Source organism: Mastigoproctus giganteus, chromosome 3, assembly GCF_048544385.1.
Source record: "Mastigoproctus giganteus isolate SK-2022 chromosome 3, ASM4854438v1, whole genome shotgun sequence".
In the NCBI taxonomy this organism is placed as follows: Eukaryota; Metazoa; Arthropoda; class Arachnida; order Uropygi; family Thelyphonidae; genus Mastigoproctus; species Mastigoproctus giganteus.
The window spans coordinates 212,592,721-212,736,899 of record NC_143577.1 but is presented as its reverse complement, the minus strand read 5'-3'; the positions used below and the strand labels follow the sequence as shown (position 1 = coordinate 212,736,899).

At 37.2% G+C, this 144,179-nt stretch overlaps 2 protein-coding genes across 3 annotated transcripts in view; both read right to left on the bottom strand.

Annotated features, from left to right (window-relative positions):
- Positions 1-1,418, bottom strand: part of LOC150088665 (ectonucleoside triphosphate diphosphohydrolase 5-like) — a 188,671-nt gene extending 187,253 nt beyond the window's left edge. The window contains exon 1 of the mRNA XM_090369615.1: positions 1,402-1,418. The gene's annotated coding sequence lies outside the window, so the exon portion shown is untranslated. The remainder of the gene's footprint in view (positions 1-1,401) is intronic.
- A 61,980-nt stretch (positions 1,419-63,398) lies between these two features.
- LOC150088664 (cofilin/actin-depolymerizing factor homolog) lies at positions 63,399-128,951 on the bottom strand. 2 transcript variants are annotated; one of them, XM_090369613.1, is made up of 3 exons: positions 128,547-128,951; positions 72,080-72,360; positions 63,399-63,891 (listed from the first exon to the last, which is right to left on the bottom strand). In XM_090369613.1, the coding sequence occupies exons 1-3, from the start codon at positions 128,547-128,549 to the stop codon at positions 63,729-63,731; spliced, it is 447 nt and encodes a 148-aa protein (XP_090225739.1). In that variant the 5' UTR covers positions 128,550-128,951; the 3' UTR covers positions 63,399-63,728. The 2 variants fall into 2 exon arrangements, with proteins under 2 accessions (XP_090225739.1, XP_090225738.1); XM_090369612.1 differs by lacking the exon at positions 128,547-128,951 and adding an exon at positions 127,562-128,029.
- Positions 128,952-144,179: the final 15,228 nt, after the last annotated feature.

Below are 144,179 nucleotides of genomic sequence, written 5' to 3'. Positions count from 1 at the left end.
CTTTAGCTACTGTACCACCCATTAATATGATGCTATTGGTTCTCAATTGCCTCTACTTTTCGTTGTGTTTTAGCTATCGGTCGGGCTAAAGTCATCTAGCCTGTTAACTACCACAAATTTACACCTATTGTTAACTACCACAAAATTCTATTTGTTTAACTTTAACTTAAACCTTCCACCCCAATGATATCTTTTATCACCATTCGGCAACGTTTAACAGGCAGATGATATCAGACACTGATAGCTCAGTTAATTATAGGAGGACACATTGAAAGGGTTAGCCCTTGAAAAAGTCCCTTTCATTGTGTTACTATCTCCTATAATTAACATACCATACTTATTTATGTTATCTTCTACCTTTATGATTTATCTATTATATTATATTATTTTCTCTACTCTATTCTATTTATATGTATCCTTTCCAGGTTTGAACTAAGGACCAGTAATGGCTAGTATAGCGTTCTGTTGCCACTAACTTATCTATTACTTGCTTTTAACATATTAAGACTGATGTAATGTTTTATCATGTTATTCTTGATGGCATTAATCAGCTCTTCTCCTTTTAGTATTTTTAGTATTTCTCTCGCTCCTAGATTCTATGGTTTAGTTATTTATAAATTCTGTTCACGTATTCTATTTGCTCGCTATATATATATATATATATATATATATATATATATATATTCTGTGTGATGTGTCTGAGTAATTTAAGTTGTATAAGCCCATTGGTCGTTTTAACAATCGTTGAATATCATTTTTCAGTACCCCCGTTTGTATCATAGAACAACTATGATACGAACTATGACACAACCTCGTTTTCATTCTAACGGTTTCAGTAAAAAAACTCAGAATTGTGCAACTTTTCGGACCTTGTCTAGCAATATCTGTGTGATAAACACTTCACTGAGATAAAGGCCAAGTGTGTACACCTGGTACTTTCATGAAAATGTCGCGGCTGACTGGCAGCACGATACTTGAAAAAACTCTTTTTTCTGGTCCTGCCTCTGTTCTCCATCCCCACGCACCGCTCTCAGTTTGGTCTACATATCTCTTCTCTGCATACCCATACGTCACTGCGTACTGACCAATGACTTGTTAAGAACACACCAAAATAACAATGAATAAAATAATAATTTTTACCTAGAACAAAAAAAAAAATTATAGGCAGAAAATCATCATAACTCATTCTAGTAATAAATGCGCGTTTATAGATAATAGAACCAACTGGTTTCATTCATTTTTAAAAGTAGCCACGAGAAAAATGTTAACAATGAAAAAAAAATAATATAAAGCAAATCGTTACTAGATGGCGCAGCAGAACTATTTGTCTTCTCGCTGTTGTTACTCTATATCTATATGGAGAAAGTGCATGCACTTTAACGCATGGAAAGTGTACGTCACCTGTTATCGCACTCCGCCTGTGATACTGAATGAGCTCTTTCGTTACACTGAGTCACCGTATCGCTGTCTGTGAGCTCTCTCTCGGCCTCCCAGATATCAGGCATTGAGCAAGAGCAGTCAGTGCGCCCTATCCCAACGGATTTTTGCGTCACCCTTTACTCAGATGTGCTTCATTGGTGCGTGAGGTCTTACCGTTCGCTTCACTTGTTTCACAATATGACTAAGCTTGAAAACGCATAGATTAACCATGTGTCATACAAGTACAGAGAGTAATAGTAATAGTATTCGCCATGTAGTGCAAGGAAGCTACAGGCTTTTGCTGCACTGGCAAAAAAAAAAAAAAAAAAACCAACCATGCATGATAGACATGCTTCTAAAGCTTTCTGTCTACCTGAAGAAAGCGTCTGATTTGTCATTCTGTTGCCACGATATCTGTTGCATTGTCTAGGGATATTTCATTTTTGATTTATTTTTCGATTTATGCTATAATTCCATGTAAATCTGAACCATGGTTGCATCCAAACCGTCTCTCGTGGGCGGGGTTGGGGGAAGATTTATGAACCAGTAGAGCGGAATCAAGCAGTATTTGATATGAGCAGGAAAAGTGTTGGAATAGCCCCTTCAGGTTTCTCCAGTTTGACGTTAATGTAAACCCTCTAAAGGGAGAGAAGAAGTTATTCGTCGCCCAGTCCATATATATTCCCGAATTTTTTCAAATCTCACCACCTCATGCAGTTAACATGCATTTTTTATTATTATTGATGTGGCTTGAAGTTTTTAAAATTTCAACCTTTTTTCGGATATATTTTATCAATTTTTGATTTTTTTTTTTTTTTTTTTTTTGTTTTAGCGTTTTTATACTTTTCTTTATTCTTTCTTAAAGAACTACACTTTTTCAGTTTTTATATTCTTTCCCTTCTAAAAGGTCTGCATACTACTGATCGGCAACCATGCTTCATAAAGGATGGTTCAGAAATCCACCAAACTTCGGGAACGTATTGAAAAATGCCTTCTTGGTGAGTTAAAGCTCTTACTAACTTCTGCTAGTCAAATAAGAGCAGAAAAACAATCTTTGAAGTAATCTATATTTTTTAATAATATTTTATATATATCTTTTATTTATTTATTATAATATTATTATTTATTATTATATATATTTTTTTTTTTCGTTTTACACAAAACATTCACAACAATTGTTCAAACTGTCCATCTTTAACCAGTATGAATACCTCGGGGCACCAGAGTTCCGACAGAAGGTGCAACTGCAGTAGAATGTGGCATACCTCTTCAGCAACGTACTGATTAAACTTAAAGAAGTCGTCCTTTTACTCCTGTATACTATACTAATTTTAGGTGCCTCAATATTGAAAAGTCTCGAAAATTTAGGTCAGGCACGAGGTGTCTGTAGAAATCACTTTTCTTGATACGATTCATGCATCTGAACTGAAGGGGAATTTGATTTTGTCTGTCCCTGGTCATTCATTTAACTCCCAAATTACGGTCCTAGGCACATGCCTTGTTTGCCTAAGCATAATATTGATCTACTGTATAATGGTTTCTTTTTCCCATAATGCGTACAAGGTTTTAGTAAAAATAAATAATATGAATAAGGTTATCTGTAAGGAAGCTGAAGGAATACAACCCAGGGTCCTGAGCTGGATATCAACATTCTTCTCTTTCTTGGTGATAACCTTCTACTTTTGACTCTTGTTTTCTCTCTCTCTCTCTCTCTCTCTCTCTCTCTCTCTCTCTCTCTCTGGGTAATTCAGAATTTTTTTTTTTTTTTTTTTTTTGGCTGGTGCAGCATAAGCCTCAGGGTTCCTTGCACTATGTGGCTAATAATAATAATAATAATAATAATTACTACAAGTACGAACCCCAGGCAGTACTAGAGATCCCAATCCACAAGCTGTACTGGGACCGCGCCATAATAACGGATAGGACAATCCCGCACAACAGACCGGACATAACCCTTGTGGACAAGAAGGAAACGGCTACCTATCTCATTGACACAGCGGTACTGGCAACCTGCAGAAAACCCATGGAGAAAAAATCAGGAAGTACACGAACCTAAGACAGGAGATCAAAGAGATGTGGCATATGCAACAAGTAACGACCATCCTGATCATCGTGTGTCTGATCCTTGAGGTTGTCACAGACATTCACTCAGATATGCCAGACAAGCTGTACTTGCTACCCTGGAGTCTAAAACGCTGATGGAACTGATATTCAGGTGATACTCAAGTCAAGTGGACCCAATTTCTGAGAAGTCCGAACGGTCTGTGACAGCCAGATCCTCTGCTTGCACCTTCACGATGGTGAGACTGTTAGTAATCCTGGGTATAACCCCCCTATGCACAAGCACACTGTGGGTGACCATCCAGGCAATACTAGGTGGTAGAGACTCTCATCAACCGGTGCAATACCACCACTTTGCTTATTGGCGGCTTGAAGTGGTGGAATCCATGTTTAATCTCCAGAGTTAAGTTTCGGTCAACCCTTCCCCATCTCTTCCATCATACAGTATGATTGATGACTTATGAGGTCATAATGGACATCATGGGGAGATCCAATCTTCCTTACATTTCGAGGGTACAGCTCTAAAACGGTGTTCGTAGGCCGGCTGTTAGTTAGTACACCGGACCGAACCTATTGGTAACTCTTTAGGAGGCTTCCGGATGAGCTAGTGTATAATCTTGCTACCTATACTCTGCCAGATAGTGACTGGAGGGAGACCGAGTAGTGTGTATGCGGGGGGCATAGTCGTGGCCACGTTATGTCAAGGATCTGGGTATATTCTTACCATGTGTTCGCCATATCCAAAAATTTCATTACTTCATACAGTATGTCCCTCCCACTTTTTCTTACTATTGAACATACCATGAATCGTCAAACTAATAGAGTAAGCTTATCTGCGAAAAGATCTAAACCTCCCAAGCACTTCCTAGTTCATTTCAAAAATATACGTGGTCTTAATTCTAATCTCAACGATGTCCATTTCCACTTGCAGTCTGCCAAACCCCATGTACTTTTTCTGACAGAATCTCAGTTATTGGTTGATTCAACTACTGCTCATCTCAGTTGAAAAATTATTCGCTGTATGATTCCTTTCGCCTCAAAGGTGGTACTTGTGCATATGTCCGTTCCGATATTCCCTGTCAGAGACTTGGCAATTTGGAATCTCCTCTTTTCGATCTTCTCTATCTTAAAATCTCTCTACCTCATTGTGTCAATTTCATCTGTTGATGAATTTGACACAATGAGGTGGAGAGATTTTAAGCCAGTGAAGATTGTTCTCCCAACTACCGTTCTCCCAACTCAACCAATCACTTGGAGCTCTTCGACTTCTTCTCTTTGCAACTTGACTTTCTCCAGTCTAACTTACCTAACAGTGAGGTAATTTTCCTTTGTGATTTTAATATTCCCAACTCCAACTGGCTTCCGTTTTCTAGTCACACCGACCCAGCTGGTCGAGATGCCGAGGCTTTTGCAATTACTAATGACCTTGCACAGATTGTTCATTTACCTACAAGAATACCAGACAATCCTAATCATACAGCCAACACTCTTGATCTTTTTCTCACAAACAACCCTTCTAAGTACGCGGTCGAAGTGAGTGGTTCTTTAGGCACCTCAGATCACAACTTGGTGATTGTCTCTTCTCCAATGGAGCCTTTATCTCATGGCTATTTCCAACCTCGTGTTGTTTGGCATTACACGAATGCAAAATTGGATGACCTGCAAGATTTATTTTCTTCTTTTCTTTGGTCAGATTACTTTTTCAAAACTTCTGATGTCAACGTTTGCTCAGATCGTGTCAGCGAAATTATTCTTGTAGGAATGGAATCCTTTATCCTACATGCCACTTTAAAATCTTGTCCTTCATTTAAACCTTGGTTTTCCAATAAATGTGCTAAGGCTGTTCAACAGAAGAATGTTGCATATCGTAATTGGCTTGTTTCTAATTCTTCATTTTCATTTTCTGCCTACACCAAAGCTCGCAACAATTGTAAGGCATTTATTAATCAGTCCAAACTAGATTTCGAACATGCTAAGAATAGAAAACTTGCTTCTTGCCTAATGGTAGCCGAGCATTCTGGTCTCTTGCCAAAGCTATTGGCCGCAAGTTTTGCCCATCTCTGCTCCCACCTCTGTCAAAACTAGATGGTTATGTTGTCACTTCAGCCAAGGACAATAAAGCTGACCTGCTAGTATCCCATTTTCCTTCTAACTCATGTATTAATGATCTTGGTAAAACACCTCCCATCATTCCCATCACGCTCATTCAATGCCTCCTGTGGTCTTCCGTTAAAAGGATGTCAGAAGGACTTTGACGAATCTTGATGCTAAGAAAGCTCCAGGTCCTGATGGTATTTCTCCACTTGTTCTCAAAACCTGTGCTCCTTATATCTTGCGAAAAGGATTCTTCTGCTGCTATGCTTATCTCTGGTGACACTCCGATTTCTAGGCAAGTTGATATATCTCTTTTGGCGATTACCCTGACTTCTAATCTCTCTTGGCACATTACAAATATTGCTTCCTCTGCATCTAAAAAACTTGGTTTTCTCTTTCGCTTTCGGCGTTACTTTTCTTCCAAACAGCTGCTCACTCTGTACAAAACGCAAATCCGCTCTACCATGGAATATTGTTCCCACATCTGGGGGCGGTGCCCCCAAAACCTCTCTCATGGTTCTAGATTCCATTCAGAAGAGGGCAGTTAGGTTAATTAATGATTCATCTCTAACAGAGTCTCTCCACTCGCAGTTTCATAGACGTACTCTTTCTGCTGCATGCCTTTTTTATAGATACTGTAATTCCATGGGCACTGTTCTTCTGAATTGGCTTCTATAATTCCCGCTCTCTCTTTCAAAACAGTCCGAACACGTGCCGCCACTACCCAACATCCATTTACTGTCCAACTTCAAACTCACAGAACCAACTTTTCATCTTTCTCGTTTATCCATTCAACTGCCGTTTCCTGAAAATTACAGTACAGAAGTTCAAGTCTAATGTCTTCAAATATTTTCTGTCGTCTTCTCAACCTCCAACCGAAGTACGGTACTAAGTACTATAGGTTCTATTACCTCTCTTGTTTGGGAGTTTTCATAAAAAAAAAAAAAAAACCAGGGATGGTCCCAAAGACCCTACATAACAGCCTAACAGCAATAGGTCTCCCAGCGAACACCAACAAGGAACTCCAGAAAGTTGCAGTCTTGAATACCTGTAGGATAGTCAGAGAATTCCTTGACGAACAGTAATACTAGACATAACACCAGACATAACAACAACCACTCTGTGTACTTGGTAGCAATACCCGTCACGAGGTGAAACCCCAATCAGGGAGAAATAATATGAGAGCTATATGTTAGATAGTATGAATTAGAGCTGTAATGCTCAATACGTTCTACGTTGATATTAATATTTGTAAAATAATAAGAGGAGTTTACCTCAATATAGTACGTAGAACAGTTCCGTATGATACTCTCCATAAATTAAATCAAAAAACTTACATTAGAGTAAAAAATAATTAAAAACCAATTTAACACAATTAAAAATATTAAAAAGAATCTAACGATAAATATTCAAAACGATTTTTTTGCATGACTTACTGTCCTCAGTAATTAACTGAAAAAATAAAATTAAATTAAATTAATAAATAAAAATAAACCCACGGTGCTATATGTCACACTATCTATATTAAATGTAGTAATTTTCGATATAGAAATTTTATAGCAAAATATATCAATTTTCGATGTAGCTGTTAGCCATATACAGATGTAGCAGCCGATATACTAGTACATATAACATATAAATACTCAAAAATAGTACAGGTACATATAAATATTCAAAAATTGTTTTGAATATTTTCGTTAGATTCTTTTTAATATTTTTAATTGTGTTAAATTGATTTTAATAGTGTTAATTTGGATTTTAATTATTTTTTACTCCAATGTAAGTTTTTTGGTTTTTTCGTTTTAATTTCTGGAGAGCATCATACGGAAGTGTTCTACGTACTATATTGAGGTAAACTCCTCTTATTATTTTACAAAGAGCAAATGTACAAGTTAGTGCAAATGCATCATATTAGTGCACAGCCAATTCTAAATTAGCAAATTATTTGCAAAAGGGGCATCGTTTAAGGCATATCTCATATTGTGAATACCTTCACGAGTTGCCATGACATTGCACTACTTCAAATAAGTAACGCTTCACCTAAAGGAGAAGACTATTGTTACTTATTCTCAGTGGATACCACCAAATAGCTATGAAACGGTGCCGTCTGGGTAGTGGTATCCACTGAGAATAAGTAGCAATAGTATTTAACTCCAGGGGCTCACATCTGGTGAGTATTGGCTTGGCACACACCCAGGGTCCTGAGCTGGACATCATCATTCTTCTCTTTCATGGTGATTTCCTTCTACTTCTCTCTCTCTCTCTCTCTCTCTCTCTCTCAGGGTAACTCAGAATTTTTTTTTTTTTTTTTTTTTGGCTGGTGCAGCATAAGCCTCAGGCTTCCTTGCACCATATGGCTAATACAGCAATAATAATAATAATAGTCTTCTCCTTTAGGTGAAGCGTTGTTTATTTGAAGTAGTGCAATGTCGTGGCAACTCGTCGTGAAGGTATTCACAATATGAGATATAACTTAAACGATGCCGCCTTTACTAAAGGCGCCTCCGTAGCCAGGTGGGAAGGAGCACCAGTGTGTAGCACACGCTTCTTGATTAGACCGGGGTTCGAGCCCGTCACCACCAAATATGGAGTATGCGGAAAGGTCAGGGAATGACCACCACACATCCCCGGAGCAATGTGGCCTTAGTTGCTAATGCTCCTAAAAACCAAATAACAACAAATAACAACAGTCTTTACTAATTCAGAGTTGGCTGTGTACTAATATGATGCATTTGCACTAACTTGTACGTAATCTATGTGCATTGTATGCATTTAGTTGCAATAAAGATTTTTTCTCTCTCTCTAATTAAAAAAAAAAGTAAGAGTAAGCAGACTCGTATGTAATAAAATGTTTATTTATGCTAGGTATGTCTCTGCTTATTCTTATTTATTATTTTATTGTTTACTACCATTCAAATAACGGTATTTGAATATAATAAATAGCTCCATCCGTTCGGAAGTGGACACATGTTTATATGACTTCGTTTTTTCTTATTTTGAACTCTAGAATACGTCCAACAATTTTATACTTTTGAATCATTCTATATATTTGTTTAACTAGGGAAGCATTGCAAACCTGTAAATATAACCTTATTTATTGTATATTTTTAAATTTATTATTATCATTTTCTATTATTTTTATTTATTTATTTTATTTTGTTTTATTGTTATTATTTTTTTTTCTTCATGGTTTCAAAAATATGTGGAAATAACGAGACATTCGCAGTAAATAGAACATCTTGTTCTGTAAATTAATGCTCCGTTTATATTCCGGCACGACTACATAGGTGGAGTTTTCAACTTATCATTGTGACAAAAATATCGTGATAAACCCTTTTTTTAGCGGTCACGTGAGCTCGAACTATGGTCAACGCAGACGCTTCACTACTGCGTTGATTACTCGACAATTATACGACAGGCCTTATGAAAGCGGTATCGAATATCACCTAACGATACTAAATAAATATATGATGGTTAAATGATACAGTTATCTAGAAAACAGCTGCGCAGAAACTATTACACATGACCTACTGTCCTCAGTAATTAACTGAAAAAATAAAATTAAATTAAATTAATAAATAAAAATAAACCCACGGTGCTATATGTCACATTATCTATATTAAATGTAGTCATTTTCGATATAGAAATTTTATAGCAAAATATATCAATTTTCGATGTAGCTGTTAGCCATATACAGATGTAGCAGCCGATGTACTAGTACATATAACAGATGTAGCAGTCGATATACTGTATTACTTGCCGATATACAGGGCTGGAGTTTGGTGTTCGCAAGCCCTACGCACTTTTATTTTGAAATGTGCTAAAAGGGAGTGGGGGGGGGGGGTAAAATGTTTCTTCTAATTTTAACACTGACTGCGAATCATGTCAATTAACGCGACTCAAGTTTCAACTATAATAAATGATAAACCACCTCAATTGACGGAGCGACCACCACTTCGATTCTTCTAGTTTCGAGAACAATCGCTAGACAGCGTATGCGTATTGAAGCTCCCAGAGCTGATTGCACATGTTTTCTGAGCTCGTTTTTCATTAGTCACAGTGAAAAGAGTGAACTGGTTTTTTTTTTTTTTTTTTTTGCCCCTTCCTTCGTAGGCCCTAGGCACTGTGCCCAATGGGAAATCGGGCCCTGAGTACATAGAACAGAATAAGCAGCCGATATACTAGTACATATAACAGATGTAGCAACCGATATACTGTACTAGTATATAGTAAAATAAATAAAATCTTCTGGGGACGACCAAACGGTCAGAGGAGTTCACAAGATAGACAGAATACAGTACAAGAAACAGCACCGTATTTATCAGTCACGTGCTTGAACCCCGGTCACTCAGAGCACGTATACTTATGCACACGCGCGCATGACCACTCGGCTACGGCGGCCTCTGCTAGTACAACCGATATACAAGTACATATAACAGATGTAGCAGCCGATATACTGTACTAGTATATACTAGTTATTGTTATTATTTGGTTTTTAGGAGCATTAGCAACTAAGGCCATATTGCTCCGGGGATATGCGGTGGTCATTCCTTGACCTTTCCGCATTCTCCATATTTGGTAGTCATGGGCTCGAACCCTGGTAAAATCCAGAAGCGTATGCTACGCACTGCTGCTCCTGCCCACCCGGCTACGGAGGCGCCTGTATATACTAGTGCAGCTGATGTACTAGTAAATATAACAGATGTAGCAGCCGATGCACAAGTATAATTGTTGTTCTTGTATATCGGCTGCCATAACAGTTATTGTGAAAATATAAACTCCGTGAAACCGGGGGGGGGGAGGAATGTACCGGATACAAAAAGAAACTTGTATAATTGTCATTTTTACACAAGTTGCGGCTCAAAACTGGAACATGCCTTTTTTTTTCTTTTTTTTTTTTCTTTTTTGTACTAAAGCCACTGCTGTTTGATACACGTTAAGGTTGTACTTATACCCACTAAAACTAACACGACAGCACAAAAATGAACCTTTCATAGTATTTCTTGGCTTAGTTCTGCAATTCGGCATAACTCACTCTGCGCACTGGCAGTACGTTGTCTCGTGACATGTGGCTTGCCGTTTTCTAAACGTAGTTTTGTAACTAAAACTTGTGTTCATGAAGCGAGGAAAACATTCTTACATAAGCAAGTGCTTCGTTTCACGTTTTTGACTAGCTTTGGCAGTTAGAACTAGAAACAAAAAATAATCGTAAACACTCCCACACCGAACTGAGCTCGCCAACTATTTGTTGTTGTTTGGTTTTTAGGAGCATTAGCAACTAAGGCCATATTGCTCCGGGAATATGCGGTGGTCATTCCTTGACCTTTCCGCATCCTCCGTATTTGGTGGTGACGGGCTCGAACCCCGGTCTAATCAAGAAGCGTGTGCTACGCACTGCTGCTCCTTCCCACCTGGCTACGGAGGCGCCGCCTGCCAACTATTTCTTTGTGGTCCTATCTCACGAGTGCACCATGCTCTCCGCTCAAGTTTAATTCACAACTTCATTGTTTTATGGTAGCCGATATAGTAGCGCTTAATTAACAATGGCTATGCATATTCATGACAGTTTGCGGATCAAAACGAGCAAAATTCATACTATACTTGTTAGTACGTACACTACTTCAGGATCGTAGTCAAAATTATTTATTTTAATTTTAATTTTTTTTAAATTTAGATCAATTCGAAGTCTACGACTTCTTCCTGTAACGGCAGATGCTAGGGAGTTAGATGGAGTAATTCGCGTAATTTTGTAGTCAGAATTCAAACAAAAACATAGCAGTTATAGTTATTGTTGTGTTTGGAGTTTTGTGGTATAAAAGCACTTTAGGTATATAGCACCTGGAAGCACGGTTTTCTCGACAACAGCCAGGTCCTAGAGATTTCTAGCGTGAGCTGATCTGTAATAGGCTCCTAGAGAAGCCAGCTCTTACTGCCGGGGTAGACCGATGGGACTTATAAACACACAGTAGAGCTGGTAAGTGTCAGGCATGCCAGTTAAATTCCGTAAACAGCTTAATCGGTATGGTACCTTGTCTACGATTCGCTTGGAGAAATTTGGGTACGATATTTCTGTCGACGATCGAAGGAATTTTTAAAGTCCTTTCTATGCAAAGCTGTAATTACCCCATCTCAGGAGGAGGAAGGGTTCTTCCCAATTCCGGATTTCCCATTAGGCACCGTAGGCACTGTGCCTAGGGCCTATGAAGGAAGAAAAAAAAAGTATAAAAAAAAAATAGAGAGGAAAAGGTTTTCAGATTTAAAAATAATGCAACTATAAAACTTCAACATTATACTTGAAATTAAAAGTAAACAAAATCTACAATATCGTCAATATCTAGATTACTTGTAACATTTCTTAAGATTATAAAAGTTTCTTGCTTCGGCTTCTCGTTGTAACAAAATCTTTAAAAACCTCCTCAAAGTCCATATGACAAGTAATACGTTCTCGATACATAGAAATGCCGGTAAGCGATCTTGGCTCAGTTGAGCGTTACACAGTTCTTGATCTGCTTAAGTTTCGAAAATAAGCACTCTCCTTCAGCATTCGATCCAATTATGGATAGATAAATTCTTAAAGATATGTGTACATTTGGAAAACTAGTAATCAGTTTATCTTTTATTTGTGACTTTATTAATTCTGCCACAGACGTTTTGTTCTTGTATAGTGCCGAAAACAATAGGAATTCATTAACGAAGTCTACTTCTAAGTCGGACGATAGGTGTTGACTAATGCTGTGGCTTTGGATCGAATTTCTTCTATAAGAAATTTATAAAAAAACTGAAGGTATCATGCAATGTACTGTATGCAGCACGTCGTTTTGTCATTTCTGTGACTAGTACGTCTACAATTGATCCCAGGGGTTCAATTGTAGACGTACAGGCTTGTGTATGGGCTTGGCACACCCAGGGTCCTGAGCTGGATATCATCATTCTTCTCTTTCTTGGTGATTTCCTTCTACTTCTGACACACTCTCTCTCTCTCTCTCTCTCTCTCTCTCTCTCTCTCTCTCTCTCTCTCTCTCTCTCTCTCTCTCTCTCTCTCAGGATAATTTTAATTTTTTTCTTTTGGCCCGTGCAGCATAAGCCTCAGGCTTCCTTGCACCATATGGCTAATAATAATAATAATACGATAAAAAACTTGAATTCGAAATGTATCTTCGAATAATAGTAATAGTAATAGAGGCATGTGATGCAAGAAAGCGAGCATATGAGCTTATTTAGCATCAGCCAAAAAAAAAAAAAAAAAAAAAAAAATGTATGCATGTATCTTCGAAGGAAATGTACCAATTTCTCTGGTGTTTCATCAAACGGTTTCTTGCCTTTCCGCTTTCGGTCTTCATATTGTCTGTAATCAGAATTTGGAACGAATTCTTTTGCCATTTTTTCAAAATCATCAAATTTGTCTTCGTCTCGAACATCAATCAAATAATCTAGAGGAGTATCATATAATTTCACAATTACGCATAACTCAATTCCAGGTTCTTGTTTTTTCGCTCTGTCTATTGCTTTATTCGCTATATCTATGTTTTTTAGAAGATCTTCCCAAATGCTATTTGGGAAGATCTTCTATTAATGCTATTTCTAACATGTTCAGTTTATTTATCAAAGCTTTTGCTTCATGAACCACTGTCGGTTTTCGTTCTTTGCATTCTGAGATATCAAAGAGTGTTGCACGAATTTTACTGTAATTTTTTTCGATGATCTCGCAGCATCGTAACGTGATGACCATCTTGTGTCTGATAGATTTTTGATCGAGATTGTATTCTCCAGCATACTCAATTTAGACCATCTTTGTGGTGAGGCCGCAAAGAATGTGTAAAGTGACTGTAAAATGCCGAAAAAATTAACGGCAACCGAACAGCATTCTGCGGATGTGGTCCCAACTAAATTAAGACTGTGTGAAGCACATGGAACCCATACTGCTAGTTTATTGACTTCCTTGAAGTGCGCCTCCGTAGCCAGGTGGGAAGGAGCAGCAGTGCGTAGTACATGCTTCTTGATTAGACCGGGGTTCGAGCCCGTCACCACCAAATACGAAGCATGCGGAAAGGTCAGGGAATGACCACCGCACCGGAGCAATATGGCCTTAGTTGCTAATGCTCCTAAAAACCCAACAACAACAACAACAACAACATCCTTGAAGTCAACAAACTTCAAGGAAGTCAACAAACCTGGCTTGGACTCCAGAATACATCCCACTCATATTAGCAGCGTTGCCATATGACTGAGATCTGCAATTTGCTGCATCTATTCCATGTTCATCAAGAACAGATGCTACTGTGTCAAAAAGATATTTTGCATCATGCTTTTCAATGGGAACAAACATCAAGAAACGCTCATGTACTTCGCCATCTTTTGATACGTAATGAATAATGACTGACAACTGTCTGTGTGACTTATATCAGGAGTTGAATCTTCATTTTACCCAAAGCTTTTTTCTTTTTTCATAACCAGATTTGTGTTTTCGTATATATCTGTCAGACATTTTAAATCACATCAAACATAGTTAACACAATAAATTATTCTAGGATCAGAATACGAAAAATTTAACATTCGTGTAAACGTCTATGACAACAGTCATAGGCATTTACACGAATACACGTTCATACACGTTATAGCGCATACATGTTCATATGTTCATGCGCTGATCAGCTGCTCATACATTACATTAAAAGATGTAATTCGCAGTCAGTGTGTTAATACAGTATAATTTATTATAAGAAATATTTTACACCTCTTTTCCCACTTTTCAGAATAAAAGTGCCTAGGGCCTGAAAACATTAAAATCCGGCCCTGGTTCCCCCATAAGTTATTTCAAGTATTTCAGCCCGCGCAACATGCAGATTAGCTAGTGAAGGCATACTTCTATAAATAAAACACACAATATGGAATGAGTGACAAGCTCTGATGCCGTTAAAATAATTTAAATTTTTTGAATATTTTTGTCAGGCTGATGCTTGTCCAACATCTGCCAGGTTTTCTGGTGACCTTTAATCAGGAATAACTGAGGATTTTGATTGTAGTTGCGTACTTGAGTCTCCTGTAATACTGTGGTTCTGTATGCATTATGGCTAGGATGACCAGCCTTCCCAATTTTGTGAGTAATGTCCTAGTGTTCCCCAAAAACGTGTTTTGGAGGCACTATTTTGTCCCAATTTTCATGTAGAGCTATTTTTCTGAGTTAAATATATAATGTTAAAATTAATAATACTTAATTTGTTAATTTAGCTTAGCTATTAACATTACCGTAATAGACAGCAACACAATCGAACTCACGTTGTATTGTTTTCTTACATTAAACAATCAAGCAAATAGAAGAAGTCTTCTGTTTGCATGAATTTATCAATCTCAACTCCACGTCCGTGGGCCTGTGCTAGCTCGCAAATACATAACCACTTCCTCTATGATGGAATCCTGCACAGGGCCCACACTGACGCAAAGGGCATTTATGCCGGGGAACACTAGTTGGTAAAATGGGCCACCTTACAAATTAACTTTATTATTATTATTAATATCAATTTATTTCCTTGTTTATACTGCGGCACGACCACTAGGTCAGTGGAATTTACAATAAATCATCAATACAAACGTTAATCATATTTAGCAGTCACGGACTTGAACCCCGGTCCACTCAAAGAGCGTGTGCTATCGTACTCATGCTACTCACCACTCGGCTACGTCAGGCTCCCCTGCGCAACGGACAACAGAAATGGCACAAAAACTGGGGCTAAGGAGGCTACCAAACCTGATGGAAGACAAGACTTGTGTTTGCTACTGTCACCGGCATTATATCGGAGTCCAATTTTAGGGACATATTTTGATGGCGCATCTCTTCCCTCCCCCCGAATTTCTAAGGTCAACGCCAACGGTAACCATGCATTCCAACAGGCTTATCTTATCGGACCGCTTCCTACCAAACCAGATGATCAAAGAACTCGATGCTGACCTCCATCTCTTTGTCACGAACGTAACTTATAGGCGCCATGTGCTTCTCACAGCATGCTCCCCAGCTGACTCGTCATCATCAACAACTGTGTGAACTGAGCCATTCAACATATGCCGCGTTGCATCTGACTTCAGAAATGAAGAAATGGCACAAAAACTGGGGCTAAGGAGGCTACCAAACCTGATGGAAGACACGACTTGTGTTTGCTACTGTCACCGGCATTATATCGGAGTCCAATTTTACGGACATATTTTGATGGCGCATCTCTTCCCTACCCCCGAATTTCTAAAGTCAATTATCATTGAAACGGATACTAGGGAGGAGGCACTCACTATACTAAAGAGTTCAGAAATCTCCAACATAGGACTGAAGGCGGAAACGCCAAAACGAAAAAGACCTTCCATTATCCTCTTCGGTCTGGACAAGAGTATTACTTCTCAAGAGCTAAAGGAGGAGATATACTACAAAAACCTTAGAGCGCATATAGCAGAGGACGACGTTGATGCTGACATTATACCGAAACATATCACGAAGTCTGAGTCAGCTGCTACAGTTAACTGGGTAGTCGAACTTTCCCCCAGAGCGTGGAAGGTCATTAGCCAACATGAGAGAATCTACATCGGATGGGGAAGCCACTGATTCAAGGAGTACGTTCTAGTTCCCAAATGTTTCAAGTGTCTGCAATTTGGGCACACATCGCACAACTGCAACCAACGGGTCCCAACGTGTGGTCACTGTGCCCAACAGGGACATGAGTTTAAAGACTGTCCTAAAAGGGAGGAACCAGCAGCTTGCGCAAGCTGCAAACGGGCTAAAATACCCCACCTGCACTCCGTCAGGGATCCATTCTGCCCTGTATATCTAAAATTTAAGAAAAATTTAACAAGATAGAACCAATTATGAATAGACGATCCACCCAACCACCAACACAAAAGAAGCTGAATTTCTTGCAGATTAATGCACAGCATGACAGAGCGGTGGTTGAACAAATTAAATTAAAAACAGAGGAAGGAAATATTGACATAATTATGCTCCAGGAGCCTTATGCCTACAAGGATAAGGTCACAGGTTATCCAGCTTCATATAAAATCATTCAAGGTACTACAGATGCACCACGGGCCGCAATCCTAGTCAGTAACACTGAAATCTCTGTAACTAAAGTAGCTCCACTTTGTACATCCCTTAGTGCCTGTGCTCAAGTTCTTACTGCCATGGGATCCTTACATCTGCTCTCACTCTATAGCAGACCTGGTGAAGACATCTCACTTGCGATCGCCATAATACAAACAGCACTTGACCTTCTCCCAAGGGGTAAGCTACTCATAGCCATGGACGCGAATTGTCGCTCCCCCCCCCCCTTATGGCATAGTCAAACACCCGATCATACGGTCACTCGAAATGGGGAGGAACTTGAAAACTTCATCCTTGCCTCCAGACTACAAGTACTCAACCAGCCTGGATATCTCCCCACATACAGGAAAAGTACCATCGACATAACCCTGCCCACGCCGACTATTTCTGGAAAGTTCAGCAAGTGGAAGGTTAATGAAGCATGGACCACTTCTGACCACAGAGCGATCACCTATTCTCTTGGCCGCTCTGTGGATCGCGTTCCGCCAATACCAAGGGATGTAGTACGATTCTGCACAAAGAAAGCTGACTGGCCACGTTTTCAAGCCGAACTTGTAAGAAGACTTCATGAAGATTCTTCACAACTGAATCACATCACCTCTGAAGACTGTGCAGTTTCCCTCTCCAAGACCATCAAAGAGGCCTGTGCTATGGCAATCCCCAAGAGAAGGCCCTTCAAAAACGCAGTCCCTTGATGGAATGCTGAACTACAAAACATGAGGAAGAGAGTCCACCAAGCTCGTAAAACTTTTCAGAGAGCCCGTGCTCGCCTCCCACCCTTGGAGGTCGAAGCCGCAAAAGACAGTTACCGATTATTAAGGAACAGTTACACTACGCGATTAGACGCTGCAAAAAACCTCGTGGCAGAATTTGGTCTCGATGACAGGAAATGATAACCCCTGGAGAGTTGTCTATCGTATCGTTGTGAACAAACTCCATAAAGGTGAAGTCCTCAGTACAACTGTAAAGCCTGATGGTTCTTCCACCTTCACGTGGGAGGACTCTGTCCACAACATGCTAAATGCACTCTTTCCAACAGATGATGCACAGCTAACTGAAGAGCAACTACAGATTGTTACCGCTAACGATTCTTACACAACAGAAAATACAGAAGAACCTTTTACAAATGACGATCTAAAAGCTGCACTGGACAAAACTAAAGAAAATAAAACTCCTGGTTTGCAACCTACTTCCCTAACACCATGCTCGCCACTTTCAACAGATGCCTAATGGAAGGCCACTTTCCTGCTATCTGGAAGGAGGCATGCCTTAAACTCATCTTGAAGAACCCAGACAAACCACCTGAAGAGCCAAAATCTTACAGGCCAAATGCTCTCTTGCCAGTCCTCGGAAAACTTCTGGAAAGGCTTCTACCCAGCAGGTTGTCAAAATGCTACTCTAAAGAAAACCTCATTTCTCCACTTCAGTACGGTTTCAAAGCTGGTTGCAGCACTGAAGATGCTCTTCTTAAATTAATATCTACTGCTTCAAGCACTGAAGCCAAGTATGCGTTAGCCATCACAGTTGACTTTTCTGGAGCATTTGATCGGCTGTGGTGGCCAAGTATTCTCAGAAGACTCCGACAAGCCAAAGCACTACTCAACCTTTATAGCTGTGTCAAGGAGTACCTGAGACACCGCACTGTCTATGTTAGTACCAGGTACAAATCTGTCACTAGCTTAGTACCAGGTACAAATCTGTCACTAGCCTGGTCTCCCGAGGCTATCCCTAGGGCTCGGTCCTGGGGCCTTTCTTTTGGTCCATCGTCCTGGACGAGTTCCTTGGGATGGACTTGGGGATGACTGACACAATAGCTGATCTAGAGTGAGCAAATTGCGCACTAACTAAGCTCCAGGATTGGGCAGCCATTCACCGACTAGAGATCTCGGGAGAGAAAACAAAATCTATATTGCTCAAGGGAACGCTCCAACTACGAAGACCACCGGTTATCAAAACTGACAACACCTCCATAAGATTATACCCAAAAATCAAGTATTTAGGAATCGTCTTAGATATGAAGCTAAATTTCCATCCTCACTTGAAATATATGTAACAGAAAATAAAAATATACTCTGCCATGATCATCCGTATAAGCCGTGCAGGCTGGGGCCTTAAGCGCCAGGCCCTGGCCCTCATCTGTAATGCCATATTTGTCCCAATAGCTTGCTATGGAGCCTCAGTATGATGTACTAGGGCCGCCCTCGACCGAAATCGCCGTAAACTAGACTCCATACAGCGTTCTATGCTTCTTACCATAACAAGGGCGTGCCGTACAGTAAGCACCCCAGCTCTACAGGTGCTAGCTGGATGTATATCCCTACAACTAGAGGTAATAAGAAGAGGATTGTATCAACGGTTGAAGAAGAGTATTCCCACCGAAACAGCAGGCATCACTCTTAACCTTGATAACAACCCCAAACAGGAAAAGAAGAGAATCTCTGAAATTATGTACAGGACTTACAAGAGACATGGGACATCACCAACAAAGGATAAATAACCAAAAAGTTCATTCCCTCTGTGAACCTCATAAGTCCAAAGCCTCCTCCCTGGTACTCACCAGGCCTCCATACTACATTTCTGTTGACAGGCTACGGACCCTTTAAAGCGAAGCTAACATCCCTAGGCATTGAAGATGACCCACTGTGTCACTGCGGGGCTGAAGAAACGTGGGCTCACGTAATGTATGATTGCCATGAATATGATGAGTTCCGGCTTAGGTTTGCTACTAAAATCCAAGAAAATCCCCGGCATTGTGAGCACCTTATTATAATGGACGAACAGCGCTACGCCGCCTTTACCGAGTTTGCGCAGTCTGTCTTCACTGCTAGGCGGGTTAGGCACCCAAACATCACCCATTGAAGATCAAAGTAAGAAACTTCCTGGATATGACAGTCCTCTCAGGAGAAAAAAAAAAAAAAACTCTCCTTCGTCCCAGGAGTGACAGAACCCACCAGCACAGCTCAGCTGCTGCCATTAGGCCTCCCTAGCCACGCTCCCTTGCGTGGTCCTTTGCCTCCACTCCCCGGCGGGAGGGGGAGTTTATCCCTGGTGTCCCCCCTCACTATCCCTCTTTTTCACTCTGGTGTGGCATGGGCCTGCTCCACTAACTTGGGGTCATCTTCTCTATGGACCCCCGTATCTCTATCTTTTCCCCCCAGTCTTCAGTCTCCCTCCCCTTCTCTAACTTACAACTAGCGTCCGAATCAACTCCAAATTGCTTGAGCCTTACACCCAAAAACCTAATAACATCAAATCGCCCAACTAGTACTCCTTTTGTTTTGGCTGACCCCTATCTATAGCTTTTTTTTTTTTTTTTTTTTTTTTTTTTTAGGTCCTTCCCACTGAAATCTCAGGAAATTAGGTGGCAGGACCTGCCAGAGGAAATAACTATAATAGTGGTGTACCTGGTCTGCCTCCACGGGGCGGAGTGGGGCAACGTTGGGTCCCATCAGGCGCCCAGCGGCTAAATGACCAAATGAACAACGGTACACGACACTACACAAATACAAAATCCATATACTGTACTTTTAAATCTCTGGCATTGACAGTGTTCTGTTTCACACCTACAATGTATAGCACGCAGAGATGGGGGGAACCCCTGGTGCCGTTTGACACTAAACACACTCTACACTCTGCATCTGACTTCAGTATCTCCAGCTATTGACGGACAACCCGCCGTAATCTCGAGCTGCACTACGTGCATCTGCCACAGTGTTCCATATGACTATTAAGTCCTCCCCTTATACGAATTCATTATGTTGTACCTTCTTACAGGATATGTTATTTTGGTTTTATTTTCTCCCCACGCAGTAAAATGGCTATGCGTTTATAAGGAAAAATAATCGCAGGAATCGAAAAAAAAAATTGCTTTAATAACGAAGTTAAATACACAATATGCAGGATATTTTTTAGTAGTGGACATGGTGGTCGTACTGCAATTTTCAGAGGCGAAACTGAAAATTTTGCTCCTCTGCAATTTCACTCGTTTTCTTTATTTTAAGTAAGCCTTTATACAATACGACTACCATGTCCATTTCTTAGCGAAGAAACCGTAGGGTCCTCTGAAGTTCAGGGCATTTTAGTTTAGGGCGCGACTAATAGTTAAGAAGAAAAATGGGTGCCATTCTTTAAAAAAAAACTGGGATCAAATAATGCAATATTCACAAAATTCGAACCGAGGCCGTTTCCACACTTAGAAGACTTGAAACTATGCCAATATATGTGTGTTTTTTTTTTTGTTTTTCTTCGGTTGCTTAACATCATACCAATGTAAAAATGATATTTTCTTTACATACACGAAGTTTCTACACTGGAGGCGATGCTCTCTACTATTAGTCGGGCCTTACGTCTCCAACTGATTACAAATTGATTTGTTTGGAATTTTTAACTTTGTTATAAAATAGAAAATCTTTCAAACAAAATAGGATGTAGTGAAGTATGCGACTAATAGTTATGAACATAGCAGTATCCGATTTTTTAATGTAAAATATATTTTGATTTTGTTTTTCTATAGTTGATGTTTTCTTTTGTAAAACATGATAATCGTACCTGAATTATGATTTTCGTGTTTCTACAGTTAACCGATTGATAATTTTACTTAAACCAAAAATAAAATTACAGATCTTTTTGTGCGCTGTTTTATGAAATAATTTTAGCGTTGCTAATATTAGAATGTCCTAGCAGAACCAGGTGATACAATATAGTAGATGTATATATAAATATATAGAATCCTTACACTGTTATTTTTCTTCATCTTCTTCAGTTTTCTTGTTGTCGATTTGCCCCGATTTTTTCGTCTCTTTAATTCATTTGGTCTCGATTTTCATCCCTGAAAATTTGGTCACCAATTTTATGCTGAACTAGCTTGATTGCAGATAAACTTTGTGTGTTATGGCATTTATTTCTGCTCTTATGTTATTTTAAAATAAAAATAAATTTTACGTTTATACTTCGGGCCACCACCACATAAAGTCAATAGGGGGTTCACAAGATAGAATACAAGGACTGCCGTGTTTAGTAGTCATGCGGCTCGAACCACGGTCATACAAAGCGCGTGTACTTCTTGGAAATGTTCAGGTTATCTATAAAATGTTCACCTGATTATGAAGCTCGATTACAATTTTATTGTAATATGTATCATAAACTGGTTTGCTGCTGTTATCAAACGAACTCAATGAGTTTTTTCTCATGCGGTTGGTAGCTTCGATCCCAGCAAGCATTGCGAAGTACGGCATTAAAATGGCGACAGTACAGGAGAAAGCAATGTGCGTGTTGTAGCTATGGGATTTCAAATCTTCAGTGATTGTAAAGACGTTTTCAAGGGAAATTCCAAAAAGATCCACAATCAAAGACGTGATGGATGAAACAGTTTCAAGAAATCGGCAGTATGCTGTACAAGAAGGAGCAAGTAGGCTTAGTGTATATGCAGGGGATATTCATGTGTTGTTGAGGCGGATCCCAGGGTTTCCCCCATCAGCCACCGTTGTACATCTTGTGTAGAAGCTTACACCCAAACCGGCCATTTTTATGGCCGGTTTGGGCATAAAGTTTGGATGTGTAAGTGTAGTGATATGGTGTGTTGTTGTTTTCGGCCAGTACCTGGCTCTTAGCAGATGGGAAGTAGCAACACCTGGTCACGACGTCCCACCCCCCATCCCCGCCACGTGGAGGCGGCCAGGATCTACTATCACCTGCTGGACTAACCCAGGGCAAAAGACCCGAGAGAGCCCAAATTAGGATGAAATGAAAAGGCTATAGAAGGAGAAGTTTGGGAGATGGAGATGTAGGAAAGAATAGAAGAGAGGAGGATGAAACAAAGGAACCCTCCAATAGTTAGAAGGTAGAAGAAATAAAGCAAGACTAAAGGAAAGAGAGGTGCAGAAGTGGACTGACTTCTCATACTATGGGAAATAATCCCATGGAGGATCCCATCCTAGAAGCTAGGATCAGCAAGATTTCTTGAAATATAATTATGTCTAATCTCTTGTAGACATTGCTCCAAGCACTTATAATTTTTTTTAACCCTAATCACGCTATAAACAGGTTTATAGCGTTTTTATGCTCCAGCCGCATAAGCAATGATAGGTGAAAAAACACAATTATAGTATAACCTGAGTGAATGACCTCTCAGGCCCCATTCCTGCCTGGTTACCTGTCTCAATCGGGATAAGAAAGACTTGCACTTCTCTTTCACATATCTTGCATGGGGTAGAAAACTTAAGGCATCATCAAGTTGAATACCTAAATATTTTGTTTTAGCGGTATATTTAATTGTCTGTCCTCTATACTTTACAAGTAGTGGTCGTTCTCTATCTAATTTTCCTTTTAAATGCATCTGCGATGTTTTAGTTGTTGAAACTTGCAGTTTGTGAATTGCAGACCAAGTTGAAAGTTCTTGTAAGACGGAGTTAGCTATGTCTTCCTGGTTCTTCCTTGAATTTCCGCGGATAAGAATGGCAAGGTCGTCTGCATAGGCAATCATCTTTGTTCCTTCAAATTTCTTGGTGAGCTATGAATCAAACATAACATTCCAACACAAGGGGCCAAGAATTTATTCCTGTGGGCAACCTCTTGTAACATGTCTAGAGACCTGTTTAGTACCACTCTTAACTATGATAGAGCGCTGGTAAAAATAGCTAGTAAGTAATTTGAAGATTGGTCTAGAGACCCCAGCCTCCCGGAACCTCTCCGGAGCACTCTGCCACCAAAGGGTGTCAAAGGCCCCTTTGAAGTCCACAAAGAGGCCAAGAACATTTTGTATCAGTTTCCTTTTGCAAAGTAAAGAGTCTGGCAATTGCATCCTCAGTCCCCTTGCCACGAGTAAAACCAAATTGATTTCAAATGTGAAAGGAGGCTCTTCAGAGTGTCCAATATAAGTCGAATTTTTAGATTTAATTTCCACCTGCTCCTGGAGCTCACACATTCCATCGTCCTGGTGTATGATTACATCAAGAATTCTATTAATAGTAGACGTCCATGAAAGGGTGTCCTGATTCTCTGTAGTTTTAACTGAAGCAAACACCTCTCCAGATGGGTGGGATCTTGTTACTCAGTAACTTGTACACCAGTCCCTAGGGATCAGCATTTCCCTGGGAACTCACCATACTTTCCCATGAAGCCCTTTTCTGTCTATATATCTCTTGGTGATATTGCCGTCGAGCTTGCTTATATCTATTTTGTAACACCAGTATTTCCAGGTATGAACGGGTTCTATCCCTTTTTTGCTCTCTGAAATTCACGTCGTGTTCGCCTAGTGAGCGATTTTAGGTTCGATAAAACTGGTGACCACCAGGGCACATGATAAGATTTCCTCTTGCTAAAACTCATCGATTTGTCACACGCCTGTAGTATATTGTCCTGAATGAAATTTACCTGGTTGTCAACAGAAAGAGTTTCCATAACGTTCAGCTGGTCGGATGAAAGAGACTCCGTGAGGGAACTATCAAAAATTTGCCATTTGGCCGATTGTGTATAAAAAACTAGGGTTATCAGTTGTATCCGATCTGGTTCTACAGATATCAGCACCCAAACAGAAGGTGATTACACTATGGTCACTAGCGGACCAGCTTGTGTGTGATTTCCAATCACTAATCTGCAGATAAAGTTTTGAAACCAAAGGGAGGTATTTACCCGACATCCTACAAAATCTATCCGCCGGACAAGCCTGCTGGCGGTATTTGTAGCTGCAAATACCGCGAGCAACATTGCACAGAGTGGTTCGCAAGAGATTGAAACTTTACTTGCAAAGTGCAAATCGTCCAGGAAATTAAGCCTCGCGACAAACCACAACAAGAAGAATTCGCTGTTCACATTCTTAACCGTATAGACGAAGATGTGCACTCTCTGGAAAATGTCGTTTTTAGTGATGAAGCGACATTCCACCTCTCTGGTAGAGTTACCCGACGCAGTTATCGCACGTGAGGTTCTAATAATCCCCACTCAGTTCGTGAACACGAGCGTGATAGTCCCAAGGTAAACGTGTGGTGTGGTGTGCACTTCCTTCAGCCAGGTGATTAGGCTATATTTCTTCCACGAAAACACTGAACTCCGCAAATTACCTAGATATACTCGAATTATATCTTTCAGCATATCTTCCAGCCGCAAGATATGCAGCCACACGTGTTCTATGAGCAAGATGGGACACCATCACACCAGAACTTGCATGCGCGCGATTTTCTTAATAAAAAATTTCCTAACCGATGAATCGGCCAGGATGGTCCCATTCTGTGGTCTCCTCGTTTTTCGTATATCACTCCTATAGATTTATTTGTATTGGGCCACGTAAAGAACAAGGTGTATGCAAAAAAAAAAGTTAACACCACAGTGTTAAAAGATCGAATTGAACAGGCAGTGGCTTCCGTTTCTCAAGAGATAGTTCAAAACACTTGGAATGGAATCGGCTACCGTCTTGACATTCTGCGTGCCACCAAAGGTGCCTATGTGAAGATTTGCTGAAGTGCGGTTGTGTGAGAAGCAATTGTGATGATAAATTCTTTGAGTTGCTTTAAGTGCAGCAAACCGTTTTATAATACCTATTACAATAAAATTTTAATCGAGCTTCATAATCAGGTGAATAATTTATAGACACACTGTATTCTTTCAAGCAACCCCACAGACAAATGTGGTGCTATTAAATATGAATATCGTGTCGGCTAGTTTGCCTCCATGAAACAGTACTAATCTATTTGGGAACATCATGTCCGTTGTGCCTTTTGCTGTATGACATGTGGCTCCATCCACAGAAATTTTTGGTTATGGACCTGTATCATTCAGTCACTGTTGCTGTTTCGCCTTGATCATTTCCGAAAACGTACGGACCAGTAGTGTCTTCTTGCATGCCGCACAATTCCTGTGGCCCCAAACTAATTTTAAATAGGGTTTTGTTTGTTGTTATTAATAAGCTTCTTCGCTACCTCTCCATTATGAAATGTTGTTACACATTTGCTGTTAATCTGAAAGAAAAATACATTATTCATACTTAATGTTGCCATAAAGTTAAGATTTAAATATAATTTTATAGCAAAACAAAGTTTGTTTTTTTTTTTTATATTAGAAAATATAGAAAAATAAACTCTGTGCACTTCTTTTTTCCAGAAGCTGTACTAGACATCTCTAATATTTTAATGCCTGGCAAAATAATCTTTAGTGAATTAATCAAAAATATTACGATTTATTACGAATACTTTCAAAGGTTTCATAACACTAGATAATTAGAGTTTCGTGACCTTATATTAAACAGTTAATGCCACAAAGATCAAGGACAAGAACAAGTTACGGTCTCAAGCATACGTATGACACATCTTCATCAGGAAAAGTGCTACTAAGAAAGCTATTGTGTAACTCTTCAATATTTGCATTCCTCAGTTTCAATATCTTGTACCAGTGTGTGTTCACAGGTTTGCATGTTGTTCAGGATGAAAAACTCAAAATAACTACCGGGGTATAATCGCAATTGAGGAGGCATTTAAGATTTCTTCCAGTCTCTGAAGGGATTCGAACTTACACCTCTTCGAACGAATGACAAAGCCGAAACTACTGTATTTTCAAGGAGAACCCAGTTTCATCACTCTTATGATTTTCAGAATTTGTATTGGATGGATGCCTGTGATATTTCGTATTATTGCCTCTCTCTCTCTCACACACACCCACTATCTTGCTTCACTGATTTCAGGTTAATCACATAACAAACGGAACCGCTGCTTAAAACTTTTTTTGAATGATTAAGGTAAATTTGCCATTATTATCTGTTTATTTAAACATACGGTTTAGCCTCGCTAGTGTTGTAGAATGAACCTAGTGTATTGTAGAAGTTGCCAACTTCTACAACACTAGGTTTATTCGAACAATCAATTACTGTTTGGCTGAATTAAAATTTCCACACGTCTGTTCTGCGACCAAACCTTTCCAATTTAAATTTGTCCCCGTGTGTGTATTATCCGAGAAATAGTAAAGTTTCTATCAGCATTTAGTTCACTTAATCCTTTTAAAGCCTTATACACTTCAATTTAGGTCGCTATGCAGATGCCTAGTTTCCAGAGACTGCAATTTGCAGAACCCCAGTCTTTCTTGTTAAGAATATCTTTTTGTGCTCCTAACTGATTTTGTTGCCCTTCTTCTGCAATCTTTCCAACAGATCTATGTTCCTGTACAATATTCCAGATGTGACGTAACCATTGCCTTATAGAATGGAATAATCATCTTTGTTCCTGCTGCAAAAGTTCCTGTACAATGATGTACAGGAACTGCTACCTGTCCCTAGGTCTTTTTCCTTATCAACTACTTTGAGTTTAGTGCTGTCCAAATGGTACGTTATACTAAAAATAATGCTGTCCAAACGCAGTACCTTGCATTTATTAAGGTTAAACCTCAGTTGTCTCTTTTCAGCCCACCCGCTTAGTTTTGGATCTTTTTTGAAGTAGCATACTTTGAAGTAGCAACTGTGCACACTGCTGTACGATCAGCGAACTCAGACATCAAACTTGAAATACCTATCTCAATATACGTCATTAATAAATATTAAAAACAGTAAGGACCCAGCACAGACCACATTAGCTCATGTAGAGCAGTAACCATAAGCACTCTTTGTATCCAGCCTTCTAAATAAATAGAAGATCCGAAATATAGGAAACAAACCGCAGTGTGGCTCGCTGAGGCTACTCTTGCCTAGTAGTTGTGTGAATTTCTGTCAAGAACTGTGTGTACGGAATTGAATAATGTATATCTCGCACAAGTTGATCAGTGGATGTGATGTTAAGATTCACCTTTGTATTACAATTGCCAGGACTCTAGACAGAAATGTAGTGAAGAGTAATGTAGTTTAAATGTCACCTTTTCGTGTATATTTAACCTTTCTTGTATATTTTAGACATTCTTTTATTCACATTTTATGGTAATCCCCTGGCATTTTCTGCCGTGAAGGGAATTTGTCACTTACCAATGTACACCTATATTTTAAATTTGGTAGGACAAATAAAGATTTATCTAATCAGAATGGTCAGACATGATCTACCTATAACAAATCCATGCATGTCTCCATTCCTGCTTTTGCATTACTTATTTAACTATCGACTCCATTATTTTCTCTGGCATAGATGACTATCCACTTCGCCCTTTGAACCACCCTTGTTAATAGGAGACACATTTGCACATCAATCTTTAGGGCCTTTCCTGAATACAAGGATGCTCTTTATTATGGCCAAAGGTTATTTAACTACTTCTTTTGTAGCTTCTTCTAATGTAATTGGATAGACTCCATCAGCCCCAAATACTTTGTTCACTTTTAGCTGTAGCAATTTCTCTTCTATCTGCCTTTCCTTTATTATAAAATCATTCATTTCCCAATCTATATTAGACAGACTTCTGCTAGCTGTGTCTCTAATAACTTCTTCATGTGTGAATGTGGATGAAAAATATTTATTCTAAATATTAAAATAATTCTTTGCAAATGTCAACGGCGCAACTGGTAATACATCGCAGAGACGCAGACTCCTCCGAATGTTACTCAACTGTCAATTATATGCATTTGAATATTTATTGACAGCAAGCATGCTGCGATTTCAGTTGAATAATTAAATGTAATAGTTCACATACATTGCCCAATCGACAGTGATTCTGAAAGAGGTCAAGTTGATACAAACACTTTTCTTTATCTTTCAAAACAAACGAACATTTGCCAAGTTTCGCGTAATACGTTGCCTGTTCAGTGGAAACATCGACCGAAATAACTCATGAAAGACAAAAGAAGACATCTTTCCATCATCAGTTTGAAAATTTTTTGTGAACTGCAACAAAAATAAGACAATAAATATATCTTATTTCTTAATCCTCGATTTCAATGTGTCTGTAACAACTTAAGTTCAAGGAAGTGTAATGCAATTATTATTTTACAGAATAAAGCATGAAACTAGAGAAGGCACACTTTATCAAGAACAATTTTCAATCTTCCAAATATTATTTTAAGTAGGCCGTTATCATATTAGCCTTAAGTAGTAATAAATATATGAATTGGGTTGGGTGATATTTTCTGAAACAGGATACCAAACTGTGTTGGAACGGCTTCAGCGATGTTGAACGGAATCAATGAAATATTGGTATACCACAAGATCTTGAATCCCATTACTGATTAAATTAAATATTGCGTTTCCATACCCATGCATTTCTGTATTTTGTGCGCATCCATCTTTTTTATCAATATCTTTTAAACTCAATTATTTTTTGTAGTTATAATGATTCTAGACTCTGTTGATGTAAACTGTTCATAAATATTTATGATAGTTACATTCTGCTTTCTAATACTTGGGTTGGGCTACTTACCTCTTCATTATAACCAGTATTGGCGATGCAATTTTTTTTTTTTTTTTTTTCAAATTTAAATCTAGACAAAATTACCATTAGCTACATCTGCAGTAATCATTTCATGCTTGGTGCCCCTCGAGTCTGCCCTTCAGGCGACTGCCTATCGATTTCTTTTCAGTCCACTGGACTTGTCCGTACTTATCTTGTTCATCTATTTCAAGGATGGGGTAGAGTTTCAGAATTACCGCTCTAGGTGGTGTTATTATTTAAATTATTTTAATACATGTACTTTCCTGTTATGGGCGGCTCCACCCGATTAATGCCACATCATAAAAACGTAAAGAACCTCTATCCTACTCTCTACTGAGACAAGTTCAACAAGTCTAAAGTTATTAGAGTTTTTATAGTGTGTGTGTGTGTGTGTGTGTGTGTGTGTGTGTGTGTGTGTGTGTTGTGAAATCATCTTAATTACAAGAGAAGGAAATCGGAAAGTGATTTGTTATGCTAATTTCAAATTTAACTGACTGATGTGCCGACTAGTACATTCAGTGGCTGCAATAGTCTTTCTGTAAAATTGTATGCAATCCTAACCTGAATTTGTAAATATATAAGCGGTAAATTAGTATAGATGTTATTCTGGTGACAGTCATAAGTACTCATCAATCTGTAAATAATTATACATATTTTCATGTCATCTGTAACCATTTTCCTTAAACTCTCCTGTGAAACTTCTGGACTTAAAGCCGTGAGTCCTCGCGGTAGCACAGTTCCACCTCCTGGAAACTCGGGTTTTTCGTCCAGCAAACAGGAAAACAGACAAAGCATATGCAATTTACTGACATAATATATACGGCGCAATATGGTCCAAGTCGCTAATACGTCTAAAACCCTACGACAGAGGTCGGCAACCTACGGCTCTTCGAGCATGTAACGGGTCTTTAACTTTTAGCCCACATGAAGCACAATTTGAAATGGAGTTAGAGGACTTAAAAATCAAGGGCATGTGGAGTGCGAGACTAAAATGCCTTAAAACTGAAATTGAGGATTTGGAGAAGCAAAAGGCTGCCCTTGCAATTCTACACAAATGGACGGCGATAGATGAGTTGAAAAAGAAAGACGAAATTGTGTTCGATGCGTGGAGTAGTTTACCGGACACGTTTACAAATTTGAGAATATTTGAGTTTGGACTTCTCTCAGTTTTTGGTTCCACGAATTTCTGCGGGCAAATATTTTCGAACATGAACTATATTAAAAATAAATCAAGAAACCGTCTGAACAATGCGAATCTCTCAGCATGTTTAAAAGTGAAAATTACGGCATACTCGCCTGATGTTGAGAGACTCGCTCAAGACAAAAGTCACATTAATTCGTACCTAATTGGATGTTTGTTACGTTTTTTTCAGTATTAATAAATAATATTTCAATATATATATATATTTTTAATAAAACACCTTCCCACTCTATTCCATTTCTTAAAAAACTCCACCACCCCTCCTCCTAGCTGGAGCCGAGGTGCAGCTCTTCGGATTCTCTCTTTTTGTTAATTACATCAAGAATGGCTGTTTACTCAAAAAAAAGTTGCCGACCCCTGCCCTACGACAACAACAAAAAATTAAAGCCATGAAAGGTTCATTTGCTATATACTATATGTATGTGAGAGAAGGTGGTTTGGATCTGTTCTGTTGTTATGAGTGTATACGTGTATATGTATGTAAGCATGAGAATAAATGTATGGTGGTACCACGTGAGTGAACGTGTACGCAGATTGAATAAGTATGTATGTGTGGTGTTCATATACACATGTGGGCATGTGTATATGTATAGGGCGGCACCTAGAACGTCTGTTCAACTCCGCTTCGTGTCTCTGTGAAGAGCAGAATCAATTGTAAATGGGCCAGAAATGTGTTGGTGTAGGTTTGTGTGCATTCTGTGTGTGTTCAGTTATTATGTTCTGGTAGCTTGGCTACCCAGCAGCATCAGTCACTTGGACAGATGATTCTGGGTACTCGTCCACGTCACGGGAAGGTGGGCCAGTTCCAGTAGAGCACGTAATGTCTCAAAAAAGACTCTGACCCACCAAGTGATGCCAAAAGGTGGACTAGGATCCACTGGGATCCATTTCAGAGTAAAAGAAAGGAGAGAGAAAGGGAAAAAAAAAAAAAAAAAAAAAACAACAACCCATGGTGCTGGTTGAAAGAAAATAAAATAAAATATAATAAAAAAAAGACACATTGGTGATAGTTGGAATAGTTGGAATAAAAAAAACATAATAGATAAATCTTAAAAATATTAATAATAAAATAATAAATAAACATTAATAAAATAATAAATAAATATTAATAAAATAATAAATAAATATTAATAAAATAATAAATAATTATTATTAATAATAATAATAAACAATGATAAAATAATAAATAAATATTACTAAAATAATAAATAAATATTAATAATAAATAATAATAATAATAATAATAATAATAAAAGAAAGAGAAAAGAGACTGATGCTGGTAAAAAAAAGAATAAAGAAAAAAAAAGAGAGAGACTAGTGCTGGTAAAAAAAAAAACGGGCTGGTTGACAAAAATAAAAAAAAGAAGAGAAAAGTAGTCTTCAGTAAGTACTCTTGTATCCAGAATAATTCAGATGTGGAACTGGTGACCTTTAGGATCAGTGCAATGGCAATTCTTGTGTACATAAACCATAGAAGAAAATATATCGAATTTTGATGCAATTATGATTAATTCATGAGCAGCCCAGCACAGCACAGAAATTTCTGAGTGCTCCCTGAAAGTACATGTTTTGTCATCCAGGATATCAGAGAAGCAAACTATTGTCCCGCTTACACAGGTGTATTTGGTGGATTGTTTTGGTTCGCTACTCCGGCGTTGATTCTCTCTCTCTGCGAGCAAACACCTCGGAGGCAAAGTTCTGAAGAGCTGAGAGATGGTTCTTATTCTGCAGAAGCAATTCCTCCCGCCGTGGAGAGAGATCTGGAACGTCAGATCGCAGCTTCACCCTGAGATCGTCGTAGATTGTACAGTTAAAGAGCAGGTAACTCCAATCTTCTGTATTCCCGCAGCTGTAGAGATCGGTGTGATGTAAGCGAAACTGATAGAGTTTTTGATTGAGAGAGCCATGTCCAGTTACCAGAAAGGAAGTTTCCATAGTTAAGGAGCACCAGGTTTTAACTGATTTTGAGAGTAAGGTCACATCAGGCAAGAATTTTCTTGTGGCCGCTCCAAGTGAGGTGGTGTCCCATCTGGTCTGCCAGATGCTAATTAGCTCGTTAAGGCATCTGTATTTCTCTTTTTTGGGATCTTCATTTAAATTTAGCTGGATACCAAGTAATTCTGAAGGTACTTTTTTGTGTAGAAAGCAGAGGCCACGATAGATGACAAATAGATCCAACGGAAGGGACCCCGCAATAACTTGCACTGCAGCGGTGGAAACTGTTCTACAGGCTCTGAAAATAGCAGCATGCTCCGCTGGATGGAATTCAGTTTTAACCTCATTTTGGAATTGGTGGCCCGGTGAAACCAAGTTCCTGCCCCATAGGTGACTATGGGTAGGAAAACAGCATTATAGTAGAGAAAGAGTGACTTCCTAGAGAGACTCCACTCCCCTCTGGAAATTCTAATAATTTATCCTGTGAATTTTTTGATTTTAGTACTTATGTGAATCAGATGAGGATAGAAGGAAAGCTTATGGTCAATAATGACCCCAAGGAGTTTTGCCTCAGTGACTATAGAGAGCCGCTTGCCAAAAATTTTGATTGTGGAGGCCGCCTGAGATCCAACATAGATTTAAAAAGCACCGTCATGGTCTCCGTTATTTTAAAACCAATTTTAATCAAACTCAGATTTTTTTTAAATTGATTTTGAGACTGCAGTTATACACTCTCTCCGTTAAGTTTTTCAAGAAGCACAAATTATTTTTGAGCGCAGCTTCCATTTCGGTCGATTTACAAGTCTTGAACTGTCTTAAGAGGAATATTGGACTGTTCTTCATGGGGGAACGTTTCACGTTCCTGGAGGCTTGAGTCTGCTATATCCACTGCAACTCCAGCTCCTTGTGCTGGCATTTCTGTTCTCGGCAGCTCCTTGTGCTGGAATTTCTGCTTTCGGCAGCTCCTGGCGCTGGTATTTCTTTTCTCGGCAGCTCCTAGCGCTACTAGCTTTCCAACAGACTGTAAACAGATGCAGATCTTTCCAATGAAGTTTGGACTTTGTCTGAAATTTAATTATATGTATATTTTATTTTTTATGTAATTTGATTATTTTTCAATTTGTTCATATCAATCTTTTTTGGTCATGGCAGGTGTTTTCCCTCTCTGTACTTGGCAAACAGGAGAGGGAGTATATAAGAGTACTGCTAAATTATGTGTAACTGACAGCGGGGTTGCCATTGGTTGGCTGGGACCGCTTTAAGTAATAAATATCAATATCAATCCTTGAGTGATGAAGATGGAAGAAATCCACTTCTCACTCTCCTCACCAAATACTGTATGCCCACAATGGCTGAATAATGTTTAAGTCTGGTGATTGTACAGGCCATAGATGCTTAGCCTCAATTTCATTTTCCTCAAACCAAGATTAGACATACATCTGACTGTGTGTACGCGAACATTATCATCTTGAAACATTGCATTCTTTGTGGGAACAATGTTTGCGCCATGGGATGAACCTGGTCACTCAGAATATCAAGGTAATCAATGGCAGTAATTCTCCCGTTCAGAGTGATGATAGGACCCAAAGAATACTGAGATACTGCTGCCCACATCATCGTTAATCCTCCTCTATGTTTGACTGTTGGCACAAGACAGTCAGGATGATACGCTTCCTTTGGCATTTGCCAAATATAAACTCTCCCTGATGTTGGAAAAAGGGTGAATGATGATTCGTCCGAAAATATGACATGCTTTCAATCGTCAAGTGTCGAGTTTTATGCTCTTTACTCCACTGCATCCTCTTTCTAGCATTACCACCAGAAACCAATGGCTTGGCATTAGCAGCTCCCCCATAAATATCAACTTTATAAAGTTCTTGCCGAACTGCCTTGCTAGAAACTGGATGCTGAGACTCATTGAGTTCTGCAGTTATTTTTGAGGCAGTAATTGTTATGTTGTTGGGCTACAATTGTTTTCAGTGTCGGGTGGTCTCTTTCAGTCAGCTTCGATTTTCTGCCACAATTCATCCTATCAGATTTAGATTTTTGATACTTCGTGAACGAAGCCATCACTTTCGATACAGTTGCTCTGAATACATTAAAAAATCAATAGTTTTAGTCTTTTAGTCGCCGATATTCCTGCTAAACGTGCACCCACAATTTGATCTTTTTGGAATTCAGATAGTCGTTTTTTCTTCATGTAACTTCGTATATCATCTCTAAAACATAAGCTTTTTATCGTTTTTCCTTTAAAGCATACCTACAAGAAAAAAAATCCTCACTGCATGTTCATAAATACGTCATACAACCATTACAAAACTACTACTTTCATATTAGGTGTTTCCATTATTTTGTTCACCCACTGTAATTCACAGTGCCAAAAGTGCTATTTATTGTAGTGCACTACGGATTGAACTCATTGTGATATTCGCATTATTGTTGGGAAAAGACCAAGTATTTTTAAATTAAATTAAATATGTTTAAACATTTTTTATAGATATTCAAGAGTTCATAACTCCTTGCTCTCGTTAAAATTTAATGTAACTGTACCGTGCCAGTCCTGGAATAATTATTCCTTCTGGGCAAAATATACTCGAAGAATTTTTTTTATCGCTTTTGGGCAGTGCTAATTTTAATAGTTCTAATTAGGTAAATATCTTCAATGAAAAAAAGAATCTGTTTGTACTGTTTTCCTAATAAAATCCATTTTTCAACATTACACTTTTTTTCACTAAAATCGATTATTGAAAACATGTATTGGAAAACCCACTGAGGTTTTTTTTTTTTATGTGAACCCCAAACACGAGAGGTATTAGAACCTATAGTACTTAGTACCGTGCTTGGGTTGGAGGTTGAGAAGACGACAGAAGATATTTATTGACATTGGACTTGAACTTCTGTAGATTGTAATTTTCCGGAAATACGTATGAAGGAAGGTTGTTCTAGAAAACGGCAGTTGAATGGATAAATGAGGAAGATGAAAAGTTGGTTCTGTGAGTTTGAAGTTGGACAGTAAATGGATGTGGATGTTGGCTGGTGGCGGCACGTGTTCGGACTGTTTTGAAAGAGAGAGAGAGCGGGAATTATAGAAGCCAATTCAGAAGAACAGTGCCCATGGAAGTATCTGTAGAAGAGGCATGCAGCAGAAACAGTGCGTCTATGAGAAAGCGAGTGGAGAGACTCTGTTAGTGATGAATCATTAATTAACCTAACTGCCCTCTTCTGAATGGAATCAAGAAGCCTGAGAAAGGTTTTGGGGGCACCACCCCAGATGTGGGAACAATATTCCATGGCAGGGCGGATTTGCGATTTATACAGAGTGAGCAGCTGTTTGGAAGAAAAGTAACGCCGAGAGCGAAAGAGAAAACCAAGTTTTTTATATGCAGAGGAAGCAATATTTGTAATGTGCTTGTGCCAAGAGAGATTAGAAGTCAGGGTAATCCCCAAGAGAGAGATATCATTTTGCCTAGAAATCGGAGTGTCATGAAAGATAAGCATAGGAGCAGAAGAATCCTTTTTGCGAGATATAAGACAAGACTGAGTTTTAGAAGGGTTGAAATCAATTAAGTTGTCTTTGCCCCACTGGAGAATTACCTGAAGATCGGCATTTAAGGAATTGGCAGCAGATTTTCGAGAAGTTGAAGCTGATTGAGCAGGACAAGGTTTCTCAAAATGGAAAGTTGAATGCAATGTGCTATCATCGGCAAAACTATGGATAGGATTTCCAGTCAATGGAAGAAGGTCATTGATATAGAAGAGGAAAAGGGTGGGGGAAAGAACTGAACCTTGGGGGACACTGGCATTAGTGGAGAAGTTAGAAGACAGAGAGCCATCTACCATCACCCTCAGTGAGCGATCAGAGAGAAAACTGGATAACCAATTACTAAAAACAGTTGACAAACCATAAGATGGAAGCTTGTTTAGAAGACCTTTATGCCAAACACGATCAAAAGCCTTTGAGATGTCAAGAGCAACTACTTGTGTTTCACCGAAACTTTCCATTGAATTAGTCCATAAATGGGTAACATAAGCCAGAATATCACCAGTGGATCGACACTGACGGAATCCATACTGGCGATCGTTAATCAGACGGAAGGTTTCTAGGTAGCTTAAGAGTTGGCGGTTAATTGATTTCTCCATTACTTTAGAAAGAGTAGAAGTAATTGCAATGGGACGATAATTGGATGGGAGGGATTTGTCACCCTTTTTAGGAACTGGCTGGATATGAGCAAATTTCCAAGCAGAGGAAAAACACCTTTGGAATAAGAAAGTGAAAAAAGGCGGCAAAGAATAGGAGTACGTTCAGGAGCACAGGTTTTGAGAGCTAGTGGAGAAATACCATCAGGACCTGATGGTATTTCTCCACTTAGATGCAGAGGAAGCAATATTTGTAATGTGCTTGTGCCAAGAGAGATTAGAAGTCAGGGTAATCCCCAAAAGAGATATATCATTTTGCCTAGAAATCGGAGTGTCACTAAAGATAAGCATAGGAGCAGAAGAATTCATCAAAATGCTTCTGATATCCTTTTGACGGAAGACCACAGGAGGCATTTAATGGAGCGTGTTAGGAATGGTGGGAGGTGTTTTACCAAGATCATTAATACATGAGCTGGAAGAAAAATGGGATGCTAGCAGGTCAGCTTTATCCTTGGCTGAAGTGACAACAGAACCATCCGGTTTGGACAGAAGTGGGAGCAGAGATGGGCAAAACTTGCGGCCAATAGCTTTGGCAAGAGACCAGAATGCTCGGCTACCATTAGGGCAAGAAGCAAGTTTTCTACTCTTAGCCTGTTCAAACTTTAGTTTGGACTGATTAATAACTGCTTTACAATTGTTGCGAGCTTTGGTGTAGGCAGAAAATGAAACTGAAGAATTAGAAACAAGCCAATTACGATATGCAACATTCTTCTCTTGGACAGCCTTAGCACATTTATTGGAAAACCAAGGTTTAGATAAAGGACGAGATTTTAAAGTGGAGTGTGGGATAAAGGATTCCATTCCTGCAAGAATAATTTCACTGACACGGTCTGAGCAAACGTTGACATCAGAAGTTTTGAAACAGTAATCCGACCAAGGAAAAGAAGAAAAGAAATCTCGCAGGTCATCCCATTTTGCATTCTTGTAATGCCAAACAACACGAGGTTGGGAATAGCCATGAGATAAAGGTTCCATTAGGTTAGAAATAAGATATAAATTTTAACTTACACCGAACGGTGTGAAGAAAACGAAGATAAAATTAAGTTCTTTCGCAATAATCAGCATTTACACACTCAGAAATTCCATAAATGACACGCACAGAACTGTCGAATATGAAGATCAAAATTTTTTTCTGGTCTCCATGTCTAATTTATTTATTTTCTGTCAGTTGTATTGATTGAGTCAACAAAGCCTGTCTAATATTCCGGCTTCTTCGAGCACTTAGATGTGACCCGGGTCTTTCTTGATTGATCCCGGATTCCGTTAAAATGTCATGAATTACAATTACTGTACTTCCCTTTCTTGATAAACTGATGGATAGTTTGCAGGTCTCATGCAGAGGTGTAGGGCTTTCTCTTTCTTTGCTTGTTTCATAGAGGGAACTGCAATATTCGGTTGCTCTAGTGTGCATCTCTACTTCCCCTTACTTTCATTCTTTCTTCAGCCTTCTTATTTATTTCTAAAAATTTCAGCCTGTAGCTAAACCAGTCCAACGCCGACAAGTACCCTCTTCCTTCCCAGTCCCCTCTATCCGCTTTACTAAGGGTACTATCGGTTCGTTAACCTCTTGCGTTTGAGAAAAAAATAAGTAAGTTGCGAAAACTTAATTCATCAGAATGTTTCTCTGAACTAGTTTTACTCAACCACGTTTGTTTTCCCAGCAGTATTCGTACCCAAAGTGTGTAAATTGGGATTCGCGTTGTTGGTTGCGATAAAAACCAAATAGCGAAGCAAACTATCTGTCTAATTGACCTACTACTGAGAACCTCTTCAATTTAACCCAACTTGAACTGATGATGTCTTATAAACACAGGTGTCTCATTATAAGCATACAGACTCTTACATAGAAAATGAATAATTTGACTGTTAAATTATAGTTTATTTTTGAGTGAAAAAAATATGGTATTTTGTTTTGACACTTTTTTTTTTTTTATGTTATCTCTGAACCAATAAGGTGGCCGGTGAAAGCTGATACGGTTACTACTGCTCCAGATCAGCAAAGATTTGTTTGTGTGTATTAAGCACCATAGCAACTAAGGCTATGTGGTAAATCTGTCTGTTTTCTAGGTGAAAAACCAATTTTCCGAGAAAAAAAAATCATATAACCCCCGCTTGAGACCAACTAACTCAGCCACGTTTTGAAAACTCCCATAAAATTGCTCGCCTCATTGACGGAATTCGAACTCTGGCATTTTCCACTCGGTGTGCGGAGGACGGTGATTATATCCACTGTGCTCTCCGCGATGACTTGAATTGCGACCCCTTTTTAGGTGGCAAAATTTGCATGATAGTACTCTTGTAAATAAAATGTGAAACGGTGCGCCAAAAATTGTAAAAATTTACTTTCAGAACAAAAAGAACAAAGAATTAAAAAAAAAATTTTTAAACTTTTATATTAAATACATAGTATTTATATTAGAGAGAAATTCACAAGTTACGTAATGCAAGAAGAGTCGTATAAAATGTTATGACCCGTTACGGATGGGAGGAGGGACACAAATACTGTATTACTTAATCAGACCTTTGACCCTCTCTGACACCTCTTTCTCACGTATCCGAGTGGTCAGGAGCGAAGTGCATTAGCACAGGTGACTACTAAATACGATTAACAATTATATATTCATGATTTATTGCAAATTCCTTTGACCTTATTGTCTTGTCGGAGTATAAACAAAAACATTTTTTAAAATAGATTTTTCATAAAAGTAATTTAACTTGAATTGGAGTTTCTCGTTACGTAATAATGGAGAGGTGTCAAAGGTTAGATGTTCAAAAAAATTAAAAAATTGTGTTACGTAATTTTTGAATGGTTCCTTACCTATATATCAATGATAATATTTAAATTTTTATAACTTTTATGTTTAACTTGCATATTTTAAGGAAAATACCTTGTGTTTAAACACATACACGCATGCACACAAATATAATAAATATTCCTGTTAATTTTGGGATTGCAGCAAAATGTTTTCCCATCACTACTCCACTTGGAGCAGTGATTCTACCTTTCCGACGCTACGGAATACCTTTCAATTGAAGAAATTTTACGAGGGCCAATGTCTTTCACGCCTTTGTTTTTATTGGAATTATAGACATAATCTCAATGTATTGTTATAGAAATATTAGTTGTATTCATTCGGACAGATATTGACCATGGAAACATGTTTATTTCACTTTTTTATTTAAAAACTAGACTCAGTTTACTGATCTTTGACGAGTACACCGATCAACTTCTAGGTATATCAGGCTTAGTGTCGAAGTTTGCAGATGATACAAAGGTTGACAGGGTTGTTAATGACAGTAATGGCAGTGTGCTCCTGCAACAGGATCTAGAAAATTGGGCAGATGGGCTGAGAAGTAGCAACTGAAGTTTAACATTGACAAATACAAAGTACTGCGTATGGGTAGAAGTAACCGCAGAGAAACGTACCAACTATGTGGTACTACACTTAAGGTGGTAGAAAATGAAAAAGACCTGGGAGTAATTGTGCCGTCAGATATGAATTTTTCTGAGAAATGCAGACAGGCTGCAAGAGCAGGTCATGGGGTTTTGTCAATGATATACAGGAATTTTGCTAGCAGAGAAAAGGAGGTGATTCCCTTCGTATAAGGCAATGGTGAGGCACGCCTTGAGTACGGGTCTGGAGGCCTCATTTTAGGAAGGATGTAGTTTTGCTTGAGCGTGTACAGAGAAGGGCAACAAGATTGGTGAGGGAAATGAAGGGATCCTCTTACCAAGAGAGGCTTAAGTTCTGCAAATTGCAGCGGCTGCAGACTAGGCACCTGCGAGGTGATCTGATTGAGGTGTATAAGGCTTTGAATGGGTTGATCACGCTGAATTCTGATGGGATTCTTCCACTTGCTCAGATTACGAACCTAAGGGGGCATAAATTCAAATTGAAGAAAGACAGTTGTATAATAGATGTGCAGAAATGTGCCTTTAGCCAGCGGGTGGTTAATTGCTGGAACAAACTTCCATCTATCGTTGTGGAAGTTGATAGCTTAATTAAATTCAAGGAGGAACTGTACAAGCTTCTAAAGGGAATGGTTGTGTGAATTTTTTTTTTTTTTTGGCTGATGCTACATAAGCTCATATGCTTGCTTTCTTGCATCACATGCCTCTATTATTATTACTAGGTGTTCACGGACCACACGTTAAGAAACTGTTCTGAAGCGTAACAACTGCATTTATACGAGGGTTGTTCAAGAATGATCATAATTTTTCATGAACAAACTGCTGCTTGCTATTTCTAGCTGAGCTGCAGAATTGAAGACCAAACGAAACTGCATCACATAGCAACTGCGCAATTAACTCGTGCGCTCGGTCAAGTTTATGCCTGTTCAGTTTCGTCTACGTAACATGGACGCGATAAGCGAGGAACAGTATGCTGCTCTCAAATTTTGTTTCCGTCTCAAGAAAGCATCAGCTGAAACATATGAAATGTTAAAAGAGGTTTATGTTGAATTTACGCTTCCATATGGCACTGTTCACAGGTGGTTTAGAATGTTTAAAAATGAACTTGATTTAATCACAAACATCGGCAGTCCTGGAGCTCCAACCACTGCAGTCACCACAGAAACCATAAACACAGCTTCTGTAATCAATAAATTTTCTGTTTATACTCCGGGACGACCAAACGGTCAGAGGAGTTTACAAGATACACAGAATACAAGAAACAGCACCGTATTCAGCAGTCACGGGCTTGAACCCCGGTCACTGAAGGCATGTGTACTTATGCACCCGCGCGCCTGACCACTAAGCTACGGCGGCCTTCGTGAGAGAGAAGTCGTCGTATAGGCAGAAATGTTGAGAATATCAGTAGGAAGCATGCACGGTATTCTCCATGACCATTTGCATATAACATGTGTTTGTGCATGCTCGGTTCGAAGACTACTCACACCTGAGTAACAGCAAGTTCGCATAGAGGTTTGTCAGAAGCTGCAACGGTTGGTTACTGAAGATAGTGAGGTTCTGCACAAGGTGATAACGATGGATGAGACATGGCTTCACCATTTCGACCCGAGGAAAGGTCGTGGTCATCTCTTTGACGTTCAAGGAATGGTTTACCAGCATGTTGTGCCAAGTCATACAACTGTTATGGGACCTTATTACATAACTGTACTGCACTTTGCGGGATCACATTCGTCGCAAACGACCACAGCTGCATGCAGGTTGGTGGAGCTGTATCACGACAATGTGATACTTCACATTGCTGATACGTGTACTTAACCAGCATTAATATGAAATGTGTTCCTCCTTTGCCCTACAGATGAGGAACAGCCCCGACCTTGCACCCTGCGATTTTTTTTTTATTTCCAAAGTTAAAGGTGAAAACGTTTCCAGTTTTCAGAAGTTAGAGAAAGAGAGAGAGAGAGAGATAATCTTTAATGCCCTTCACGGCCAAAAAGCCAGGGGTTTTAAGGTGTCGGAGGCGATTCTCAAACACTTTTTAAAAAAATGGCTTCTACCATTTTTTGAAGAATGGCAGAAACGTTGTAGTAAGTGCATTTCATCAAATGGGGACGGATTCGAAAAGAACCATCAAAATATGGATGATTAATAAAGGTATGTTCTGAAAAAAAAAATAATAAATAATGATCATTCTTTATTGAACAGCCCTCGCTAAAAAAAAAAAGGATGTACAGCACTGAACTTAGCACAGTGTGTAGCTTTCATATTTCGAAACTTGCAATTCACTGGAAGCCACAACCTAAAGTAGGTCACTCTACTATTCAAATAGCCCCAAAAATATACAATGTAAAATTCTATGAAGTTCTGTTAGGTTTTTGTTTGACAGAGGTTGCAAGGGGGTTAAATTAGATTTTACACCTCTGAATCAGTACCTAGTATACTGGTATCTCAGCAAATCGGCGGTAATGTACTACTCCGTGGTACGCCCTCCGTGGCTAAAGCTGACACGATACATCCCCGCGTTCCACTTGTTTGGAAAGGTCTTGGTTCGATTCATCAAGACCTTTCCAAAATCGAGCCAAGACCTTTCCAAAATCGAACCAAGACCTTTCCAAATCGAATTGAACCAATAGAATTCCTAAAGTCCTCTTCATTTGATTCTGTAGTTAGCGAATCTCAGGTGGAGGGGATAGCGTTTTCCTCCGTAAGTTATTCCAGTTTTTTCAGGCCGCACCACATGCAAATGCCGGTGAATAGACACTTTTATAGACAATACATTTACAGTTATGCGCGCATGCTTGGGAGCCATTAATAGCAATATTATATACTAGTATATATATCTATACTAAAAGACTATTTAGTAGTCTATATATGCAGACTGCTAAATACGATCCATCTACCAACCCGCACTGGACAAGCGTGGCAGATTATGGTCTTGCCTGAACATGACCTGTTGAGGAGGCTTGCATCCTGCAGTGGATTGACAATGGCTGCCGATTTATTTTTTATTTTATTATATATAAACATTGAGGATGCGACCGTCAAACGTCACGTCTGTTATATTCTAAGATTGTTTTAATGACAGTACAAATCCTTCTTACCGAAAAAAAACGGTGTTTTTTATGATATAGTTATTAGTTTCGACCAATTTAAACCACTGTTATCAAAGTTCTAACACTTGTAATCTGTCATCGCTTTGGCTTGGACGAACGTTAAACTCCAAATTAAGCTGTGACGGTTGTCCATGGTAGTTCCGCTTCAGTTCTGTGGCGCCTCTAAGGCGTCCATCTGTGTGATAAAATGCGATGTGATTTGGCTTTAAGTAGCACCGGTAGTTATTTCACAGCTAGGAAGCATTGCATCTGTCAGAGGGAACTTGTTAGCTTTTCTGAAGTTAAAAATAAAGTGTACGATTTTGTTGAGATCATTGCGCCCCACTGCAGTTATCAAACTAGACTAGGTAAGACAAAAAAAAAAAAAAAAAAAAACTTCCAGGTAGTTGTGCATGTACATTTCTGAAAATTCACTTAAGCATAACTCACATCCCCAGTTCTGACTTCGCTGCGTATCAGTAAACAGCATTTTTCTTCTCCCCCCCCCCATTATCGCTTCACTGCCATTACACGCATGCCTAATTCTGTGTGAAGAGTAATGAAATATTATTTGCGTCGTGTTGGTTGTTTAGAATATTACTTATCCCTTTTGAAAACTGATATTACCATGAACTATGGCTAATTATAAGTGTCAGTGGTCTTCTTGAGTCTTGAATAATAATAATAATGAATATTATTGTATTGCTTTGGGAGTAGCAGCTACAGTTTCCATTGCTTTCTTGTCTCATGCCATAATGGATGATGAAAAATCGGTGATTTCGTGTTTAAAACTCGGTCTGGAAAGACCGAGTTTTAAACACGAAAATTGAAAAAGAAACTTAGAAAAGAACGTTAAACTGTAAATTGTAGCAAAACGAACAAACAGAAATAAATTAAAAAATTAATTAAATTTAAAAAAAGTAAATCTATATAAAAAAATAGGAATAATGGAATATCGTTCCCTTTAAGATTCATGCAAGAAGAGAGAAAATGTGTAAAGAGCGCTCGTAATTAAAGGGTAGAATCTAAGTTTTTAGGTTTGAACATGAAACGTATCAGAGAATCCTGCCCATTACAGATTTTCGCGTTGGCTGTAAGTGGACTTATTTCTACACTTTCGACAAGATTAGCAGAACAGGTAGAAAATGTGGTGTAACTCGTGCAGCTTGCGATGAAGCCGGATAAAATTTGGCATGGTGGTGTACCATAGAATAACAATGAAATGAGAAGACGAGCGAGAAACTTCGGACAGATATATGGAACATTTATAGGGATTGTATAAGAATTACAAAAAAAAGCTCACATTCATTTGAAGTGTATAAGGCCTTGAATGGGTTGATCACGCTGAATTCTAATGGGATCCTTGCACTTGTTCAGATTACGAACCTAAGGGTGCATAGAAAAGACAGATGTAGAATAGATGTACGGAAATTTACCTTTAGCCAGCGGGACATTGCTGGAAAAAATTTCCATCTGTCATTGTGGAAGTTGATAGGTTGAATAAATTTAAGGAGGAACTGGACAGGCATTTGAAGGGAATGGTGTGATTTTTTTTTTTTTTTTTTTTTTTGGCTGATGCTGCATAAGCTCATACACTTGCTTTCTTGCATCACATGCCACTACTACTACTACTACTACTACAGAAGTCGAAACAGGATGTTCGTAAATATGGTCACATGGCATCAATACGGCGTGTGATCCCCTCCAACGGCTAAACAGGCCTGATAGCAGTGAAGTATGCTTGAGATAAGGGTATCTTTAATATTCTGTGGCAACAAATCCCATTCTTTCATCAGCGCAGATTAGCTCACCAAGTGACCGAGGAGTTGGCTGTCAGCGTGCAATGCGACGCCCAAGGGCGTCCCACACATGTTCGATTAGATTTCAGTCTGTTGATCATGCTGGTCACGGCAGTCGTTGGATATATTCAGTTTGAAGATATCCTTCCACCACTTGAGCTCTATATGCAGTGGTGTTGTCGTGCATTAAAAAAGAAAATCTGGGCCAACTGCACCTCTAAAGAGCCGCGCATAGGGTTCGAGGACCTGTTTTCGGTACCTCTGCGCAGTTACGGTATCCCTATCAAAAACGCGAAGAAAGGTGCGGCCGTTGATCATTATTCCACCCTACACGAGAACACCGCCTCCACCGTAAGTGTCCCTTTCTCTAATGTTGGAGGGATGGTACCACATTCCCTGTTGTCTCCATATGAAATAACTTATATAATCTGTTTGTAGGCTAAAACGGGACTCATCAGAGAACAGAACTGTGCTCCATTTGTCAGGGCTCCAAGTCACATGTTAATGGCACCAGTTTCGACGAACTCTATGGTTGTTTGGAGATAATGGGATACAAACCACTGGCTTCCTTGCATAGAGTTCACTTGAACTGAGCTTTATTAACACAGTCCGGTTGGAAATGTTTTCATTCATTGAAGAGGCCTCTGGAAATGTTTTATGGAAATGTTTTCATGTGTGGCCACTGCAACCTTAAGAGACAGTTGATGACAGGACATCATAGGGTTCCGTCTTGCTGTAGAGCGGTCTGTTCTGGTTGACGTAGCCCTTCGGCGACCATGGCCAACTCTTCTTGTAATGGTTCCTGTCTCCAGGAACTGCTTCCATAGTGCCGAGACGATATTGCGCCAATGTCTGGGTGACACATTAAGCCAACGTGCTACCTTCGCCTGCGAAGCTTCCAGCCGTCTAACGGCCCGCCATCTCAAAGAATCATCTAAACGACGATGACTTGCCACCCTGAGTACTATAGATGTGGCTATCCCACTGAGCAAGCAAAAAAAAAAAAAAAAAGGGAATGAAGTGATGTGATTGCAACCCGTCTTTTTACAGGCATGAATAATTTGCACAATGTGCGGCTCTGTAAGGTAGTAGATCGATTTCTATTGGATACTCAAAATTTACATGCTAGGATTCCTAATATATTCAAATATTTGCCATTGGCGACACTGTTCACAATAAAATATTAATACAAAACATTTTGTTCTTTTAATTTTGTCGAGTATTGTATATGAAAACGTGTTCCTATATATACACTATAGAATTGTATTTTATTTTGTTTCGAAAATCTAATGTTTAAGTTTATTCTTGTTCCGATTGCAGTACCAGATATTCTGTTATTTTTATTTATTATTTTAGTGTTTTATAAAACACGTGTTTTGTGTGCTAATTTCGAAGTTATTTTGCCATCATTCTCGAAAACTCTACAGCCGGCACTGTCTGAACTCATTATATGGTTAAACTTGGATATCATGTTTAAATGTATAATAATGTTGCATCTTAAAATTTAGAAGATTAAAAAAAATATGTTACCTATATATTAACATATATAGATAGTCCGCCCTCTCCCACCCACTTTCGAATTGAAAATTCAGCATACGCCCTCTGAGACTGTAAAAATCCTTTTTAAATGACATTTTTGATACTGATAAAATTGAAGTCACATTTGCAAAAATAAATTCTAGTATACATTGCATACTGCTGTAGTAAACATAGACATTTAAAAGAAAAGAATCAAAAAATTCTCTTTCATTGTAGATGGAAATAGCTTTTCAAACTATTCTTGCACTCTATTCTTAACATGTTCTTCCTTATTGTTTCTTGCAAAGCGAAAGTCTTGTACCAGATTGGACAACTTGTTAACATGCCCAACTTTAAAAGAGAGCAAATATTATTTTTGGGCTCACCTTAAATAGCAACCTGGCGTTGTGTCAATTTCTACAGGTTCCGGAAGTAAAGGGAAATACAGTTCGCTAGTAATTAGTAGCCCTGCTGCTGGCTGATTTCGTCCCAGAAAGTTGGCAAACGTTATTTTCAAATGGCAACCATTCCAGTTCTATGACTGGAAGATATTCATTTCTCAAAAGGAGTTCTGCGTTTGGATTTCAAGTGCAAATTTAGATTAATGGCCTTGTAATAATAAACCGTGTTGGGATGCTGTATTTGATTTATGAAGAATACTGGAAGACACACAATGGCAGATAACTTTTGTATCTTACATGCACTTCGCGTCACACGAAATCTCTATACGTGTTCCACATATGATAAGAATACAGAGTTATCATACTTCATGGTGGAGGCTGAACGAAAATAAGCTCAAGGTCATTCTCATAATATTTTGGAACACAAGTACTGGTAGTGGCCGACGAAACATTCCTGGCAGCTTTAGACTTCATGTCCGTGATGTCATTGAAAGAGTGCAGGTTGGTGAATCTGAGCAAACAAACGCGTCATGTAATTTGGAAGATCTCCAAAATGAATCATTTCGCTGTTTCCTGTTCATGAAAGCAACGAGCAGGTTACCAGTGTGGCTGATGCAGTGAAAGGTGGAATCAAGCAATACACAAAGAAAGGGCGTCAAGTAATAATGAAGAGGAATTTAACTGAACCTAATTAATGCAAACTGAAATTTTTGTGTAAACAGTAAATGGAACGGTAATTTATCCTTCACGCCTTCACGAAAACAGAATACCAAAAGTTGTGCATAGTTTTTTTAATGCTAGACGATGAAAATTTCAGCCGAGAAATCGTACGAGCTTAAAAAAAATTAAGCTTCTCATAACGGTTCGTTCCAATGGTTTTTATTTTTCCGAAGAGCGTACTTATGGAGGTATGAGGGTAAAGTTGCCCCATAAATCGGGATTTCGTGGTCTAATTATGTATTTTTTAACTTGATTCAGTTGTAAACGGGAATGGAGCTGAGTACGATTTGATTGTATTCATGATAGCGCCTGAAACATTCAGATATAATCAAAGCTTAAAAACAATGCTCTTTGAATTTCCTTTAATAACAAAATCATGTCTTCAACTAAATATTTATTAAAATGCATTGAGGGTGTTTTGTAATATTCGGTTTCTTTATTTCTCGAAAAACTTTTGGACACTAGTGTAACAGGGACGGCGACAGGGTTATAGTAGTGGTTGTGAATTGGACTAACTTTCAGGTAATAAAGACAGAAATAAGGGTACAAAGAAGATATGTGAGGTGTATGAATATATAGAAATAGAGTATATGAGGATACAAAAGAATACAAAGGAGTGTACTGTCAAGGTTTACGAGAGTTGATTGTTAGATTTTTGATGGTTGTTAATACCTTTAATTAAACAAGACAAAAATGTTGTCTTAATTAGTGAATTGGTCGTTATACAGAGAGTTTTGTAAACAGTCCTCAGTTAGACTGAAAGTCTGCATGAGAAGTAGGTGGAAGTAGGTGTAGGAGAAGAGTCGCTGGAGGACCATAATTCACACGTAGTTTTTGAAACAAATTTGATGCGACTCAAATTCGTATCCAAAGGCCGACTGGTGGACGAACTTTAACGCCGAGAGAATGGTAGTGCCTTTAATAAAATTCTACACTAAGAATGTTACAATGAATAGTGACGTTTAGAACAGGTCGATCTACTGTACTTATGGCAAATTGAAACATCGTTACAAAGAAATATTAAATTGAACTACAGTAAATTAAATTAAAATACGAACGTATCGCTCCTTCAGGAATACACAACCCTCTTTTACTATTTTATTTATTTATTTTTTTTTACAATATTTCGAATTTCCTTCAGCAGTAATATGTTTATATTTATGTATTGGTTTAGCATATTTTATTGTAGTTCAAGTGAACGTTTCTTTGTGGCAGTTTTCGATTTTACAGAAAAAGGACGTAGAACATCCTATCCAAAACGTCAGTATTCATTGAACGTGGGCTATTAAAAACGTTTTGCCCCAATTTTTTTTTTCCATCAAAAATTTAATTAAAAAGTTGAAAATTCGTATAAGTGTTTTTACATATAATATTTTACTTCGTACTTTCCGCATTTCAAAACTCTACTTTTTTTTTTTTTTTTTTTTTTGGCAGTCTTTGTGCGCCCTTTTAGGCTTCAACAGAAGCGTAGTTATCATCCCCAAACTTTTTACCCCGCAAACGGCATCCTTCAATGGATCAATAAAATGGAAGTTCGAAAGAGCGAGATCCGAACTGTATGATGGATGAGCAATACAATCCAGCGAAATTTTTCAGTTACCTCCCTTATTCGCAAACTGATGTGTTTTCTTCCTTTATCATTCAGGAGAAAAAGAGAAAAAAGAAAAAGATTCAGGAGAAAAAGAAAAATTCCATTCTTTTTATCTTGAGCTTCTTGTATGGGGAGTTTTAGTGACGCCACTCCATGGATTATCCGTGTCCATCACCAGTGACAGTTTGTGAAGACCTCCCCCATCTTCTTCATATCGCGTCAGGAACTGAGAAGCAATTTCCTTCCTCTGGTTTGTAAGCTAATGTCAGTTGTTCTGAAACAAACAGCGAACACGCCTTTGAGCAACCCAGGTGTTTAATTATTGCAGTCCCACTTCCTTCACTAACCCTAAGTTGTAGTGACAACTCTGTATGTGGCACGCCAATCCAGTGAGGTGAAGAACTGCCGAAATTGGGTTACCACTGCGTAATTAATCACGAGTCAGTTTTCATTATTTCTGATGTATTAACACACTTAATCTGGCGTTCCGCCCGTGCCTCTGTCAACAGTATCACCTCTGTAGACGTTTATAAACATTCTCCATCATTTCCTTCTCTTCAATTCAAAATGTACCACAGCTCTTTGTTTACGACGAACTTTGTTATTTGACTCCATTTTGAAAACAGGCTACTCTAATGCTATCTATATATTAGAATATTTTGAAATGAAGTATAGTGGTAATAAGGAAGGACAGCTAAATTGAGGACTGTTATAAATGAGTTTAGATTTTGTTTAATAAATCTTTGCAGAGAAAACAATCTTGGGAAAATTTTCAAGTGACTTTCTTATCATTCTTAATGTAAAATAAATTTTATTCTCAATTCGTTTAATGTAGTGGCAGACTGTTTTTCTGAAAACACCTCTTTAAAATAACAGTATACAGACTACTCCTCTCTCCCTTATTCTATCTGTCACTTCTTTCTAAATTATTCTAGAACATAACCGAAATATTTCGCCTAGCTGTAGAATCCTTTGCTTTTATGCACACGATCTTTATATTTTTGGACCATTTACTATTGATTATTAAGAAATTCTGCTGTATCAATGTTATGTGAATGCAGACTTCCGAAAGAGTGATGATAGCAGCGAGTGGCAAATTTTATGAAGGCGTTTTCTTTCTGTTCGGGACTCTAAAACTAATTTGTCTTACTTGGAGTTGTATGGTTTTTCTCCTAGAACTAAAAATAAATAAACCGTTTATTCTCCAAAGGTCGAGGTTATAAAATGTTATTTTCATAGTTAATGTGTACATCTTTCCTAGCCTACGAGCTCGAACCCACAACCATCTTACTTATGGCCGCGCACATTAACTGGATCACGGTCACCTTAAACTCAGAAGCTCTGGCTATCGCATTACCAATAATATCCAGACAGCACAACGTTGATAGTTGGTCACATCCTAACCCAAGCACCACGTGTCAGACACAACTATAAATATGCTCTTAGACTTTCGAGGAGACAGTAGTACGATTATGAATGCAAGATGCCGCGATCGATGGAGTTAACAGACATCAATTTCCATTTGCAGACAACGATGCAGTTCGCAAATGGAAGCGAACTGGTGCTGAAACGATCTCCCGGAAAATCTACAAAAGCTGATGGAACGCGACAGGAAAGCCCTGTAAAGAATCGTCCGCTTGGAAGCAGGCTGACGTTGTCGCAGCACGCACAGGCACTCAGTGAGACGACTGGAACGCATATCAGCACCAGTAGAGTGCGTAGGACGCTGTATAATATGAGTTACAATGGTCGTCCAACCGTCCATAGTAACCAATCACCCGACTAATGCCAGACGCTGTCTCACTCGGTGCAAGGCCCGCTGTTCTTGGAATGTAGATCATTGAAAAGCTGTGCTTTGGCGTGACGAGTCATGCTACATGGTCTAGCGGCCTGACGGTTGTGCCTGAGTATGGCAGATGTTGGAGAAAACTACCTACCAGACTGTATCATCCCGACAAAAGTTTGGAGGAGGAAGCTTGATAGTCTGGGACTGGTTTCATGGTTTGGCCTAGGGCCATTGATTGTTTTGGACAAAACATGAATGCTGAGTTTATCTAGACTTTGGGGACAATAATGTGTTGCCTATGTTGCGGAAGCACGTTAGGGAAGGACCACACCTATATCAACAGGGCAACACTATGTCATACATTTGAGGACATGAGCGTTGAAAAGTTGGATTGGTTAGCCCACAGCCTCAATCCTACAGAGACCCTCTGAGATGAATTGGACCATCGGTTGCATGTGAGGAGAGACCGCTAAGAATAATCGCCTGAGAGGGCATAAATTAAAATTGAGGAAAGACAGTTGTAGGATAGATGTGTGGAAGTTTGCCTTTAGCCAGCGTGTGGTTGATTGCTGGAACAAACTTCCATCTGTTGTTGTAGAAGTTGATAGTTTAAATAGATTCAAGGCAGAACTAGACAAACATTTGGAAGGAGTGGATGGGCGAAATTAGATTTTTTTTTTGGCTGATGCTATATAAGCTTTCTTTCTTACATCATGTGCCTTTACTAATGCTAAAAACAGAGCTCAACTGAAGGACAAATGACGAAAAATATTTACCATAAAACTGGTGGACAGTATACCACAGAGACTAGAAGCTGTCATAAAGGCCAAAGTTTTTTCAGCACATGTTATTAGTTTTCCTGTAATAAAGTTATTCGGATATTAGTGGTATACACACAAACTAGTATAGAATACATGCAATTTCCGGCTGCAGTATTACTGATGCTTTCATGATATCCTGTTCAGTTGTTTAAGGTAAGTTCCATGACAACTAGCTCGGGACTTACCTTAACAAGGAAATGCAGCATTCCTTAAAAAGCGTCAGGCTGATACTTTTTTTAAGCAGCCTTGGTTCGAACTCAGTCTGTGTCGGACTTCTACTGTTAATCGAATATGTTTCACGTAAGCCTAAAGTGGAATTTATTGGCGTTTGTATTAGCATATGCGCACAGAAAGGTGGCGAGCATTGGTAGTGTTTTGTTCTAAAGAATTTATAAATATTTTACCTTGTTTCAGAGAATGTCATATGGCTTAGGAAGCGGGCGAGTTTGGATTTCAGCCAGCGAATTTTTGTGTCAAGAGGTGTTAAAGAGAACACACTGCACTTTCTGTCTTGTCTTTGCATTCGTTTATTTTTCATACCTCATATAAAGGATATTAACCTACTTCGCGCATTGGATCAGTTTTTAGAGATATCAATAGTATTGCTGCGAATGCTGGTGGGGGCCTCTTTCTTGGTCTTAAAAGTTCCCAACTCTATTGATTGCTGTAAGTAAACATAAATTTCGTATGAAACAGAAACTTTGACCAATTTATCTAACAAATAAGAAAGTAAATCATTATAATTAACGAAACTTTATTAATAAATATGAAAATACTCTATTAAAACATAAAATGAACAAAAATAAATGGTTGTATACGTTTTTACTGGAAAACTTTACCGGAAGCTACATGGTACGTAGCTTCTTTTGTCTAATTTAATACATTTAAGTGTTTATTGAGTGATTGACTTATTTATTGAGTAATTAATAAACCAAACTATTATATTCAGTGTGTGATTAAAAAAAAAAAAAACATTGGTATGTGTGGGTGTTAATTTTTAATTTAGACAGTGGCTATCTTTTTTTTTGTCTACAGTTTGTCATTTGTCCTACTTATATGAGAGTCAAGCCTCCATTATACGACTGTAGAAGTTTGAATAACCGAGAGCTTAATGATTTTCTCGATAAAAATTAATAAAAAAATTGTTTATACTGTATTTGTATAGAGAAAAAGGATAAAAAATATATAAATACTACACACAGTAAGCAAATTTATATAATTAAAAAATATTAGGTAAATATACTATATATAGACTTAAGTTTTTCAAATGAAATTTACATTCTCGAAAGAAGAATTCGTTAAACATTTGAAAGAAGAATTGGTATTGAAATTTTAGATGCGTATTCATTATTTCAAGAAGCGAGTGTAATCACACCTGATTTCACGATCGTTTTCTTCGCCGTTATATTCCCCTACCGCTTTCACAACAAAAGGTCTGATAGCGCTGCATCCTGTTGCTATTCAACATGGAGTAGCCTCGAGTGCTTCTGCCGGTGCGATTCATTTTATCATCTCCTCTTGCACATCCGCCGTGCAGCAGCGGTTTCTTGAAAAGCGAATAACTTTCATTGAACAATTTTTTTTTTTTTTTTTTTTTAGTTTTCGGAAGTTATACAGTATATTTCACTTAAAAGGCTTATCTTCCTTATTTTTAGGTTTATGATGTTTGCCATTTGTTTCACCATACTTTGCCTTTTTCTTAACACGTTTTAATTAGAAACATTCATTATTTAAACTTTCTCTCTCTACTTTTCAATAGTATTTTTAACCATTTTTAGTATATTCTTTTTCGCTGAATTTTATTTAATTATATCTTTTTTTTTTTTTTTCAGTATTTTTCCTATTGTCATTGTTTTTCCTTTCATTGGCTTTATTGCAAATATAGGTCAAAATTCACCATTTAAATTTCCTTTTATTTTCAAACTTTGTACTTGCCTCCCACCTCTCCAATTTTTAGAGTCCGTAGTCTAACGAAGGACCCTTATGTCACTCGGTTGTCTGTCCCAGCTGGAACCACTCCACCTATTGACTTGAAATTTTGCATGGGTTTTTACAACATAACGCCATATTGATCGTTGTTGACAAAAATTTGTCTGAGAATAGGGGGGGGGATAAAAATGTCGACAACCTATAGCTTATTATACACCGTTGGAAAGAGCTCAAAGAGTAGGTTTAAATTATTTTTAAAATAATTAAAAATGGCGGCGCCAGACAGGAAAATGTAATTTTCGTGTCCCCCCCCCTCTGCGTTATTCGATGCTTATCAAGGAAAACTATTCCGATTGAAATCTAACATTTACTTTGTGTTAAAATTAAAAAAAAAAACAATTTTTTATTGCACTTTGATAGCATGCTTCTTTGTACTGAGTAATTCTCCTTTTGGTGACAAAGAGGTTGCTAAATAGTTAATAATTCTATAAATGTCATTTATAAATTTTGCGACGAGAAGTATTTTTAACAATTTGCAGAGCTGGAGTTGTCCGGGCAAGGAGGTACTCAGAGAGCCAGTGTTGAGGCAGCAGTGGTGGGGAGGCCCCTGCACAGAGTCTTGCAAGACACTCACCTGCCAGTCACTTCTCCCACCCTTGCCCTTCACAACTGGAAAGACTCAGACGACGTTTTTTGGTTCTTCAGTTTTAGGCCAAGTCGGGGTACTACATACTTTTTTCAGTTAGCTGTATATTTGAGAGCTTTATGGTAAATGAAAATCATCATTGGTCATCTACTGAGTGCCCAGCACTCAGTAGTTGACCGATGTATTATATATGTTCACTGTATACAATTTTTATTAGCCAAGGTATTCCTTCAGAGGTTGAGCCATTATGCCTCCAGTTTGCATCTTTTTTTTTTTAACACCGTCTCTTTGGTATTACTTTAAAACTATCCTATCATCCTTTTCTGTGTACTTATTAGGTATCCAAGGGATGCTGTAGATGTTTTTTTTCCCCTCACATTTCCACCTTCTATTAACAGTTTCTTTCCATCACTCCTATAGCCATTTCACTTCCCCAAAATATCATATGCCTGAAACCCTATCATATTCCACACCAACCCTTTCCTTTTGCCACCTCTTGCGGTTCGGTTTTTACACTTCTAGCAATTTCATTGTTTTAAAGCTCCTTGATCTTGGCTGAAATTAAGTGTTGCCCTCCACTTGTCATCATGCATGGCAGTTTGATGTACCACACCGACCTATGCCATTTCCATTATTAACGTATTGAAAACCCAGTTTTTTACTGTTGTTTTCAAAATTTCCTTCCTGTAGCTTGCATTCAACGAATGCCTTTTTATATACCTTATATTAAGTCACTGGTTTTGTCATCAAATCTGATGATTGCTTTTTTTCAGTCACTTCTAATAGAGATAGAAGGCTGAAAGTTTGTACACATTCCTAATTCCCGTGACAATGCTTTTATCAAAATTTGAGCTAAATCGATCAAGCGATGCACCGTACAGCCATTGCATGTCACATATTGGCTATCTGGAGTTATACCTGACCTGGATTTCCGACATTTTCCTCACTTATCTGGTAAGAAGTGTGTAATTTTGTAAACAATCTCTTTTGATATAATTTTCCAATTCAATTCGAGCTAATCCATCAGCGTGGTCCACTGTGTAGTTATTACACACCTCATAAAAAATGTATGAAAATTTCTATTCACAAAAAAATATAAAAAACAATAAAATATAAAGTGTGGCACTTATCGTTTTTAAAATGAGGCATTTTATGTTACAGGAGCAAAGGCTACATTTATATTTTATCGAAATTAAAAGTATATTTTTGAAAATCTTTTTTTATTTTATTATGTTGTCTTTTACTCAATATTTTCCTATTTATGTAGTATGTTTATATAGTTCATTTTTTTTCCGTTGACACTCCACCTAAAAAACTGGTAACTTATATGGAGACAAACGTTTGTATTATCTTCAAAATCTTTTATTATATATTACAATCTTTTATTGTACACAGCTATCCCAACCAATCCATTGGATTTTTTTAAGTGGGGGGGGGGGGGGGGGGGCTGGTGCACTGTTGTGCACAAACTGCAGCCATTGCCAATTTAACAGATGAACCAACTGGTTATTAAAAACTATTCCACAGAGTGTATACCATTCCAGAAAGTCTTGCTGGTTAAAAATAACAAAATAAGATTACCCTAAAAACACTAAAAGAAAAGGTATATTTGTACGTAGTTTTTGATTTGGTCCAAGTATGTGTTTTGAGAATTCCATTTCTTGTAAAATGACTCATCTGTAACCAGCACATGGTATGAAATTGAGGATTACTGCCAAACTATGGTGAATAACAAAAAAAAGTTTAGGCATATCCTGTAAACCATGCCTTCTTGTTGCTGCACCAAAACACTCCCAACATGCTTTTGTCAACCTTTTGTTGTTTAAATACTGTGGGAGTTTTTGTGACAAACAAGTAAAGGTTTCGGCTTAAAATTTCAAGAGGCATTGGCACCCAACAGGAGAGTGAGCCCATCTTTCATAGGCTTATGCCCATCCTTAAAGTGATGTACATTCTCCTGCGCGTTTGCTTCCAGAAGAGGCCAGTTTCGTCAATGTTAAAAACCTGCTGGGAAAGATAACCTTCTTGATCAACAAACTCTTGGAATTCAATTAAATTTTAAAAATCTGAGCTGCTGTTTTTTTTTTTTTATCAACACTTTTGATTTTGCTTTTTTGATGCACTCGAACCAGCCTCTGCTGGCTTAAGTCTTCAAAGCACACAGCTCTGCCACTGGTTGATGGAGCTTTAAGTTTCAGATCACCTGAGATCTGAAACAATCATACAAATGATGTTCCGCACACCACGCTTAGAACAATAACAAAGACACTAATTGGTTGAGAACAATCGTACGAGTGATATTCCATGCATCTGAAAATATCCACCCACGTATCATTCTAACTATCGGTACCTGCAAATATTATTGGTCTTAAAATAAAAGATCCTATGAAAGGTATATCGGATGTCATCGTAAGTTGAGACCCTACTGTAATCTTGACCTATGTAAACAAAATGCATGTTACCTTTTTGCTTAAATAATAATTATTATTATTAGCCATATGGTGCAAGGAAGCCTGAGGCTTATGCTGCACCAGCCAAAAAAAAAAAAAAAAAAAAAAATCTGAATTACCCCAAGAGAGAGAAGTAGAAGGGAGTCACCAAGAAAAAGAAGAATGATGATATCCACTCAGGACCCTGGGTGTGCCAAGCCCATACTCACCAGATGTGAGCCCCTGGGGTTAATGCTACGTTTTGCTTCAGACTATTTGATTTCCGTCTCACAAGATTGTACACACCACTTGATCTTCTTATACTAAAATCCTTAGCAAAAAAAATTTCAAACTCATAGTTATAGACAAATATGTAATTTTCATAAAATGACATGCTCTGCATTCATTAAATGTTGAAATGGCAGCCCTCAGACATTTGTAGCTCCAAGTGTCACAGGTTACTATCAAACCCATATCAAAATTATGGTAAATGGTGATGCTTAGAGACAATATTCACATAAAGTTTAAATTAAATTCATAAGTTACATGATCCTTCAGAAATGTTAGAGATGAGACCACCTATTTTTTTGCACAAGGGGAAATACGCAAACACATTTGATATATTTTCTCAATAGTCATGTAAAACACACCATTGAATCTATAGTTCATTTCCAGTAGTTTTGGCATCCTTCAAATAACTAGCAGTATCTTGTCTATACATTATGTTAATGCAGTTCTAGTCATTTACCATTAATATTTATTTTTTTTAAATTAAACTGCTCAGTGTAGTGGAAAATGAAAGACACTGGAGTAATTGTGCAGACAGGCTACTAGGACAGATTATGGGGTTTTGTCAATGATATACAGAAACTTTGCTATCAGGGATAAGGAGGTAATTACCTCTTTGTACAAGGGATAAGTACTGCAGAGAAGATTGGTGGAAGGAACAAGAAGCATGTTCTTACTGAGAAAGGCTTCAGTTCTGAAAATTTCAGTTTCTCAAGACTTAACACCTGCCAGATCTAATTGAATGGATTGAGTAAGCTCAATGTTGATGGCATTCTTCCTCTTGCAGACAGTACACATATTCAAATCAAGGAAGGATGATTGCAGGATAGATGTGCAGAAGTTTGCCTTCAGCCAGTGGGTGGTTGATTGTTATAACAAACTTCCATCTGTTGTTGAAATGAGTAATTTGATTCAATTGAAGGAACTAGACAAATTCTTCGAGGGATGAATGGGTTTTAATTATATAAATAAGCAGGTACACCAGACTCTCGGTTTACAGGGACACTTCCAAACTCCAAATTAAAAAAAAAAAAAAAAAAAAATCATAAAATTCAAGTAATGACAAGAATAGGTATAAACATATTTTGCAAAGTTGTAAATAAGTGACACGAAGTGGCGTTACAAGTCGTCATTGGGAGATTAATGTGCCTATTATCCTGCAACCCCCACAGCTCAAAAAAAAAAAAAAAAAGTTTTAGTGCATTGCATTGATTGTGTTCCACTGCACCATAAAAAGACAAATTTTGTTATTTATGTCAGGGATGTCAAATTTTTTTTACAGTATTTTTTTTGCATAGAAATCACGAAAATGATGGGTAAATGCAAAAAGAGTTGCACTTTCAGTTAAACAAAAACTTGAAATTTTTCAAAAGTTCGAAAACAGTGCATCCATTAAATCTTGAACCATTATAATGTTAGTGACCATACCATACACGACATTGCAAAAAATAAAGGGAAGCATCGTATTGGACACACGAGTAGTACATGGTAAATTTTCTCATTTAAGTAGGTTGCTGAACATTTTTTGATGCAGTAAGTCCCTGACTTGCGCAACTATGGATTTACGTAAATTTGTTTTCACTCAATTTTTTTTTTAGAATTGTAAAATTTAAAACAACAAAAAAAAAATAAATAAAATAACCAATCAATAACGACGATCACAGCATGCACAAGTAAGATCGGAGTAACAAGCAAAAAAATAGGAAAGAAGAGAAGATTCTTACAATTATTTGATTTTGTTTATATGACTGAAGATTTCAGTGAAGGGGGGGGGGGGACAAACACTTCACCCCAATAACATAAAAACCCACAGAATTCCAGCTATCGGTATCATCGCAAATGCAATAAGACAGTTTATAACAGAAACACCCAATAAAACGGAAAGTGCAAATTATTTTTATTTTATGTTGTTACCCTTCAGAAGTGTGCTTTAGTAAAATTTCATTTTACTAAAGAGAAAAAGTGACAGTGCTACTAGTAAAATCTACCAACAAAAAGGAATGCAATCGATTTGGATCAGAAAATGAAATGATCAAACATTAACGTGCTGAATTCAGATTTGTCAATAATATAGTAGCAATATGTTACTAGTCATTCCCGAGTTACGTAAAATTCGACAACGTTAAAAGTCCCAGAACGTGTCTCTTACGCATGTCGGGGACTCTTGTATTTTTGGATTAACTGGGAAATTGTTTTTTACCATCTATCCCAGAAAATCAAGTCTACTTTATAAGACTGCTTCCTTGTACCATTTGTCAATACTAAAAATTATTAGAAAAAGAGAAGTAATCCCAGTGTTCAACTAGTGAGTTATCTTGGTCCTTTTACTATTATTTCATAGCACATTAACAGCTAGGGTCACATTACAGCATGTATATGTACAAGTGTGTTCAGGAGATGAATATGCATGTTGTGCAAGCTGGGAGCCCACTAAACTTCTCCAGCAAGATCCAAACCCAGACCTCTCCAAATAAGCACGAAAATTTGTGCCGCCTGAGTATTTCTAAGAATGTTTTTCTACAGGAATTAGTGCATCACGTAGTCACAGGCTACAAGAAAGTACCACTTTACTCAACAAAATCTGTCTCTCCACCATGTTGGCAACAGAGCTGCCTATGGATTTAGCAAAATCATTCTTCTGATTAGACTGTTTTAGTCCAACCTTCAAGAGGGAAGTGGAAGATTTAAACTGTTCATCTAATAAATTTACACATTTTTTACATATCAAAAAGTCTGGCCTAAATATGAAAGGGTAAAAAAGCCACAGTGGTAACAATTTATGAATTTAATGAATAACACTTGAAATAGTAACCCACCAAGTTTCATGGTTTCAATAATGTCTTTTTTTTTTTAATCACAGATTCTGAAGTCAAAAGTTGTGAACAAGGAAAAGGTGGATAAAATCAGTTATGTAGTCATTCAATATTGAGGGGGGGGTGTAAAGACTAATGCCAAAGGCAACTCATGAGGATATTACAACACTGGGGAGGATGCCCCTTCCTATTCCACAGTTAAGCAGCAAAAGAATTTAAATGAGGGGGGGGAGAGCCTGGAAGATGACCTACACTGGAAGACCTGAAACATCCATCACTCTAGAAGTTGACAGGTTGCTTGATCTGGTGACAAGTGATAGTTCAGTACATGAATGTGTCCTATATAAGAGGGCCTTACTATGAAAAATGTGTCAGCACAATGAGTCCCAAAAAGTTGTTGGCAGCAGATCAAAAACATGCAAGATTTATCAATTGAACATTTGCATTGTTTAAGTATATCCAGCAAATTCCCTTGCAAGGTTTGTAGTGACCATGGCACAAACAATGGGTCCATCACTTTCAGCCAGAGACAAAGGAGCAATAATAGCAGTGGAAACAGCTCTTCTCCCTCTCCAAAGAAAGCCAAGTTGCTTCATTTTGCTAGCAAGGTGATGGAATTTTTCTTTTGGAGCTGATGCTAATGGATTACCTTTGGAAAGGCTAGGCACTCACAGGGACATTATGCAAACCTTGTGAAAACAGACAAACACTGAGGAAAACACTTGCTGGCATTACCATGACTGCATTGCATGAATGTGGCTTTGAAACCTTGGACCATCTCCCACATTCATCAGATCTACAACCACCGGACTTTCATCCAGTTTCCTAATTTGGAAAAAAAAAAAAAACTGGCTGACATCCATTTTTTCACCAAAAGTGACATCATTGCTGCAGTGGATGCATTTCAGCAGAAGTGTATCAACTACAAAGGAGGACTACGTTTGAAAGTAACACGTTGCCAGACTCCAAATAAACCCTTCATACACAGGCCACAAACTTTTCAAATGCTACTCATAGTAAATCCTAAAAACCCTCTCGTTAATCTTCCATGCAAAGCAAAATGACAATAACAGGATTTATTGCCAATAAATCCTGCTTGTATGTTAATACTAAAATTTTGCTGGTACCTTGACTATGGTGGCAGGCAGATTCTCTTTTGCTTACTCATTGGTGTTGTGTAAATAGAACATACCACTTCTTGTGAAGCCAAGCCTCATCAGAAAATATGGAGGGAAGGAAAAAGGGGACTGGGGGCATGCTTGTTATAGAAACAAAGTACAAAAGCTTATTATGGGGAAATCAGCTTCAATAAAGCCTTAATCTCTGAACGTGATTTAGATAGGGAAGCAATTTTTGTAATGTTCTCCACTCAGTTGAGTGTCCTACACTATTCAGGGCCTACTTCTCCAACCTAATAGTTCTAGTGTCAAATGGTCTACCAACATTTGAAACTCACTTTCTGAGGATCCTGTTTCTCCAAGATGCTGGTCTATTTTCTGAAAGGTCTTTTATCTGTCAATGATTTGGAAACCTTTGTGAACAAATATCTAGTTGTGCCACATTACACAATGCAAGTCTACACATGAGATAAATGTCATGTAATGGTTCTGTGTTTTTGATTGAAAAAACTTCCATTCTCGATACAAATGCATACTATTGCTTAATAGCACAAAACATTTAAGGTTCAACCCCCCCCCCCCACATCTGCCTCTATCTTGAATTGCACTTAGAACTGATTTTAAATTAAAAGTACATACAGTAAATTACAGTTTCAAAATAAATTCAGACTATGCACACTGGAATAGTGGCAACTTTTATACAAATCAGAATTTCTGGAACAAAAAAGTTACTCTGCAACCAGCAGAGCAATTTTGGGTTCAAACTCTTCATTGTTTTCAGTTCTTGAATGTAAGGCCCGCAGTTATGAAACACCACATACACCAGTGTGTCAAAAACCAGTTGCCATAAATTATATTATACAGGGTATTTCAAAAGTATATATTCACACCAAATCAATGATTGACTTAGCAAAGGCACATGTGCAAGAAAGCAAGCTTATATAGCATCAACCAAACCCGACCCCCTAATTTTACCCATCCACTCGCTCCAAATGTTTGTCTAGTTCTGTCTTGAATCTATTTAAGCTATCAACTTCTACAACAGATGAAAGTTAGTAAAGCAATCAACCACCTGCTGGCTAATGCAAACTTCTGCACATCTATCCTACAACTGTCTTTCCTCAATTTGAATTTATACCCTCAGGCAAGTATTCTGAGCATGAGGAAGAATCCCATCAGCACTGAGCATACTCAAACCATTCAAGGCTTTATACACCTCAATCAGATCACCTTGCAGGTGCCTAGTCTCCAGACACTATAATTTGCAAAACTTAAGCCTTTCTTCGTAAGAGCAACCTTTTTTCCCATTCACTAATCTTGTTGCCCTTCTCTGTACTCTTTCCAACAGCTCTACATCCTTCTTAAAATGAGGCCTCCAGACCTGTATACAGTACTCAAGGTGTGGCCAGACCACTGCCTTGTACAAGAGGTTAATCACCTCCTTATCCCTGCTAGAAAAATTCCTGTATATCATTTACAAGACACAATGAGCTACTCTTGTAGACAGTCTGCACTGCTCAGAAAACTTCATATCTGCCTGCACAATTACCCCAAAGTCCTTTTCACTCTCTACTACTGTCAGTGTAGTACCACACAGTTGATATGTTACTCTGGAGTTACTGCTTCCCATATGAAGTACTTTACATTTGTCAATGTTAAACTTCAGTTGCCACCTCTCAGCCCATCTACTCAACTTTTCTAGATCCTGTTGCAGCAGTGTACTGTCATTAACAACCCTGCCGCAAGTGATGATCAATAATTCAAAGGTGAACTGTACAGACTACAATATGCAGAAAGCATAGTAAACATGGATTGTAAGTGAAGCGTTTGAGAAATTGCACATTTCTAGTTGGGATCCACCACTGACAAAAATGAACTGTACAAAGTTGGGATCCATCACTGACTTGTTTGTTTTGGTTAGGTTATGCTCATTCTCTCCCTTTCACCTCTTTCAATGCTCTGAGACGTAGCAGGCATACCAGTACTTGTCAAAGGATAGTCAACATGGAAAGAGGTTACAGCAACGAAGAGTACTTAAATCCTATGGATTTTTATATCTGGGGTCATGTAAAAACTTAGTGTACACTTCAGACATTAACACAGTTGAGGAATTGCAGTGTCGGGTTGAAGGAACCTTTCGGCAAATCAGAAATGACCCAGGAATGCCAGAGAGGATTTCCAACTCAATGCAGAGGAGACTACAAAGCTGCATATGGATGCAAGGACAGCATTTTTAACATCTTTTGTAACATGTAACATCTATCTCGAAAACAGTTCGTTTGAGGCCCAATGTTCACTGGACTGGGACTTTTTTGCTTATTTTAGTTTGTACTTTTCACCTTTAAATTGACCATTTTTGAAACACCCTGTATAAAATATATAAAAAAAAATTAAAGTACTCATTCCATATACATAAAGAACTCGTTCCAAAATACAAAGAAATTGAAGTACTCATTCAAACAGCTCTACATCCTTTTTAAAATGAGGTCTCCAGACCTCATTTTAAAAAGGATTTAAGTTAACTTAGTCTTATATAGTAACTTAGTCTCTATATAGTAATCATATTACTCAATATTAAGACTGAACTGTGTACTAAATTTCAAATGCCAGGATTAACAGAATATTATACATTTTCAGCATTCTAGCAAGTACATGATATAATTACTGGTTATATTAAAAAATTCATGGACAATTAAGTCAATTGAACATAGGGGAAAAAATAGTAGAAAGACCAGAAGATTTAAGTTTTATTTGGACTTCAATGCTTACATACGCAGCCATTCATATGGGGAGAACATGGGTTAATCAACTACCATTCATGTGATACCCATATGAATGGAATGCCACTGGAATTACACAAGGAACTTTCTAAAAACACATAAGTTATTAGCATGAAAAATACAATACAGTAAATAGCATGGTGACAATCTACAAGCACTTCCCAATTTTAGATATCATGAAAACATTGTTACATGGGAACATGTAGCCCAATGCCTGCTAGGCTGGCCAGTTGGGGATGCCGAAAATCAAAGAAAGATGACAAGTTAATTACTAGCCAGTTTATTTCCCTCCTTTCCTGAAAGTTTCTTCTATTGCTTCCTGACTGACTTCTTCAAAGTCACAGGCTTGAACATACTTGTAAACACCTACAAGTGCCTTCTTGAGTGCATCATAACTACTGGAGTACAACATTTTTTGCTTGATCTTTGCACTTTCTGGACACCTATAAGAAAATTACATATTGCAAATTATCACTTAAGATTAAGACAGACTAAAAATCATTACAAGCTTCAGATAAGCATCATGGCTTTGACACCCCACCCCAGTTAATGATACAAAAACTGACCACTGAGCTTTTTTTCTTTCAATTTACTAACAAATTTTCTCCTACCTTTGCAAGTTGAAATATATCAATAACTTTTATTATAAATAAAAGCTGAAATCCAGTAATTATTTTTTACAATTCAAGAAAATAGTTCAGTAAAGCACAGCATAGTAATAGCACCAAAGTAACAAGTACCAAACTATGAGAAAATTTCATAGAAAAAAGCTTGGAGAAATGCAAACAGTTGTTCATGACATTGCAAAAAGCATGTGACAATTTGTTATAAAGCCCATCTATGATTAATCATCTACTTTTTGCAGACGGTTAGGAAATTCTTCCCAAACCACTCACTGTATTTCACAGTATTTAATTCTGAAACTTCTTAACTGCACTTAGATATTGGTTTTACATGTTTTCTTTTTAATGTACATACGTGATCACTAATGATTTCCTTTTACTGACTGTAAACGCTATCCACAATTTTAGTGATTACCTTATAAAAAATTTTCAAAAAATATTGTTTATGCAGTATCAATGGTTTGCCCAAAAATGAAAGAAATGTAAATATATGATAATAATACACCAATTTATCAATGTTAATATATTAATCTTTGCTAGAAGGAGCAAAAAAAAAAAAAAAAATTATACACATATGATTTTTGTTTGTTTGTTTATTTATATATATATATATATATATATATATATATATATATATATATATATATTCCACAGCTTAATAATAATAATAAAAAATCCTTAAAAATGTACATTTAAACATTTGTCTTTTGTCAAATGTGACCATACTAAACCAAGACCCAGATATAGTTGCTCATCATGGGTTCATTCCACTTCCCATGCTCTTCACTAAAATCAGCCAGATTTAGTTTGGGGGGGGGGGGACCCAACTGCAAATGAAAGTAATGGAGGTTGACTTGACATTCTGCAATCCATTTTTCAATGAATTTCAAATCCAACTTGTCAACCAATTCTTGGTATTTTCACCCTTAATGTTACCAAGGAAGTCATCCACTACAAGGTGAAAAGCTGCTGGACATTTTGCTGAGCATCAGTTATTTTGTCTTTCAGTCCTCACAAAGTCAGTAATTAAACATAATTACTGGCTTCACACAACATCTGCTTGACTTGTGAACCAATAAATATGCCATCTTCCACTTTTGCATCAGACAGTTTTGGAAATATGCATTGTATGTTTCAAAGTGTCACATTAAGAATTCAATATTTTAACATACCACCTGACCAGTATTACCAGCTTGATATGGAGTGTTGAAAGCAAGGTTTTATTTCTTGGAATAGCCTTGCTTCCAGCACTCATTGTTTACTATACTGTATACACAATGTAGTATACTAGGCTGAAATTCTATTATGGTAGACCATTCTCTTCTGTAGATACCCAAGTCCTGAGAGATATCTCATTTATACTGGTCATAAATGATCTCTAACACATACATATTTTCATAATTTTCTTTAATATGAAGAAAGTGCATAACACAAATCAATGGATGCATGCAAGTGTCTGAAAAGTTTTAGGACTTTTTTTTTTTTTTTTTATATATATATAAAAATACTAGCATAACTAGTTTTAACAGTGGCCCTACACTGGCTACTGCTGAAAATATTCACTATCAAGTGAATAGTTTTAACCAGCTCTGTGGCAAGTTTTATCAGTGTGCACAAAGGCATTCTACTGGAAAGTTGTTTAAGTTGGCACAGTAAAATCATGTCATCATAGATTCAAGGAAAGAGTGGCAATAAAATTGTTTTAAAGCAAGAAAGTTGTAATGGTGAATTTTTTTTTTTTTTCCTGTTTCCTTTCAACCGGTTGGAATTTAAAAAAAAAAAAAAATTTTATTACATGATACACACTGGCCTTACCTTGACAGAGTCTGTAAAAACTGAGCAGAGCAACGAGGCAGAGATTAACTTTGTTCTAGGAGCCACCCATACAAAAGCACAACTACAATTTTCCCATACAGGGGCCATATTCAAAAAAATTCAGTTATTTCTTTCGTGGGCTGCACTGAGTGATTCGAGAAAAATGTGTTACATTTTCCATATCTTGTTACAAGTAAAAGAAATTGAAAATATCAGGAAATTTTATGAAGTACATACAGAATTACATTTACTGAACAAAACATTTAATGAGAATTAAGTTTTGTTTTAGTTCACTTTCTGCACAGGCCGTAGGTCGGACACCACTGTGAATCAACTGTAAGCATCCCATTTGTTGAGAATTAGGAGAGAGTGGTTCTCTTTTACCAACAAAAAAATCATTTGTTTCGCAGAAGTGAAACAATTTTCCCTATCTCCTTTTACATGGTCACAGTACCTGAATATCCAAATGACACCAACATTTTGGACAGTTAAAAAAAAAAAAAAAAACAAATTTAACAACTTGTTCAAAGAACTAGTGACAATATCGAAGACGAGAGAAGAAAAAAAAGGACAACAAAGATATTAAACCTTCTAAACATGAAATGTTTGCATTTGGTAAAAATAAAATCAGAAAATTGTCAATTAGGTTACAGTTAAATGAAAGAAATGCAATTCAGGAGCACCTAATTGATAACAGTTTTGGAAGAATTGAAGCATTTGATGAATGCTCTTGAGTACGATACCAATTTCACAGAGTGAATGTGAATTTTCATAAATGAATCTGATCATCAGCCTAATCAGAGCTTCGTTGATGACAAAAACGATTTCTTTACTACTATTTCTTAAAATTTAGGCCCACCGGTGACACTTTGATCCAGCAAATGTCGATTCGTGGCTGCTTCAGAAATGTCATTCACCAACTGACACACAAAGAAAAGTCGGCAGTGTGTCAGATGAGAACTTAATAAAAATTTGGAATATTCTACAAAAACTTGATTATGAAATTATTTTTACTTATTACTTATTTTTTTTTTACACATTTTACTTATTTTTTATATACTTAAATAACAAATTTATGCTTAATAAACTGTTAATATACTTAATTTGTCCTTAATCCAAAATCATTACTACTAAAGTAACAATATCAGGAAATTTTTTAGAGTACTAAAAAAAAAAAATTATTGTAGAATTCTAAAAATTCTTTTAATTTTCATTTTTCCTGATAGCAAAAAATTAGTACCAGCACCTATTTTTTTTTACAAAAAAAAGGCAGTGTGTGTGTGTGTGTATATAGTATGAACCAGAGCTGTAATGCTCAATGTTTTACATTGATATCAATATTTGTAAAATAATAAGACAAGTTTACCTCAATATAATACATTGAACACTTCCGTATGATATTCTCCAGCAATTAAAACAAAAAAAAAAATTGCAAATCTTACATTACAGTAAGTAATAAAATAATTAAACAATTGAACACAATAAAAATCAATGTAACGCAATGCAATTAAAAATTAAAAGAAATTTAACAAAAAAATTGCAAAAACAATTTCCTTTGTCGTTAAATTTTTTACATTAATTGGCATTACATTGATTTTTAATTGTGTTCATTTGTTTTTTAATTATGTTAATTATTTTTTACTGTAATGTAAGATTTGTGATTTTTGTTTTAATTGCTGGAAAGCATCATACGGAAGTGTTCATACAGTACTGGTCATTAATCTAGCCTTATTTAGGTCATCTTAATTACGCATGGCCTATACATATTAGGTTTAGAAGTTTAATGCTTAATGATAATGAATTTTCATGACAAATTATTGATGAAAATTTTTATCTGTAGCAAAAGGTAATTACTAGTTATTATTAACAGTATACTTCTATTTTATTACTATTATATTATAGTAAAAATGTATAATAGTAATAAAATAGAAGTATACTGTTAATAACTAGTAATTACCTTTTGCTACAGATAATTTATCAATTTGTCATGAAAATTCATTATCATTAAGCATTAAACTTCTAAACCTAATATGTATAGGCCATGCGGAATTAAGATGACCTAAATAAGGTTAGATTAATGACCAGTATTGTATGAACACTAATGCCTATATGTAAAAACCACCAATAATAGGTAACAATCAAAAATTCGAACAATTAGAAACGAATATATACTGGGCACGTATAATGTTCAATTGGCCAATACGGCAAAAAACAATGGCATTAACGATGCACAAAAGAAAGATTAAAATACGAAAGAATACATACATTTAAATGTAATATTAATATATAAACCAACTATATATATATATATATATATATATATATATATATATATATATATATAAAAAGTAATTTGTTCTAAGATTTCGAATTGAAAAATAAATGAATCTCATTTCTGCAAATCAACTGTTTTATATTTTACTTACAATAATATAAATTGTCCCGATTTATTCTAATTTTTGAAGGTATAAATTCCCTAGTTTTTCCTAAATTTTTATTACACGATACTAGTTTAACATTTCAAAATGTGGCAACCCTACAACTAATAGATAGTGTTCAAGGTTTTGAACCAAATGGATATTAGGTGAACTGATGAAACTCATGGCAGAGAAGAAAAAAAAGCCATAATTATGAGAGCATCTTTAGATTTGAGGAGGTCCCCATGAACTGGAGATGGGCAAATGTACCCCAATTCACAAAGGGGAATCAAAAGGTGACACAAGTAACTACAGACCTGTTAGTTTAACTTCTGTTCCAGGAAAAATAATGGAGTCGCTGGTTTAAGTAATGCAGGACCAACTGGACAGGAGTGCAGTGGCAATGCATTTGTTAAGGGCAGCCTTGTTTGACAAATCTGATTAGATACTATGGCACAGTAACAAAGTAACTGGATGGAAAAAATAATTTTGACATCATATACTTGGATTTCAGAACAGCTTTTGATATTGTTCCACATAAGACTGCTATACAAATTGGAACAGAATGCAAAATACCAAGTTACTGCTAGGAATAACGGGATGGTTGACTGGGAGAAGATAGAACGGTTATCAATGGGTAATGACAGTAATCGGGGTATGCTGCTGCAACAATATCTAAAAAAATTAGGCAGATGGACTAAGTGGCAATTGAAGTTTAACAAATGCAAGGTCCTTCACATATGGCTTGCAGTAATCCCAGGCTAACATATCAACTTTGTGGTACCACACTCAGGGTAGTGGCAAATAAAAAAAATACCTGAAGATAATTTTGCAGTCAGATATGAAGTTCTCTGAGCAGTGTAGACAGGCTGCCAGGGCAGCTCACAGGTAGACAGAGGTGATTATTCCATTACATAAGGCAATGGTTAGGCCATATCTTCAGTACTGCATAAAGGTCTGGAAGTTTAATTTTAGGAGTAATGTGGATCTGTTGGAACAGATGCAGAGAAGAGTGACAAGATTAGTGAGGGGAACAAAAGTGTACTCTTATCAGGAAAGGTTTCAGTTCTGAAAACTGCAGACTAGACCCTTGCTAGGTGTTCTGATTAAGGTATTTTAAGGCTTTGGATGGATTGAGTAAGCTCAGTGCTGATGAAATCTTTTCACTTATCCAGACTATACATACAAGGGGAAATAAATTCAAATTGAGGAAGGATGGTTACAGGGTAGATGTGTGGAAATCTGCCTCCACCTAGGAGGTAGTTCTGAATAAATTCAGGGAAGAACTAGACAAAATGTGATATGGAAAGGGTTTTTTTATTTTTTTATTTTCTGATGCCGTATAAACTTGTTTTCTTGCATCACTTGCCACTACTAATACTAACACTACATATGTTTGTACGTATTGAATTTAAAAAAAAAAAAATTACTATATTTGCATGTAGTTAAATATTTGTGGTGAGTGATCTCCACCTCAAATATGACAATGGTTCATATCTGAAAAAAAAAAAAAAAAAAGTGTATGGTTAGGAAACACTAGGTGAATGTCCATCTTTGTATATTGAAAAGATTTGTATTAAAATAATTAATTGATAGGAATATCAAACAAGAAATAAGCATAAACTGCATTAGATAAAAATGTTGCATACATCAATCCTGTTGACTAATTAATTTCAATTTATTGCCAAAAGCAAACTCTTGATAGTCTAAGCTAGTAGCAACAAAGTTACAAGAAGCAGTGTTATGTTAGTTATAGAAAAGGTTTTACAATGTTTTATTACAATTATTATAATAGAGGGCAATTCAAGTCTCCATACATAGGGGAATGCAATTATGCAAATAACACCTCATGTGTTAACATGAGTTCACCATGAGTGAGAGAGACACATTCATGTGAGTTTTCAAAGGAATGGCAACCATTTAGAGCAGTAGTTCTCAAACTTTAATGTGAAGACACCCTAAATCCATTAGGAAAAATTCCCAGCACCCCCAGAATATTTTGTAAGGTGATGCATGTGAAAGGGCAATGAGGAAATTTTTGAAAAATGCATGAAAAAAAAAAAAAAATTGGATTTTGGTACAGGATTTTTAAACAAATTTTTTTTATTTAAAAATTAGGCATTTTATGCACAATATCTCTAAGAATAATTGTACGAAGAAATCTAAATTAAAGAAATAATATTCGATTTTTTTTTCATACTTATTTTAATGTTTTTAGAACAAAAAGTACATTTTCTAATCCAAAAATTAAAATTCAAAATTATATTGAAATTTTATTAATTCTAGGGCTAAGATCTGCTAAGCGAGTATGAGCATTCGCAGCGGCACTGTGCTGTTTCAAATACTGTATGCGACAGATGGCTCGGCTGTTCCGTGTATGTACATAAACACTGATGCAGTCAGCAATTATTTCATGACTACTTCTAATTTAGTTTCATGAAAATCAATGACCTTCTGTAGGAATTGGCCACGATGTAAGCCGATGCTAAATTTGACATCGCAGCACCCCTATAAAGAGTAAGCGGCACCCACTTTGAGAACCACTGATTTAGAGTATTGTTTTGTGAATAAAGTGACAGTTTGTTAAAAATGTGCACTAAGCAACTTAAAAAGCAGAGCCTATCATGGTAATTATTCATCCCTTGTGTATAAGTGGAGCAAGTCAGATTTCCTTGTTATACTCAAGATTTTTTTTTTTTGGAGGTTGGTCTTTTTGGCTGATGCTGCCAATTTTAGAACTGAACTAGTATAGGTTAAAGTAAAGTTTGTCCCTCTCCTTTAAACTGATGCAGATATATTAGAATCGGAATTGGGTATAGATACCATGTATGTTTTGGCTGGAAAATATTTTTAAACATTATTATGCATGGATATGGGCTTGTTCATACTGAATGCACATGTCCAGTCAGACTGATTAACTTTGCAAGCATCTAAGCTGGTAAGATAAGACTGATATGTTAAATGGCAAACCTACCACCCAATTGTGAAAACCAAGTATTCAATACCTGACCCCAAGCTAAGTCTCTGTAGTTACAAGCAACAGCAAACCTGATTACAGAAGCATAGAGCCTTTAAAATTGTACCTGCATTTTTAAAGGGTAAACCACCAAGAATAAATGAAAAAGCAACAACATATAGATTTGCTTGTTTCTATAATAATCAATAGAAGTGGTCTAAAGATAAAGTTAGGTTATGAATTCCACATGCAGATGTTACCACTTTAAATTTTTCCAGAGGTTGTTATTATAACAAGTTGCTATCCAACTTTCATGGTATCATGTATATTAATTGCATGACTTTGTCATGTGACAATTTGCCAAAAGGCAACTGGTGGGTACAATAACTCAGGGAATTGTTTGGGAGAATTCGATGTAAGGCAAAGCAAGACAGATCAAACTTTTAATATTCTGTACTGTAAATGGTGAATTTAGTGATCACAATACTGTTCTTGATATTTTATATTTTTGATGAAGTACTATCAACCTTTTTTAAATGCAGATTCTAATTTTTTTTTTTTTTTTTAATTATATTAAGAAGAGTGCCACAGAAAGTTAAAGATTAGGATACAAGAATCTTATTTACATTTTATTTTCACTTGGGGAGGGAGTTGTTCTTCCCCCAGGCCATTTCAAAAAGTGGTATATCAAGACAGATTTATTCTAATTTTTATATACACAGTTTTTGTATGCTACTTGCAATTAAGCTGTTCATATAATACAAAGACACTAGAATGAAAAACTGGTTAGAATACTAGAAAAGCAAAATCTCCTACTTACCAAGTCATTAAAACAAGTCTGTCTACAGACATTGATGTTTTCTCTTGTGCCCCCTCCACAGGAATGTTGGCTGGGAAGTCAAAGATACAATATCGACACTCTGTCTTGTACTTTTGTAACTGCTCAAGAAAGTCGCTATAAATAGCATCTCTTGGGCCTGTGACTTCTACATCTATAACTTTCTCATCTTTAATATGATAGATGATGTATCTGTATTTCTTGTCTTTTTTCACTTCTTCATAAACAGTCTTTGCTTCTGTTGATACAGTGACACCAGACGACTAAATAAAAATAAAAAAATATATATAATAAAAAACTTTATAAAAAACCACATCAAGAAATCCTTGTGGCACTTCCCACAATGGTTCAGAACATTATGCAAGAAAGCAAGCTTATAACAGCATCGACCAAAAAAAAAAAAAAAAACACCCCACTTCCCATTTTGCCCATCCACGGTCACTCCAAATGTTTGTCTAGTTCAGCCTTAAATTTATTTAAGCTATCAACTACCACAACAGATGGAAGTCAGTTCCAGCAATCAACTACCTGCTGGCTAAAGGCAAACTTCCACACATCTATTCTACAACTGTCTTTTCTCAATTTGAATCTATGCCCCCTCAGATTTAGTCTGAGCAAGTGGAAGTATCCCATCAGCATTGAGCCTGCTCAAACCATTCAAAGCCTTATATGCCTCAATCAGATCACTTTCAGGTGCCTAGTCTCTAGATACTGCAACTTGCAAAACTTAAGCCTTTCTTCATAAGCACACCCCTTTGTTCCTCTCAATCTTGTTGCCCTTCTCTGGACTCATTCTAGCAACTCTATATCCTTTCTAAAATGAGGCCTCCAGACCTGTATGCAATACTCAAGGTGTGGCCTGAGCATTGCCTTATACAAGGAATCACCTTGTCTGCTAGCAAAATTCCTATATATCATTGACAAAACTCCATGATCTGCTCTGGCAGTCCATCTGCACTGCTCAGAGAACTTCATATCTGACTGCACAATTATCTCCATGTCTTTCATTTTCCACCTCCCTGATTGTAGTACCACTGCTACTCACATGCAGTACTTTGCATTTATTAATGTTAAACTTTATGGGTCTTTAAATTTCATATATCACTAAGTTACAAAATGAAACTAATATGCCATACTATTTCAGTTTTATTCTATAAACTTATAAACTAGTGATTGTCAGATCTTCTCATGGTGAGCCTACAAATTAATTTATTTCAGCTATTTATATCTGGTTCACTATCCCAACAGATGAACTTCAACACTTCTTGGGGACAACCCCAAGAAGTGTTGAATGACCAACAGTTGGTCATGGCCAATGCTGTTCAAAACGATTATCAGAAATAACAAAGATTGATTTTTGTCATGAAGTTAGTATTTATTTACCACCAGTACCTCAACAAGAAACTAACAAACAAGACAGTTAGCAGTTTTCAATTCAGTGTTGTAACTAGAGTTATCATACACTTAATTCTAATTAATTAGCCACTAAAGAAGAGAAAGATGTCCTGAAAAGTAATGATGTTCAGCTATTAAAAAAATTTAACTGTTAGCGGTGTATCAAAATGTCACCTGTTTCTCAGTATCAAGGTTTCAACACAAGAATTCAATATAAAAAGGAGGTAGGGTGTCACTTTTGGGCTGGCCATGGTCCTAGAGTAGTGTACAGGGCTTCTGTCAGAAAACATTCACAACCCATAATTAGAGTTCTATTCAATTTAGTTGCCACAATCAATTCCTCTGGCTATCAAATATATATATATATATATATATAAATAAAAAAATCTGTGGCTCCTACATAAACTAAAATTTGGTGTGTTGTGTGGGGCAAGTCAGCAGTACAAATTTTAGCCCCTCATTTCTCTAAAAATTTGAAATCTTTATTGAATAGAGCAATCCCAAACTTGGCAATTCTTGTGTACATATTTGATCAAAAGTTCAGTGAATGAACTTTAATTCTTGAATACACAGTGGTAGCCAAACAACTGAGTGGGGGCTCAATCTTTTAGCTACAAAGCTTACAACATATTTCAAACATTCACACACAAAGTTTTAACATGTTACATACCAGTCTAGCAGAAAATGGCTTTGAGCAAACATTTTTTTAAAATTTGTGTGCAGTAAAACTTGCAAAGTTAGCCACAAATACTGGAAGTCCTTTTTGTCATTTCATTAATTTATGCTACTTGTCTATCACATGCTCTTCACAATCCAAGACAACTCAACATTGGATCATATTACTGTGTATATTTGAGAATTTCTTATAAATTTAATTGCAACTTTAATGTTACTTTCAATTATGTTCATGAACTAGAAATATCTTCAGATATTTTAATAAGTCATGGATGGTTTGATTGCTATAAGTGCTACTTCCTATTACAAAGAACTTTACAAAGAGAAAAAAAAAAGCAAATAAAATAACCAAAAATCTATTTTCTTTCTTTACAAAAGATGAAGCTGCAGTATTTGAGTTCTAGCAGAAGTAAACTAGCAACTTGTTTATTTATATCTTACATTACATGAATGTTTATACTAGAAAAGCAGTTGGCGGCTCAAGATCAAATTGTGTGGAAGGGAGGGAAGGATATAACAAGGGGTGAGATTGAGACACTGGTCAACAGGTAAAAGTGTTACAAAAACAAAAATACCCAATTTCAACTAATTTTGCTGCTGAACATATCACATTAAAATTTGTCAACTGGCTCTTGTTTTCAAATTAGTTGGGATCTCACATATTAGCGAGTTACTCTACATTATCAACTATGGCTCTCAGCAAAATTCATGGCAACACCAGTTTCAGTATCACCATGCTATTAGCATTAGTAGAGGCATTTGATGCAAGAAAGCAAGCTTATGCAGCATCAGCCAAAAAAAAAAAAAAACCCACTTCACCCCTCTGTTCGCTCAAAATACCTGTCCAGCTGAGCCTTAAATTTATTTAGGCTATCAACCTCCACGACAAGGGATGGAAGTCTGTTCCACCAACCAACCACCCGCTGGCTAAAGGCAAATTTCCGCACGTCTATCCTACATCTGTCTTTCCACAATTTGAATTTATGCCCTCTCAGGTGATTATTCTGAGCTAGAGGAAGAATCCCATCAGCATTGAGCATGCTCAAACCATTCAAGGCTTTATACACCTCTATCAGATCACCTCGCTGGTGCCTAGTCTCCAGACACTGTAATTTGCAAAACTCTAGCCTTTCTTCGTAAGAGCACCCCTTTGTTCCATTCACTAATCTTGTTGCCCTTCTTTGTACTCGTTCCAGCAGCTCTACATCCTTCTTGAAATGAGGCCTCCAGACCTGTATACAGTACTCTAGGTGTGGCCTGACCATTGCCTTATACAAGGGAATAATCACCTCCTTATCCCTGCTGGAAAAATTCCTGTATATCATTGACAATACTCCATGAGCTACTCTTGCAGCCCGTCTGCACTGCTCAGAGAACTTCATATCTGCCTGCACAACCACCCCCAAGTCTCTTTCATTCTCTACCACTGTCAGTGTAGTACCACGGAGTTGATACATTGCTCTGGGGTTTCTGTTTCCCATGTGTAGTACTTTACATTTGTCAATGTTAAACTTCATTTGCCACCTCTCAGCCCATCTGCTCAACCTTTCCAGATCCTGTTGCAGCAGCATAGTGTCAGTAGTGTCCTTGACAACCCTGCCAACCTTTGTATCGTCTGCAAACTTGGACATTAAGCTTGATATACCATCATCAATATCATTTATAAATACAGAAAACAATAATGGACCCAACACTGAGCCCTGAGGGACTCCACTAATAACATTAGTCCACGATGAGCAGTGTACATTGATTGCCACTCTGTCTTCTCCCCCTCAACCACCCCTTTATCCATTGCAGCAATTTGCCTCCAATTTGTGTAGCATCTTCCATGTGCAACAGTATCAAAAGCCTTTCTAAGATCCAAGTATATAATATCAAAGCTATTCCCTGCATCCAGTTCTTTTGTGACTGCATCATAGTATCCAATCAAATTGGTCAGGCAAGACTTCCCCTTAACAAAACCATGCTGTGTCAGAGCTATAACTGAAGTCTTGTCTAAATGATCCTGCAGTGCTTCTTTAACCAGTGCCTCCATTAATTTTCCTGGAACAGAAGTTAAGTTGTTGTGAGTTAAGGTGTATGTGATAAGCTGTTGCCTCAAATGTGTCAACTATATTGCAGTAATCCTCAAATACAGCTAGGTACTGGGTGATTTCTTCTCAGTTAATGGTTGTTCTCAGAGTTCTACTTTTTGTGCAGTATTTTTGTTGTGTAAGATTATTAATATGCCCCGTAATTGTGTGAATAGTCCAGATGAATTCTGTTACATATATGGAGAAGTCACATTAGCTTCGATAAAGCGTTCCTTAACTCCAGCCATAAAAAAAGACATACTTGTACTTTGGGTGTAAAGTAGGCAACCAGGACAAGAACTGGGCTCCACACACATGCTGCACTACCTGTTAATCAAAACTCAATGTGTAGGTGAATCAAAAGGGATGTTTTTATGCTTTTCAGTGCCAATGATATGGAGGAAGCCAACAAATCACATCACAGGCTGTTACTTCTGTATGATGCTTCCAATTAGAAAAGGGATGACAATGAGGAAAAAGTGGAAAGTGACATACCCAAATATATCATCTTCAATTCATTCCTTGCCTCACAGTGAAGTACTACCTATTCCTGAACCACGTGACAGTGTTTCTGTACACTGATGAACATCAACGTGACATACACCAAGTACAGCAGCAGTCTACATCAAAGGATCCACCATTTTGCCAAAGGAACCACATTCACAGAAAGTGAATTTAATGACCTGATCAGGGATCTCTAACTGCCAAAGAATAAATGCTGAGCTTTTGGCCTTGAGGCTACAACAGTGCAATCTTCTAGATTCCGTGAAAGTGACATTTCATACTCAAAATAAAGACTATGATAAATTCTATCAAACAGAAGGTAAACTAAGTACATTGGTCTAATGGCACCAATGAACATGAGGTACATTCCCAAGGAATGTAGACTATAGATGCTTCTAAAAGTTAGCCTTAAGGCTGCGTCATTACACAATGGAAATATGCTGCCTTGCATATGCAGTCCACAAAAAAGAAACATACACAAACGTGGAGAACATCCTCTTAGGTGTACACTATCAGAAGTAAAAATGGCAGATGTGGTGATTTAGAGGTAATTGCCATTTTATTAGGACTACAGAAGGGTTACAGTTGCTTTCTCTGAGTAGGATAGTTGTGCCAAGAATATGCATTACAAGAAAAGGAGCTGGCCTCAACGAAAATCATTAACACCTGGAATGAAGAACGTGGCATTTGAACCTCTGGTATATCCAAATAAAGTTTTCCTTCCACCACTCCACATTACACTAGGGCTCATGAAAAATTTTGTGAAGGCTTTGGAAGCAAACTGGCCTGCATTCACATACTTGCAAGAGAAATTCTCAAGACTTAGTACAGAGAAGATTAAGGCAGGCATTTTCATTGGTCCACAATTAATGTAACTTTTGAAAGACTAACAGTTTGAACATGTCCTTAGTGACAGCAAGAAATCAGCGTAGAAAACCCTTTTAGATGTTTCAACTGGTTTTCTAGGAAATGTTAAAGCTGGTAATCTTCCACAGACAGACAGCTTGTGGAAGATCTCATTACTTCTTATGAAAAACTGAGATGCAACATGTCATTGAAGATGCATTTCTTGCACTCACACCTGGATTTCTTCCCACCAAAATGTGGTGCCGTTAGCGACAAATATGGTGAGCACTTCCATCAAGACATCGCAGTGATGGAACAAAGATACAAAAGCAAATGGAGAGCCATCATATTAGGCAATTATTGTTGGATAGTGAAAAGTGATGCTCCCAAAGCTGAATACAAGCAAAAAGTAAAAAAGGTTCAGTGTTTAATACAGGTATGTTAGTAGCTACATCTTACTGCTGTATAAATATAAAAAACTATTTTTCTCGAAAACAAGAGCCAATTTGCCATTTTAAGCACTATTTCATGTTTAGCACCTCAATCTATAAAGTAAAAAAAAAACTTGCTTTCATGCCTGTAACAAGATATGACCCAAAATTTGTTGTTCAGTATTATTTTTCTTATATAGTAATATTTTTATACTTTATTAAAAGTGATAAATGTGATCTTAATCAGTATATATGGAGGCTGATCAGCCCAGTTGTTCATTGTAGTTCTCAGAACATAACTACAACAATGATTTTCTGTACATGAAATGCACATCAGTTTGTGGAGATGCCACGGGAAAAAGAGCGGAGAAAGAAAGAAAAAGAAAAAAAAAAGTGCAGCAGTCAAAAATCATATGAAATAATGTTTATTACAATTTTATAATTTTTGACAAGTGGATGGGCGTTACCAGAATTTGTTATACTAGGTATCACTGTTAAGGCATCCAACTACCAAGAAATTAAATTATTGAGAGAAACAATCCATCAAACAACCCAAAAAAATGGTATGTTCCTTCACCTGACAAAATGCAATGTCACACATCAACCCCTGCCTCACCAACTGGCAATTTAACAAACAACACTATTCTTGTTGTGCTGCATTCACAAAAGCAAACATCCAAAAACATTTTGATCAGTGATCAGGCACTGTGGAACAAGTGTGTGATTATTCAATCAAGAAGTAAAATTATATTAAAAGAATATTAGCAATGTAAACTTTTATCATTGAATAAAATTAATTTTCAGCAACATTAACAAATTTTTTTTATAATATTTAATATACTCAAGCACTTTGTGTGTAGGGAAACTTCAGATTTCAATAACATATTGCTTCCTTATATGGAATCTAGTGTTACTTACCCTTACTTTATAGTGTTTTCTATACTAGAATGTTTGGAGAAGGGAAAAACAATTGATCTGAATATCAACAGTGACTCTTCATGAATCAAGCATTTTTTTTGGCTGATGCTCTATTAGCTTGCTTTTTTTTTGCATCATATGCCTCAACTAATACTAAGAGTCTTCAGGTAAAGGAAGCACTAGGTGGCAGTGATCACAGTGTATGATTTCATAATAACTGAGAAGAAAGTGGAAAAGAAATTGCTGAAGCAGATAAAAGTAAATAAGTACACTGTCGACCCAATATAATGTGGTCAAATGTAATAACCCCCAATTTCATCACCCAGCTCTGTTTCACGTGCTTAAAATTTGATTGAATTGCATTTGTTCCAGCACATTTACCAGTTCGGTAAACATTTATAGTTGCCAATTTTTTTTTTTTTTTTTTTTTACAGGCCTCACATGGAGCAATTAGCACAATTGCTACCTGTAAACATGTCCTATAAATAAACTTTATAATACTACTTTTAATTTCTTTTGTTGTTTCAGTTGTCTTAATGCTTCATTTGCCTTTGTATTAGACAAATACAGCTCAAGCTGGAGAAAACCCAACTTTGACTAATTACAGAGACAGTCAAATAATTATTTTATTTTACATTGATTGAATTACAGCTTTAACAGGCAAGTTCAGTGATGCAAATGAAGTCAAAGCTGTGGAAATATGCAACAGTAGTTGTTTGGTTTTTAGGAGCATTAGCAACTAAGGCCATATTACTCCGGGGATATGCGATGGTCATTCCCTGACCTTTCCGCATCCTCCGTATTTGGTGGTCACGGGCTCGAACCCCAGTCTAATCAAGAAGTGTGTGCTACGCACTGCTGCTCCTGGCCACCTGGCTACGGAGGTGCCGCAACACCAGTACAGTTTACATGTGCTGTTTGGAAATTGGATGCAAGTTTACTCTACATGTATTTTTTTTTGTTGTTTTTTTTTTTTTTATTAAAAAAGAAAACATGTCCATGGAAAGTTCAAGAAAAGATAACTAAACTGGACTTACTAAAATGAGGAAAAGTGCAAGAGGAATCCACTCTCAGGGGATGGATAAAAGATGATGCTAACCTACAGCAAGCAACAAGTGACTTTGCTAATGAAGGTCTTCAGCGAAAGCACCTTAAGACAGCAAACAATGGCCCATTGGTTAAGGCTGTGTTCACATGGTTCACGGAAAAACATGCAGAAGGAATACCTATATTTACTGAAGTAATAAAATAAATTCTGTTTATACTCCAGGACGACCAAACGGTCAGAGGAGTTCACAAGATAAATAGAATACAAGAAACAGCACTGTATTCAGTAGTCACGGGCTTGAACCTCGGTCACTCAAGGCACGTGTACTTATGCAACCGCACGCCTGACCACTAGGCTACGGCGGCCTCAGGAGTCAAGAGCTGAAAAGCTAAAGAGAGAAAACTAGAGCAGAATACAAGCATATGAGAAAGGATTTAAAGCAAGCAAGGGCCAGCTCAGCCAATGGAAAAAGAGGCACAGAATACAGCACGTTGCAATTTTAGATGAAATTCTATCTGCAGTGGACACCAAAGTTACTGATGACTATCCATCACAATTAAGTTTTCATAAAGGTGGATATGTTCCAGAACATATTTACAATTGTGCCAAAACAGGGCTTTGTTATCACATGCTTCATGATATGACACCATCTTGTCAATCTGATGAACAAAAGGCACAGGGCTTTAAAATGGACAGGGTGACATTGCTGTTCTGTGTCAATAAAACCTGCACAAAGTCAAACCACCATGCGTAGGAAAGGGGGGGGGAGACCACCAAGGTGTTTCTACCACAAAAACATGCAGGCATTGATTTTGTACACCAGAGTAACAATGCCTGGAGGATAGGAGAGATTTGAGGAATGGTTTCATAAACTGTCCCATTTGCACATCCTCATTAAGAAAGCAAAATATGGAACCTAAAGCACTTTTGGTGCTAGACAACGGTCTTGTCCACCCTCCTGCAGAAAACCTCATAAGCCATGACGGTAAAATAAAAGTGAGCTATCTGCCAAAGAATACAACCTTTGTATCAAAACAAATCAACCTTCAAGACACACACTATAGGAAAAATTTAATCAAATGAATAATTGATGAGGTATCCATAACAGAATGCCTGAAGAAGCTCACACTGGCTAGTGTTTGACTTGGCAGAGAAGGCATGAGGAACCACATTACCATCTACAATTGAGAAGTGCTGGGAGCGAGGTTTGCATGAAGCATTTGCACCCGGCTCAGAGGAACAAGAAAAAGATGAGGAAGAAGGGTCTGACTCTGAAGAAGAGTTTGAGGGGTTTACTAAAGGGTATGTGTGACAAGGCAAATGCAGTTTTATCAGAAACTGGTTACACAGTCTGGCAGTCAACATTTATGATAATGACTGCACATGAAGAGGAGGATAACACCACTTTCTCCATCCCCTAAAGTAACAGAGGCTTTAGCAGCCATGGCAACTTCAGAGCCTGGAATCAGAATGTAGACAGAATTCATATCCTTCACTTGAAGTTAATAATTGAAGTTGCAAAAAGAGATGGGAGGCATTGAAGCACTCCTCTTGCCGAGGACCCCAGAAACCTGATGTGAATTTCTGGGAGCATCAGCAAGGATGCTGTTAGCAGCATGGTCTGATAATGGGTATCGGTAAGATGCCCAAAACATCATCTTAATGTATAGTTGTTTAGGGAAATAGCTTAATAAACTATATAATTAATTTCACATGGTATACGAGTGGTTATTAAATATAGTAATAACCTGAAGACATTGAAGCAATTAACTCCAGATTTGTTTATTTAAAAAAAGCACAATGTAATAAGGTACTACATAGACTCCTTCAAGTCCTTATATCGGACAATTATTTCTATGTCAAAATGCACATCTTGCTATTTCAATCTTGATCTTTAGGTGCTTATTGATTTTTTTTTTTTTTAAATTGATAATGATAAGAGTGCAAGTATCTCTAAATTTTAGATGTGTTAGCTTGGTCGTGTGTAAATTTTTGTTCTTAGCAATAAAATCACAAATTTGAGTGAAATCTTTTTTTTTTTTTTGTTAGAAATAAAAAAGTACATGATTACTACATTAAAAAAAAAAAAAAGGTATTTTTGCTCATTCACACGTAACAATGATTATTTGTAGTTACTTCCTTTGGGCTGGTGGTTTCCAGCAGTCAAAACTCCGGTAAGTTTATATCCAAATTCGACAAAACGTAGACTCACTTATAATGCAGTCCAAAAGTTTTGAACCCCATCACCCACATTATATCGGGCCTGCAGTGCATCCAGCATTGATGGAGTCTACCCAATTATATTAAAAGTGCAGAGACCTTTAGTCATAATTATCTGGCTAAATTTCCAGTCTAATAGAGTCTATCCATTACAGAGAGGCCCTTAGACTGGAAATATGCATATGTCACTCTGTTCACAAGGGTGGGATGGACAAAGTAATTACAGAAATGTATATTTAAGTTTTGTAAAATAAATGATAATGGTGGTCTTAAGAGGCCATCAGACAATATTTGAAAAAGCATCAAGTTTTTTTGTGTGTGGAGTCTACTAATGCTTAGTTTTTACTAGTAGATTGCAATACTTTCATTTTTTTCTTTTTAAATAAAAAGAAAAATTTTACAAGTGTTTTTTGGTCACTATAATACTTACTAGTTTTAATGAGAAAACTTTATGGAGTCATTAATTGGCATTACTCTAACTCAAACAAAAAGCCAATATTTACCAAAAAGCACTTTGAAATGAATATTTTTATTAATTCTGCTTGTATATATAATGAATATTATAAACATGAAATCATTGTTATCCCTTTTTGTAATGAAATTTTTGCAATTGTGATGAAAAGCGGTTATACAAAAACGACAAATTGCATTTGGCCAGATAGTAGAATAACAAACATATTGCATACACATCACCTCGCAGCTCACTCAGTTTACATAAATGGACCAAAAAAAAAAAAAAAAAAAGTACAAGACTAAAGACACTATTAAGAAGTTAATAAAGTAACAATTGCTAATCCCTAACCAGTGAATCAACAGGAAGTGTTTGGGGAGGTAATCTGGAGAGATCTTGCCTGACCAAACTGATTAGTTATTCTTACATAGTCAGAGGATGCAGAAAGTAATTTTGACATATTTAGATTTGGTAAAATTTTGATATCATTCCACATGAATAACTGCTGTGGAAACTGGAGTAGTCTGGCACTAGGGACAAGTTACTGATATGAGTTAAGGGACGAGGTAGGAGAGAAAGTGGCTATTAATGAATACATTGCATGGCACAATGTTATTAGCAGAGTCCACAGGGTTCAGTGTTGGGCTTTTTACTATTTTCAATATCAATGAACAGATACCAAGTTTAACATTAAGTTTGTTGATGACACAAAGGTTGGCAGGGTGATTAAGACAGAGATAAATGTAAGGTACTACATGTATGGGTAGCAATAATTCCAGATTAACATAAAGCTTTGGTAACATACTCAGGGTAGTGGAGGATGAAAGACTTTAGGGTAATTGTGCAGTCAGGAATGAAGTTCTGAGCAGTAGAGCCAGGCTGTCAGGGCAGCTCATGGGGGGGGGGGGTTGATGATATACAGGAATTTTGCCAGCAGGGATAAGGAAGTGACTATTCCATTGTATAACAAAATGGTCAGGTCACATCTTCAGTACTGCACACAGTTCGGGAAGCCTCATTTTAGGAAGGATATAAATTTTTGCAAAGTACAGAGAAGAGCAAAGAGATTAGTGAAGGGAACAAAAGGGTGACCTAAAGAGGAAAGGGTTTCAGTTCTGAAAATTGCCGCATCTGCTGACTAAACACTTGCAAGATTTGATTGAGATGTTTAAGGCTCTGAATGGATTGAGTAAGCTCAATGCTGATGGAATCCTTCCTCTTGCTCAGACTACACAAGGGGACATAAATTCAAATTGAGATAGGATGGTTGTAGGATAGATACACAGAAATTTGCTTTCAGTCAGCAGGTAGTTAATTGTTAGAACAAACTTTCATCTGATGTTGTAGAAGTGGATAGTTTGAATAAATTCAAGGAAGTAGGCAAACTATTAGAGGGATAGAGTGATATAGCAGTGGTTTTTTTTTTTTTTTTTTTGCTGATGCTGTATACACTTGCTTTCTAGCATCATTGCCACTACTAATAACTAAATTAGGCAGATGGACTGAAGTGACAAATGAGAAACTTATCAATGATAAATACTAGGTAATTATCACCATCTGCATTTGGGAAGTAGTAACACCAAAATAACATAATTGACCAATACTAGAGTAACAATGAAAGAGACCTAGGGGTAATTGTTCAGTTCAGCACAATGGAGTTTATGAATTTTGAAGGAAGGGAAAAAAAAAAATTGCGATTTTATTGACCTAATTTTTATATTAAATCTTATTCTATAAATAGCTTTATAGTACTAGTCATGCTTGTTAGTTTTTTTAAGTTTAGCTAGAGATTTTGTTATTACTTAATATACATAGAACCTTTATATCATTCAAATTTTGCTGCCATTGTAATAGTCTGCCACTCCAATAGTATTAGAGAGCGAATGGTAGGGGAAACTCTAGCAATAGGTAGCTCAAAAGTTGAAATCACAGGTTGGTGCTAGTCATAATTTTATTACAGTATTATATATTATAATTAACTTAATTTTCAAGCATAATGGTACAGCCTAATAATTAAAGTGTAAACTTTGTAGCATGGTAGTATCATAGCCATGTAACTGGCAAATTGGAGTAGGATCATTATTGCATTTAACTTTTGATTTAAGATAAGTAGTTATTATTTGTAATTCTTTAATTACATTGGTGAATTTGTTTGTTACTTATTGATCACTTAAGAAACCACACTGACTTCTGCTGCCATTGTTTTATATTGATAAGAACATTTGAATTTTGCTGCCATTGTTAGTACTGAATGCACATTTGGAGAATTCCGGCATTTTAATTGTGACAAATAGGTAGCACGAAAATTTGAGTCACATAGGTTGGTGTTAGATAAGTTTATCTATTATTACTTAGAACTTACAAACATAACAGCATAGCATAATAGACATACCCGTAAACTCCATAGGCAATATATATATATTGCCTACGGAGTTTAAGGGAGACGTTTACAAGAGACTTCCATCACTTGTTGTTGAAGTTGATAGCCTAAACAAATTTAAGGCTCAGCTGGACAGGTATTTCGAACAAACAGAGGGGTGAAATGGGAGTAGTGGTTTTTTTTTTTTTTGGCTGATGCTGAATAAGCTTGCTTTCTTGCATCATATGCCTCTACTAATGCTAATGCTAATATAATAAACTTCATAGCATAACCAGTGTATAGTGTTATTACTGCATTAGGAATATTAGTTTAGTGTAGTATTTCTAATTATATTAAATTTGAACAAAAATCATGTATCAGATCAGAAGCAAAGCAAAAGGCTCAAACTAGTGGGATTGCCATGGCTAGGGGAGAAATGAGGGAGGAAGGTTGTCCTCTGAATCATGGCCTCACAAAATGCACTGCTTGTTTGATGTTTGTGGATTTGGAACAGAATATCATATTACCAAGGGTGAGGATATTAGGCATCAACTCAGCACTGTTATGAGAGCTTGAAGAACAGGGTGGATGCCTCAAAGGATGTAAATTGGGGTCTCATCAAGCTGTCAGCTGCCCACATAAAGGCCGGATCTTGCACTTAATCATCAGGTAACACAGCAACTCCCAAGGCAGAATGTTATGGTCCCACAGGAGCTAGCTGTTGTCAGTGACTATTGTCAGGGAAATGAGAAATATACTCTGCAAAAAGAACAGGTGGAATATACCCTGCTGGTCCTATCTGCCAGTCACAAAAGTTGATGACGTTATACAGCAGATATCTTTTAAGGGCACAAAAGGAGATATTGTTGTACATGTTGGCACCAACATCATTAAGAGGAGGGTTGCAGACTTAACAAGTACAGAGCAATGTTCAAAAAGTTGAAAGTTAGGGTTAAATTCCAGATGGGATAGGAGGAAATATGACAAGAGCCTTGTCAATCAGTTCAGCCCTGGAGAGGCTGTGCAAAGCATATGGGATAGAATATTTCTCAGCATGGTCTGTGATTGTTAATGGGAGAGACTTAACACTTCTACAGGCACAGGATACTCATAAATAGAATGTATGCTGATGCTATTAAGGCAGTGGTCGGTGGGATGGAAAACTGCCTGAACTGCTTCCATTGGAATAAGCAGCAGCCTGGAAAGCAAGGTGCCAAAGATTAAGGACTGCTATGAATCATCACGAACAAGTAAACACATGGGCTGTGTTATGGTAACACAGAGTAAAAACAGGTGTATATATACACCAATGCTAGGATCACAGTAGACATTTTTGATGAATTTGAAGTGCTGGTCAGGACATCAAATGTAGACACTGTTGCAATATCAGAAATTGTGGTGTCATTCAGAAATAAGGGATGCAAAATTTGAATATGGGGAGTACAATGTATACAAAATGGACAGGAGAGGGGTTATGCTCTAAGTTAAAAAGCACAAAATCTAAGGCAGCGCATCCAGTTGATATAAGTTGTGAGCACAAAGTTGAGTCAGTTTGGTGTGACATAAGCACTAGGAAAGAAAAAAATGAGTAGGAGCGTATTATAGGCCTAATGACTCTAGTGAGTACAATGAACTGTACAGGGAAATAGTGGGCCAGTAAATCAGAATGTCTTATAATGGGGGATTTTAACTTTCCAGATATTGACTGGAACTTGTGGGTTGGTTACTCAGACTAGCAAGACTTGTGGATTTACTGGATAACTGTTTTCAACAACAGAATGTTATTCAGGCAATAAGAGGAAGCAATACTCTGATCTGGTCATTTTTTTTTTTTTTTTTTTTTTTTGTAGTTGTTGGCACATCAGCTTCTGTGGCCACAATGCACCTCCCAAGGTTTTTGCAGTACTTTGATCCAAGCCCGAGACGGGATTCAAACCCGCAACCTTTGGGTTGCCAAGCAGGCACTTTACCCACCCAGTCGGCGATCTGGTCATCAGCAGTGATTCTTCATGCATTAAGAATCTGCAGGTAACACACTCGGTGGGTGGCAGCAATTATAGTGTAATAATGTGGAATTTAATGAAAGATTACTGTTAAGGGTAAAGGCTTTTGCAAGGGTAACTACAGGGGTCTCCGACAGTTTAAATATTGTGCAGTGGTACCAATTGATGTCATCAACAGCAAATTCTAAATGGGAAATATTCAAGGATGTAATCCCTGAATATTTTCCATTAATCAAAGAAGCCACTACACTTTTCATACCAACAAAGAAATGCTGTTCAGGGTAGGCCTAAATGGATGTCAGATGAACTATTGAGCCACCTCGCAGAGAAGAAAAGTGCACGAGATGCATATAAATTATCAGGTGATACAGAAGCATATGGTAGATATACACTGGTGTTCAAAGTGCATCACCCCTTAAAATTATAATTGTCATCCAAATAACATAAGTATATGGCAATATTTCTTATAGATTGCACCAGATAAGACTGACACGTGTAGGTGATGATGTAATATTGCATCAGCTGTTACTTTCAGCTATATAAGCACGCTCTGCAAGAGTTGCAGTTATTCCTTGCTTGTGTCAGGATCGTGAATTAAGTGCAGTTAAACCACGAAGAAAGAGTGCTATTGTTGCTTTAAGTGAGGAAGAAAGTTCTTCCCATTATATTGCTTACAGAGTGTCTTGTAATCAGTCAACAGCAAGTAGATTTCTTTCCAAACTCAACAGTACAGGTTCTGCTGATAGGAAAAAAGGAACTGGACGCAAACGAGTATACACCAAAACAGGACTGTTTTGAAGCACTTATGCCTTAAAAGCTGTAAAGCATCTTCGTCTGAGCTGAAAAGAGAATGGGAAGAACATACAGGAACGGTAGAAAGTGTAGTAAGTCAGAAAATGCCTCTTCAAAAACTGACTTGTAGCCAGTGGTCCTAAGAAGAAGCCACTCCTCACACAAAAAATGAAGGCCCAATTAATTTGGTGTAAGGACCATGTCAAATGGACCCCCAAGCAGTGGAAGTCAGTTATTTTCTCAGATGAGAAGAAATTCAACCTGCATGGCTCTGATGGGAGACAAACAATTTGCCATAGACGTGGTGAAGAATACCATCCAGACTGTATGGTGTCTACAGTGAAATTCCCTACCAGCCAAATGAAATGGGGATGCATTTCGTATTGCAGAGTAGGTCACCTGCATTTATAAAAAGGTTCTGTAAATGCCAGTGGATACCTGGCTATATTAGAAGGCAAATTGCTGCCAACCATTAGAGACCATTTCAACCTGCCAAGTAACTGCATCTTTCAGGACGACTCTGCTCCTTGTCATCGGGTGAAAAGTGCAAATAGGCACTTCTGTAGTTACTTTAGCTTCATTTCTGCATTAGAGGTTTGACAGTAATATGTTTACATTCGTTACAGGTGGAAAAAATGGTTGGAAGAACTCTTAGCTGTCCAGGAAACAGCACTGATCTGAATCCTATAGAGAACTGTTGGCATCTGTGGAATCTGCAGTTGCCAGAAAGAGACCAAAGATGCTTCATGAACTTGGTCCACTTGATGTCTATGGGTTAACTGTTGATAACCCTGCTCAGGTATCCTGTGTGTTATCAGACACTCAGCCTAAAACACTGATGGATCCAATATCTCTCTATTACAGAAGATTTAGGAGAAGTCCGGTCGGCCTGCCTCCCTAAAATCCACTCATGCACACCTTCTCGATGGTAAGCCCTGTTACGTCACTTAGGTGGCAACGAACGTGTAGAGTGGTTCTCTTCAAGACGCCTGGTCAGCGTGAAGAGGAAAAGACCAAACCCTCCAGCAATGAGAGCACAACAATACAAATGGCCCTCAGTCCCCAGCAGCTTTCACTCTCCCTCTTACGGCAGCGAGAGGATCAGAGTGGAAGCAGAGGGTGCTAAGAATCTCTGGGTACGACCAGGCTGCCATGCACGGAAATTGAACTTGGCCTGTTATAACGTACGATCACTCATTGGTGAAGACAGGATATTAGAGCTGGAAAAGGAATTAGAAAATGTGAATTGGAATATCATCGGTTTGGCTGAAACAAGAAGAAGAAATGAATCACTTACAAGTTTATCAAGTGGAAATCTGCTGTACACCAATGGAAAGAGTGAAAGGAGTGAAGGTGGAGTTGGCTTTCTGGTCCATAAAGATTTTAAAAACAACATTTTGGAATTCAAAAGTACATCACCAAGGGTGTCAAGACTAATACTCAAGATTTCTAAGAGGTACAAGCTAAAGATTATAATGATTTATGCACCAACATCGAGCCATGATGATGAAGAGGTTGAAGAAATGTACACTGAAATTGAGAGTCTTCTAGATGAACAGAAAACCCACTACACTATTATTATGGGGGACTTCAATGCTAAGGTTGGAAAAAGGCAAAACAGCGCAGAAAGAGGAACTATAGGAAATTTTGGAATTGGTGAAAGAAATAAAAGAGGTGAAAGACTTGTGGAATTTGCAGAATCTCAAGGAATGTCAGTAATGAACACTTTTTTCAAGAAAAGGGTGAACAGAAAGTGGACATGGAAGAGTCCAAATGGATTAACAACTAATGAAATCGACTTCATCCTCACTAACAGAAGATATATTGTGAATGATGTTACCGTCCTGAATAAGGTAAATGTTGGAAGTGATCACAGAATGGTAAGATGTACACTTGATATAGATGTAGGAAAGGAAAGGAAAAAACTGACTCGAGTAAATAATACAAAGGTCTTTGAAATAAGAGGAGGAGAAAAAGCAGTATGTACTGGAACTGAAGAACAAGTTTGAGCTTCTGCAGACTGCTCAAGACCAAGATATCGACGAGGAATATTACAACTTTCTGAAAGTGATAAAGCCCAAGAAACCTATAGGGAAACAGAAATCCAAAGAAGAAAAAATTAGTCAAGAAACACTTGTCATGATGAACCAAAGACGACAAATGAAGAGCAAGAAAAACACTGACAGGGAGAAAATTGAGTATACTGAGTTATGCAAAGCCATTAGAAAGAGACTCAGAGAGGACATAAGAAGATTTAACACAAGAAAAGTAGAACAAGCATTAAGGGAAAACAAAGGATTTAAATCAGCAGCCATGAGCAGTAATACAGAAAGACAAATGATACTGAAACTGAAGAATAGCGATGGTGTACTTATAAACAGCAGAGAAGGCATAATTCAAATAGCAGAAGACTACTATAGAGAATTATACAAGGAGCGAGAGAATGATACCAGCAGTGGGGAAGATGGATTGCAAAGTAGCAACACATACGACATACCCGATATTCTTCCTGATGAGGTAAAACATGCATTGAAGAAAATGAAGAATCGGAAAGCTCCGGGGGAAGATGAAGTTACTGTAGAGTTGTTAAAATTGGGAGGAAGAGACATAACACAAAAACTGGCAAGGCTCTTCACAAAGTGCATTAGAAAAGGTGTGATGCCTAAGCAGTGGAATAATGCAATCATAGTTTTGCTGCATAAGAAAGGAGATAAATCAGAAATTGGAAATTATAGACCAATTAGCTTATTATCCCATATCTACAAGTTGTTCACAAGGGTCATTACTAACAGATTAGAAAGAATACTTGATGAGAATCAACCGAAAGAGCAAGCTGGCTTTAGGACAGGATTCTCAACTATGGATCACCTTCACGTAATATATCACAGCTAATGGAGAAAGCAAATGAATATAAAACACCATTATGCCTGGCATTTGTGGATTATGAAAAGGCATTTGACTCCATACAGCATAAGGCAATGTTTCGCGCACTGGAAAGACAAGGCATAGATACTCCATATATTATGATTTTGAAGAAAATATATGAGAGTGCTACATCCTTTATTAGACTAAACAAAGACAGTAGCAAATTTAAAATCGAGAAAGGAGTTCGACAAGGAGACACAATATCTCCGAAGCTGTTTACTGCTGCCCTTGAGGAAGCTTTCAGAAGATTAGACTGGTCGCAGAAAGGAGTCAATGTGAACGGAGAGTACCTAAACCATTTACGATTTGCAGATGACATTGTGGTCATAAGCCACGATCTCAAAGAATTAGAGGAAAATCTTAATCAGTTATGCACAGTTAGTAAGGATTTTGGACTAAAGATGAATATGGCTAAAACAAAAGTAATGATGAACAAGTATGCCACGGAAAGGGAAATAATGATTGAAGGAGCAGTAATTGAAAAGGTGGAGTCATATACTTATCTGGGACAAGTTATTAGCTGTAATAATGATAAATGGCTGGAAGTCAAGAGAAGAATAAATTTTGGATGGATAGCATTCAGGAAATATAGTCACATACTGAAGAGCAATATCCCAGTTTGTCTGAAACGTAAAATAATGAATCAATGTATACTCCCCACCATGACTTATGGAAGTGAAACTTGGGCACTCACCAAAAGAATGGAAGAGAAGCTGAGAACTACACAGCGAAGAATGGAACGAATTATATTGGGAATAAGACTGTTAGATAAGAAGAGAAACACATGGATTAGGCAGCAAACTCAAGTAAAGGACATTCTTATCAAAACTAAAGAACTAAAATGGTCTTGGGCAGGACACATAGCTAGAAGACATGATGACAGATGGACTAAGAAAATAACAGAATGGTACCCAAGAGGAGCTAGAAGAAAACCTGGAAGACAAAGGCGGAGATGGATAGATGAAATTCATGAGTTTTTGAGTAGTAAATGGATGGCCAGTGCTCAAAACAGAAGGAACTGGAAAGTTGCTGGAGAGGCCTTCATCCTGCAGTGGATTGAAAATGGCTGATGATGATGATGATGAACCCTGCTCAGGTTGTGGTATTTTGTTTCTACGTTCACATTAGGAATTCTTTTGGAAAGGGGATGCCAGAAGTTTATCAAATTCTAACAAGGAGCTAAATGACTTGGTGATAACTGAAAGGTAAGTGGAGCAGAAATTGTTGAAGATGAACATAAAGGCACCTGGGGTGGATGGAATCTATCCAATTATATTGAAGGTAAGCAATAAGCCATAATTATAAGAGCATCCTTTGATTCAGGGGAGGTCTCTATGGACTGAAGATGTGCAAATGTATCCCCAATTCATAAATGGGATCAAAAAGACAACATGCATAGTTACAGACCTGTTAGCTAACTTAATGCCAGAGAAAATAATGGAATCACTGGTTAAAGTAGTAATGCAGGACCATCCAGACAGGCATGCAATTATGCTACAATCATAGCATGGATTTGTTAAGGGGCAGTCTTGTCTAACCAATCTGACAGGTTAGTATGTTGCAGTGACCAAGGAACTGTATGCAAAAAATAATTTTGATATAATATACTTTGATTTCAGGAAGGCTTTTGATAGTGTTGCACATAAAACTGCTGTTCAAACTGGAGCAATGTGGTATTAAGGGTAGATTACTGATATGGATAAAGGAATGGTTAAGTGGAAGAGGACAGAGTGGTTATCAATGGGCACTGCTCTTCATGAACCAATGTTATTAGTGGAGTGCACCAGGGTTCAGTGCTGGGCCCATTGTTTTCAATATTTATATTGACAAAGGTAAATCAGACTTAATGCCTAAGTTTGCAGTGATACAAAGGTTGGAAGAGTGGTTAATAACAGTCCTCAGGGTGAGCTACTGCAACAAGATCTATGAAAACTGGATCAGTGGTCTGAGAAATGGCAGCAGCTGAAGTTAAACATTAACAAATGCAAGGTACTGCACATGGGTAGCAATAACCACAGAGTAACTTAACAAGTGTGTGGTACTACCTCAGGGTAGTGGAGAATGAAAAGACCTGGGGGTAATTGTGAAATGGTCTGAGCAGTGCCAACATGCTGCCAGGACAGCTCATGCCATTTTGTCAATGATATAGAGAAGCTTTGATAGCAGGGATAAGGAAGTGATTATCCCTTTGTAAAAGGCCAAGGTTAGGCTGCATCTTTAGTACTGTATACAGGTCTAGAGGCTGCACTTTAGGAAGGATGTAGATAGGCTGGAATGGGTGCAGAGAAGAGTAACCAGATTTTCAAAGGGAACAAAAGGGCTCTCTTAACTAGAAAGTCTGCAGTTCTTCAAATTGCAATGTCTCAAGATTAGTGACCTGCAGGGTAATCTGATTGAGGTGTTGAGTGGATCCACTAAGCTGATTAATTATATAATTATATTCATTAATGGCATTCTTCCACTTGCTGAGACTACAACACATGAGGTGGGCTTAAATTCAAGTTGAGGAAGGATGTGTACAGAAGTAAGACTTAAGCCAGCAGGTGCTTGATTGCTGGAACAGGCTTCCATCTGCTGTTGTGGAAGTGGATGGTTTGAATAAATTGAAGGAAGAACTAGTCAAATTCTTGGAGGATATGGATGGGTGAACTGTGTAGGTTTTTTTTTTTTGCTGATGCTATAAGCTTGCTTTCTTGAATTATTTGCCATTACTGCTCCTACATCAACTAAGTACATAAAAAACAAAAACTAACATCAGCACACACAGGTATTACTTTCTTTAAATGATTTTTTTTACCTAACTGGTTTTTAGTTTTCATTTCTACATGTCTACAAGAACTTCCCAAATCAAAGAATTACAGATGGGCACATGTATATTTGGTTGGGGTGAGAGAGGCGCAACGTTAAATAAAGGAGAATGTCCTTTATTAATAACATTAATTTAATTAAGCCAAAGTAGCCAATATATGCAGGATATTACATTTCAGGCACATTAGCAAATAGTAATAATTCATGATTTATAACATTTTATTTCATTTCTATAATCTGCTGCAATGTCCATTCATTCCTCTAACCAGTGTATGAAAACAAACAATATCCTGTGCTTCAGCTACAATGTGGTATATATTGTAAACACTTCCTAGTTCATTTCATATATGTGGTCTCATTTCTAATCTCGATTATGTCCATTTCCAGTGTGCCAAACCATGTACTTTTTCTGACAGAATCTCAGTTATTGGTTGACTCAGCTACTGCTCACCTCAGTTGCCCAAATTATTTGCTGTATGATTCCTTTTGCCTCAAAGGTGGTACTTATGCATATGACCATTCTGATATTCCCTGTCAGAGACTTGGCAATTTGGAATCTCCTCTTTTCGATCTTATCTGGCTTAAAATCTCTACCTCATTGTGTCAAATTCATCTGACACAAATCCACTAATCACTTGGAGCTCTGACTTCCTCTCTTTGCAACTTGACTTTCTCCAGTCCAACTTTCCTAACAGTGAGGTAATTTTCCCTGGTGATTTTAATGTTCACAACTCCATTTGGCTTCTGTTTTCTAGTCGCATCAACCCAGCTGGTCGAGATGCTGAGGCTTTTGCAATTACTAATGATCTTGAACAGATTGTTCATTTACCTACAAGAATACTGGACAATCCTAACCACACAGCCAACACGCTTGGTCTTTTTCTCACAAACAACCCTTCTAAGTACATGGTTGAAGTGAGTGGTCCTTTAGGCACCTCAGATCACAACTTGGTGATTGTCTCTTCTCCAATGGAGCCTTTATCTCACTGCTATTACAACCTCTTGTTTGGTATTACAAGAATGCAAAATGGGATGACCTGCGAGACTTCTTTTCTTCTTTTCCTTGGTTGGATTACTGTTTCAAAACTTCTGATGTCAACGTTTGCCAAGATCGTGTCAGTAAAATTATTCTTGTAGGAATGGAATCCTTTATCCCACACTCCACTTTAAAATCTTGTCCTTTATCTAAACCTTGGTTTTCCAATAAATGTGCTAAGGCTGTTCAAGAGAAGAATGTTGCATATCATAATTGGCTTGTTTCCAATTCTTCAGTTTCATTTTCTGCCTACACCAAAGCTCGCAACAATTGAAAAGCAGTTATTAATCTGTCCAAACTAGATTTTGAACAGGCTAGGAGTAGAAAACTTGCTTCTTGCCCTAATGGTAGTCAAACATTCTGGTCTCTTGCCAAAGCTATTGGCCACAACTTTTGCCCATCTCTGCTCCCACCTCTCAAAACCAGATGGTTCTGTTTTCACTTCAGCCAAGGATAAAGCTGACCTGTTAGCATCCCATTTTCCTTTCAACTCATGTATTAATGATCTTGGTAAAACACCTCTCACCATTCCCAACACTCCATTCAATGCATCCTGGGGTCTTCCATCAAAAGGATGTCAGAAGGATTTTGATGACTCTTGATGCTAAGAAAGCTCCAGGTCCTGATGGTATTTCTCCACTTGTTCTCAAAACCTGTGCTCCTGAACGTACTCCTGTTCTTTGCCGCTTTTTTCACTTTCTTATTCCAAAGGTGTTTTTCCTTCTGCTCATGTCCAGCCAGTTCCTAAAAAGGGTGACAAATCCCTCCCATCCAATTATCATCCCATTGTAATTATTTCTACTCTTTTTAAAGTAATGGAGAAATCAATTAACTGCCAACTCTTAAACTACGTAGAAACCTTCCGTCTGTTGATCCACTGGTGATATTCTGGCTTATGTTACCCATTTATGGACAAATTCAACTGAAAAGCTCAGTGAAACACAAGCAGTTGCTCTCAAAGGCTTTCAATCGTGCTTGGCATAAAGGTCTCCTAAACAAGCTTCCATCTTATAGTTTGCCAACTGTTTTTTTGTAATTGGTTATCCAGTTTTCTTTCTGATTGCTCACTGAGGATGATGGTAGATGGCTGTCTTCTAACCTCTCCACTAATGCCAGTGTCACCCAAGGTTCAGTTCTTTCCCCCACTCTTTTTCTCTAGTATATTAATGACCTTCCATTGACTGGAAATCCTATCCATAATTTTGCCGATGATAGCACATTGCATTTGACTTCCCATTTTGAGAAACCTTGCCCTGCTCAAAGAATATTTGCTACCAATTCCTTAAATGCCAATCTCCAGGTAATTCTCCAGTGGGGCAAAGACAACTTAGTTTATTTCCATCCTTATAAAACTCAGTCTTGTCTTATCTCGCAAGAAGGATTCTTCTGCTCCTATGCTTATCTTTGGTTACAACTTCGATTTCTAGGCAAGTTGATATATCTCTTTTGGGGATTACCCTGACTTCTAATCTCTCTTGACAGCACTTTACAAATATTGCTTCCTCTGAATATAAAAAAAACTTGTTTTTTCTTTCACTCTCAGTGTTACTTTTCTTCTAAAAACAGCTGTTCACTCTGTACAAATCTCAAATCTGCCAGGGAATATTGTTCCCACATCTGGGGGCGGTACCCCCAAAACCTCTCTCAGGCTTCGATTCCATTCAGAAGAGGGCAGTTAGGTTAATTAATGACTCATCTCTTAACAGTCTCTCCACTCACTGTCTCAGACACTGTTTCTGCTACATGCCTTTTTTTACAGATACTTCCATGGGCACTGTTCTTCTGAATTGGCTTCTATAATTCCTGCTCTCTTTCAAAACAGTCCGAACACATGCAGTCACCAGCCAACATCCATTTACTGTCAACTTCCAACCCACAGAACTAACTTTTCATCTTCCTCGTTTATTCATTCAACTGCCGTTTTCTAGAACAAACCTTCCTTCGTACACATTTCCTGAAAATTAGCCTACAGAAGTTAAAGTCTAACGCCAACAAATATATTCTCGTCTTCTCAATCTCCAACCTATAGTACTTAGTCCCACGGTACTAAGTCCTATAGGTTCCAATACCTATTGTGTTTGGAGTTTTCAAAAGAAGAAGAAAAAAAAAAAATTATATATATATATATATAATCTTATAGAATAATAGAATGGAGAAGCTATTGGTATATGTGGGGGGGGGAGGAAATTAAGATTTAGATAAGATTGGATAAGCAGAATTACGATAACATGAAATATGGATCAGGGTCACTGCTAACGCAAAAAATACCCTACAACTATAATGTATATATGAAGAATATTTATTATTAGTATAAAATATAGTAAGTAGATATTTATGCTTGGAATTAGACTAATGAAAATACGTTGTACCCTGGGAGCGATATACGTGTTGACCGAAAGGGGGGGAAAGAAAGGAATAGAGATTAAAATAAATGTAACAATAGAAAAAAATAAACCAAATGGAATTTTGAAGAGACAACCAAGGTGGAAATATCACTGCGGTGTCATTCATAATTTTGGTGTCTTCTTCAGAGGGTGGATGAAGAGCAGATTTTGAAAATTTGCTTTTTTTGCACGATTGAAGATTTCATTGAAGGAGAAATGTCAGTATTATTGCAAATGCAATAAGATTGAGCTTACTACCAGTTTATAATTAGATTGCACTTACAGAAAAGCCCAATAAACTGGAAAGTGCAAATTGTTTTATGGTCGTGACCTCCAGAAATAGCTTTAGAGAAATATCACAAAGGCATTCAAAACTGATTCTTATAAGGACGTAACCAAACAGAGCAATAAATGGTAGTGTATTTGTCTGGTTTTTTTTGGTTAAAACTTCCTCAATTGGGAATCCTCTTCATCAATTATCCTACATTAGCTGTTCAGAGAGAATATGTTTTCTGGCCTATACAACTTAAAGTGTTAAGTCGGTAAGCATTGCTTTTGCTGTTTTAATAACTGGACAGTACTCATGTTAATTTAATACCTTTTTATTTAAAATGAATACTACGAAAAAGAGTAAAACACAATTTTCATCAAGAGTGGGAACTAGAATACTTTTTTGTAATGGTGAAAGGAAAATGTTTGTTTGATTTGCAATGCTTCCGTGGCTATACCCAAAAAAGGAAATTTAGAAAATCACTTCAACGCACTCCATGGTAAATACCAATCTGATTTTCTGCCGAATAGTGACCTTAGAAAAAATAAATTAGAACTTAATCTAGATTATTTGCACAACAAAATTTCTTCACGACACCTAATTTACAATCTAAAGCAGTAACTGTAGCATCATTTAAAGTGAGTCATCTTGCAAAAAAATGCAAATCATTTTCTGATGGTCAATTCATCAAAGACAAATTTTTAGATATAACAGATTCTCTTTCTAAAAATTTTAACAAAAATGAAATCAAGAGTGCCCTTCAAGATCTGCAATTATCTCAAAATACTGTGATGCGACGCATCGAAAAAAAAATGAGTAAAAATGTGAGCAAACAATTGAGTGCTCATATTGCTAATTGTGTGTCCTTTTCTTTACAACTGGATGAATCCACAGATGTCAGTGATACAGCTCAGTTGCTCGTTTTTATTTGTATGGTTTTCGATGATTCTGTCACTAGAGAAGAACTGCTGGGGATGGTTTCGTTAAAAGAAAAAACTAGAAGTATTGATATCTTTAACTCATTCAAACATTTTACTGAAAAAAATTAAATTACCACTATTTATCCAGGGGCTTAGAGGGGAACATGTATCCTGTGTGTTATCAGACACTCAGTCTAAAACACTGATGGATCCAATATCTTTCTATTACAGAAGATTTAGAAGTCCGGTTGGCCTGCCTCCCTCCCTAAAATCCACTCATGCACACCTCAGTGGTAAGCCCTGTTATGTCACTTAGGTGGCAACGAACATGTGGAGCAGTTCTCTTCAAGACCCTGGTCAGCATGAAGAGGAAAAGACCAAACCCTCCAGCATATGACAGCACAACAAAACAAATGGACCCCAGTCCCCAGCTGCTTTCACACCCCCTCTTACGGCAGAGAGAGGATTAGAGTGAAAGCAGAGGGTGCTAAGAATCTGTGGGTACGACCAGGCTGCCATGCACAGAAACTGAACTTGGCTTGTTACAACGTAACCACTCATCGGTGAAGACAGGATATTAGAGTTGGAAAAGGAATTAGAAAATGTGAATTGGAATATCATCGGTTTGGCTGAAACAAGAAGAAATGAATCACTTAAGTTTATCGAGTGGAAATCTGCTGTACACCAATGGAAACAGTGAAAGGAGTGGAGGTGGAGTTGGATTTCTGGCCCATAAAGATATAAAAAACAACATTCTGGAATTCAAAAGTACATCACCACAGGTGTCAAGACTACTACTCAGAATTTCTAAGAGGAGAAGCTAAATGTTATAATGATTTATGCACCAACATTGAGCCACGATGATGAGGAGGTTGAACAAATGTACACCAAAATTGAGTCTTCTAGATGAGCAGAAAACCTACTACACTATTATTATGGGAGACTTCAATGCTAAGGTTGGAAAAAGACAAAACAGTGCAGAAAGAGGAAATTTTGGAATTGGTGAAAGAAATGAAGGAGGTGAAAGACTTGTGGAATTTGCAGAATCTCAAGGATTGTCAGTAATGAACACTTTTTTTCAAGAAAAGGGTGAACAGAAGTGAACATGGAAGAGTCCAAATGGATTAACAACTAATGAAATCTACTTCATCCTCACTAACAGAAGATATATTGTGAATGATGTTACCATCCTGAATAAGGTAAATGCTGGAAGTGATCACAGAATGGTAAGATCTACACTTGATATAGATGTAGGAAAGGAAAGGAAAAAACGACTCTAGTAAATAATAAAGGTCTTTGAGATAACAGAAGAGGAGAAAAAGCAGTATGTACTGGAACTTAACAAGTTTCAGCTTCTGCAGACTGCTCAGGACCAAGATATCAACAAGGAATATTACAACTTTTTGAAAGTGATAAAGCCCAAGAAACCTATAGGGAAAGAGAAATCCAAAGAAGAAAAAATTAGTCAAGAAACACTTGTCATGATGAACCAAAGACGACAAATGAAGAGCAAGAAAAACACTGACAGGGAGAAAATTGAGTATACTGAGTTATGCAAAGCCATTAGAAAGAGACTCAGAGAGGACATTAGAAGATTTAACACAAGAAAAGTAGAACAAGCATTAAGGGAAAACAAAGGATTTAAATCAGCAGCCATGAGCAGTAATACAGAAAGACAAATGATACTGAAACTGAAGAATAGCAATGGTGTACTTATAAACAACAGAGAAGGCATAATTCAAATAGCAGAAGACTACTATAGAGAATTATACAAGGAGCAAGGGAATGATGCCAGCAGTGAGGAAGATGGATTGCAAATTGGCAACACATACGACATACCCGATATTCTTCCTGATGAGGTAGAACACGCACTGAAGAAAATGAAGAATCAGAAAGCCCCGGGGGAAGATGAAGTTACTGTAGAGTTGTTAAAATTGGGAGGAAGAGACATAACAAACTGGCAAGGCTCTTCACAAAGTGCATTAGAAAAGGTGTGACACCTAAGCAGTGGAATAATGCAATCAGTTTTGCTGCATAGGAAAGGAGATAAATCAGAAATTATAGACCAATTAGCTTGTTATTCCACATCCACAAGTTGTTCACAAGGGTCATTACTAACAGATTAGAAAGAATACTTGATGAGAATCAACCAAAAGAGCAAGCTGGCTTTAGGACAGGATTTTCAACTATGGATCACCTTCACGTAATATCACAGCTAATGGAAAAAGCAAATGAATATAAAACACCATTATGCCTGGCATTTGTGGATTATAAAAAAGGCATTTGACTCCATACAGCATAAGGCAATGTTTCAGGCACTGGAAAGACAAGGCACAGATACCCCACATATTATGATTTTGAAGAAAATATGAGAATGCTACCTCCTTTATTAGACAAGACAAAGGCAATAGGAAATTTAAAATCAAGAAAGGAGTTTGACAAGGAGACAATATCTCCAAAGCTGTTTACTGCTGCCCTGGAAGCTTTCAGAAGATTAGACTGGTCGCAGAAAGGAGTCAATGTGAATGGAGAGTACCTAAACCATTTATGATTTGCAGATGACATTGTGGTCATAAGCCACGATCCCAAAGAATTAGAGGAAAATCTTAATCAGTTATGCACAGTTAGTAAGGATTTTAGACTAAAGATGAATATGGCTAAAACAAAAGTAATGATGAACAAGTATGCCACAGAAAGGGAAATAATGATTGAAGGAGCAGTAATTGAAAAGGTGGAGTCATACTTATCTGGGACAAGTTATTAGCTGTAATAATGATAAATGGCTGGAAGTCAAAAGAAGAATAAATTTTGGATGGATAGCATTCAGGAAATAGTCACATACTGAAGAGCAACATCCCAGTTTGTCTGAAACGTAAAATAATGAACTAATGTATACTCCCCACCATGACTTATGGAAGTGAAACTTGGACACTCGCCAAAAGAATGGAAGAGAAGCTGAGAACTACACACGAAGAATGGAACGAATTATATTGGGAATCAGACTGATATAAGAAGAGAAACACATGGATTAGGCAACAAACTCAAGTAAAGGACATTCTTATCAAAACTAAAGAACTAAAATGGTCTTGGGCAGGACACATAGCTCGAAGACATGACGACAGATGGACTAAGAAAACAGAATGGTACCCAAGAGGAGCTAGAAGAAAACCTGGAAGACAAAGGCGGAGATGGATAGATGAAATTCATGAGTTTGTGGGTAGTAAATGGATGGCCAGTGCTCAAAACAGAAGGAAGTGGAAAGTTGCTGGAGAGGCCTTCATCCTGCAGTGGATTGAAAATGGCTAATGATGATGATTTAAGCTCATATCAGTAACAGATGGAGCTAAAGCAATGACGGGGCATCTTAACGGATTCATCTCATTGTGCCAAAAGGATGATGAATTCCTAGATTGAGTTTGTGGAGTTATTGGATGATTGTTTTCTGCAGCAGCATGTTCGAGAGGCAACCAGAGAAAGTAACACTCTTGATCTGGTTATCAGCAGTGATCATTCGTGTATTAAGAATTTGCAGATAAAGGAACCACTAGGTGGCAGTGATCACAGTGTGCTGAAGTGGGATTTACTCAAAGAGGTAACTACCGTCAGGTGTAAAGGAAAGGGTTTTTGCTTCCGTAAAGGGGAGTACAGTGGTCTCAGACAGTTTTTAAATTCTGTACAGTGGGATCAACTGACGATGTTACAAACAGTAAATTCTAAGTGGGAAGCATTCAAAGAATTAATCGTGGAAGCTACTAGACTTTATATACCGATTAAGAAATATTGTTCAAGGTTTAGGCCTAAATGGTTATCAAATGAACTAATGAGACTCGTGACAGAGAAGAAAAATGCATGGGATGCATATAAATTATCAGGTGACACAGACGCCTGTGGCAGATATAAGCTAGTCTGTAATCAGGTCACAAAGGAGGTTCGGCAGGCGAAGGCGGATTACGAGAAATCTTTGGCAAAAGATGCTAAGAAAAACAGCAAGGATTTCTTTACTTATATAAACTCTAAAAGGAAGGGGATGAATATGATTGGTCCACTTGACATCGATGGTTCGACTGTTGATGATCCTGCTCAGATAGCAAACAAACTGAATGAGTATTTTGCATCTACATTCACACGTGAGGAATTATTACAATTTGAAAATGGAAGGAGTTTATCAAATTGTAGCAGTGTGCTTAATGATTTTGTAATAACTGAGAGCAAAGTGGAGGAGAAATTGTTGAAGTTAAACATAAGAAAGGCACCTGGGGTGGATGGGATCTATCCAGTTATTTTAAAGGAGGCGGCAAAGCAACTAAGCAAACCCTTAGCCATAATTATGAGAGCATCCTTGGACTCAGGGGAGGTTCCCACGGACTGGAGATGTGCAAATGTGTCCCCAATTCACAAAGGTGGATCGAAGGGTGACACGAGTAATTACAGACCAGTTAGTTTAACTTCTGTTCCGGGTAAAATAATGGAGTCTCTGGTTAAAGATGTATTGCAGGATCATCTAGACAAGACTGCAGCAATAATTCAAACACAGCATGGGTTTGTTAAGGGAAAGTCTTGTCTGACAAATCTGATTGGTTATTATGATGTGGTCACAAAGGAACTGGATGCAAAAAATAATTTTGATATCATATACTTGGATTTCAGGAAAGCTTTTGACACTGTTGCGCATGGAAGACTATTGTACAAATGGGAACAGAATGGTAGTAAGGGTAAGTTGCTACAATGGATAAAAGGATGGTTAAGTGGGAGAAGACAGAGGGTGGTAATCAATGGGTGCTGCTCTTCGTGGACTAATGTTATTAGTGGAGTCCCACAGGGTTCGGTGTTGGGTCCACTGTTGTTTTGTGTATTTATCAATGATATTGATGAAGGTATATCAGGCTTAATGTCGAAGTCTGCAGATGACACAAAGGTTGGCAGGGTTGTTAATGACAGTAATGGCAGTATGCTACTGCAACAGGATCTAGATAATTTGGGCAGATGGGCTAAGTGGCAACTGAAGTTCAACCTTGACAAATGCAAAGTACTGCATATGGGTAGAAGTAACCCCAGAGAAACATACCAACTGTGTGGTACTACACTTAAGGTGGTAGAAAATGAAAAAGACCTGGGAGTAATTGTGCAGTCAGATATGAAGTTTTCTGAGCAGTGCAGACAGGCTGCTAGGGCGGGTCATGGGGTTTTGTCAATGATATATAGGAATTTTGCTAGCAGGGAAAAGGAGGTGATTGTCCCTCTGTATAAGGCAATGGTCAGGCCACGCCTTGAGTACTGCGTACAGGTCTGGAGGCCTCATTTTAGGATGTAGATTTGCTTGAGCGTGTACAGAGAAGAGCAACACGACTGGTGAGGGGAATGAAGGGATTCTCTTACCAAGAGAGGCTTAAGTTCTGCAAATTGCAGTGGCTGGAGACTAGGCACCTGCGCGGTGATCTGATTGAGGTCTATAAGGCCTTGAATGGGTTGAGCACGCTGAATTCTGATGGGATCCTTCCACTTGTTCAGATTACCAACCTACGGGGACATAAGTTCAAATTAAGAAAAGACAGATGTAGAATAGATGTGCGGAAATTTGCCTTTAGCCAGCGGGTGGTTAATTGCTGGAACAAACTTCCATCTGTCGTTGTAGATAGGTTAAATAAATTTGAGGAACTGGACAGGCATTTGGAGGGAATGGTGTGATTTTTTTTTTTTTTTTGGCTGATGCTGCATAAGCTCCTACACTTGCTTTCTTGCATCATGTGCCACTACTACTACTACCACCACTGTATCATCCACTAACAAGTGTTAGCCAGCAAAAGATTAAATACTAGAAGTGTTATGGACATCACTTTCAAAATCGTGAATTCCATCAGAGGACAATCTCTTCAAAGGAGACTTTTCAAAATGCAACTCTATGAAAATGAACCAGATCTGATATTACACACAGATATGAGGTGGCTGAGTTGGAGTAAATTTCTACAGAGATTTCAAAATTTGCTGAATGAAATTAAAAAATTTGTTGACAAAAGGGGAGATGATTATCAGCCACTACAAGATACGGAGTGGTTGTGTGATCTGGCTTTTTTGGCAGATTTTACCAGTAAATTAAGTGATCTGAATTTGGAATTACAAGGAAAAAATAAAAATGTGGATGCCATGATTAGTAGTATTTCTGCATATAAATTAAATTTTTGGCAATGGCTAAGGATCTCAAAGAAAAAAAAAAATTCGACCATTTTTCCAATATGCAAGATCATTTGCAAAAATATCCTGTTTTTGAATTTAACAGTGAGAAATGTTTCTGAAATTGAGAATGTTGTAGACGATTTTGAAACTAGATTCAGTGATTTTAAAACAATTGAAGATATTGTTCAATATATTTCTTATTCATTTAGATACAAAACAAATTGCAGGGGGAAAAAAAAAAAAAACAACATGCTGCGATTTTTCACATTGAGAAAATTACTTGAAAACGAAATTATTACATTGCAAAACAATATCTTCCTAAAAGCCAGATCATCAGAAAAAGACTTTTGGAAATGTTTGCCGAGAAAAGTACCCAAAATGTTAAAAAAAAAAATGCAGTGAACTTTAATTCCTATTTTGGTTCCACATATCTATGTGAATTGGCCTTTTCGTATTTGAATCAAAGAATCGCTGTACTCTTACGGACTTGCATACAGAAGATTCTTTACTGTTGGCCTCATCACAGTATATCCCCGATTTTGAAAGCTTGGCAGATGACATGAAGACACAAACTTTGCATAAATTAAAAATTTAAATACATATGAATTTAAAATAAGAATTCTAAATTGTATTTAATTTTAAAATTTATAAACAACTTTTCAATGTGTTGATTAACCTTTTTAACCATGTGCAATGAAATTCTTGAGATGGTAGATCGCAGCACATTTTTAAGAAAAAAAAAAAATGTTGATCGCATCACAAATTAAGTTGGCCACCCCTGCTCTAGATATACTAGGTAAGCAGTGCCTATTATGGAATTCAAAATAATAATAATAGCAATACCCTCAAAATATTGCAAGTATAATCAGAAATTACCTTCCAACAATCAGTACTTCACATTTCACTATACATTAATAAATTCTAAGAATTTATTAATGTATAGTGAAACCTCTGAAGTGGACACCATGAATCAAAAGAAAGCTCACTATACAGAAAGCTCTGCTTTGCAGAGGTTGGTGTAGCCAGATTTAAAATTCAAAAGTTGACTCTAACAGGTTACTTGCTGTTTTTTTTTAAATTAATTATTAATGTACATATTTCTTAAAAAACCCATTGTAATGGATCCTCCATTCACAAATAAATTAACATTTCTGCACATGGATACTTAAATGGCCGCCACTGCATCAGCATAAGATACTTGTCATTGTCCCTCAATCACGAATCTGAATACCACTGTCAGTAAAATACAAAAGCGTCACACTGTTACGTAAGTACAATAAATTTGTTAACCTAGAGAACGTGGATTCCACTGATAGTGCTATTTATTTATTATTATTTTTTTTAATTGTGGCTATACTCCCATACCTTTAAGTACAGTACAGACCTAGAGTAGTGTGGGTTGTTTTTTTTTTTTTTCCTCTCTCCTGGCAATAGCAACTGACAGTCCAATTAAATTTGTAAACATTCCTTACCACCAGTGGTAAGTGTATTAATAACACTGCCATCTGCTGTGAGATCCAGGAACATTACAAATATAATTTGAGTTACTTAAATGATCTTGACCTTTGCTTGCCTTCATTGCATTTCCCAGTTACATAGGAAAATGCATGCATGCATGTTTTCTTGTCACCAGGATTTGCAACAAAGGAAACCCTTGAAAGTGTGAGTCCATTTTTGGGTTTAATGCTTAAACATTCACTGTATAAAGCCAACTCCATTTTTAGAGCTATCCTTTGCATCTGACAGTAATTCATTACAGTAAAATCTGTATTGAGAACCATAGCCTACTTTTTAATTCAATTATTTCTGCACTTTTAAAGTTCACATTGTGGCATTCTATAATACTACAAAGTAAAGCTGTAAAGAGCATTTACAGTGCTCCCTTATGTAGGTCACAAAACTAAAATCTACAAGCATATGAGACAGTGGGACCACTCTGATGCTATATGTAGACATAGAATACATTGACCATATAACAGAGACATTTCATGTTATCTGTTTAGTGTTGTACTGCAAATTGGTTTTTCCCTTTAAAAAAAAAAAAAAAAAGCCCCAAGGTGGAAGCGCAATTGCTATAAGTTGACAATCTAGGTTTACTTTTCAACAAATTGAAAACCATGAACTGTTTATTATTATTAGCTATATGGTGTAAGGAAGCCTGAGGCTTATGCTGTACCAGCCAAAAAAAAAATTTTCTAGTTACCCTGAGAGAGAGACACAAAAGTAAAAGGGAATCACCAAGAAAGAAGAATGATGATATCCAGCTCAGGACCCTGGGTGTGCCAGTTTGTCTGATGAAGATGAACAAATCCTTAGGTATTAAATAGTGAAAAAAACAAAAAAAATTATATAAAGATATCTATATCAATTCATGTCTTTCTAAGCATGTATCTTTAATTCAAGGTTAAGATTTTACACTCAGCATGCAAGTCTATCCTAAAATTTGACAATTTTAGTGCTTCAAAGACCAATTTGAATACCAGCATAAATTGCAAAGACTGAACACTGCATTAAAGTTTGCTAACACTAATTTTATGATATTTACAGAATAATGCAATTAAAGAATATTTTGGTAGCAGAATTTACTAATTTCACACAATGGTTGAGAATCTGTTTTACTATTGTCTTTATATTAATCATGGTATATTCTGCTCATTGAGCTAATCACACATCTTAGTTCTTGGAAAAGCAGAAAACAAGCTGGGCTAGTTCTCTTTCAACCTATTCTAAATGGTGCAGTGATTAGACACTGAACACCATGCCTTACTTTCAGTACTAGAGTCAGGCTGACTGGAAATTACATTACTATTTATATGAGGTTATAGTTAATTATAATTAGACACTGGATAACATGAAATAAAAAAAATTGGCAAAATATTTGCCCAAATGCCATCACACAGAATAACATTTTTACATGTTACACATTTATTTATTGAATTACAAATTTCTTTGTATTCAGGATTTAAAAGTAAGTACTGGTTTTCTATGGAATCATCTTAGTTAAGTTACAGTAAACATTTTTAAGTGTGGCATAAATGTGGCGTTTTATCTCCCAAAATCATTTAAAAAGAGGAAAACTATTTCCAAATCAACAGAAATGAATGGGCTAAACTTAAAAGGTGGGCCTTCAAAGCCTCTACTTTAAATAGAAGCTCCTGCTCATTTCCATTAATAAATTTTCCTTAAAATATGAAATCCCTAGTTTTTTTCTTAAAAAGATTATCAAATTAATTTCTCAAGTTTCCCTCCTATGTCTCCCAGGATGTTTGAAATTTCTCTACCTTTTCAACTGCACTCACTACTCAAAGGCTCCATTCTTTCAGTTAGAGAATTTAGGTAGACAAGCAAAATGAGTATGAACAGCAAACATTTTCTAAACAGAATCAGAAATGACTTAGCAACATCAATACCTGCAGCATCCACAGCATTGCTGCAAATAACCATGTTTCCCAGCTTGTCAAAATAGGCTTTAGTGGAAGAGGAAGGTTAAGTTGTATATCTCTGTAAACATGCTATGTATGCAAGAGAATCTATAAAAAAATTTTCTTGCATAATAAACTATTTAACTTCACCAAAATTGATATGAATTGTATCTACAAGCCTATGTAAGCCATGGGTTAAGGAGGTAGTGTGGATTATGTTTGGGTAAAGAACTTTGATTGCAGAAGCTTCTTTATCATATACAAAGCAGCATCACTAATAAAAATGCAGTTTTTTTACCATATGTCAATTCTCAGTCTAGCCATAATAACTGCAAAGAATTATTCACATATCTTGCAACTATGGATTAATTCACATTTCCAAGAACCTTACAAGCATACAGGTGTGGAATGAGAAGGCTCTCCAATTAATTTCCCACATACAAAATTCATAATATAACAGCCACAACCACTTCATCAACAGACATCCAGACAATTTTATTCAGTACCTTGACCAATTTTGTGAATATCATAAATGTTATTAAGATAATTCTCCCTCAAGATAGATTAGTCTGGAATGTTTTGATTTATATAATTTTTTTTTCAAAAATAGCTTGAAAACTGGATTGCTTAACTTATTGAAAAATGATACTGCTGCTTGCAAGGCTAGAACATAGATCCTTTGAAAAAATCACTTCTCTTCTTTTGAAGTATGCAACCTGGTTAAAAGTGGCTACCTGGCAATTTTTTTTTTACCACAATGTGCAGTGTTGTTTTCACATGACAGTCAATCTGGAATTTTTCTTCCACGAAACATTTTCATAAACAACAGACAATAGTGCCATCCACAGTGAATTCCCCCCCCCCATCAATTCCATTAAGTTTAGTGGCAGATTAGCCTTTTGTCATTTTCCACAATTTCTTATAGCAAAACTGAACTGTTATATATTCAAAAGAATGTACCCTCATCCAATGCCATCGATGGCACAAGAATTAAAGTAAAACACTAAAAACATGTTTACCCACACTACCTGAAATCACACTTCAGAGTTTAATGCCTGAAAACCAAGCAAATTAACAAGACATGCAATATTGCTAGTAATACTTGTGTTATATGCACTAATGATTAATAATAGCCACAATACACATTTGTATTTAATCAGACTAATTACAATTTAGATATATATTCAAATGAAGTCTGAGAATTTTAGTATTTCTCTGGCACAGTATTCATTTTTAATAACACTAACACTTACTAGAAAAAGCTCAAGTGTCTAACCCCTGGTCCACCAGGCAGGTAACTCAATTTCCATAATTTTAATAAAAAAAAAAAAAAAAAAAATCCCTCTAGGAGATATTTGTCATGAATCATGGTATAATTATATTTTTGGGATGGGGAAAAAAAAAAAAGGTAGACTCCATACCATTTTTTTTTTTTTTTTTTTTTTATTTATTATGCACATTGGCATATATATATATATATACACACACACACACACACCAAGTACCTCTATCTTCTTGTCCATGCACATGTAATAACTCCACTTCTAGTGGATGAATTTTCATGAATTCTTTTTTGGCTCTTTCACAAAAATATGTTAAGCCATCCCAACTTTCATTAAACAGGCCCAAAATAAATCCAGCAATTATTTTTTTGTACACCTGTTGGCATGGAATAACTACTCACAAGATGGATTTGTGAAATTTTAGATTCAGCACTGATAGTAAACAAGTGACAGCCCAAATTTCATTAAAACTGAACCAAAAGAAATTCAATAATTTTTATTTCTGTCTACTTCAAAACACTACCACCAGTGGACAGATTTATGAAATTTTAAATTTGCTCTTATAAAATGATTTCTTGAATTTCCCAAATTTCATTAAAATTAGACTAACAGAAATCCAGTAATTACTATATATTTTTTATACATACCACTTGGGCTATCCATATACAGCATACATAGTTGAATCATGTGATATAAATGCCATGTAGCAATTCAAAGAATGAACAAGCAGTATGGCATATGCAGAGAAATGAAATGTGCTTGGTTCATACATAAAAGTATGTTGCATTTTTTCCCCCATGAATTATTAGTATTAATAGTGGCAAATGATGCTGTATAAAAAAACTTTGCTTAATTTATTACATTATACGAGGGGGTATCAAAACATTTGTACCCAGACCTAGATAAAACATCAGTAGGAAGATGTTTTTAATATAAGTTGTCTACATATTCAATAACTAACATGAAATTTCATTCCAATAGGTGTGGAATGAAATTTCACATCAGAAGTGGTGCCTGGAATCTGAGGAACAATGCTACGGTTGACAAAGTGGAGTATCGAACAGTGACCAAGTCCCTGCATTTGCAGGGCAAGAAAGCTCAGGAAATTGACAAAGAAATGAAAGCTGTGTATGGACAGAATTGTCCATCCTATGACTGTAAAAAAGTGGAAACAGGAGTTCCAGTGCAGTCGTACAAGTGACTTTGATGAGCCAAGAGAAGGAAGGCCATCAACATCCAGACAGTGAGACGATTGCAAAGGTTGAGCGGCTAGTGCTGAGTGACAATTCATTTCATCGCAAATGCAGCGGGAATTAGTTATGGGTCTGCCCACAGCATTTTACATGACCATCTGCACATGTCTAAGGTCTCCACATGATCGGTTCCAAGTTTGCTGACACCAATGCAGAAGCCTTTGTTGCCCAGTGTGGCTTTGAATTACTACAGCACCCTCCCTATCCTCCTGACATAGCACCATCAGACTTCTTGTTTCGAGAAATGAAGAAACCATTGCGTGGATGCTGCTTTGATTCATCTTAGGAAGTCAAAGTGGAATCTTGTTTTCAGGCAAAAAGTGTGCAATTTCTATGGTCAAGGGATTAAAAGTACTTGATCTATGGTCAAGTACATGGAGAGTACATAGAAAAGGATTAAAGTTCATGTGAAGTTACCTTTCTAGGGCTATTATTTCTCGGTAACTTTTTGATACCCCCCTGTACTTAATTATATTTGCAATTTCAGAATGTTGGTAAAATAAAACAGAAACATGCAACAATTAATCTCTGCCAAATTTACAGTTTGTGATGGCATTTATTGCATTAAATTTGGCACCCTAAAAAACTTTTTAGCCAATATTCAGGAAACACATTTTAAAATTAACATATTTTGCTGAGGGAAAAAAAAAAAATTGCTATTAATTCTACCAGTTATGTAACAAATATTATAAATATGAAATGGTAACATAATTATTCATCTTTTCTCTCTCCCAAGGATCTTGTCGACATTCACTACATGGAAATTTGGTATGATTCAAATTGATTAAAAAAAAAAAATTGGCAATACATTGTTTATTATGATGACCTTTACTTTTCTTATCAATAGCATTCATCGCACATTGTTACTAAGAAATATCACTTGCAAATTTATACTTCAAACTCATACAGGAAGAGGAGGAAAAAGCCACACACATGGACCAGCATATATTATTCTGGCTTAAGCAGCACAACTCTGATAACTGATCCCCCCACATGATAAAATTTATGCTTCCCACTAGATGTCAGAATAATGGTCTAGCCTTTTTTTTTTCCCTCCATGTACAGTACTGTTGTGACTGTTCTTAAAATATAAATATATAAGGTGTAGCATGAAATATTTCATACCTTACACTATGGACTTGCACACTTCTGTGGGCTTCCCTACATTTCTTCCAAGCATGGAAACAATTCTGTAAGTCATCTTCTGTAAGCCCTTTTAACATTTTGGTCATTTTTTCTGAATGTCTTCAATGAACTGAAAATGGGTTCCCTTAAGTACACTTTTCAGTTCAAGGAAGAGAAAAAAAAAAAGTTACACGGGACTAGGTCTGGTGAGTAGGGTTTTGTTTTTTGGCCAGAAACTGGCCGAGTACATTGTGTACTGGAGCATTGTTTTGATTGAGCATCCAACTATCCTTCCACAATTCAGGCCAATTCCTTTGAATTTTTTCATACAGCCTTGTCAGAACTTCAATATAGCACATTTAATTGACAGCGATTCAGTGGGAAGTATTCAGCCATAATAATTCCTTTAATATCGAAAAAAACAAGCATAGTTTCGTTTTTGAAATTCTTGTTTCCCCCCCAGCTGAGGGAATTGTTTTATCTTCCATTGCATTGACTGACTTAGTTTCATACTGGAACAACCACCATTCATCACAAGTAATTACAGTACTCAGTCTGGATCTTAAATTTTTTTTCACAACACCTTCACAAACTTGGAATCTTCTGATTAATCTTTATTCAAAATTTTTGGCACCGTCTTGGCACAAACTTCTCATGTTTCAGTTAATTTGTCTGTTTCTTTGTCCATATTGAGTTCTGATGCATCTATTCTAATGCTTCAACAACAATTACTTCTAATCAAGTCCTTACCCAGTCCACACATTCATCAGTTTTTGTGAATACTAAACAGCCTGGTCATTCATAGCCTTCCACATTCTCTTCCTTCTAAAAATCTTTAATGCCATTCAAACACACAAGCTCTTGACATATCCTCCCTAGAAACTTGTTGTAACTCAAGTTACAGTTGGTTTCTTTAGTTTTGTTAAAAATTGAGGTTGACATTTTTCTGCCAAACTGCAATAACACAAGGTAAGGAAAATCTGTCTCACTACAAGGCGAATGAGCATGCTGGAACATACTTGGCAGACAACTATGTTTTACAGGTGGTGCTTTGTGTGTAGTGCTCTGCACAGTCTCATTATTTAATGGCTGCACCTCATAGCACCACTGGGATTAACCAATTTACTGGAATCTTATTTTCTCTGATAATACCTACATGGGTGGGTGGCAATCACTGAATGAAAAGCTTTTTGGCAGGGGGAAGCATGTCATTATAGTGAAAAGCAGCATTCTGTTACATGACAAACTGTATTTAGCTGGACAAAATGAAGTAACAAAACCCTAAAGACTTTTAGAGACCTTGGGAGGGGAATTCAAAATCATTCTCTTATAACCTTGTCATCACCTGGGAAATTCACTATCCAGATAGGTACAGAGTGAGTAGAGGTACATGACCCATAACAAGATAGTACACATCTTAACTATTAAGAAATTATAAAGCAGGATGAAGTAGAGCTGATATGGATCACCATATGTCAGGCTATTGAAAAATGTTCTTTTGTAGATGCTGGTGGCAGACATCCCACTTATACTTAATTCCCATTTCTGTCTGATGTATTTGAAACCTTTTTTTTGGTAAGTATTTACTCAAACTTTGAGATGTAGCATATCAGGATGTTTATACATAATTTTGACTCACTTTGTGCATTTATATGCTTATTTCAGCTAGAAATAAAGCAAACTCACCCTAAATGAGAAAGTTATTTAATATCAAAATAAGAATTTATATATAGAAAAATATATACTGCTAATTATTAATAGCATTCACTGAATGGCACAATGTTAGGGGCTAGCATCATTCAATATATCTAAACCATAATTAGCAAAGCTATCAGCTGATTATGTTCTACTAGTTGTAGTTAGGCCAGGAGATATGGCTAAGAATCTAGCCTCAGATCATAAAATATGCTAGCATAATTTAACAGCTTACTGCCAAAACAGCTGGCCTGACACATAGCTAATAAGTTAAAACAAATATGTACAAACATAACAGCCACATACAAACTATACTGAAATGTGGAAATCAGTAAATACTAAGACAAAAAGGTGGAGGAACTTGATGCAACTTCATGTTATTTAAGCAATTTTAAATGATTTATCAAAAATTCCTTAAAATAGAAATTACTACTTACACAGAGAACAGAGGTTGAAAAGTGTCTGTTGTCTGCATCAGAAATATGCATTAATCTGCTTACTGGCTATGGGCACATAAAGCAAGTTGACCAGCATAAGTTCTTGCTATTGTCAGTTATGTGGAACACAGTTTGACAGATTTTACTAGGAAGCATATTAAAGCCAGTCTTCATATGTACAAATTAAGAATGTACACATGTTCAAATTCCAATTCTTTGGCCAAGGAATTAATCCTCATTGAAAATGCTTTTTTATTTTTAATGAGGATTAACTGATATAAAAAACAAACTATGGAAGAAAAGAGACTTGTGCAAACTGAGAACATTGTTTCTGCACATTCCACACTATCCATTCATTCCTCAACACAATATCCACTGCCTCAGACACTGACAACCAGCAGGCTTTAAACTAAATTCATTTTTGTAAGCAAGTGGTTTAACACACCCAGCAATGACTAGTCCTGACACACCATTACTGTGAACTTACATGATTCACTTAAATTGTATTCTACAAGAAAGTACTCATAGACAACAAGCTTAAACCATTTCCTACCAAAAGGCAGGCTCAACATACTAAATACTACATTCTCACTGACACTTCAGATTCAGCTTTGGGTATCTATTACCAAAGCAAAACTGAGCTAGTAACAGGTCTCCATAGGATTTAATTTTACAAGTAGCACAAAGTTGCATGGCTAATTTTTAATAAATTTTGAATAGACTGCTTTTCCTTAGGTAATTAACAAATTAGAAGATGTAATAAGAATCAGTCAGAAGCAAGCTAAATAAAGAACAGTTAGTGTTGCAAGAAAGCCAGATTACTAGCATAAAAAAAAAAAAAACCACCTCTTTCCACATCACTGGTCCAACTGCTCTAATAATTGTTTAGTTACTCTTTAAACTTATTCAAACTACCCACTTATACAACAGAATGAAAGTTTGTTTCAACAATCAACTACCTGCTGGCTGAAAGGAGCATTTCCACACATTTACCCTGCACCCATCATTCCTGAATTTGAAATATGCCCTCATGTGTGTTGTCTAAGCAAGAGGAAGGATGTTTGTCACCATTTAGCTTACTCAATCTATTCAATGCTTTAAATGCCTCAACCAGATCTCCTCACTGGTGCCTAATTTTCAGATACTGCAATTTGCAGAACTGAAGCCTTTCTTGGTAAGAGTAGGCTTTTGTTCCCCTCATTAATCTCATTGCCCTTCTCTGTACCTGTTCCAACAGATCAATTTCCTTCCTAAAATGAGGCTTCCAGACCCATATGGAGTATTAAGATGTGGCTTAACCACTGCCTTATACAACAAAATAACTCTGCTATAAAAATTCCTGTACATCATTGACAAAACCCAATGAGCACTATTCAGAAAACTTCATAATTACTTGACATTACACTTGAATTAATCAGTAATGTACCTGCCCAACCCATAAGATGGGGGATCCTAATATTATAGTAAATTAGGCAGAATGTCAAACAGTAATAACACTGTAAAGCCACATTACTGTAAAATAATCCACAAAAAGTATCTATATGTGAAACTTTTCTGATGTACTCAACAACATGACCACATTAGAAAACATCATTGCAAATTGAATAATCCAAGTAATTGATATCGATATTAATATCATAGAGTAACTGCTATCTAACATCGTTAATCCTCTGAAAGGAATATTGATGGTACATGTCCAGCAGAGTGACTTAAATTTGAAAATAAAAATAACTATTAAAGTGATGCCAATGTGAATTCTAAGTATTCCTTTATTACTAATTTAAGTTTTGGTTAGTATTTTTTTTTTTTTTTTTTTGCCCTTGCCTTTTCCCATTATTATATGGGGTCGGCGTTTTTAAAAATTTTTTTTTTTTATTGTTTTGGCATGCAATTTTTACGGGCGGATGCCCGTCCTGATGCCAACCCTCACCCTTTATCCGAGCTGGGAATGTGCAGTGGTCATTCCCTGACCTGCCACATCCTCTGTATTTGGTGGGTATGGGCTTGAACCCTGGTCTAATCAAGAATCGTGTGCTATGCACTACTGCTCCTGCCCACCTGGCTACGGAGGCACCTTTGGATTAGTATCATTAATTCTTTTGTTATAGAAGAATTCTGACAAAAAAATAATTTTCATTAAGCCTTAGCCAATCCTTGCTTATTATCAAACACTAAAGCAAGGATTTAAAGTTAACATTTGTAGCATCCAATAAAATACAAAAGCTAGCATAATCTTTGATCTGAAGCAAGTGAATGGAAATGCTCATTGGCATTTGGGCTTTTTGATTTGCTTTTTTCAAGTTTTGCTTACTGAAGAGCAATATAATGGTCAAATATGGAAGTTATTTTAAAAAAAAAATTTAAAATATACATTTTCAATATAAAGGTGGCTTCAAAAAATGAAAATTTAATTATTTCATGCCTTTGTTCCAAATGTCAGAAGTCCACCATCATGGCTGCTAATGTTATACTTTTATGTGCAAGGATTAGTTAATAATTAATTAATTTAATTAGGAAATTAAATAATCCTCAACTGATATTGATTGTAATTAACTTCTCTAATGGCAGCTATTATTATTTACTACACATCAGCCTTTATTGCAATTCACCCTGAACTTTGGCTACCTCAGCTATTATTTAACCACCTCTGTAGGCATGATAAGAAACCATATTCTAAAAATGTTGCCAAACTGCTTCAAGTCTTGCTAGACTCAGTACAGCTTTAGCAGGTTTTTTCCTTTTGTTAAATTAACCCATATTGTAAATTGTTATTAAGATTCTTAGCAAAGCTTATTTTAGTACTAAGTTTATCTTAGTACTTAATATAATTGAAAACTTTTACTCTTTACTTTACTTTATGTAAATTTAACCCTAACCAATATGGATCTAGAGGCAAGTACTAAGATAAGCTTTGCTAAGAATATTAATCAAGCTTTCAGCTGTAAAATTAGTCATCTTATTATTTATAAGTTCCCTAATAACCACATTTATTATTTCTTACTACTCTCAAATATGACTCATTGATTGAAGGTGTCATTTTTTTGCAAAATTAGTATCAGGCAAGGAACTATTTTATATAATAATTCCAACATTAACTCTCCACAGCTGTAGCACCACCCATCCAAGAACTACACTTGTTTAGAAAAGGAAAATACAAAAATGGTGGCATGGGATCATACCCTTTTCACCCATAATTCTAATGCATCACAAAACTACAAGTAAATCTATGTATAATTAGGAAAGCTGAGAAGTTTCAACTACTAATCTTGAACTGGCAATTAATGCATAATAGATATTTCATGGAGGGATCTGCCAGACCAGGTGCCACCACTGCTAGGTTAACAAACCAAACAAATAAGCTAATCATGAGGTACTTAGAAACAGGGAATCCTACCAAACAGTCATATTCTTAAAAACAGTAAGAGTGAGAATTTTTAATGAAATAATACAAAGTATTTTAGATGAAAAAAAAAAAAAAAAAACATTACAATACAATTTTACATAGTTAAATATATAAGATTAAAAACATGCAAACAAAATAAAAAAAAACTGACTACATACAGCTTAAAAGCTAAATAAAACATAGGACAAACACAGACTGCACTAGTATTGTATAGATTTTGGCAATGATATACAGCACTACCTTTTTCAACCAAAATTTGAGTAGGTTCTCAAATTATATGAAGGTTATGTTCAAGGTATCCCTGCTTTTTTTTTTTTTTTTTTTTTTGGTAGTTGTTGGCGCATAGGCTTCTGTGGCCATAATGCACCTCCCAACGTTATTGCAGTACTTTGATCCAAGCCCGAAGTGGGAATCGAAGCCGCGACCTTTGGGTTGCCAAGCAGGCACTTTACTCACCCGGCTAGCCCGGTCGGCTCAAGGTATCCCTGCATAAGAGAATTTGCATAAGTTAGGGTTCCCCTATAGAAAACTATCGTACTAAGTTAAAACCATGTGATTTCTCAAACCATGCAGATGTGTATATAAATTATCTGTATAAACCAAATGTACATAGACTATAAAGTATGGTCAGAACAAGTCTGCCCTCATAAAGGTGTTCTTTTTAGAGGCCACATTTAGGCTAGACATGTTATCCTTATTAGGTATCTTGTTCAATCACAGAATTTCTCATCCAAATGAAAAGCTGACATTGTGCATCCTTTATACCTACTTTATAGATTTTGTCAGCATTCTGCAAAAATAACATGTACATGTGTTTCATAATTTATTTCAATATCACTCAAGTTAGAAGCAGTGGTGCCACTGTTATTGCTACAATATAGTGGCATCAGATCTGAACCCCATTTTTTTTTTTTTAATTTGCTTATTGTCCGCCATTCCTCGGTCTTTTACTAATGCATTGCAATATTTCTTAATGTTCGAAATGTATTAATTTTATTACACCTTTGTATTTTCAGCAATACATAAAACTTGTTAATTCCGTTAAAAAAGAAAAATGTACACATAAACATAGCTTTTGTCAACTGCTAAGATTCTGGCCTCAATTTATCCCACCCTTCCATTTCTAAGGTGTGGTGGATCCCTCAACAGCATTCCATGGTTTTTAAAAATAAACAGAAATTATTAGCATCAGCAGTGGCAAATGATGAAAGCTTATAGAGCATCAGCCATAAAAAAACCCATCTCACCTATTTATTCCCCCCAATAGTTTGTCTAGTTCTTCCTTGAATTTATTTAAACTATCAACTTTCATGACAACAGATGGAAGTTCATTCCAATAATTAAGCACCCAAAATCTAAAAGCAAACTTCCACACATCTATTCTTCAACTGTCCTTCCACAATTTGAATTTGTGCCCCTGGTGTGAGGTCTAAGCAAGAGGAAGAATCCCATCAGCATTGAGCTTTTGCAATCCATTCAAAGCCTTAAACACCACCAAGTGCCTAGTTTCCAGACACTGCAATTTACAGAACAAAATTTTTGGTAAGAGCATCCCTTTGTTCTGCTCACCAATCTCATTGCACCATTCTATACTCATTCCATCAGCTCTGCATCCTTACTGAAATGAGGCCTCCTGACCTGTATGCAGTACTCAAGATGCAGCCTGACCGCTGCCTTATACAATGGGATAATCACCTCCTTATCCCTGCTGGCAAAATTCCTGTATATCATTGACAAAACTCCCATGAGCTGTCCTAGCAGCCTATCTGCATTGCTTAGAGAATTTCATATCTGACTGCTCAATTACACCCAGGTCTTTCATTTTCCACTACACTGAGTGTAGTTACCAAACAGTTCGTATATTACTCTGGGGTTACTGCTACCCATACGCAATACTTTACATACATTTATCAACGTTCAACTTCAATTTTCCATTTTTCAGCCCATCTGCCTAACTTTTCTTGATTCTGTTGCAGTAGCATAGCTTCATTAACCACCCTGCCAACCTTTGTTTCATTTGCAAACTTAGATATTAAGCCTGATATACCTTCATCAATATCATTGATAAATATTGAAAACAATGGCCCAACAACAAACCCTGGGGGAACTCCAATAACTTAAGTCCATGAAGAGCAGTGTCCATTGATTATCACTCTGTCTTCTCAAACTCAACCATCCCCTTATCCACAGCAGCAACTTGCCCTTAATGCCACACTGCTATTTGTTCAAGAATCTTAAATGTGCAACAGTATCAAAAGCTTTCCTGAAAAACCAAGTGTATGATATAAAAAAATTTTTTGCATCCAGTTGCTTTGTGACCACATAGTAACCAATCAAACTGACCAAACAAGATTTTCCCTTTACAAACCCATGCTGTGTTTGAAGTATAATTGTGACCTTCTCTAGATGATCCTACATTACTTTTACCAGGGACTCCCATTATTTTCCCTGGAACAGAAGTTAAATTAACAGATTTGTAATTATTCGTGTCATCCTTTGGGGATACATTCGCATGTCTCCAGTCTGTGGGAAATTCCCCTGAATACAGGGATGCTGCCATAATTATGGCAAAGGGTTTTCTTTTCTGCCTCCCTTTAGCTCCCTGTTAGAGTCCAATAAATTTCTGGCATCCCCTTCCCAAAAGAACTGCCTATGTGTGAATGTAGATGCCAAATGCTCATTCATTTTTGTCAAGTTTGTTATATAGAGCATATAAGAAATCACTGGGTGACAAATCAGTATTCTTCTCACAAGCAAGGGCACAATTTAAACTAAGGACCATTTCACACTTCACCAAATCAACAACTCAAGAATCTATTACAAAGCTAAAACTCACTACCATCAAACCTTGACTTCAAAAAACAACTTATGCACTTAAGGTTTAACCGAAAACTTTTATTCATGTGGAATTATGATAAGCATTCCTATTGGTCTACTAAACTCAATTCACATGTCTAAGGAACTGGTTCAGAAGTAAAATTCTGTACCCTCAAAACAACTAAAATTATAACATTCCCTTTTCTTTATGCTTGGTTTCTAGTATCTAAATTCTTGATTTTCTTAGATATTGCTTTAATCTAGCCATTTTATCAATATTTTTTTTCCCAAGTACACGGGGAAGCTCAACTTGCCCCCTTCCAAGATGTTGCAACCCAAAAACAAAGAAAGACATTCATCCAGTCTCTGCTGTCATTAGTACTTAAATGATGCAATTCTACATATCCTTTTGACAAGTTTTTTTCTTCCCACTTCTGTCATACACATTACAGTATTCCTGATAGGTCTACAATAAATGTTCTCATCACAAAATTTTAATTATGAAGTTGTTAAATGCCTAACAAGTAGACACTGTCTACCTGGATTTAACTTCAGCTTTTGGGGTAATCTGCTACAGGTTACTCATCTCACTTCTAAGATCTTTCTACTTAATTTCAGACACTACTATCTTTTCTTCAGAACCATTCCTATAGGATGTTAGTGACCTCTCGGGGCGGGGGTAGTATCTTTGTAGTTTTGGCAAGCCCTCCACAGAGTGGTACCACTCTTTTCAGCAGTCCATTTCTCCAAACAAAAAAATGACAGAGCAGAAAGATGTTATGAATTTAAGATCTGACTCCTTACCTTCATCTGCCTGCTCGCAAAGATTAACATCGAACAAATTCTCAGAATACTTAATTTTTTTAACCCGCTAAGTAACCCTGCTGAATCATAACATTTAGATCACTTATAAAGGTGCCCTTCTGGTTGAAGTCTCCCTGAACCATGTGGACATCTCATAAAGACTTCCGAGTTACCTATGATACAAAATTGAATTTTGTATCATAGGTATTTGTATCATATCGAGCACTTAATAGCTCTCTGGTATCAAAACAAAATTCAATGTACCTCAGCATTACAGACACCTTGCAAACAAATTTACCAAAACCACATATGTTTTAAAATGGCTTAAACATGTTTATTCAGCTAATGTCATCATTAGACATCAGTAAATTCACAAAATCCACTATTCCCCAAGTTTGGCTGAAGTCTCAAATTCCAATTTCAAAATGCAGCTGCACCTGAATGTTGGTTCTTTTATAAATCTAGCATCAAGCCTGTGAAATCCAGAAACTTCACAGATGAAAGCCTCATTCTTCCAATAAATGCTTAATTTAAAATATTTTAGTCTTATTCTGAAAACTTTTGCTTCTGAATTAGACCATCCCGATTTTTAGGTCATCAGCTGGCATATCCCTAAGAGATCCTACAAACTCAGGCTAACACTCATTCCACTATACAATAGTGTGGACAGCTGACCACTTTTTCCCCTTTAGATTATTGAAGGACAAATATTCTTGATATTGATCCCACTCAGCTTGTTAAAAATCCAAGGCTTCTCACCAATCTTATTCCACAAAGATATTAATTCAACTTAAGATCTTAAGTTTGTGTTTTCAATGTCCTATTTCTCACAAGGCTTTTTGTAAATTTGAAAGTAGATTTCTTGTTAGTAAGGTTATTTTATTATATGCATAAGTGTATCTTATTTCTATTCTTAATGATTACTAAGTGTGTATACCATATATCACTATTATGCTCTGTTCATTTTTTTTTTTCAATATATCTTTTTATATTTTATTGTTGTACTGACTATATCACGACAAGGCAAGTGTGTATCCTCGGCAATAAACTGATTGAACATAAAACTTATGTCTCTCCCATTTAATATAGGGAGAAGTGCACAAAAATCCTCCATATGAATTTGAATTCATGTTTTATCAAATAAATAGACAAGAAACATTCTTTTACATTGTACTAAAACCAAAAATAAAGCAGAAGACAAAAACAGTAAGACTGACCATGTCAGATTATGGTATAAGCCAAAGCTTGGAACTTGCTATCCAAAGGGTACCTTGCAGTTTCATTTTGGAGGAAAAAAATTATATTTTTGGGTCCCTCCATGCTTGGGATTAGGGCCTCATGTCTAAATCCAGCCTGCTTTGGCACCTGGTCTGCCAGATCCATTTCATGTGCAATCAAAGTTGAAGAGTACTTCAAAAGCAATTCAAATAAACTTTTTTTTTTTTTTTTTTGTACAGTTAGGAAGACCCAGAAAGTGACAGATACTAATCTTGGACCTGTAACAGACATTTAACTGAGAAGGTCCATCACACAAGGTGTTGCTTATCTTTTCCCCAAAGCCTAGTTAAACCTATTCTCACTATTACTATGCGAGTCAGTGATTTTTGATAATTAAAAGGATGGTCCAGGGATTACTCAGTTTCCACACAAAAAAAAAAAGAAAATACTGTAATTGCCAAACATTCCTTTTCAAGATCCTGCCCCTCTATGTTGACACATTTTTGTCATCACTATGGCAAGGTTAAGTTAGCCATCTGGCTTGAATTTCTGCCCTCCCAGTTGCTCCATCATTAACCCAAAGATGCAATAATCACTGGAGACTAATAAATTCAGACTGTAAGAAGTGGTTTATGATTTCCCAGTCCAAGGTTACCAATGTAATATCATTGTTAAATCTGCCATCTGTGGATGTTTGTTGTCAAATCAACAGAATGATTCCCTTTAACAGTTTCCCAGGCCTCCTTCCAAATTGCTGCATTTACATCATGAGAAATTGTAATACAGTACTAAACTATTCCATGAGGTAGTATAAAAATCAGCCCTTGCCAGCTGAAGGCCGTTTTTTTTTTTTTTTTTTTTTTGCAGTACAGATGCTTGTGGCACCACTCCATATCAGACCTCCGATTCTGGAATGCAGTGTATCCATCTTGTCACAAGTTGCTATAGAAATGTTTCCCTCCACTGAACATCAGAAACAGTTAAAACTACTACAGACGTTCAGTGTACACAGCAATACATTTTGCTTCCTAATCGATGTCATCTGTGGGACTCTCTGCTCACGCATGCACTTTTTTGAACAATAAATACCCATGAATAAAGGCCTCTACACTTCAAAAACTTAGGGACACTTTCAATGCAATAGCATGAACAGTTATTAGCCCATTTTCCAAAATCAGCTTCTCAATTGTGATGAATGTTTGCAACTTCTTCACAGCCTTTAGAAAAAAAAAAATTTAACTGAACATACACACTTGCGTATGATAGGTCTCTGCCCCTTACTGTGCACTTAACTTACGAGAATTTCCATTTCTCTTCTTTAACATAAATCTGACAATATAGTTCTGTTCTATGCTCAGAGTAACAGGGTCTGTGCCAACTTATACTACTGTACTTATAATGCTCATGCACAGCTGTGTTAAGGCCTGAGAGCAGTGTTCACCATCAACCAAAATTTTAGGCTTGAAAGATAGAATGATAAAACACCCTTTTATCATTCTGGTGCACACACCTTCTGTAATAATAATAAAAATAAATAAAATCTCCAACCAATTTCCTCACATTATTTTAGCTCAGGGCCTTCAGTTATAGATCTGTCCACACAAGCAGAAAGCAGTGGAAAATCACTACATTGGTCTATACAATTTTCTGGGAGTTAAGAGACTTGCTTTCAGGCAGAACACACAATGAATGAAGAGATATATCCACCCTCAAAAGGTTTTCAACAGTAAATATTACATAGTATATTTTATATAGCAAGGCCAGAGAGAATTTTAATAGTCAGTGGGAGTAATTACAATGCAAAAAAAGAAATCTTCCAAACTTCCATTTTTACCTACTGAAACTATAAATTAGGAGTAAAAAAAAAAAAAAAAAAAAAAAAACTTATTGTATATAATACACCCTCTTTCTGTCTGCCATATGAGTAAAAAATTAACATACACAACATTTTGCAGAAAAACATAACCCTATATAACAACTACCTCTGCAAAAGGGGCCATCATGATACGGCCAAGTGACAAACTGATGTACCCACATAACTGTTAATGTATGTAGTCGAGTTTTTGCAAAAGGGGCACTTCTTTATATTTAAATTTATCTAAATCTGAAATGCAAAGTGCAAAAATTAAAGCAGTTTTATTAACATTTTATATAAAAGCATAAAAACTGATGATATTTTAAGGAGTCTTTATGTGCTGTGATGTAATGACTAGATCGTAGATATAGCTTAGCTTAATTTGTTAGTTCCTTTAACTATTTATCGTAGATATAGCTTAGCTCCTTCAACTATTTATTACACCTCTTCTGCATGTCTATCATTTCCACATTTTCCCCAATGCATTCAGATCTGCAAGATAGAAAACTTCATTTCACAAAACTATTAGTTAAATAGTTTTCCGACAAACTGCACATTACATTCTTAAAGAAATGTCTCACATATGACAGAGGTGAGTGCTGATATCTACGATCTAGTAATAAAAGCATAAAGAATTGAGGTTTAAAAAAATCCTCAAGATAATCTCCAAGATATTAGAGAAAAATGTTTTACCTTTCCCTTCCCAAAAATATACATCTACAATGAAAGGAAACAATATAGCTGCTAAAAGAATAAAGAAATAAAAATAAATACCAAAATAATTTTATTTGGACCAAAACTATTACTTCAAAGAAATCAAAGTGATTGTTTGCCTTCCCCAAAGATACAATGAGTTTCCCAATAACTTCACTTTACAATCATATACAAAGCCCATAGCTTCTATATTGCCATTATACAACAGTTATATCCCATAACAGGAAGTTATGGTGTTTATTTTTCCATTCCTGAAATTTGCAATCTGAAAATAAACAATTTTAAGATCTTGTCAATCATTATTCTTCCACACTTATGTCAGTAAATTCAAATGTCATCATTAGGGATCAGCATCAAAGTCTGCTTCACTCACTGTCAGTTCAGTGGTTTCACCATATTATCATCATGTAGCAAAACCACCACCAGTTGCCTTGAATTTTTAAAAACCAATCCATCCCTTCAGATTCAAGATCCAAACTGCATCTGATTTTTTTTCAGAAAATATTCAAAAAACAGACTGTGGAGAGACAGCCCAGCCTTACTGAACAAGAAGATGACACTGAAAGTCCATGGGGTGGGGGATGGTACCAAAGCCATAGGGTGTACACACTTCTAGACTCCATGGCTGACCTTCAGCTATAATATCAAAACAATCGTCATGGAAATCAATCCACATTATTGCTAATCCTCCAACAGGAAACAGCCTTTGTGGGTAGCACAGCCATATAAGCACTGTCCCCACACCACTTGGAATAGGCCTTGGTTCAAATCCTGTTGATGTGAGGAACTTGTAGGCTTTTCTCAGTGTGGCTGAGTTAGTCTCAAGTTATGGACAGCAAGGTATCCCCCCTCCCCCAGAAACTGGTTTTTCATTCAGAAAAACAAGCAAACCAACCAGAGAATACACACAACTGTGCTGCTTCTTGGGGTGGCTCTAATACCACAGTTTATACACTGATATATATAAGTTCAGTCGGGTGGTCCTAATATGACAGCTTTTTTTTAATGAACGATGTAAAATGATTATGCATTTTAGTGATGAGAAAAAAAATTAAGGAAAAACCTATTTAAACATTTACAGATAATTGCAGAAATTGCATATAAGTGCCTTTTCATTGTGACCATTGTTTGAAATTAACACATGTAATAAGATGGGAATAATCCCTTTACATTAAATAAAACAAAATGTAAATCTGAATGTCAACCCAGTCAAATATAATAAACAGAATAAATTAAAACATGAAGAAAGTAAGGGACAGTCATTAGCATTCAAACAAAAAAAAAAAAGGAACAAATTAAATCAGAGGAAGTGGGGGAAGAAAATGCAATGGACCATATTATCTCCATATCAAAAGTAACTTTATTAGATTAGACAAATGTGGTTATGTCTTTGAAACTATTAGAAATAAATGTCTTAAGGACATCAATTGTTGGAATAAACTTCCACCTAGTATTGTGGAGGCGCATAATATAATTTTATTAAATTTAAGGTTTGGCTAAAAATTGGGAATTTTTTTTTTTTTTGCTTATGTTGTTCAAGCTTATCCTTGCATAATATTTACAATTCTAGTAAACACTACTACAAAATAATTTAATGCTACAATTATGGTTATTTGTAGCCAGGTACTAAAATCAGTATCTGTATACCAAGACACCCTAATATTAAAATAAAATAAGAAAAAGAAAACCCCTTAACAGTGAAAGCACACAATACAACAAGCCACCCAAGGTTGGCATGGTGTGTGCTTTCCCGAGTGTCACCTCCCAATAAATCTCTTCAAAAGAGGCATTCAGTGCTCATGAATGCTGAAAAGACCACATTTCAGTTGTTGACCACTGAGGGCAAGCCATCACTTTTTTTATTTTATTTTATGATTTTATTTTAAAATTTGGGTTTGTTCATATACAGGTAGCAAGCAATTCAGCAGCATGCTAAGAATAGCCTTAATTGTAACATTAAATTTATTGTGTGGTAAATAGCATTCAGTTTTCATAATAGTCATAACCAAGTTTAATTATTATCCAACTTTTCAGTAATCAAATCTCACTGTTGTAATTAGGGAAAATAAGTTATTCTTAATTGTATCCCATTTAATGTTAAAATAACAGACAGCATTGCAGAGTACAAAATTTTAAGCTGCTTAAACTTTGATTCCAAAAAAGCTGAATGCTGTACACATTTTTTGGTGTCTAATGTTAGAGAGACCTATCAAAGTATTCACCTAACCTTTCCTTAGAAAGGGAAGAAATACCTAAGAGTTCACAAGAAACTTTCATAACTATACTAAATAAGCCTACTTACTTTGCATTGACTTCAACATTTTGCTTTCATTAAAATTATTTTTGTTAAACACAGTAACATTTATCTTCACAGCATAACTCAAGTTTGGCTATGATAAATCAGTGGACAGAAATTCTTAAACAATGCAATTTGCATAAACAAAATAATTTTTAAATTAATGAAGCATAAAATTTATAGCTAACAAATAAATATGTTAAAATCCTAATATCCACCACAGTCTCAAAATTAATTTTGTTTACAGTACAATTGCATTGTACCGTAAAGAAAAATTCTATGGGATTAATAATGCAATTCAGCTCATTTTCAATTAATTTAATGCATTCAGTTTTAGAATATTTATAATTTGTATACCCATACAGTATGTTTGTTGGAGCCCGAAAGAACCAATGTTAACTTAATCACCAGTTAAAAATTCAATATGGAAGCAGAAAAAAATCCTATCATGAGCTTGCAAATCAGTTTCACTATTCAATACTGCCCCCCCCCCTTTGTTTTTAAAACTGAAATCCGAAGTTCACAAAATTTTAAATTAAATTCTTCTATGAAAAACCAAGGCATTTTAGGTTCATTTGGAGAGCAAAGAAAATTACAGAATTTTATGAAAGCAACTGCATAGCATACTCTTCTCAAGGTATATGCTGAAAAGCAACTAAGGTTACTGATAAAGAATACAGCAAACATTAAAACAAAGATTAGAACAGGAATTAATGTAAAAAAAAATCCAAAGGGGGAAAAAAATTTGCCTTCAAAATAAGGCAAAGTGGGGCACTTTTTTTTTTTTTTTTACAGTGTAAAGACATTTCTGAAGTGTATTTTTATAATACATGTACATATATTCTTCATATAAATTACAACTGAAAACAGAAAATTAGCACTAAAAAAGACAAAGAACTATAAAGCTGCTTACTGGGCCTGGCATGACTATTGATGGTCATTCACCGGAATTAAAGGAATGCACAGTTTTTTCCCCGAGAAAAAGCTTTGGAAGAGAAGGGGAAAAAAAAAAAAAAAATACACCCAAACTTGATGAGATACGTATCCAAGAGAAGTGAATGGCCCTATCAATCAAAATCCATGAGGTTTTACAGTATTAGTTTCATACGTTTATTTATTTATTTGTTTATTTCTGAAAGGATAAACGTTGTAGAATATCAAATCCACGACTTAAAGAAATACCGCAGGGTTAACAGGATTAAATCCATTGTTAATTCCTGAACCTAAAAGATCGAAAATTTAACTACAAACTACGATACGGTAACACGGTATTAAGTGAAGTCATAGCAAAAAGGTAGAGTCATACTAGAAATTTTCAGAGAACTGCCTGTGAGAGGGTACACAAGTAAAAAGAGCCACGGTGGGCCACAACGTCGCATCCAACTATCTTTACGGTTCCATAATTAGTAATGAAACAGAGGTGGAACGCTGAAAGTGGGTGCCTCTGCGATTTCATTAGATGGGAGCACTAGCAATGAAAAGCCCGCTAAGAGGCTAGTTCCAAATTTGTACATGCAGCTTCCAAAATTAACTTCAGAAGTAAACCAACATTCAGCGTCAGAGAAACACCGAGGCATTTAACGACACTGAAGTCAACAGTGCAGACTTCAGACCTGTCATTATCACTTCGGTCCTAATGTTAATTCTACGAAAACAAAATGTGTTTTACACAAAGGCGATGAAAGCGTTATATCGGAGTTAACACTTATTGACAGTTCACAAATCTGACTTTCGATAAAAACAATCCTTATGAATTTTGACGTGAAGGATAATATTAATTAGTGCGTAATGAATTTATTTTAGCAGTAAATTCTTTGTGTTATGCAAATGAACATATATTTTTACATATGGCAAAGAATTACTAGTATTTAACAATATGCAAGAAATAGCTTACTCACCATTTTCAAACTATATAATTCAAGTACAACTTGTTTATATTTTAATATGTAATAAAGATTGGTCTAACCGGCGTCCTTTCAAAAAGAAAGGGTGGTACACTGCCGACACACAACAGGGAACTTAATATTCTTACGCAGAAAAAATATATCGCCGTTCTTTTTGAACGTACGATTGGAGAGGTTTAAGGAGCGTCACTGAATGATAGCGAAAAAAGGCCAATAACGTCTAATATTACAAGTAATAATGAAAATAACTTCACTGCAAAGTAGGATAAGTAAAACTATCAATAATCCGTGGTAAATCTTCTCAACTGCTTGAAGGACGACTTTCAACTACAGTGACAGTGGAATTTGATATCGTCATAAAAGAATGCCACGGACTATATTATGATCGTGGTTTTATCCACTATGAAATCAGGGTTAGATGAGTCAGAGGCAGTTACAGTCTGCAGAATGGCGTTGCTTCATGGTACGTTGATTGTACTATAGCCCAATCACGAGAGGAAGATTGGTTGTATTGCCTTTTTTGGAAAGATAAACTAATGATTATTATAGAAAGTTTCTTCAATAATCGAACCCTGAAAATTTACTGAGAAATATTTTGTTCAATAAAAAAAAAAAATTATCAAATAAAAGAACATTTAAAATGGCCAATCTACAATATGAGAGTACCCTAGGCAAAAATATATTGTGGGCCCCACTTTGTTAGCTTATGCTACTTATATTGAAATAATAAACAGATTTTTTATTTTTAAAACAATTATTGAAAAATGTAAAGCTAATCAAACACAAAGAGGAAATTTTGAAAGAAAATAAAGAAATCACAAAACTCAAGCAGACAGTTTTACTCAATGAAAATAATTGGAGTGAAAATATAATTAAAATAAATTTTAATCCTTAGCTGTACTGGTTGAAAAAAAAAAATAGCACTCACATGCTGATAGTGTTTGTTATACCCCTCGTAGTGGCAGAGTTCATAGGTCTCGGAGGAAGACAGAACGTGTTTTTCTCCCGGAAACAGAACACTAACATCATTGATCTAATTCTCATCAAGAACGACTCAAGTAGTATCAGAACTATGATAGTGTGGAAGTCAATAGCGGGAAATGACCATAATATCATAAAATTGGTATTTTCCAAGGAAATAAGGTCAAAGGTAAAGTTGCGGGCGTCAATTTCAATGGGTAAGGTGGAGAGAACTAAAGCAGTTCTTGAACTCTACTAACTGAGGTGAGAACTGTATGTTATTGGATACAAATGCATTAAAAGAAATGTTTCAGTTAATTATCCTGAACGTTACAAACACATTTGTTCTAGTGAAGGTACTCAGCAATATGAGGATGCCAAAATGGCTAACAAGAAAGTTGTCTGGATTGAGAAAAAAGAAAATGCACGAGCATTGCTGGACCAAAGTATTTTCGCGGTCCGTGCAGAAAGCATTTTCGGAGCCCCCTTTACTAAGGATATATATATTTCATGATTTGTAAAATTTTGCGCCCCGGGTAAGGGCCCTGCTAGCCCATACTTAATCTGGCACCGTGCAGCACAACAGAGTTAGCTAACGCACAACACCAATTTTATGTAAGTTTTAAGTATAATGTAACAAGGCCACTAATTAGTAGAAACAAATGACAACTGAGCATGAGAAGTCATTGGCAAAGAGACCTAAGACTAGAAACTGTTGTTCTCATATTTCAAATAAATGTAGACAGCAAATCAGATAGCTCCTCTATAAGACAAAAGTGGTGGAATTATAGATAATTCAATAAAAGTGGCATCAAATTTAAGAAGTATTTGATACAGTCTTTACAAGTGGAAATACATTCAAACCTGGGAATAGAAATTACGACGAGTCTGGTTGCAGTTAAATAAGTAAGATAATGATCTTTGAGAAGTATCTATCACAAAAACAGCTCTTGTTGGGGGGGGGGGAGACTAGATGTTGTTGTTTGGTTTTTAGGAGCATTAGCAACTAAGGCCATATTGCTCTGGGATATCCGGTGGTCATTCCCTGACCTTTCCGCATCCTCCGTATTTGTTGGTGACGGGCTCGAACCCCGGTCTAATCAAGAAGCGTGTGCTAGGCACTGCTGCTCCTTCCCACCTGGCTACGGAGGCGCCTAGGGGAGACTAGATAAAATTAGATTAGGTGTGTGCATGTTAAAACATTAATGAAACAATGGCCATAAAGCATTAGTATCTTGTGTCTGTAATCGCACATATTTTTCAATTGATTTGCTGTTTAATCGACTAAAAACCTGACCTTCTGGAAGAAAAAGCCATGCAACTATTGCTTGCAACATTAAAAGTTCTTGGCATCATTAACGATATTGTTGGGAAACGGTGATTATAATGAGGGCATCTTTGGATTGGAGAAGTGCCAACGCATCAACAATATATAAAGGCGCATCTAAGAGCGAATTTAACTACAGACTGGTTAGTTTGACTTCAGTGGTAGGGAAAATCTTAAAAGCAAATGATTAAGAGTGCAATTCAGGAACATTTAGATAGATATGGCTTGACATTCTGAATAATGCACTATGTGGTATTGTTAAGTGAAAATCAGGTTTAACTAACTTAGTAGGTTATTTTGACATAGTTACTCATGAGCTGCATGTAGGAAACAATTTCAACATAGTTTGTTCGGGTTTTAGAAAACCATTTGACTCGGTCCCTCATGACAGGTTCCTGTATAAGCTGAAACATGTTGGTGTTACTGGAAAAATTCTAAGCCGATGCAGGGCAAAAGGCAGAGAGTTGCAATTAGACTTGGACCACGGATGTTTCTGATTTTCATAAATGACACTGACGATGGGCCAGAAGGCTTAATGTCAAAATTTGCAGACGATGTAAGGATTGGTAGAGTAGGTAATGATCAGTACCAAGCAGCAAGCTCCTTCATAATGACTTCAAGAGGCTGCAAAAATGGTCAGAAAAGTGGCAGCTTTGTTTTAATGCAGGGCGCACGTGGCAAACAGCAACCTCAAAATAAATGATACACTTAGTGGGGTTAAATTAAAAACAGTGGAGGAAGAAAGGGATCTGGGAGTTATAATATGGGGGATTATGAAATTTTCTGAGCAGTGCAAACAGGCAGCCAGTAAAGCCCATGGTGTCCTATCGATGATTTATCGACCATTATCCTGGAGAGATGTGGAGGTCGTAGTCCCACTGTATAAGGCAATTGTAAGACCATATTTGGAATACTCTGTTCAAGTATGGAGACCTCATCTGAAATATGACATTGATGCTGCCGATTCCAACTCACATGTTGAGATCGGCAAAAAGAAGAAAGTCCATGAGGAGAGACTCCGTACACGTGGGCTGCAGAGCTTGGCAATCAGGCACCTCAGAGGTGACCTGATTGAGAATTATAAGACTCTAAGAGGGGTTAGTAAAAAGAACGAGGGCGGAATTTTCAGCGTTATAGAGAATTCCAGAACTCGGAGTCATAAATTGAAATAACAGGGGAAGAGGTTTAGACTAGATTGTAAGAAGCTTTCTCTTAGCCAGCGAGTCCTTAATTGCTGCAACAGGTGGTTGAGGCTGACAGTTTGAATAAATTTAAAGGTCAACTGGACAGTTATCTGTGTGAGCACAGCGGTATCGTCATTGTCCTCCTCACACCCGGTAGCAAAGGCCCCGGTTCGAATACCGTCGATGACGGTAGGAATTTTGATGGGGTTTTTTCACTACATGGCTGAGTTGGTCGATCCCAGACGTAGATAGCAAGGTCCCTTCCCACCCAGAAACTGAAGTTTTTTCGTCCAGCAAAACAGGCAAATCGACCAGAGAACACACGCAATTTTCCCACACAAATATGGGTTTATATATTAAATTATGGGTAACCCTAATATAATAATCCGATTTTTTTTTTTTTTGTGTGTAAATGTGTGAGGAAGGAAGTAAATAATTTGAATTTTCTTATCTACTCGGTTATTATTATTTATGTTTTTTTCCGGCAGTGCAGTAAAACCCTAGGTTTCCTTGTACTATATGGCTATTACTATTTCTGTTACTATTACAGTACCAGACTGCTAGAAAAAATTAATAGAACACGTAGAAAATGTGGTGTAAATCGTGCAGCTTGTGATGAAGCAGGACAAAATTTGATATGGTTGTGTACCATAGAATAACGATGAAATGAGGAGACAGCGAGAAATTTCGGACAATTATAAGGGACATTTATAGGGGTTGTATAATACTTATCAAAGAGGTCACATTATAGAAGTCGACACAAGGTGTTCGAAAATATGCTCACTAGCCATCAATAAAGCGTATGATCCACTCTAACTTCTAAACAGGTCTAACAGTGGTGAACCATGCTCGATATAAGGAGATCTATAAGATTCTGTGGCAACAAATTCTATTCTTCCACCAGCGCAGATCATGACCCACCCAGTGACCGAAGAGTTGGCTGTCGGAATGCAATGCCCAAGGGCATACCGCATATACTCGATCGAATTTAAGTCAGTTGATCAGGCTAGTCACAGCAGTCGTCGTATTTCTTCAGTTTTAAGATATTTCTCCACCACTTGAGCTCTATGTCCAGTGGCGTTGTTCGTGCATGAAAAGAAAATCTGGGCCTACCGCTAGCCTAAAAAAGTAGCACATAGGGTTCGAGTTTATGTCCTCGGTACCTCTACTCAGTTACGATACCCCTATCAAAAACATGAAGAGGGGTGTGGCTGTGGGTCATTATTTACCCCCAAAACGAGAACACCGCCTCTGTGTAAGTGTCCCTTTCTCTGAAGTTGGAGGGAGATGGTAGCGCATTCCTCATTGTCTCCACATGAAATAACGTCTAGATCTGTTTGTAGACTAAAACGGGACTCATCTGAGAACAGAACTGTACCCCATTTGTAAGTGCTCCAAGTCATGGCACCAATCTCTCTCTCTCTCTTCCCCCTTTCCTGTACGCTATTATCAGTATCGTTAAGAAGAAATGTGAGAAACACAAGAGGATGTCCTCACACCCTTGCCTGAGGAACACCACTTGTGACATTAATCCGCTCTGAAATATGCTCAGTTTGGCTCTATCCCCATTCTTCTGGCAGCTCTGATCCACCTACGAATATCATTTTGATTACCAATTCGCTCTAGTTTATACAATGACTTCTACGTAGAGGACTGTATCAAAAACTTTACTAAATCCAAATATATAACGTCAAAGTTGTTTTTTACAAATTTTTTTATCTTGTCATAGCAATTAACAGATTGGCCATTCAAGATTTCCCTTCCTGAACGCATGCTGTAATCCATTTAGGATTTCATCCTTCTCGAGATATGATTCTGTATTGTGTTCATAACCATAAACTCCACGATTTTATCCACCACAGGAGTGAAATTCACCACTCTTTAGATGCTCATCACCTCTTTTGTTCTTCTCTTATTAGAATATTAGAGCTTTTTCTGCCCAATGGGATTATTCGAGACATTAATTATAATCTCAGTAACATTCCTGATTGTTTTAATGCTTTTTTTTTTTTTTTTTTTTATGTAACTGGATATAGCACAGTGATTATATTACACTGCTCGACAAAATTAACAGAACTAAATGTTTTTCATGAATATTTTATTGGGAACAGTGTCGCCGAAGGAGAATATTTGATATAATAGGCATTGTGGCATGCCAATTTCAAATATCCAATAGACATTCATCTACCCTCTTACAGAGCTGCACATTATTCAAATTATTCACAGGTTGCCACTACATCACTTCACGTTTTTTTCGCTTGCTCAGGTTGTTTCCAATGTCTCGCCATCTCAAAGAATAATCTAAACGACGATGACTTGGAGTACTGGAGATATGGCTATACCTCCAATACTCCAAGTCATCGTCGATTAGATCATTCTTTGAGATGGTGAGTCGTTGGACGACTTGAAGCCAGGCAGTGGCAAGTGGCGGTGGCATGTTGGCTTAATGTGTCATGCAGTGTTGTCGCGGCACTATGGAACCAGTTTCAGGGGAGAGGAACATTACAAGAAGAAATGACCAAGGTTATGTGAGGGCTACGTCAACCAGAACAGACCGCTATCTGGCTCTAACAGCAAGACGGAACCCTATGATATCCTGTCACTGCCTGTCTCTTGAGGTTGCTGCGGCCACAAGTGAAAACATTTCCAACTTGGACTGTGTTGAGGAAGTTAAATTCAAGTGGACTCTAAGCAAGCAAGCCAATGGTTTTCATCCCATTAATCCAAAGCACCGCAGAGCTCATTGAAACGAGTGCCATGACTTGGAGCACTTGCAAATGGGGTACAGAAAGCAATTTATCCTCCATGGCTTTAAGCCTGGAGGCTTTACACAAGATGTTCAAGTTGAGCTAACATAAAATTTATTTGTGAAAAAATAATAAGTAATAATAAGAAAACAATAACATAAATAGTAAATTATAATAAATACATCTAGGCATATTTGGATAACGAAGTATATACAGCATAGAGAATAAACATTAATACACACTGTCCTGCACTTTATTAGGTACACCTACCTAGTAGCGTGTTGAGCCACCTATAGCCTTCAAAACAGCCTGAATTCGTCTAGGCATGGATTGAACAAGATGCTGAAAACGTTATGTAGGAATAGAGTACCATGCAGACATGAGTGTGTCATGCAGTAACTTGAGATTCGACAAAGGTGTAGTAGGCCTGCAGCGAACAGCTCTTTCCAGCTCATCCCAAAGATGTTCAATAGGATTGAGATCCGGGGGGATTGAGCGGGCCACTGCAGCAAAGAAAAGTCATTGTCATGTTCCTGGAACCAACCCATAGTGATTCGGGCTTTGTGCACCTGCGCATTATCCTGCTGGAAGTAACCATCTGACTGAATATAAATTGTCAACATGAACGGATGCACTTGGTCAGCAACGATGTTTAGGTAGGATGTGGCATTCAGAAGTGAATTTATGGGTATCAATGGACCCAACGTGTGCCAAGAAAACATTCTCCACACCATAACACTGCCCCCAACACCTTGCACAGTAGTCATCAGACATGACGGGTCCATGGATTCATGTTGTTTTCGCCAAATTCTGAGCCTTCCATCAACATGATGCACCAGAAACTTCGACTCGTCAGACCAAGCAACTGTTTTCCAATCCTCGATAGACCAGTACTGGTGTTGCTGTGCCCACAGGAGGCGTGCTCTCTTTTTCTTCGTTGATAACAAAGGTACGCGATGTGACCGTCGGCTGTTGTAGCCCATTCGCGACAAAGTGCGACTAGTGGTCCGTTGCGATATTTTGTTCTGTGTACCAAGGTTGTATTCTGACATGATGTGCGACATTGTGGCCCATCTGTTTGTGTAGTTTGAATAAATTCAAAGAAGCACTAGACAAATTATTAGGAATGATAGACAGGTTATATGCAAAGAATTTTTTTCCTTTGGCCGATGCTGTATAAGCTTGCAAGACCATTTTCCACTACTATTAATAATACTAATAAAATTACTGTACCGTATCTTGGGGTCAAAAACTAATAGGTTGTGAATTCTTTGGTGAGTTGAAGCTTAGGAAAGTAGATAATCACCAGAAAAAGGGTATGCTTCTTCTTCAACCATATCCTCGTTTAGAACATGTTTGTAACCGCTACAAAGAGCGGTTACAAACATGTTCTAAACGAGGATAATAAAACCCTAGACTTAACCTATAGACTGTATTGCAGAAGTTAGAGGTGTTTCTGGAAGAGAAAAGCTTGAAAACTTGCATGGTTACATTCAAAGAATGGCGACCACATTGCTAATAATCGCTAAACATTGCTCTCCAATGTGGACAGGTTTAGATAGGGGTGGTCTTCAAGGCTTGGCAAGGATATCTTAGAAATATTGAGGCATATAAAACTCCGAAAGAAATCAGTAAAAATGAATGAAGGTGTTTTCACGCTTCACACTGGTAATCGAAAAAAGAACCAGGAGGTACAAAGGTAGAATTTTAAGGAATAACAGAGGTCGTAAATCTCATGAAGAGCACTATCAGGTAGCGTGCTTACAATAGCTGGAATAAACTACCTTCCAAGGTGATTAAGGCAGAAAGTTTAACAATATTGAAGGGGGAACTGGATAACTATTGCTTCCGTTGGATATAAGTGATTTGAGAATTATTTTAAAATTTCTTTTCATTTATTTTATATTTTATTAGTTGTTTTTTTTTTTTTTTTTTCTAGTGATGCGGAATAAGTTCTCCTGTATCCTGTGGCCATTGTAATATCATAGTCGAGAGGGTTTCTATACGTGGCGTAGTTGAAGGTCTCGTTCTCTCTCATGCCGTATATACACTGATGAGCCAAAACATTATGACCATCTACCTTATATGATGTTGGTTCTCCACGTGCATCCAAAACAGCTCGTACCCGGCGAGGCATGGACGCTATAAGATTTCTAAATGTGTCTTGTGATATCTGGTACCAACACGTAACCAGCAGATCCTTTAACTCCTGTAAGGTCCGTGGTTGAGACGCCGCAGATCGGAGTTGCTGTTCCCACACAAACCACAGATGCTCGATGGGATTGATGTCTGGGGAGTTTGGAGGCCAGGGCAATACCTGGAAGTCTTTCACATGTTCCGTGAACCAGTCTCGAACAATCCTGGCGGTATGGCATGGTGCATTATCCTGCTGATAGATGTCACCGCCAGAGGGGAAGACCGTTGCTATGAAAGGGTATAACTGGTCAGCAATGATGTTTAGGTAAGGTGTAAGGTGTGTTTAGACGGCAGACGGCACCAGAGGTTTCCCCCATCTCCAAGTAGTTTTCATTGTGGGTATACCATTCGCTGGAAATGCAGAGATTTAAAAGTGTATGGATATTGTATATGTGTAGTGTCGCGTACGGTTGTTCATCTGGTCGTTTAGCCGCTGGATCCCTGCTGAAGCCCAACGTTGCCATACCTTTGCCTTGTGGAGGCAGACCAGGAACCCAGTAGTTTTAGTTTCACTCTGGCAGGTCCTACCACCTAATTTCCAGAGATTTCAGTGGCTAGGACCTAAAAAAATAAAAAAGTAAAAAAAATAAAAATAAATAAATATATTGTTATATTGTATTTATATTGCACGTATATATGTGTATACAAATACACGCACACACACACACACACACGCGCACATATATACACACAACGTGCATACACATACCAGCATCAGTCGTGAGGCTTAATGTCGCTTGAGTTGATAGGCAGGGACGTGGGCGAAGATATTTTGGATGTGTTTAAATTTAGGTCTGTGGGAGCTTCGATAATGTGAAGAGAGAGTGGGGGAGCTTAAGCTGAGGGGAAAGACAGAAGTATGAGCCAATAGGGAAGACAGCCCCAAGTTTCAGTGGGCATGCCCATGCCCCACCAGAGCAGAAATGAGGGTGGGAGATGAGAGAATCGTTCCCCCCGGGCAGTAGGGTTTAAAGGTGAAGGGGGCTAGGGTGCTCTCTTCAGGCTGCTGTAAGGCTTTAGGAGCTAGGCTGCGGTTTGTTGTCTCTATTCGTGTCCACTTAATTCAGGATGGGACATTCACGGGGAAAGCCTCCTCCTTTTTTCTTCTTCTTCTTCTTTTTCCCTTCTTCTTTTCTTTATCCCATTTTCCCTTTCTTTTCTGTTCATTTTCTTTGTGAAGAGGTCCTGTGCGTACTGGGAAAGTGGTTGGTACTCCTCTTCCACGTCAATGAAGTGATGTTCAAGTCCTTTGGGGAGGTAATGGATTTTCGTGATGAGGGTGCATCTGAAATCTTCGTATTGTGGGCAGTCGTAAAACAGGTGGTTCCAGTTTTCGACCTCCCCACACGTGCAATTTGGGTCTTCGGTGAGGCCGAAGCCGAACGGTTTCTGGTTGAAGGGTCCATGTCCTGTGAGTAACGAGGTCAGGTGCAAGCCCGGGAAGAACTAGCCCAGTTGCTTTGGGTATATTTTGTTCAGTTCTGGAAAGAATTTACGAGTGATCTCGCCTTTTATCGTCTCTGTCCATCATTACTGCCACTCCTGAAGGAGGTAGGTCTGTAGTCGGGCTCTTTCCATTTTTTGACTGCTTGCTGGGATGATTGTGAAGTCCTGATGCTTTGCGGCCACTACCTTTGAATGCAGGTAGAGCTGTCCTGCTTTCACAGCTTCTAAATCTAGGGAAGTACTCAAGCAAGCACCTGCAGTGCAGGTGTGCTTACCATGCAGCAAGCTTGTGTGGTTGTCAATAGGATGGTCCTATGTGTCATGTCCGGGATTTCCTTGTTGGTTACTAGTGATGTTTTGGTGTACCATACTGCAGCGGCGTAGGTTATTTCTGGGATGAAGATTGACTTATAATATAGCGTTAGGGTTCGTTTTTTTGAATCCCCAATCCTTCATCGTAATCCTAGCCACTAGGGCTGAGTATCTTCTTATTTTCATTCTTATGTATATTAGGTGGGGTATTATTTTCTAAGATAACTCCTAAGTTATCTTAGAAAATAACTTTTCTAAAATAAGTTATTTTAGAAAATAACTTATTTTAGAAAATCTATTTTCTAAAATAACTTATTTTCTAAAATAAGTTATTTTAGAAAATAGCAGATTCATTTGCTTGGTGAGTTTGATGGTCAGGCCATTTATTTTTATTTGGGGCGGACGTTGTACCTGAAGAGTTCCTTTCAGCAAGATGGATATGGTTTTTCGTCGGTGCAATTTTTAGCTGGTTTTTTATGGCCCAGTATTGTAATTTCTGCATTGCTTGATTACCGATGTTTTCCAGTTGGACTCGGGAATCCACCTCAATAGTAACAATGATATCGTCCGCAAAGGCCTGGGCCTCAGCCAGCCCCAGATCCTGGCACAGGAATTCGTCCAAGACTATGTTCCAAAGGAGATCCCTGCGGATGGCCCCTATGTACGTTTCTTCTGATTTTTTGATAATTTGTATTTATTTCCACTCTTCTGCCTGAGAGGTAGTCTTCCATTGCCTTGTAATAAGTTGGTGGGTGCTGCAGATTCTCTCAGTCTGCTGAGAACACTTAGGAACCAAAGTGAGTCGAACGCCCGGCGAAAATTGACTGAAATGACTAATAAATATTTTTTCCTGCACGCTTGTGCTTTCCTAAGCAGATCTCCAGGGCATCTGCCTTAGAGGATCCTGGCTTAAAGCCAAACTGATTTTTAGCTACCAGGTCTGCCCTTTCATAGTGGTTCTGTATTCCCATGTGGAGCAGCCTCTCATAAAATTTCCTGACCACTGAGAGCAGCACGATGGGTCTGTATGATGCTGGACATTTTGGGTTCTTAATAGGGTTTTTCAGAATTAGCTTGGTGTTTGCAGTTTTCCATGCTGCAGGGAATTTTCCTGTTTCCAAACATCTGTTGGAGAGGGTGAATAGGATTTGCGGGGAAATTTCTATTATCTTTTTCTGTATCTCCGGTTCAATCATATTTAGTACTGGGCATTTGCAGTTTCTGATCCTGGCAGCAGCCATGCAGAATTCCTAATGAGTGAAGGAGGGCTCGAGCGCAGAGTTAGAGTCGCGGGTTCCTTGAAAATTGTGTTGAGTATATTACCCATCGATTTCTCCCAAGTGGTTGTATAGTCTCCTTGTGGGGTGCTGTAGTGCTGATCACGTCCCCCCTTGGGCAGTTTGTTTGTAGTCTCCTTGTAAACTACACCACTTCCTGTCGTGGATACTAGATGCTCCCAGGAATGCATCTTGCTTTTCTGTATCGTGTCCGTATAGTGATTTCTGGCTTCTCGATAGCGCTGTCTTAAAGCCTCCACTTCATATGCTGGCTAAATCCTAGGCTCTCTGGAAATTTAGGTAGGTAGTAGACATCAGAGTGCTTGACACATGGATGACTGGACCACCCAGGGTATCCAAGCAGAACATCGCCCAAAGCATGACACCGCCGCCACCGGCTTATTTTTGTCCCACAGTGCATCCAGGCACCATCACTTCCCCAGGTATATTATTATTATTATTATTATTATTATTATTATTATTATTATTATTAGCTATATGGTGCAAGAAAGCCAGAGGCTTATGCTGCACCAGCCAAAAAAAATTTCCGAGTTACCCTGACAGAGAGAGAGAGAGAAAAGTAGAAGGGAATCACCAAGAAACAGAAGAATGATGATATCCAGCTCAGGACCCTGGGTGTGCCAAGCCCATACTCATCAAATGTGATATGACACATACGTACCCGGCCGTCTACATGGTGCAACAGAAAACGTGATTCATTGGACCAGACGACCTTCTTCTATCACTCAAGGTCCAGTTTCGATGCTCACGTGCCCATTGTAGGCGCTGTCGCTGGTGAACCGTGGTTAGCATAGGCAGTCGGAGCAACCTGCGGCTATGCAGCCCCATTTTCAGCAGGGTTCGATGTTGTGACACATTACTCCCGACCAGCATTCCAATTACCAGCTAGTTGCGTCACAGTCACTCTTCTGTTGCCACGTACCATCTGGAAGTGCCTTCGCTCACCTCGAGCATCGATGAGCCGTGGTCCTCCAACACCTCGCCGGCAGTTCGTGTGTTTCCCCTCCTCGGACCACTTTCGGTAGGTACTAACCACGGCTGACCGTGGGCATCCCACCAGCCGTGTCGTTTCGGATATGCTCTGACCCAGTCGTCTGGCCATTACAATTTGGCCTTTGTCAAACTCGCTTAAGTCCGCTGCCTTTCCCATCTGAAGATCAAGAATAACACTGATTAACGGAGCTCAGTATCAGGTGTTTTTTATACCGTGTCCGGACCTGCGCACGTGCCGTAGTTCAACTGCAGTTGCTTCGATTTGCATAACGACCCGTTGGTCACAATGTTTCGGTGTATATCTTTCATCCACATAATTCGCGGTACTGACTGCTCACGTAATTAATGTGTTTCTTAGACTGAGAGTTTGTTGATGAGAAGGGATGGAATTGTAACGTGATGCGTCAGAGCATAGTGAAGCACCAGATATACTGGCGTCTCATAGCCTTGTTGCAAATAATTGCATTGAAAGCTTACAACTTTTTAACATGCGTAAATACTTTTGATATAAACTCTATTGCCAAAAGTAATTAGACTGCATGTTCAACAGAATCTCTCACTGACAGAATATTTAATAATGTATCACCAGCCAGCCTTTAGCCTTAGTTACATACCGTATCCTCGTTAGCATTATGCAAAACAATTTTTTCGATAACAGGAATGTGCTCTATTTTGGTGCATTCAACAAACCGCAACCAGTTTAGCTGCTGATTGCAATTTTGTCGGTGTGACCAACACACGAGTTAAAAACCCCTACGCGGTGGTAACTCGTCCATCAAACTTCCTAGTTGGGACGAAAAACTTTGGGCATTCACCAGATATAAACACAACCATCAGAAATACCGTGTACCATCATTCATTAATCCATAACACAGCTCTCCAAACGTTTGTTTGCAGAGTAATTTTCTGTAGCTTCGACAACAGAAACTTCAAGTTGTCGGCGTACTTTGTGTGCAGTAATATCTGGTTTGCCACAAGAACTGATCAGCCACATGAAGAAGTATGCCACACCATACGCCACAAGAACTGATATTAGTTCTTGTAGCATTGATTATCACCTGTTTGATAAGATATACGTACCACTGTTCTCAGTGCCCTCCCGTCTCTTTCCATGAATTCCCACAGTCTACCAGAAATTCTTCCGGTGAATGTCATAGTGCTAGTTCCTCCGATACTCTCCGAAAAAAAGTGCCTATCCATTCCGCTTTGAACAGTACGAAACTATACAAAGGACGAACATTCCATTATAATGGCACTATGACGTTTCCATTTGGTGATTGCAACAGCCACCGTTGATCTATGATGTAGCATTGTTGCAATGGAATGAACACATTGATCGGTAATATGACATCCTATTATGATTCCTGTTGGATTTCACAACGTGGCTGAGTTAGCTGGTCTCAGGCAAGGTAGCACGGTTTTCCTCCCGGAAACTCGGGTTTTCGTCAAGCAAACAGAAAATCAACTACAGAAGGCACGCAATTTGCAGACAGTATATACGGAACAATACAGCCTTAGTTGCTGATGCATCTAAAACCCTGCTAAAGTAACAACAACAACAACTGTTGGATTGTCCTCTTGTAACGATAATAGCCGAAGGGTCAAGTGCGAGGATACAGAAGTACACACGCTTTGAGTGACCGCAGTTTAAACCCGAGTGACTACAAAACACGATAATGTTCTTTTATCTAACTTATGAACTCCTTAACTTATGTGGTCGTCCACGATTGAAAATAGACAATTTATTTTAATGGAGTTGTGTTATTGGATTTTAGACTCATCAGCAACTTAAGCCATATTGCTCCATGTATATTGTCTGTAAATTGTGTGTGTTCTGTGGTCGATTTTCTGCTTACCGAAAAAATCTGAAATCGAATCCCATCATTGATGGAATTCGAATTCAGATCTTTTCCACCCAGTGTGAGAAGGACGGTGATTATATCAACTGTGCTACTTTCGAGGGCATTTTAATCGGTATTATTTGCTTACACTGCGAATTAAACGAATTTATCCATGCTCGCACAAGGAATGTTCGTCCTCTGGATCCGTTTTTGAAACAGAGAGGACGGAAGCAGCATTTGATGAAATCGAAATCTCTCAACTAGGTGCAGTCTTCAAAAACAAGTTCTCCATCAACGGAGGAAATTAACGAAAGGTATCAATAAATTTGAGCTCTTCTATAACCTATAAGGGTGTACTATAAATTGTTGTAGAGTTATCTGACATACAAATAAAGCAGCACTTAGAATAATATTTAACATTATATTCTTATACTGTATATCTTCCTTCAATTTTCAAATGTGGCAAGTGAAAAAAATATCCATTTAACAAAGCTTAAAATAACAATGAATCAGAGAAGGATGAAAATGTTTTGAGCATTCGAACCATTAAACACTTCTTATGTAGTGATTGTTGCATCATCAAAGCAGATGCTATAAAAATGTGAAACTATTAGAGAAACTCCAGATGCAAGTCTCCATTACTGATTTTTAAGAGTATAAGCAACTAAGGCTATATTACTCCGTATATATTTTCTGTAAATTGCGTGTTTTCTGTTTGCTGGACAAAAAACCCTAGTTTCCTGGAGAAAAAAACACACACCATCCTCACCTGAGACCGGCTAACTCTGTTGTGAGAAAGGCCAATAAAAATTCCTCATCTCATCGATGGAATTCAAACTCTTTTCCACCCGGTGTGGGGAAGAACAGCGATTATAACCAAATATGCAACCTACGAAGGCAAATATAGAAGTGAATTAAGATTAAGTTAATTATCTGTAAAAAACAGAGGACTACTGAGACAAATCTCAGAGAAATATTCTGCCAAAGAAAAACTTTTTTATGTAGTGTAAATAGTCTAATTGTAAAATGCAATTGGATTCATCATACAGTTAATACAATTATTTTTATTTTTATTTTATTTTAATATTATTTTAACAGTTATTAAATATGCTATATTATAAGAGGATATAAATGTTATTCTTATTGATACCGGTAATTTTTTCTCTTTTAAAAAATTTAAATATAATTAGTAATAATCTGGATAGTTCCATTGAAGGGAGAGCTTCTGGCAGCGTTCGTTTTTTTTTTTTTTTAACCAGTAAGCTCACACGTGCGGATCCACAACGAAACTAAAGATAATCTTTTTTTTTGACGTTTCGGAGT

Bases quoted from the DNA above. Each gene is read 5' to 3' on its own strand.
- LOC150088664 (XM_090369612.1), bottom strand. The intron at 63,892-72,079 runs GTAAGTAGGAGA...ATTTTCTTATAG, and splicing joins AGACTTGTTTTAATGACTTG to GTGTCCAGAAAGTGCAAAGA.